The sequence below is a fragment of the Dendropsophus ebraccatus genome, chromosome 15, assembly GCF_027789765.1.
Source record: "Dendropsophus ebraccatus isolate aDenEbr1 chromosome 15, aDenEbr1.pat, whole genome shotgun sequence".
NCBI lineage: Eukaryota > Metazoa > Chordata > Amphibia > Anura > Hylidae > Dendropsophus > Dendropsophus ebraccatus.
The window spans coordinates 5,001-148,901 of record NC_091468.1 but is presented as its reverse complement, the minus strand read 5'-3'; the positions used below and the strand labels follow the sequence as shown (position 1 = coordinate 148,901).

At 46.5% G+C, this 143,901-nt stretch overlaps 1 protein-coding gene across 2 annotated transcripts; it reads right to left on the bottom strand.

Moving 5' to 3' along the window:
• Positions 1 to 42,805: 42,805 nt before the first annotated feature.
• GNMT (glycine N-methyltransferase) lies at positions 42,806 to 135,158 on the bottom strand. Of its 2 annotated transcripts, XM_069955226.1 has the most exons (7): positions 134,820 to 134,894; positions 129,665 to 129,761; positions 86,177 to 86,304; positions 85,257 to 85,370; positions 59,188 to 59,330; positions 58,998 to 59,116; positions 42,806 to 43,078 (listed from the first exon to the last, which is right to left on the bottom strand). In XM_069955226.1, exons 1-7 carry the CDS (start codon positions 134,836 to 134,838, stop codon positions 42,907 to 42,909), a joined length of 792 nt encoding a protein of 263 aa, XP_069811327.1. In that variant the 5' UTR covers positions 134,839 to 134,894; the 3' UTR covers positions 42,806 to 42,906. The 2 variants fall into 2 exon arrangements, with proteins under 2 accessions (XP_069811327.1, XP_069811326.1); XM_069955225.1 differs by lacking the exon at positions 129,665 to 129,761 and having other exon boundaries at positions 134,820 to 135,158.
• Between the last annotated feature and the right edge of the window lie 8,743 nt (positions 135,159 to 143,901).

The following is a 143,901-nucleotide window of genomic DNA, read 5'->3' as shown; positions in this document are numbered from 1 at the left end:
TTACCAGTTGTTGTAGAGATGTCTCTGCTGCACAGAGTCTCCTCTTACCAGTTGTTGTAGAGATGTCTCTGCTGCTGCACAGTCTCCTCTTACCAATTGTTGTAGAGATGTCTCTGCTGCACAGTCTCCTCTTACCAGTTGTAGAGATGTCTCTGCTGCACAGTCTCCTCTCACCAGTTGTTGTAGAGATGTCTCTGCTGCTGCTGCACAGTCTCCTCTTACCAGTTGTTGTAGAGATGTCTCTGCTGCTGCTGCACAGTCTCCTCTCACCAGTTGTTGTAGAGATGTCTCTGCTGCTGCTGCACAGTCTCCTCTTACCAGTTGTTGTAGAGATGTCTCTGCTGATAGAACTCTGTGTGCCATTGACCTGGTCTCTAATCTGAGCTGCTGTTCACCTGCGATTTTCTGAGGCCGGTGACTTAGATGAACTTCTCCTCCGCAGCAGAGGTGACTCTTCCTCTTCCTTTCCTGGGGCGCTCCTCATGTCAGACAGTTTCTTTGTAGCACTTAATGGTTTTTGCAACTGCAATTGGGGACACTTTCAAAGTGTACCCAATTTTTCGGACTGACTGGCCTTCATTTCTTAAAGTAATAACGGCCGCTCGTTTTTCTTTACTTAGCGTTTTTTTTCTTGCCATAATACAAATTCTAACAGTCTATTCAGTAGGACTATCGGCTGTGTATCCACCGGACTGCTGCACAACACAACTGATGGTGCCAACCGCATTTATAAGGCAAGAAATCCCACTTATTACACCTGACAAGACACACCTGTGAAGTAGAAACCATTTCCGGTGACTACCGCTTGAAGCTCATCATGAGAATGCCAAGAGTGTGCAAAGCAGTAATCACAGCAATAGGCGGCTACTTTGAAGAACCTAGAATATAAGACAGATTTTCAGTTGTTTCACACTTTTTTTTGTTCAGTATATAATCCCACATGTGTTAATAGTCCTGATGCCTTTAGTGTGAATCTACAATTTTCATAGTCATTAAAATACAGAAAACTCTTTGAATGAGACGGTGTGTCCAAACTTTTGGTCTGTACTGTATATATATAATTATAAAAATGTACCCGGCTTGTCCGTGTCTTAATTAGATTTGTTCCAAGGGTGCCCAGGAGGCCAATCTATACCCTTGTTTTTTTGTTTAAGGGGAGATAGCCAGGAGCCCTTTATACACTATATACCCTGACAGATCTGCACTGTTTAGGTAAATTGTAGCTTATGCACATTAAAAATAAACTAAAAATGTTTAACATCCTAAATACCTAATAGCCAAACTGAGATATCATGTGATAAGACTTTATACAGAACCTAGTTATATACAGAGCCTGGTTATATACAACATTGGCAGTGTTATATACAGCCTGGTTATATACAACATTGGCAGTGTTATATACAGCCTGGTTATATACAACATTGGCAGTGTTACATACATAGCCTGGTTATATACAACATTGGCAGTGTTATATACAGCCTGGTTATATACAACATTGGCAGTATTACATACATAGCCTGGTTATATACAACATTGGCAGTGTTATATACGGCCTGGTTATATATACAACGTTGGCAGTGTTATATACGGCCTGGTTATATATACAACGTTGGCAGTGTTATATACGGCCTGGTTATATATACAACGTTGGCAGTGTTATTGCCAGGTGCATAGACATTAAGATCTTCACATGATACAAATCAGGAGCAGCAACATACAATTGTCCATGCGGAAACCATGTAGAATCCAGATATATGCCACTACCTGCAGTGATTCCTGTATACTATACCTGCAGTGACTGGCCTTGGGCCTTGTTTATTGTCATTGCAATTGGTGCTTAACAGGAAAATGCAATTATCTACTGTATGTATATGTATGTGCTCTGTATTGTCTGTGTGTGTACTATGTACTGTATGTATATATGTATGTGCTCTGTATTGTCTGTGTGTGTACTGTGTACTGTATGTATATATGTATGTGCTCTGTATTGTCTGTGTGTGTACTGTATGTATATGTATGTGCTCTGTATTGTCTGTGTGTGTACTGTGTACTGTATGTATATATGTATGTGCTCTGTATTGTCTGTGTGTGTACTATGTACTGTATGGTATATGTATGTGCTCTGGTATCTGTCTGTGTGTGTACTATGTACTGTATGTATATATGTATGTGCTCTGTATTGTCTGTGTACTATGTACTGTATGTATTATGTATGTGCTCTGTATTGTCCTGTGTGTGTACTATGTTACTGTATGGTATATGTATGTGCTCTGTATTGGTCTGTGTGTGTACTATGACTGTATGTATAGATGTATGTGCTCTGTATTGTCTGTGTGTGTACTATGTACTGTATGTATATATGTATGTGCTCTGTATTGTCTTGGTGTGTACTATGTACTGTAGTATATATGTATATGTATGTGCTCTGTATTGTCTGTGTGTGTACTGTGTACTGTATGTATATATGTATGTGCTCTGTATTGTCTGTGTGTGTACTATGTACTGTATGTATATGTATGTGCTCTGTATTGTCTGTGTGTGTACTATGTACTGTATGTATATATGTATGTGCTCTGTATTGTCTGTGTACTATGTACTGTATGTATATATGTATGTGCTCTGTATTGTCTGTGTGTGTACTATGTACTGTATGTATATGTATGTGCTCTGTATTGTCTGTGTGTGTACTATGTACTGTATGTATATATGTATGTGCTCTGTATTGTCTGTGTGTGTACTATGTACTGTATGTATATATGTATGTGCTCTGTATTGTCTGTGTGTGTACTATGTACTGTATGTATATATGTATGTGCTCTGTATTGTCTGTGTGTGTACTGTATGTATATGTATGTGCTCTGTATTGTCTGTGTGTGTACTGTGTACTGTATGTATATATGTATGTGCTCTGTATTGTCTGTGTGTGTACTATGTACTGTATGTATATGTATGTGCTCTGTATTGTCTGTGTGTGTACTATGTACTGTATGTATATATGTATGTGCTCTGTATTGTCTGTGTACTATGTACTGTATGTATATATGTATGTGCTCTGTATTGTCTGTGTGTGTACTATGTACTGTATGTATATGTATGTGCTCTGTATTGTCTGTGTGTGTACTATGTACTGTATGTATATATGTATGTGCTCTGTATTGTCTGTGTGTGTACTATGTACTGTATGTATATATGTATGTGCTCTGTATTGTCTGTGTGTGTACTATGTACTGTATGTATATGTATGTGCTCTGTATTGTCTGTGTACTATGTACTGTATGTATATGTATGTGCTCTGTATTGTCTGTGTGTGTACTATGTACTGTATGTATATATGTATGTGCTCTGTATTGTCTGTGTGTGTACTATGTACTGTATGTATATGTATGTGTTCTGTATTGTCTGTGTGTGTACTATGTACTGTATGTATATATGTATGTGCTCTGTATTGTCTGTGTGTGTACTATGTACTGTATGTATATATGTATGTGCTCTGTATTGTCTGTGTGTGTACTATGTACTGTATGTATATGTATGTGCTCTGTATTGTCTGTGTGTGTACTATGTACTGTATGTATATGTATGTGCTCTGTATTGTCTGTGTGTGTACTGTGTGTACTGTATGTATATATGTGCTCTGTTTTGTCTGTGTGTGTACTATATACTGTATGTATATATGTATGTGCTCTGTATTGTCTGTGTGTGTACTGTGTACTGTATGTATATATGTATGTGCTCTGTATTGTCTGTGTGTGTACTATGTACTGTATGTATATATGTATGTGCTCTGTATGTGTATACTGTATGTATATGTATGTGCTCTGTATTGTCTGTGTGTATACTGTATGTATATATGTATGTGCTCTGTATTGTCTGTGTGTGTACTGTATGTATATATGTATGTGCTCTGTATTGTCTGTGTGTGTACTATGTACTGTATGTATATATGTATGTGCTCTGTATTGTCTGTGTGTATACTGTATGTATATATGTATGTGCTCTGTATTGTCTGTGTACTATGTACTGTATGTATATATGTATGTGCTCTGTATTGTCTGTGTGAACTATATACTGTATGTATATGTATGTGCTCTGTATTGTCTGTGTGTACTGTATGTATATATGTATGTGCTCTGTATTGTCTGTGTGTATACTGTATCTATATATGTATGTGCTCTGTATTGTCTGTGTGTGTACTATGTACTGTATGTATATATGTATGTGCTCTGTATTGTCTGTGTGTGTACTATGTACTGTATGTATATGTATGTGCTCTGTATTGTCTGTGTGTGTACTATGTACTGTATGTATATATGTATGTGCTCTGTATTGTCTGTGTGTACTGTATGTATATGTATGTGCTCTGTGTGTGTACTATGTACTGTATGTATATATGTATGTGCTCTGTATTGTCTGTGTGTATACTGTATGTATATATGTATGTGCTCTGTATTGTCTGTCTGTGTACTATGTACTGTATGTATATATGTATGTGCTCTGTATTGTCTGGTGGTACTATGTACTGTATGTATATGTATGTGCTCTGTATTGTCTTGTGTGTGTACTATTGTACTGTATGTATATATGTATGTGCTCCTGTATTGTCTGTGTGTACTGTATGTATATGTATGTGCTCTGTGTGTGTACTATGTACTGTATGTATATATGTATGTGCTCTGTATTGTCTGTGTGTATACTGTATGTATATATGTATGTGCTCTGTATTGCTGGTGTGGTATACTGTATGTATATATGTATGTGCTCTGTATTGTCTGTGTGTATACTGTATGTATATATGTATGTGCTCTGTATTGTCTGTGTGTGTACTATGTACTGTATGTATATAGTATGTGCTCTGTATTGTCTGTGTGTATACTGTATGTATATATGTATGTGCTCTGTATGTGCTGTGTGGTGTACTATGTACTGTATGTATATATGTATGTGCTCTGTATTGTCTGTGGTGTATACTGTATGTATATATGTATGTGCTCTGTATTGTCTGTGTGTGTACTGTGTACTGTATGTATATATGTATGTGCTCTGTATTGTCTGTGTGTGTAACTATGTACTGTATGTATATATGTTATGTGCTCTGTATTGTCTGTGTGTGTACTATGTACTGTATGTATATATGTATGTGCTCTGTATTGTCTGTGTGTGTACTATGTACTGTATGTATATTGTATGTGCTCTGTATTGTCTGTGTGTGTACTATGTACTGTATGTATATATGTATGTGCTCTGTATTGTCTGTGTGTGTACTATGTACTGTATGTATATATGTATGTGCTCTGTATTGTCTGTGTACTATGTACTGTATGTATATATGTATGTGCTCTGTATTGTCTGTGTGTGTACTATGTACTGTATAGTATATGTATGTGCTCTGTATTGTCTGTGTGTGTACTATGTACTGTATGTATATATGTATGTGCTCTGTATTGTCTGTGTGTGTACTATATACTGTATGTATATATGTATTGGCTCTGTATTGTCTGTGTGTGTACTATGTACTGTATGTATATATGTATGTGCTCTGTATTGTCTGTCTGTGTACTATGTACTGTATGTATATATGTATGTGCTCTGTATTGTCTGTGTGTGTACTGTATGTAGATGTATGTGCTCTGTGTGTGTACTATGTACTGTATGTATATGTATGTGCTCTGTGTGTGTACTATGTACTGTATGTATATGTATGTGCTCTGTGTGTGTACTATGTACTGTTTGTATATGTATGTGCTCTGTGTGTGTACTATGTACTGTATGTATATATGTATGTGCTCTGTATTGTCTGTGTGTACTGTATGTATATGTATGTGCTCTGTGTGTGTACTATGTACTGTATGTATATGTATGTGCTCTGTATTGTCTGTGTGTGTACTATGTACTGTATGTATATATGTATGTGCTTTGTGTGTGTACTATGTACTGTATGTATATATGTATGTGCTCTGTATTGTCTGTGTGTGTACTATGTACTGTATGTATATATGTATGTGCTCTGTATTGTCTGTGTGTGTACTATGTACTGTATGTATATATGTATGTGCTCTGTATTGTCTGTGTACTATGTACTGTATGTATATATGTATGTGCTCTGTATTGTCTGTGTGTGTACTATGTACTGTATGTATATGTATGTGCTCTGTATTGTCTGTGTGTGTACTATGTACTGTATGTATATATGTATGAGCTCTGTATTGTCTGTGTGTGTACTATGTACTGTATGTATATATGCAGGGCCGATTCTGGGGTCTCCGCCGCCTGAGGCAAACCGCAGGCGGCCGCCCCCTCACTAGCTCCCGCCCCCCCCAGACCACAATGCGTACCCGGCACCCCCGTATACAAAGAACACACCCCCCCACCCCCACCCTGCGCGCGCTCCAGCTCTGCATCCGCTCACCTGTCCTGCCGCAGCACTCCCACCGCCAAAGCTCACCGCTGTCCCCTGCCGCGCTCCCGCGCCGTCAGTCAGCGGCTGTCATCGCCGCCATCCGCCCCAACGATAACCGCTGTCCCAGCTCATCGCGGCCCCCGCTGACCCCGGGCACTCACGACTTGCTGGAGGACCATGAAAGCTGCTGACTTGACAGCGCGGGAGCGCGGCGGGGGACATCGGTGAGCGTTGGTGGCGGGACCGGACGGCTGCCGCAGGACAAGTGAGCGGCTGCAGGGCGGCTATCTGCCGCCCCCTGCATGGCCGCAGAATCTGCCGCCTGAGGCGGAATACTCATTCCGCCTCATGGCAGAAGCGGCCCTGTATATATGTATGTGCTCTGTATTGTCTGTGTGTGTACTATGTACTGTATGTATATGTGTGTATATATGTATGTGCTTTGTGTGTGTACTATGTACTGTATGTATATGTATGTGCTCTGTGTGTACTATGTACTGTATGTATATATGTATGTGCTCTGTATTGTCTGTGTGTACTGTATGTATATATGTATGTGCTCTGTATTGTCTGTGTGTGTACTATATACTGTATGTATATATGTATGTGCTCTGTATTGTCTGTGTGTGTACTATGTACTGTATGTATATATGTATGTGCTCTGTATTGTCTGTGTATGTACTATGTACTGTATGTATATATGTATGTGCTCTGTATTGTCTGTGTGTGTACTGTATGTATATGTATGTGCTCTGTGTGTGTACTATGTACTGTATGTATATGTATGTGCTCTGTGTGTGTACTATGTACTGTATGTATATGTATGTGCTCTGTGTGTGTACTATGTACTGTATGTATATATGTATGTGCTCTGTATTGTCTGTGTGTATACTGTATGTATATATATGTGCTCTGTATTGTCTGTGTGTGTACTATGTACTGTATGTATATGTATGTGCTCTGTATTGTCTGTGTGTGTACTATATACTGTATGTATATGTGTGTGTGCTCTGTATTGTCTGTGTGTATACTGTATCTATATATGTATGTGCTCTGTATTGTCTGTGTGTGTACTATGTACTGTATGTATATATGTATGTGCTCTGTATTGTCTGTGTGTGTACTATGTACTGTATGTATATATGTATGTGCTCTGTATTGTCTGTGTGTGTACTATGTACTGTATGTATATATGTATGTGCTCTGTATTGTCTGTGTACTATGTACTGTATGTATATATGTATGTGCTCTGTATTGTCTGTGTGTGTACTATGTACTGTATGTATATGTATGTGCTCTGTATTGTCTGTGTGTGTACTATGTACTGTATGTATATATGTATGTGCTCTGTATTGTCTGTGTGTACTGTATGTATATGTATGTGCTCTGTGTGTGTACTATGTACTGTATGTATATATGTATGTGCTCTGTATTGTCTGTGTGTATACTGTATGTATATATGTATGTGCTCTGTATTGTCTGTGTGTATACTGTATGTATATATGTATGTGCTCTGTATTGTCTGTGTGTGTACTATGTACTGTATGTATATATGTATGTGCTCTGTATTGTCTGTGTGTATACTGTATGTATATATGTATGTGCTCTGTATTGTCTGTGTGTGTACTATGTACTGTATGTATATATGTATGTGCTCTGTATTGTCTGTGTGTATACTGTATGTATATATGTATGTGCTCTGTATTGTCTGTGTGTGTACTGTGTACTGTATGTATATATGTATGTGCTCTGTATTGTCTGTGTGTGTACTATGTACTGTATGTATATATGTATGTGCTCTGTATTGTCTGTGTGTGTACTATGTACTGTATGTATATATGTATGTGCTCTGTATTGTCTGTGTGTGTACTATGTACTGTATGTATATATGTATGTGCTCTGTATTGTCTGTGTGTGTACTATGTACTGTATGTATATATGTATGTGCTCTGTATTGTCTGTGTGTGTACTATGTACTGTATGTATATATGTATGTGCTCTGTATTGTCTGTGTACTATGTACTGTATGTATATATGTATGTGCTCTGTATTGTCTGTGTGTGTACTATGTACTGTATGTATATGTATGTGCTCTGTATTGTCTGTGTGTGTACTATGTACTGTATGTATATATGTATGTGCTCTGTATTGTCTGTGTGTGTACTATATACTGTATGTATATATGTATGTGCTCTGTATTGTCTGTGTGTGTACTATGTACTGTATGTATATATGTATGTGCTCTGTATTGTCTGTCTGTGTACTATGTACTGTATGTATATATGTATGTGCTCTGTATTGTCTGTGTGTGTACTGTATGTATATGTATGTGCTCTGTGTGTGTACTATGTACTGTATGTATATGTATGTGCTCTGTGTGTGTACTATGTACTGTATGTATATGTATGTGCTCTGTGTGTGTACTATGTACTGTATGTATATGTATGTGCTCTGTGTGTGTACTATGTACTGTATGTATATATGTATGTGCTCTGTATTGTCTGTGTGTATACTGTATGTATATATATGTGCTCTGTATTGTCTGTGTGTGTACTATGTACTGTATGTATATGTATGTGCTCTGTATTGTCTGTGTGTGTACTATGTACTGTATGTATATATGTATGTGCTCTGTATTGTCTGTGTGTGTACTATGTACTGTATGTATATATGTATGTGCTCTGTATTGTCTGTGTGTGTACTATGTACTGTATGTATATATGTATGTGCTCTGTATTGTCTGTGTGTGTACTATGTACTGTATGTATATATGTATGTGCTCTGTATTGTCTGTGTACTATGTACTGTATGTATATATGTATGTGCTCTGTATTGTCTGTGTGTGTACTATGTACTGTATGTATATGTATGTGCTCTGTATTGTCTGTGTGTGTACTATGTACTGTATGTATATATGTATGAGCTCTGTATTGTCTGTGTGTGTACTATGTACTGTATGTATATATGTATGTGCTCTGTATTGTCTGTGTGTGTACTATGTACTGTATGTATATATGCAGGGCCGATTCTGGGGTCTCCGCCGCCTGAGGCAAACCGCAGGCGGCCGCCCCCTCACTAGCTCCCGCCCCCCCCAGACCACAATGCGTACCCGGCACCCCCGTATACAAAGAACACCCCCCCCCCCACCCTGCGCGCGCTCCAGCTCTGCATCCGCTCACCTGTCCTGCCGCAGCACTCCCACCGCCAAAGCTCACCGCTGTCCCCTGCCGCGCTCCCGCGCCGTCAGTCAGCGGCTGTCATCGCCGCCATCCCGCCCCCAACGATAACCGCTGTCCCAGCTCATCGCGGCCCCCGCTGACCCCGGGCACTCACGACTTGCTGGAGGACCATGAAAGCTGCTGACTTGACAGCGCGGGAGCGCGGCGGGGGACATCGGTGAGCGTTGGTGGCGGGACCGGACGGCTGCCGCAGGACAAGTGAGCGGCTGCAGGGCGGCTATCTGCCGCCCCCTGCATGGCCGCAGAATCTGCCGCCTGAGGCGGAATACTCATTCCGCCTCATGGCAGAAGCGGCCCTGTATATATGTATGTGCTCTGTATTGTCTGTGTGTGTACTATGTACTGTATGTATATATGTATGTGCTCTGTATTGTCTGTGTGTGTACTATGTACTGTATGTATATATGTATGTGCTCTGTATTGTCTGTGTGTATACTGTATGTATATATGTATGTGCTCTGTATTGTCTGTGTGTGTACTATGTACTGTATGTATATATGTATGTGCTCTGTATTGTCTGTGTGTGTACTATGTACTGTATGTATATGTGTGTATATATGTATGTGCTTTGTGTGTGTACTATGTACTGTATGTATATGTATGTGCTCTGTGTGTGTACTATGTACTGTATGTATATATATATGTGCTCTGTATTGTCTGTGTGTGTACTATGTACTGTATGTATATATGTATGTGCTCTGTATTGTCTGTGTGTGTACTATGTACTGTATGTATATATGTATGTGCTCTGTATTGTCTGTGTGTGTACTGTATGTATATGTATGTGCTCTGTATTGTCTGTGTGTGTACTGTGTACTGTATGTATATATGTATGTGCTCTGTATTGTCTGTGTGTGTACTATGTACTGTATGTATATATGTATGTGCTCTGTATTGTCTGTGTGTATACTGTATGTATATATGTATGTGCTCTGTATTGTCTGTGTGTGTACTGTATGTATATATGTATGTGCTCTGTATTGTCTGTGTGTGTACTATGTACTGTATGTATGTATATATGTATGTGCTCTGTATTGTCTGTGTGTGTACTGTATGTATATATGTATGTGCTCTGTATTGTCTGTGTGTGTACTATGTACTGTATGTATATGTATGTGCTCTGTATTGTCTGTGTGTGTACTATGTACTGTATGTATATATGTATGTGCTCTGTATTGTCTGTGTGTATGTTCTGTATGTATATATGTATGTGCTCTGTATTGTCTGTGTGTATACTGTATGTATATATGTATGTGCTCTGTATTGTCTGTGTGTGTACTATGTACTGTATGTATATGTATGTGCTCTGTATTGTCTGTGTGTATGTTCTGTATGTATATATGTATGTGCTCTGTATTGTCTGTGTGTCAGGCCCGGACTGGTAATCTGGCAAGCCGGGCAAATGCCTGCTGGGCTGGCCAGATTACCAGTCCGTGGGCCGCTGGGCTGCATCATAAAAAAAATGTTATTTAAAAAAAAAAAAAAAAATCACGGGGGCGGCCTGTTTCTCTTCCCGGTCCACCTCTACGCTCTCCGGTCACCGCAGCCCGCTCGGCCCGCCTCCTGTCACCGGAGCACAGCCTCTGCCCGCTCCGGTCACCGCAGCCCGCTCGGCCCACCCCTGACGTGCTTCTCTAATCCAATCAACGTGGAGCAGCGTGGGGCCGCTGCGGTGCACGTAACGCGCGCTCCACGGCCGGCCGCAGCGGAGGCAGGCCGAGCGGACTGCGGTGACCGGAGCGGGCAGAGCGGGCTGCAGTGACAGGTGGTAACAGGAGCGGCTGCGGTGACCGGGGGCCATCTATAACAGAGGGGGGAGAAGAGAGAGGGGGGCCATCTATAACAGAGGGGGGCCATCTATAACAGAGGGGGCCATCTATAACAGAGGGGGCCATCTATAAAGGAGGGGGGGGGCGAGTGAGGGAGCCATCTATAAAGGAGGGGGGATAAGAGAGAGGGGGGCCATCTATAAAGGAGGGGGGAGAAGAGAGGGGGGGGCCATCTATAACAGAGGGGGGATAAGAGAGAGGGGGGCCATCTATAACAGAGGGGGGATAAGAGAGAGGGGGGCCATCTATAAAGGAGGGGGGAGAAGAGAGAGGGGGGCCATCTATAAAGGAGGGGGGAGAAGAAAGAGGGGGGCCATCTATAACAGAGGGGGCCATCTATAAAGGAGGGGGGAGAAGAGTGAGGGGGCCATCTATAAAGGAGGGGGGAGAAGAGTGAGGAGGACATCTATAAAGGAGGGGGGAGAAGAGTGAGGAGGACATCTATAAAGGAGGGGGGAGAAGAGAGAGGGGGGCCATCTATAACAGAGAGGGGAGAAGAGAGAGGGGGGCCATCTATAACAGAGGGGGCCATCTATAAAGGAGGGGGGATAAGAGAGAGGGGGGCCATCTATAAAGGAGGGGGGAGAAGAAAGGGGGGGCATCTATAACAGAGGGGGGAGAAGAGAGAGGGGGGCCATCTATAAAGGAGGAGGGAGAAGAAAGGGGGGGCATCTATAACAGAGGGGGGAGAAGAGAGAGGGGGGCCATCTATAACAGAGGGGGGAGAAGAGAGAGGGGGGCCATCTATAACAGAGGGGGCCATCTATAACAGAGGGGGCCATCTATAAAGGAGGGGGGAGAAGAGAGAGGGGGCCATCTATAAAGGAGGGGGGGAGAGGAAAGAGGGGGGGCCATCTATAAAGGAGGGGGGAGAAGAGTGAGGGGGCCATCTATAAAGGAGGGGGGAGAAGAGTGAGGGGGACATCTATAAAGGAGGGGGGAGAAGAGAGAGGGGGGCCATCTATAAAGGAGGGGGGAGAAGAGAGAGTGGAGCCATCTATAACAGAGGGGGCCATCTATAAAGGAGGGGGGAGAAGAGAGAGGGGGCCATTTATAACAGAGGGGGCCATCTATAAAGGAGGGGGGAGAAGAGAGAGGGGGCCATCTATAAGGGAGGGGGGAGAGAGAGGGGGCCATCTATAAGAGAGGGGGATAAGAGAGAGGGGGCCATCTATAAGAGGGCTACATAGAGGGATGCATATACAATAAGGGGGTCACATAGAGTCAGCCTACCCACTAAATGTGGGTGTAAAGGGGCCAATACAGATGTGCAGTTATTATAGAGATGAGGATGGTGTCAGAGTGAGGAGCCTAATATGTCTGTCTGGCAGATTCTGTGGATTCGTGGCCTGGAGAAGTTTTCATAACGACCCAGGACGGATGGAGAAGAAAGTGAAAAGGGAAGAACTCTGATCAGAGAAGACGTCCCCTGTGAGTCACTTGATGTTACTGCACTGTAATGTATATGGTGTACAGAACCTGTGTAGAGCTGCGTCCACCTCTATATGATTGTATGAGATGATAGTGATCTGTGTACAGGGGATGTTATTTAGTAGCAGTGGTGGTATTAGTCAGTATGTGATAGTATTAGTATGCGGTGGTATTAGCCAGTATGTGATGGTATTAGTCAGTATGCGGTGGTATTAGTAAGTATGCAGTGACATTAGTCAGTATGCGGTGACATTAGGTATGGAGGTGTCAGTCAGTATGCGGTGGTATTAGTCAGTATGTGGTGGTATTAGTATGTGGTGGTATTAGTTAGTATGCGGTGGTATTAGTTAGTATGCGGTGACATTAGTCAGTATGCGGTGGGATTAGTCAGTATGTGGAGGTGTCAGTCAGTATGCGGTGGGATTAGTCAGTATGTGGTGGTATTAGTCAGTATGTGGTGGTATTAGTCAGTATGCGGTGACATTGGTCAGTATGCGGTGGGATTAGTCAGTATGCGGTTGTATTAGTGAGTATGTGGTGGTATTAGTCAGTATGCGGTGGTATTAGTCAGTCTCTGTACACTGTGTAGTGGTGACGACCTGTAACTGCAGCACCGTTACATAGTACAGAGACAGAAGCTTCTGACCCCATTTACTGTGTTATTATCTGTAATTCCAGTCATGGCCGTGATGATACAACATGTGGCCGCGCTGCACTCACATCATCCTATAACTTATCACCGCATGGCGTGTGGGCCTGTGTGCTCGGAAATGCCAGGGCTGATTTTTAGTCCCAGTCCGGCCCTGCTGTGTGTGTACTGTATGTATATATGTATGTGCTCTGTATTGTCTGTGTGTGTACTATGTACTGTATGTATATATGTATGTGCTCTGTATTGTCTGTGTGTGTACTATGTACTGTATGTATATGTATGTATATGTATGTGCTCTGTTTGTGTACTATGTACTGTATGTATATGTATGTGCTCTGTGTGTGTACTATGTACTGTATGTATATATGTATGTGCTCTGTATTGTCTGTGTGTGTACTATGTACTGTATGTATATATGTATGTGCTCTGTATTGTCTGTGTGTGTACTATGTACTGTATGTATATATGTATGTGTTCTGTATTGTCTGTGTGTATACTGTATGTATATATGTATGTACTCTGTATTGTCTGTGTGTGTACTGTGTACTATGTACTGTATGTATATATGTATGTGCTCTGTGTGTGTACTATGTACTGTATGTATATGTATGTGCTCTGTATTGTCTGTCTGTATACTATGTACTGTATGTATATATGTATGTGCTCTGTATTGTCTGTGTGTGTACTATGTACTGTATGTATATGTATGTGCTCTGTATTGTCTGTGTGTGTACTATGTACTGTATGTATATATGTATGAGCTCTGTATTGTCTGTGTGTACTATGTACTGTATGTATATGTATGTGCTCTGTATTGTCTGTGTGTACTATGTACTGTATGTATATGTATGTGCTCTGTGTGTGTACTATGTACTGTATGTATATATGTATGTGCTCTGTGTGTGTACTGTATGTACTGTATGTATATGTATGTGCTCTGTATTGTCTGTGTGTATACTGTATGTATATGTATGTATATGTATGTGCTCTGTGTGTGTACTATGTACTGTATGTATATATGTATGAGCTCTGTATTGTCTGTGTGTACTATGTACTGTATGTATATGTATGTGCTCTGTATTGTCTGTGTACTATATACTGTATGTATATATGTATGTGCTCTGTATTGTCTGTGTGTATACTGTATGTATATATGTATGTGCTCTGTATTGTCTGTGTACTATATACTGTATGTATATATGTATGTGCTCTGTATTGTCTGTGTGTGTACTATGTACTGTATGTATATATGTATGTGCTCTGTATTGTCTGTGTGTGTACTATGTACTGTATGTATATATGTATGAGCTCTGTATTGTCTGTGTGTACTATGTACTGTATGTATATATGTATGAGCTCTGTATTGTCTGTGTGTACTATATACTGTATGTATATGTATGTGCTCTGTATTGTCTGTGTGTGTACTATGTACTGTATGTATATATGTATGTGCTCTGTATTGTCTGTGTGTATACTGTATGTATATATGTATGTGCTCTGTATTGTCTGTGTGTGTACTATGTACTGTATGTATATATGTATGTGCTCTGTATTGTCTGTGTGTATACTGTATGTATATATGTATGTGCTCTGTATTGTCTGTGTGTATACTGTATGTATATATGTATGTGCTCTGTATTGTCTGTGTGTGTACTATGTACTGTATGTATATATGTATGTGCTCTGTATTGTCTGTGTGTGTACTATGTACTGTATGTATATATGTATGTGCTCTGTGTGTGTACTGTATGTACTGTATGTATATGTATGTATATATGTATGTGCTCTGTGTGTGTACTGTATGTACTCTATGTATATGTATGTGCTCTGTATTGTCTGTGTGTGTACTGTATGTATATATGTATGTGATCTGTATTGTCTGTCTGTGTACTATGTACTGTATGTATATATGTATGTGCTCTGTATTGTCTGTCTGTGTACTATGTACTGTATGTATATATGTATGTGCTCTGTATTGTCTGTGTGTGTACTATGTACTGTATGTATATATGTATGTGCTCTGTATTGTCTGTGTGTGTACTATGTACTGTATGTATATATGTATGTGCTCTGTATTGTCTGTGTGTGTACTATGTACTGTATGTATATATGTATGTGCTCTGTGTGTGTACTGTATGTACTGTATGTATATGTATGTATATATGTATGTGCTCTGTGTGTGTACTGTATGTACTCTATGTATATGTATGTGCTCTGTATTGTCTGTGTGTGTACTGTATGTATATATGTATGTGCTCTGTATTGTCTGTGTGTGTACTATGTACTGTATGTATATATGTATGTGCTCTGTATTGTCTGTGTATGTTCTGTATGTATATATGTATGTGCTCTGTATTGTCTGTGTATGTTCTGTATGTATATATGTATGTGCTCTGTGTGCATTGTCCATGTGAGAATACAGAAGGAGAATAGCCATCCGCGCTCCGGCTGCTTCTGGGGCGCCTGTAGGTCCCGCTCAGCCAATCACTGAGCTGTCTTCCATGGCCGCTGATTGGCTGAGCAGGACCTAGAGGAGCCACAGAAGCAGCCGTAGCGCGGCCAGGTAACTTATTCTCCTGTCAGCAGGGGGTTACGGGGGGCGGCGTTTCCATAATCACTGCTAGTATGTAAACCCATTCACAGTGACAGTCCAGGGAATCAGAGCGGATGTCAGGCTGTCAGTTCCTGTCATTGTACAGACTATATGTAAAGCCCCTTCCCACTAAACCCACCGGTGCTGCTGGGCTAATATATTACCTGCCCCCGCTCCTGCTGTGCAGGACACTAGGGAGCCTGAGAAGCAAGCCCAGACAGGACTGAAGAGGAGCTGCAGCAGCTGTGACAGTGATTACTGTCTGGCTGCTGAACATTATAATGCAGAGGGCGGACTGTGTGAGGAGAAGTACAGAGAAGTGTACATGTGCCCCCCATTTCCAGTCTGTCCATCCCCCTCCTCTGCTCTTCTCCCCTAGAGTCTTCTGTAGTCCCCCCCTAAACTACCACACCCTTGGGTTACACAGTGGTTTTGGCTATGACAGGAGACGTGGGACTGTAGATTGCTGTCTCGCTATGCAGGGGATCTATGCGGTGTTAGGTTAAGTGGGCACTGACACAACAAAAAATGAAAAGGGGGGGGGGGGGCGCAAAACTGAATGTTTGCCCCGGGTGCAGCAAAGGCTAGCTACACCTCTTCCTGGCACCAGGTACTATATGTGTTTCTATGCTCTTGGCTGAAGCACTGCATTTTGCTATTCTGTCACTAGGTGTCTCACTATGGGCCCTATTCCGTGTGGCGAGGAGGGCCCGATCAACGATGTAAACAAGTGCCGATCTGCTAGACCGCCGCTCGTTTACTGGGCCTATTCCACGGCCCGATGATCGTTGAGTGAGGGCTGCAGGGAGATCGTTACCGATGTCCTTGCAGCATACATTACCTGCAGGTCTTCTCCGCTCTGTCTTCCTCCCCGGGTCCCGCGCGCTCTGGCTTCAGAATGGCCGGTCAGCTGAGAGGTCACTCAGCCAATCACAGGCCGCGGCAGTCCCGGCCTGTGATTGGCTGAGCGCTCCGTCAGCTGACCGGCCATTCTGAAGATAGAGCGGAGAAGACCTGCAGGTAATGTATGATGCTGCTGCACTTCTCAAATCATCGATTGCCCGCCGCGCACCACTATTCCACCGTAGCGATGCGTGGCGGGGGAACGATGATTTTAGGTCTGGTCCTCATCAGCTGATCGTTCTCTCTATTCCACCGAGCGATAATCCTATAAAACTTTCTGTAGGTTCCTGGGTGAAGGAAATCCAGTTAGTATTTCTAAAGGGAAAGTATACACAAAAGCCTGAGCCAGGGCCTTGCCTGGAGGCCACATCCCCTGACATGGACTCTGCCGCAGCTGATTCTTCTGAAGTATTTTTCCCAGGGGCGTAACTACCACTGTAGCAGCCATAGCGGCTGCTATGGGGCCTGCCACACCAGGGGGCCCCATGGCCTGCTCCTGCAATAAACTAGACCCCTTGAGCTGTAATCATTTGCAGCACCAGGTGGCCAAACAAGCCTCCCGGGTTCTGCAAATGTCCCTTTAACTGAAAGCACTCCTGACAAGTGCTTACAGTTATGACTACACTTGACGGCTTAGTGGTCAGTTGGGAAGGCTGGGGGGCCCCAAACAAAAGTTTGCTATGGGGCCCAGCTATTTCTAGTTACACTACTGATTTCTCTATTTCACCTACTAGGCAAGGTCATTTGGTAGCCTCCTAGCCTGTTCTACAAGTCAAGCCCAACTCCACAAAGCTTATATATATCTATATAGCGCTTATGTAATCTATGTTCTTCACTGTGACTATTTTTATATTGCACCTTATATATTTTTGTATTGAACCTCCAGTAAACTGTTCTCCTGTTTAAGTTTTGGACCCTGTGTTTCCTCGGCTCCTACACCTACACCTGCTCCAGGGCCGCTTTAACCATATGGCAAATGGTGCACTGGTTAAAGCTTTGCTATGTGTGACCGGGGGGTTGCCATGGATAGGTAATCTACTTACCCATCCATGGCGCCCCCTGCAGGGCCCCCCACCCGCTCTGCACTCTGCACTGTATCTATAGTTACCTGCAGAAGCACTGACAGAGAGGAAGCCATTGGCTCCCTCCCTGTCAGTCACTCTTGTGGCCGCAGCGGTCACAAGAGGCCGCTCTCTGTCTCTGGTGCCGACACTCGAGTGACATCTCTGGAGCGCTGGCCCCAGGACAAGGGGAGAGCGTCCTCTTGTGACCGCTGTAGTGCAGCCACAAGAGTGAAGAGAAGAGGAGAAGCGTGGACCCAGGTGAGTATAAGAGTTTGGTTTTTTATGTTATATACTATATGGGGGCGGAGCGCACAGGGGGGCTATATACAACTAGGGGAGCACACAGAGGGTCTATATACTACTGGGGGCAGTACAATGGGGTCTATTTACTACTGGGGCAGCACACAAGGGGTATATACTACTGGGGGCAGAATAATGGGGTCTATATACTACTGAAGGCTGCAAAATGTGGTCTATATACTACTGGGGCAGCACAATGGGGTCTATATACTACTGGGGCAGCACAATGGCGTCTATATACTACTGGGGGCAGCACACAAGGACTATACTACTGGGGGCAGTGCCCAAGGGGTATATACTACTGAGGGCAGCACATAGCAGTCTCTACTACATTGGGGCTCCACACAGGGGGCTGATACTATTTGGGGACTGCACAGAGGTGCCTATATTATATAGAGACCTTGCTACTATACTGGGGCACAGAGCTTACCTAATTATTAAGTGGGGGCACAGGGACAGCTTAAAACTATGGGGGCACAGAGGGGTGTAACTACTATATAGGGGTACAGGGGACCTAACTACTGTATGTGCTAGAGCCTAAAATGTTTCTCTGGCAGATTCTGGAGAAAGGAATCACAGGCAGGAGAAGACTTCAAGGTGGCCCAGGCTGGAAGGAGAGGAAAAAGAAGAAAAAGCTAGACTGATCAGAAAAGACGACACTTGTGAGTCACTTGATGTAACTGCGCTCTGCTATAGGATTGTAGTGTTAGGGGTCATGGTATGGCAGTATTATGTAACTATCATTGGTGATATATTTCTGTTTTGTTCAGAGCAATTTTGAGGCAATATGTAATCACTGTATGGTGGAAATAGTGTTATAGGATAACTAACGTATGTATTGGGGCTCTTAATACAGTGTGGGCACCAAAAAGGGAGGGGCGAGGGCACTCTTGAGGGCTTTGCATCAGGCCCAACAGTGTATTAAAACGTCCCTAACCTGTTCTACCTCAAAGTCATGTGTCAGTATACACCTAGGCGAGGATAGTTGGCATGTTGAATCACACCCTTTTTTTGATTATTTAAGGTCACTCCCTAAGGGGAAGAAGGTAATGTCTAGAATATATAGATATCTGGTTCGGGAGAGAAGCAATCCATATTTGTCTAAGATGAGGGAAAAGTGGGCTCTTAGGATAGGTGATATTAGTGATCTTCAATGGGAAGCGATGAAGCGCAATTTTAAATCTAGCTCTGTTAGCGCTTCTCACCGGCTGATCCTGTTGAAGATCATATATCGAGTGTATTTGTCTCCGGAGAGGCTATATTTAATTCAGTGTAGGGAGGATTCCAGCTGCCCAAAGTGTCAGCAAGAACATGCAGATTTTTTTCATTTGATTTGGGGATGTTCGTCTGTCCAGGTTTTTTGGAGTGATGTAATAAGTTATATGAAAAATGAAATGGGCGTAATGTTGGAAGAAGATACTTTCTCTATAATATTGGGGGCATACTCTTTAGAAATAGCGGATGGCAGAATTATTAACAAGCTTACTGCAGTGGCGAGGGTTCTTATTTCCCGGTATTGGATGGGAAATTCTTCTCCTGTCCTCCGGGAATGGCTACTCCTTGTGAGTAAAGTTTATAACTATGAGAAATCTCTTGCCAGAAAACACTCTAGTAAATCGTTGGTCCGGTTTTGTAGGACATGGGAGAAGTGGGAAAGTAGGAGGTCCAACTGAGGATTTGTATCAACTGTAATAATGATGATTATGTTTTGTGTTTGCCTCCTCTTATCCTCTTGCTCCGCCGGGTGGGTCTAGGGAGGGGGGGCGAGTGGGATGTGAATAGGGTTCCTAGAATTGTTTGCAGGATGCTAATAAGGGATATAAGACTGTGTTTGTTGTAAATTTGTCATGTAGCAGATTGATATGATATTGCCCTTATGCTGTTTTTTTTGTATTTCTTGGCGGTGCTGATTATGTGGCCGTTTTATATATATGTGTATATGTATATATATATATATATATATAGTGTATTTTAATAACGAAAAGAAAAAATAAAGTATTAATTAAAAAAAAAGTATACACCTAGCCCACAGCTAAAACCTAGCGACCTCTGGGTTACTGCACTTTGACCTCCCATTTCCCACATTCTGCTCTCTATTATCCCCCCATCTTTCATATCCACCCCTCCAATGTCTAGTCTCCCCACCTCCCATATCCCTTCTACGTTCTCTATAATCCTCCCAACTCCCAATTCCCCTCCCCCCCACTCCCTGTAATCCCTCCACCTTCCATATACCCTTCCCACCCCCATATCCCCCTACAGTGATGTCATATGGGACTTATGATTGCAGGATATTGGATCAGGTGATATCATCTGCAGATTCGGCTCTGGTACTATAAGGAGATAGATAGGACTTGAGGAGTCTGCAGATTCTCCCACTGACTCTCATCCCCCCTTTACTCTATTTACCGCTTACGTGGCCTTTGCAACTTTGGTGTGTTTCATCCTCTTCCTTCTCATGAGGGTGACCTGAGGTCTTTTTAAGCCAGCGATGAAGAGCAGAAGCCGGGGACGGGATTTGGTGAGCCAGCTCCTTAGGAGAGTCCCTTTAGGTAACCTGAGGAATGGAAATGAGAGTATATCATTGGTGAACATTCTAGATCTATAGAGACCTCTCTACAGGTGCAGTAAAAGGAGAGAATGAAGACTTAGGAACAGTGCCCCTCATGGCTGTGGCTGGTATTGCTGGTCCATTCGGATGGGCAATAGACACATGGACTGGAGAGAATCTGGTATTACTATCTATTACTAAAATGAGAAATCTGTATTACTATCCGTTACAGAAGCGAGTACAGCAGGTGCACAAGCTTCAAGAACTTCTAGGACTTGGCCAAAATAACAGATTCTAAAGTACATCCCACTGACAAACTTTCTAAATCAAACAACAGGCGTATCGGGAACTAGACAATATAACCATAAAACAAACTCTGATAAGGGGGTCTAGTTGTCATCATGGATAGGAGCATGTATGAATCCCAAGTGTCATTGCTCCTATTAGATGAATTGGTGTAACCCGGTTATCAGCTTCTCTAACGAGCTTCAAACCCTAGTAAGGGAAGGTGTAGCGTTAGGACATATTCAGCTTCATTATCATTTAGTGCACCTATTAATCCCATGGTCCCTATCATGTATGGGTTTTCCAAAATACAAAAGAATGTTCCTCCACGCCGGGAGCACAGAGTCCCTGGATACCTTAAGGATACAGGGAAGGTTCTTCAAGCATTTTAGAGCTTCCTCTGGAAGGAGTCTTACACATTGTTGGGTCTAAAATGCGGTCTCATTGTATACCAGTATTCCTCACACCTTGGCCATAGATGCTCTCACATACCATCTAGATACACATAGACCCTACAGTGAAGATCTCAAAGCATTTATAAAAATGGTAACGACTTTCGGTTGCAACGCCATGCTGTAAGCCATGCACCAAGACCCGCATGTTAAACAGCGGGGACGCCAACATGGCAGCGTCTCCTGCTTTGTCTAGAGCCCCCTCGCTAGACAGGTCCGAGAAGGGTTCCTCGGATGGGGAAGGGGACTCTCTGGCCCTTGATTATGCTGCTCTCGCCAATGAAGTGGCGACGAAGAACACACCAGAGTTGCAAGAATCTTTTACAAGTACTGAGGCAAGTGCAGGCGAAAGTGACGGCCCAGGGCACACAGGCCGTGGAAGATATTGCAGACTCCTTGTCCTCCCGTGTTGAAGCTGTGGAAAAAGAGAACAAAAGCCTATGGGACAAGGTTGAAAACCTCGAGAATAGATAGAGGAGGTCAAATTGTTGATAGTAGGTGTTCCGGACACTGTCCACCAAAAAGATCTGGTTTACCTATGTGAGGTAACCATCCTCTCGCTTCTGGGCATGTTGCACCATTGCAAGGTGGAACGCGCACACAGGCTGGGCCTTGACGTACACCCTATCCCTGACAGAGGTGTTCCTCCAGGCCTAGCACAGCGGAAGAGACCGTGGCAAGACATTGTCAAGTGCAGTGTCCCAGAACAGCCCTTCTTATGCTCACACTTTCATTATAAACAGTTCTGTTCTGGAAAGCTATGGTCCACTGCAAACTGCGTGTATTGTGTTACCCTTCTCAGTATTCAGGTCTGCTATTCCATTCATTTATTGCATGTGTATTCAGGTATCAGTGTCAAAAGGTATTATGTCGCCTCCTAGTGTTCAAGGATGGTACTCCTCATGTATATTCCTCTGTATATGCCTAATGGTGTGATGATGCAATGGCTGGATGTCACGTGACTGTGCCCTGCTTCCATGGTAACACCAATGGTCATCGAGCTTTTGGCTGGGGTTACCATGTGACTTCCTGTGCTACCTCAGTCTATTCCCTGCCACATAGGGGGTAGGTCGTGAGTCGAGTCTTGTCCTCCACCTTCAGGAGACAAGTTGTGTTTGTCCTCTCTCCCTGCTAAGAGAGAGAGGCCTGCGTGTGCTCTGCTGCTCCAGTCCACTGGCCGTGTTCCTGTCTCAAGTCTCAAGATTCTCATCTGGGTGTCGATTCTTCAGTCATTCCTCAGTTCCTCTCATCATCATCTTCTCAAATCATCAACAGCAAGTATTCAATTTAAGTCTCATTCCACCCAGCATCTCTGCTTCAGTATCACTACTACTCCCATTATTCAGCACGCTACTCTTACAGCCTATTGCAGCATCACCTATTACTCTGCTTTATTCAGGTCTGCCTTATTCCCGGTTGCATCCGGAGAGACTGTTGCTACTAGTTACCACCGTTACAATAAATACACAACTACCGTTGTTTCTGAACCTTGGCATTGGTGTGATCATTGGTGCCCTGACTAAGGACAACGAAGAATCGCATGCCCAGTATTCCCGCATGGTCAGGAGCCCGGCTTCCAGCTGTAGCACCCTCGTGCCTAAACCGTGACCACTACTTCCTACAGCTGCCCCGATTCCTGCACCCATCCAACATCTGTATAGCGGAGTGGCCCCTAGGGGCCAGGGCATCGCACAAGTACCTAGACTTTACCAATAAGGTTGCGATTCAAAGTGCTTTTTGCACAAAGCCTGAATCTAGACGGTTGCAAGTTGCAGATATTTGGTGACTTCTTGGCAGAGGTTTCACGCAAATGGAAACTATTCTCACATATCTGCACAGCTCTGTTCAAAAAGCAAATAATGTTTGCACTTATCTATCCAGCGGTGCTGCAGGTATTCCATCCAGATGGGTCTATAAAGTCATTCACCACAGCCGACGATGCTGCAGATGGACTCAAGGACTATCTGACCAACTTATCTTACATCTTACGCACTGAGGCCTGAGGATAGATGCTTAAACACAGGCTGGATGGCAACTCCCCAGCCAGACTTCCACAACCCCAGTCACTGGACTCATGGCCCGAGCTACCTAAAAGTCAGCGGCCTACACGTTCATTTGTTAGCCCAGACTGATCTGAACTTATCATAGGTCACTGGTTACTTACAGTGTTTTTGTGCAGAGGTGCTAAACAATCCGGCAGCTATAGTTGTTCTTTCAAGATACCTGCTGAACTGCCGATAGCCATTCATGTTTCTTTTATTCTATAGCCATGGTCATTTTATTATGATTCTTGCACATCTTATCTATTTAGATGTCATCTGATTCTCTCCTCCTCTCTCTTCTTCCCTCCCCTCCCTTCCTATTTTTTTTTCTTCTCCCTATTTCCCTTACTTCCCACCGGGCAGATATCGCCCAATTTCTTAAATTAATGTTAACATTAAAATTGTCTTTCTATGCCTGTCTACTATCCTCCCTCGCCTTAAAAATGGTAACTTGGTTCCCAATGAACAATAACTATTTCTTATGTCAACATTGTTATTACTTACAAATAAGTGGAGTATGGATGGGTGCCAAATATTTCCCCTTCTATAGCTAATCTTGCTATGTGCTACTGGTAAGAGAAGTTTGTCACATAGGACAATCCATACTTGACCTCCATACAATGGCATGGAAGGTTTATTGAGGATTTGTTGCTGTTTTGGGGTGGCAACCTTGATGATATTCCTCTATTTGTAAACTATGTGAACACTAATGCATCAGGACCTTAAAGGGGAACTCCAGGTAGAGGTTAAAAAAAATCTGCTCCAGAAGCATATAGCATTGCTAAACTGTCCAACCCAGTTCTGAAAGTACCAGAAATCCATTCGTTTGGGGGTCTTTGTTCTGTTTTGTGTTTCTGCACTTCCTGGTTGAGCAGTTGTACATAGTACTACAAGTTCCAGAATGCAATGCTTTCACTCCGCTCTTTATCACAGTCCCCCACCCTGCCTATTCGCCACCCAAATCTGTTGCAGGCAGAACATCTAGGCTGTGTTCACACATAGCCGTTTCATTGTGTTACTGATATATTTGCAGTAATTTATCATTTCATTGTAGTTCCACCCACACAACACGCTGTTACTACCTGTAACGTCGATATTGGAATAAAGTGAAGAACATTTTGAAAAAAAAAAAAAATTTCATCTCCACTCAAATATTATGACTGAGTATATTTTATCTTTGAGGTTGAGCCCCACAATACTTTATCCGTTATTTTCTTACATGGGATATACTGTTTATTCCTTGTTTTTTTTCTCCAGGTGGGATTGACATTGCCGACTCTGATCCTCTGTGTCATTTAGCATCATTTAATTGTGTTAATACATCATTTTTGTGAAGACGCTGCAGTACTGCAATGAAGCTCCAAAAAGGTCTAAACATAGCCCGAATTTCACTGCAGAGTTTTGCACAATCAGTATAGTTGCAGCAGCTGCTTCTGGCTGGTCAGAGATGGTGAATCACTCAGGGGATTGGGGGATCCAGCCCTGTCTTCTGTGACATCACACCCTGCCCCCTGTCTGCATCATCAGCCTGTGCTCAGCAAACACACACAATGTCCTCACCACTCTACAGAAACTGCCCTTACTAAAGTCTCTAACGATCTCCTCTCCGCCAAATCTAAAGGTGACCATTCACTTCTCATTCTCCTGGACCTATCTGCAGCTTTTGACACTGTAGACCACCAGCTCCTCCTCTCCACGCTCCGCTCTATCTGTATGTGACACTGTAGCCCCCAGCTCCTCCTCTCCACGCTCCGCTCTATCTGTATGTGACACTGTAGACCACCAGCTCCTCCTCTCCACGCTCCGCTCTATCGGCCTCAAGGACTCTGCTCTTTCCTGGTTCTCCTCCTATCTCTCTGACCGCTCCTTTAGCATATCACTTTCTGGCTCCACGTCATCTTCTCTCCCCCTTACAGTCGGGGTTCCTCAGGGATCAGTCCTGGGTCCTCTCTCTCCTTTTCTCACTTTACACTTTACCCATCGGACAAATCATCAGCAAGTTTGGTTTTCAGTACCATCTCTATGCTGATGATACCCAGCTGTATACCTCCTCCCGTGATATCACCCCAGCTATATACCTCCTCCCGTGATATCACCCCCTGCTGTATACCATCTCTATGCTGATGATACCCAGCTGTATACCTCCTCCCGTGATATCACCCCAGCTATATACCTCCTCCCGTGATATCACCCCAGCTATATACCTCCTCCCGTGATATCACCCCAGCTGTATACCATCTCTATGCTGATGATACCCAGCTGTATACCTCCTCCCGTGATATCACCCCCGCACTTCTACAGAACACCAGTAACTGTCTGTCTGCCGTCTCTAACACTATGTCCTCCCTATTCCTAAAACTAAACCTTTCTAAGACTGAGCTTCTTGTCTTCCCTCCCTCTGCTAAACACCCTCCACCTGACATCTCCATCTCTGTGGTGCGACCATAACCCCTACACAACAAGCTCCATAGCCCCTACACAGCAAGCCCGCTGCCTTGGGGTTATGTTTGACTCAGATCTGTCCTTCACTCCTCACATTAAATCTCTTTCACGTTCCTGTAATCTGCATCTAAAAAACATCTCTAAAATCCGTCCCTTCCTTCCTGTCGAATCTGCTAAAACTCTCATTGTTGCTCTGATTCATTCCCGTCTTGACTACTGCAATTCCTTACTAATCGGCCTTCCTTCCTCTAAACTCTCCTCTCTCCAGTCCATTCTCAATACAGCGGCCAGGCTCATCCCCATGTCCAGCCGTTATACTGATGCCTCCCCCCTGTGCCAGTCACTATACTGATGCCTCCCCCCTGTGCCAGTCACTATACCGATGCCTCCCCCCTGTGCCAGTCACTACACCGATGCCTCCCCCCTGTGCCAGTCACTATACTGATGCCTCCCCCCTGTGCCAGTCACTACACTGGCTCCCTGTTAAACACAGGATACAATATAAAGTCCTCCTGCTCACCCACAAGGCTCTCCACAGTGCTGCACCTCCATACATCTCCTCCCTCATCTCTGTCTACCATCCTACCCGTGCCTTACGCTCCTCTAATGACTTACGACTAACATCCACCTTGATCCGCACCTCTCACTCCCGTCTCCAGGACTTCACCCGAGCTGCACCAGTTCTATGGAATCCATTACCCAAGACTGTCAGACTCCCCTCCAATACACAAAGCTTCAAATGTGCCCTCAAAACACATCTGTTCAAACAGGCTTACCAGGTTCCCTAATTTTGACTCAACCCTCAACCCCCCCTCCACACACACACACACCTCCACCACGCACACAGACACATACATACACACACACACACACACACCAAGCATTTAAGCACTTAGACCTGTAGCATGCATTGGCTGGTGACCGGTTCACCCCCCCCCCCCCCCCCCTTACCCGCACTGCCTTATTTATAATGATGGCCGGACCATAAGAACAACGATGCACTTTGCCCCTCTGCCATTCTGTCTCGCACCCCCTCCTGATAGTATGTAAGCTCATGCATGCGAGCAGGGACCTCACTCCTCATGTATGGATAATTATATGTATCTCTGTAATGTCGATTTTTTGTCTATGTATGTACCCCCAGAATTGTAAAGTGCTGCGGAATCTGTTGGCGCTATATAAATAAAAAATTATTATTATTATTATTATTAATGTGAGACAGAGGCATGGAAGTTTTGTCTCCTGAGGGGGGAGAGCAGTGGGAGCAGGAGACAAAGTGGATTAGCCCAGAGGCCAGTTTTCTTCACTTCCTGGATTTCTATCCGCTACCAGTGTGGCAGAACAGCACAGATATGGTAATACATTGTATAGACACATCTATAGAACTTTTCATGTACTTTTTAATAGAAAAACAGTTTTCCTTATGTGGAGTTCCCCTTTAAATTCACCTCTTGGTGATAGCGTTGTCTTTCTAGATCTGATGTTAACAGGGTTAGATGGAGCTATTGTGTCCACACGTACCCACAGAAACTAGTGTCAGGTAATACAGTGTTACGAGTTGCCACCTCGAACATACGTGCCATTTTACCTACTGAAATGGACTGTACTGTAAGAGAAGAAAGTGCAGCTTCCCTTCAGATGACAGTATAGAAAAGGCCATCCCTGACCAAAGACCTAAAGCGACTCTGTACCCACAATCTGCCCCCTACAAACCAATTCCACAAAACGATTATTGTTAACGAGCGGTCATTGGAGCGAGTTTATGAACGATAATCATTCCGTGGAATAGGGCCTTAAGGGGAGCTACCGGAATATTGTATCTCTCGTGACTCGTACCATTGACAATGACTTAAGCCCCTATTACACAGAGCAAACAATCGGGTGATTGCTAGATCGTCTGGGCAGCCCATAGCGGATAGCAGCGGTTTGCTGCTGCCACCGCTCCTATTCTGTGGAGCGGCTGCAGGGATGTGTCATCTGTATGTGCAGCCCCGGGCCCCTTGTTTCCAAATCTTCCCTCTCCCCCTTCGGGGCACCAGCTGCACATGTGATATGTCCACCACTGATTTACATCTAGTACATGTCCATTCATTGGAGTGAAGGATCTGTGCAGACAAGAAAACTTGGTAATGGTAAGCCGACACTTCCTTTCCTTTTCCTTTTCTTTTCCTTTCGTCACAGCGCCCCTCATGGTAATTGCAGTTATTGCTGCTCCATTTAGGTTAGCACCAGGCACATGGACTGGAGAGAATCCTGTCCTTCCTAGTGTCACAGTGTCTCCCTATGACCCAGTGTTTCAGTTATGTTTATGAACGATAATCATTCCGTGGAATAGGGCCTTAAGGTAACTCTTGGGCTAACACAGGTGGGATGAGGTGTCCGCTCTCTTTAGCGTATTTACCAACTACGTGTCAATACTGTGTCTTATGTAACCTATCTTTTGCACAGCTGAAGTATTCCAGGGGTTAACTACTGTATGTTATGTGTTGCCTTTTGTCCACTCACAAATGCAGGTGCTTCCCCTCCTTTCTTCAACCTATCTCTTTCTCTCTCCTATCGGCACACACGCAGCCCACCAATCACAGCTGGGGTTAGTTAGTTCCCTGATGGTAGGACCTAGTTCCTGGTGGGTGGAGTTTAGTGTAGTCCCGTCAGTGTGTTGGAGAAGGAGCTGGAGAGACCAGGTCCTTTAACAGGGACACACAACTCAGCAAGCCAGTGTATTCCTTATGAACACTAGAACCGCTATGCAGTGCTAAGGATAGGAACGGACCCCAGTGGAACAAAGGTACGGAAAGTCTATGTATCCCACAGCGCAGGACAACTAGGAAGTCTTGGGAGTCTGCTCAACCCACGTGACAAGGTCTGGGGCTTATATTACCCACCTAGGACAGGTAGCTCACAACTAGGGGGCATAAGGCAGTCAAGACTAGGCCAGTCATCCGTGAGTACAAGTATTCTCTATTCTCTTCTATTATACACCTCTACTGTTCCAGCAGAGTACATTTCTACATTGTGCAGGGCCCCTCTGGCAACGCCTCTCCCCTACTCTCTCTACTGCAAAGCTTCTTCCTACTTCAAGCACCTAACCTCTACCTCAACTGTAAGCACCTGAGTTATTACAAGACCGTAATGATTGTATAACACTGGACGTTATTGTAGTATCAGTACTGCCAGCGGCGGTCTTTGGCACCAAGCACCCCCAGCGATCGCTTGGGGCCCCCAACATCCAGGGGGGCCCCCACGTCCCGCTCTTGTGCTCAAGACCGCTGGACAGGGCCGCTGCCGCGCTCGCTGCTGCCATCTGAACTGTAACTATGAGCACTCGTAATGAGCGCTCATAGTTACATGCAGCAGCACTGACAGGGCGGGAGACATTGGCCCCCTTCCTGTCAGTCACTCTTGTGGTCGCAGAAAGGGCAGCTTTGTCCTTGTGGTGCCGGTTGACATCACCGGAGCATCGGCGTCAGGACAAGGGGAGTGCAGTCTCTTGTGATCTCAGGGAAAATCCTTCCTGTGGCCACAAGAGTGAAGAGAAGAGGAGACGCCTGGACCCAGGTGAGTATAAGTGTTTTATTGTGTTATATACTATATAGGAGGGGGAGCACACAGGGGTCTGTTTAACTGGGGAGCGCACATCGGGGGTCTATATAACTAGGGGGAGCACACAGGGGGGCTATATAATAAGGGAAGCACACAGGGGGGCTATAGACTACTGGGGCTTCACAGAGGGATCTATATACTACTGGGGGCAGCACACAGGGGTCTATATACTACTTGGGGCAGCAGAATGGGGTCTATATACAACTTGGAGAGCACACAGGAGGTCTATATCCAAGTGGGAGAGCACACAGGGGGGCTATATACTACTGGGGGAGCACACAGGGGTCTATATACTACTGGTGGGGCACACAGGGGGTCTATATACTACTGGAGGAACATACAGGGGGTCTATATACTACTTGTGAGGCACACAGGTGGTCTATATATAACTGGGGGAGCACACAGGGGTCTGTATACAACTGGTGCAGCACCCAAGGGGTCTATATAATACTGGTGGGGCACACAGGGGGTCTATATACTACTGGGGGAACCACACCGGGGGTTTATATACTACTGGAGGAGCACACAGGGGTATATATCCAAGTGGGGGAGCACACAGGAGGGCTAAATACCCCTGAGGGAGCACACAGGGGGCCTATATACTAGTGGGGGAGCACACAGGGGTATATACAACTGGGGGCAGCACACAGGGGGGCTATATATAACTGGGGGAACACACAGGGGTCTATATACTACTGGTGGAAGCAAACAAGGGGTATATACTATTGGGGGCAGCACACAAGAAGTATATATTACTGGTTGTAGCGCACAAGGGGTATATACTACTGGGGGCAACACACAGCGGTCTATTGTTTTGGAATGTGTGTCGAGGGGGGGCCCCAGACATAACTTCGCTTGGGGCCCCAGAAATGCCAAGACTGCCCCTGAGTACTGCACTATGGTTACTTCCAGTTAACTGTTCTATTTTTTTTGGAAGCACCAGACTCTAGCTTGTCTCTTCTGCACCCGCACACACATCACTATCACTACACTTGGGTTAACTCTGCTGTCGATGTGCCAAGACTATTTGGGGTGGGTCCTCTACCACTCCAGGCTACCGTGACAAGTGACCCTAAACCCACTCAGGTGCCACATTACCGCAAAAGCTGGCGGGAGTTCACCCCAACAAGCACACTCCCAACAAACACACTCCCTGCGCTTTACCCCCATAGGATTATATGGAATTTGTTTTCAGTCCAAGGGGGAGAAAATTGGGGTCTTCTCACAGGGTGGAAGGGGAAAGTCTGGCCAGGGGTATATGTACTCATTATATGTTACTGAGTAACTATACATCAAGAGCAGTTCTATAAATTGATATTGAATGCAGAAAAAATTCTGACTAGTATAAACGCAAGGGTCTGATATATGGACGTTGTACATACCAAGTCCCCCCTTTATGGCAGCGGGACCCCCTATTGGCATCAGTCAGCAGGATAATGCCTCGGGGCCCGGACTGCAGACATTGCTAATAAAGAACATGACAAAGAGATGAAGGTGGTGATTCATCCTCCAGATTTGCCAGATCTCCAGCTGATCCATCATCTGTGGGATCTCCTGGTGAATGTATGGATCTATGTTCTTCTCCCCGGATTTGTTTGGCTTCTGTGATGTGATGTCAGGGTGCTTTGGCAATGACGTTTTTTGAAAAATAAATATAGTTTTATTTGGTAGAAGTCTCCATGTAGCTCGGTGCTCTCCTCCTATAGGCTAGTTTACTGTATTTAGTGCTCATGGCTAAAGTTATGTTATCAGCCCTGATTCAAACTAATATTGATCCGCACTTGCTAGCTTCCGCAACCTCCACACTACCAGACTCCACTAGTCTAGTTCTGTAATGCAATACAACAAAGAATGTAAAGGAAAAAAGGTATTAAGCTCTCACCAATCTGCTGTCATCTTCAGGTAACGGAACCCTCCGTGCGCTGTACATACAGAGCACAAGATACTCACTTAGTCCTCTTGACTTTAAGTTCATTTATTAAATTCATAGATGCAGCATTTACAAAGTATCTGGCTCACAGCTGATGTACAGCGCAGGAGGGTTCAGTTACCTGAAGGTGACAGCAGATTGGTGAGAGCTTAATACCTTTTTTCCTCCACATTCTTTGTTGTATTGCATTAGCCCTGATTCTACAGTCTGATTGTTGGGCTCCTCTCCTTGTCTGTGATGTTGTACACAAGTACCTGAGTTAGGGAGAATTCTTGCCCCACAGTGTTGGCTGCATGGCTCTGCTCACCTACTGTCATGCGGGTACATCACCTTATACATCTACGGCCATACATCATGTCAAACATCTACTGTGATTCGGATACGTCATGTTATATATCCGCTGTGATGCGGATATGTCACTTTATACATCTATTGACCTTGCAAAAGTGGGAATTCTGGCACTGTGCGTGTATGAGGCTAATGTAACCCACCAAATGACATAAGTGCCTCTTGCATATGAGGTGTGATTGCCATAAGTGGAGGTTGTGTTTGTTACTCTGGCCAAGTGTCCACTTTTGGTAGGGCGGAAACACTGTGCCAATTGGATTAAGGGGAGTAGTGTTAATTTATCATTTAGTGCAGTTAATGGTAGATGAGTAGTCTTCTGGTCGGGGCGGCCACGAGGTCATAGCACCGTGTGGTTAGTGTCAAAATTTGAGTTTGGAGATACCTTATGGAGTGGGTTCATTGCTGTGGTAGGTATATCCCCATAAGGGTATGTGCACACTGAGTAATTTTGAGAGAAACTCTGTTGTGGAATTCATAGTTCGCGTCCGCTCACGGACCATGGCGGGCGCACGCGTCTCCGCCCGTTTCATAGAATGGAGTCTATGAAACGGGTGAAGACGAGCTAAGAATTCCACAACGGAGTTTCCGTCAAAATTACTCAGTGTGCACATACCCTTAAAGGGGCTTGGCATGGGTGTCCAATGGGAATAACTCCACAGGATAGCAGTAAGTTCCAATGGGATAGCCCTGATGTTTGTCATGGAATGTTATTCTCTGTACCGGGGGAGGGGTTGATTATGATAAGATGGGTAAGGCTGTGTACAAGTAACCAGTAAAAAAAAAAATGAGAAAAAAAACCCACCATACATTTTTGGACATACATGGTGTTGTACATCTACTGGGATGCGGATGCGTCACCTTATACATCTACTGAGATGCGGATACCTCAACATACATCTACGGACATATGTCGTGTTATACATCTACTGGGATGTGGATACATTGCCTTATACATCTACAGACATGCATCATGTTATATATGTACTGTGATGCGAATTTGTCAACTTATACATCTACTGCGATGCAGATGTGTCATGATACATATCACACCTTGACATATAAGATGGATAACTATCACTCCTTTTACCTCAATTTTTACTATGAGTGACTATTACTGATTATTACAACCCCACATATAACATTGATTATTATCACTGATTATTACACCACAATATATAACATGGATCTGTATCACTTATTCTTATATCTCATGACCTCATAAGTCTATTCCCCCCAGGTCTGTGGTGACACTCACCAGTTGGATCCACACATTGGGTTCCTGTCGTTGCTCCCAGCTGTCTCTGATCCTCATCTCTCAGTTCTATCACTAGAAGCTTCAGCAGGACAATGACCACAGGTCAGGACCTCACTCGCCTGTCCACTCAGCACAAGCTACAGCAATCCCTCAGAGTGTACACAGTATACAGCCCTGTGGATTGTACATGTCTGCAGTAGTATATAGAGGTCTCCTCCATGTGTAAACAGTATACAGCCCTCTGGATTGTGTCTCTGGTGGTAGAAAGAGGTATACTGAGAGTACACAGCCCTGTGGATTATGTTTTTGTGCCTGTGGTTTTATATATATATATATATATATATATATATATATATATATATATATATATATATATATATATATATATAAATAACAAACCAAAAATCCCGGTGATGAGTCACCACCAGTTTCCAGCAATGTTACCATGAGCCAGACCACGGAGGGCTGTACCTGTACCCTGTGGGCTGTGCAGTTACCTGTAGAGGACTGTGCCCTGTGGGCTGTGCAGTTACCTGTAGAGGACTGTGCCCTGTGTGCTGTGCAGTTACCTGTAGAGGACTGTGCCCTGTGTGCTGTGCAGTTACCTGTAGAGGACTGTACCCTGTGGACTGTGCAGTTACCTGTGGAGGACTGCACCCTGTGAGCTGTGCAGTTACCTGTAGAGGACTGTACCCTGTGGACTGTGCAGTTACCTGTAGAGGACTGTGCCCTGTGGGCTGTGCAGTTACCTGTAGAGGACTGTGCCCTGTGGACTGTGCAGTAACCTGTAGAGGACTGTACCCTGTGGGCTGTGCAGTTACCTGTAGAGGACTGTACCCTGTGGGCTGTGCAGTTACCTGTAGAGGACTGTGCCCTGTGGGCTGTGCAGTTACCTGTAGAGGACTGTGCCCTGTGGACTGTGCAGTAACCTGTAGAGGACTGTACCCTGTGGGCTGTGCAGTTACCTGTAGAGGACTGTGCTCTGTACCCTGTGCAGTTACCTGTAGAGGACTGTGCCCTGTGGGATGTGCAGTAACCTGTAGAGGACTGTACCCTGTGGGCTGTGCAGTTACCTGTAGAGGACTGTGCAGTTACCTGTAGAGGACTGTACCCTGTGGACTGTGCAGTTACCTGTAGAGGACTGTGCCCTGTGTGCTGTGCAGTTACCTGTAGAGGACTGTACCCTGTGGGCTGTGCAGTTACCTGTAGAGGACTGTACCCTGTGTGCTGTGCAGTTACCTGTAGAGGACTGTGCACTGTGTGCTGTGCAGTTACCTGTAGAGGACTGTGCTCTGTGTGCTGTGCAGTTACCTGTAGAGGACTGTACTCTGTGGACTGTGCAGTTACCTGTAGAGGACTGTACCCTGTGGACTGTGCAGTTACCTGTAGAGGACTGTACCCTGTGGACTGTGCAGTTACCTGTGGAGGACTGTGCTCTGTGTGCTGTGCAGTTACCTGTAGAGGACTGTACCCTGTACCCTGTGCAGTTACCTGTAGATGACTGTACCCTGTGGGCTGTGCAGTTACCTGTAGAGGACTGTGCTCTGTACCCTGTGCAGTTACCTGTAGATGACTGTACCCTGTGGGCTGTGCAGTTACCTGTAGAGGACTGTGCTCTGTACCCTGTGCAGTTACCTGTAGAGGACTGTACAATGTGGGCTGTGCAGTTACCTGTAGAGGACTGTGCCCTGTGGGCTGTGCAGTTACCTGTAGAGGACTGTACCCTGTGGGCTGTGCAGTTACCTGTAGAGGACTGTACCCTGTGGACTGTGCAGTTACCTGTAGAGGACTGTGCCCTGTGGGCTGTGCAGTTACCTGTAGAGGACTGTGCTCTGTGTGCTGTGCAGTTACCTGTAGAGGACTGTGCCCTGTGGGCTGTGCAGTTACCTGTAGAGGACTGTGCCCTGTGGGCTGTGCAGTTACCTGTAGAGGACTGTGCTCTGTGTGCTGTGCAGTTACCTGTAGAGGACTGTACCCTGTGGACTTTGCAGTCACCTGTAGAGGACTGTACCCTGTGCAGTTACCTGTAGAGGACTGTGCTCTGTGTGCTGTGCAGTTACCTGTAGAGGACTGTACCCTGTACCCTGTGCAGTTACCTGTAGAGGACTGTACCCTGTGGGCTGTGCAGTTACCTGTAGAGGACTGTGCTCTGTGTGCTGTGCAGTTACCTGTAGAGGACTGTACCCTGTGGGCTGTGCAGTTACCTGTAGAGGACTGTGCCCTGTGGGCTGTGCAGTTACCTGTAGAGGACTGTACCATGTGTGCTGTGCAGTTACCTGTAGAGGACTGTACCCGTACCCTGTGGGCTGTGCAGTTACCTATAGAGGACTGTGCAGTAACCTGTAGAGGACTGTACCCTGTGCAGTTACCTGTAGAGGACTGTACCCTGTGGGCTGTGCAGTTACCTGTAGAGGACTGTGCCCTGTAGGCTGTGCAGTTACCTGTAGAGGACTGTGCCCTGTGGGCTGTGCAGTTACCTGTAGAGGACTGTGCCCTGTGAGCTGTGCAGTTACCTGTAGAGGACTGTGCCCTGTGGGCTGTGCAGTTACCTGTAGAGGACTGTACCCTGTGGGCTGTGCAGTTACCTGTAGAGGACTGTACCCTGTGGACTGTGCAGTTACCTGTAGAGGACTGTGCCCTGTACCATGTGCAGTTACCTGTAGAGGACTGCACCCTGTGGGCTGTGCAGTTACCTGTAGAGGACTGTGCCCTGTGGGCTGTGCAGTTACCTGTAGAGGACTGTGCTCTGTGTGCTGTGCAGTTACCTGTAGAGGACTGTACCCTGTACCCTGTGCAGTTACCTGTAGAGGACTGTACCCTGTGGGCTGTGCAGTTACCTGTAGAGGACTGTGCTCTGTGTGCTGTGCAGTTACCTGTAGAGGACTGTACCCTGTGGGCTGTGCAGTTACCTGTAGAGGACTGTGCCCTGTGGGCTGTGCAGTTACCTGTAGAGGACTGTACCCGTACCCTGTGGGCTGTGCAGTTACCTATAGAGGACTGTGCAGTAACCTGTAGAGGACTGTACCCTGTGCAGTTACCTGTAGAGGACTGTGCCCTGTAGGCTGTGCAGTTACCTGTAGAGGACTGTGCCCTGTGGGCTGTGCAGTTACCTGTAGAGGACTGTGCCCTGTGAGCTGTGCAGTTACCTGTAGAGGACTGTGCCCTGTGGGCTGTGCAGTTACCTGTAGAGGACTGTACCCTGTGGACTGTGCAGTTACCTGTAGATGACTGTACCATGTGGGCTGTGCAGTTACCTGTAGAGGACTGTGCCCTGTGGGCTGTGCAGTTACCTGTAGAGGACTGTACCCTGTGGACTGTGCAGTTACCTGTAGGGGACTGTACCATGTGGACTGTGCAGTTACCTGTAGAGGACTGTGCCCTGTGGGCTGTGCAGTTATCTGTAGAGGACTGTGCCCTGTGGGCTGTGAAGTTACCTGTAGAGGACTGTACCCGTACCCTGTGGGCTGTGCAGTTACCTGTAGAGGACTGTACCCTGTAGGCTGTGCAGTTACCTGTAGAGGACTGTACCCGTACCCTGTGGGCTGTGCAGTTACCTGTAGAGGACTGTGCTCTGTGGACTGTGCAGTTACCTGTAGAGGACTGTGCCCTGTGCAGTTACCTGTAGAGGACTGTGACCTGTGCCCTGTGCAGTTACCTGTAGAGGACTGTACCCTGTGGGCTGTGCAGTTACCTGTAGAGGACTGTGCCCTGTGGGCTGTGCAGTTACCTGTAGATGACTGTGCTCTGTGTGCTGTGCAGTTACCTGTAGAGGACTGTGCTCTGTGTGCTGTGCAGTTACCTGTAGAGGACTCTACCCTGCGGGCTGTGCAGTTACCTGTAGAGGACTGTGCCCTGTGGGCTGTGCAGTTACCTGTAGATGACTGTGCTCTGTGTGCTGTGCAGTTACCTGTAGAGGACTGTACCCTGTGTGCTGTGCAGTTACCTGTAGAGGACTGTACCATGTGGACTGTGCAGTTACCTGTAGAGGACTGTGCCCTGTGGGCTGAGCAGTTACCTGTAGAGGACTGTGCCCTGTGGGCTGTGCAGTTACCTGTAGAGGACTGTACCCTGTGTGCTGTGCAGTTACCTGTAGAGGACTGTACCATGTGGACTGTGCAGTTACCTGTAGAGGACTGTGCCCTGTGGGCTGAGCAGTTACCTGTAGAGGACTGTGCCCTGTGGGCTGTGCAGTTACCTGTAGAGGACTGTACCCTGTGTGCTGTGCAGTTACCTGTAGAGGACTGTGGGCTGTGCAGTTACCTGTAGAGGACTGTACCCGTACCCTGTGGGCTGTGCAGTTACCTGTAGAGGACTGTGCCATGTGCAGTTACCTGTAGAGGACTGTGCTCTGTGGACTGTGCAGTTACCTGTGAGGATTGTGCTCTGCAGTTACCTGTAGAGGACTGTGCTCTGTGTGCTGTGCAGTTACCTGTAGGGGACTGTACCGTGTGGACTGTGCAGTTACCTGTAGAGGACTGTGCCCTGTGGGCTGTGCAGTTACCTGTAGAGGACTGTACCCTGTGGGCTGTGCAGTTACCTGTAGAGGACTGTACCCTGTGTGCTGTGCAGTTACCTGTAGAGGACTGTACCCTGTGGTCTTTGCAGTTACCTGTAGAGGACTGTACCCTGTGCAGTTACCTGTAGAGGACTGTGCCCTGTGGGCTGTGCAGTTACCTGTAGAGGACTGTGCCCTGTGGGCTGTGCAGTTACCTGTAGAGGACTGTACCCTGTGTGCTGTGCAGTTACCTGTAGAGGACTGTGCTCTGTGTGCTGTGCAGTTACCTGTAGAGGACTGTACCCTGTGGGCTGTGCAGTTACCTGTAGAGGACTGTACCCGTACCCTGTGGGCTGTGCAGTTACCTGTAGAGGACTGTGCTCTGTGGACTGTGCAGTTACCTGTAGAGGACTGTGCCCTGTGCAGTTACCTTTAGAGGACTGAGACCTGTGGGCTGTGCAGTTACCCGTAGAGGACTGTGCCCTGTGGGCTGTGCAGTTACCTGTAGAGGACTGTGCTCTGTGTGCTGTGCAGTTACCTGTAGAGGACTGTACCCTGTGGGCTGTGCAGTTACCTGTAGAGGACTGTACCCTGTGGGCTGTGCAGTTACCTGTAGATGACTGTGCTCTGTGTACTGTGCAGTTACCTGTAGAGGACTGTACCCTGTGGTCTTTGCAGTTACCTGTAGAGGACTGTGCCCTGTGGGCTGTGCAGTTACCTGTAGAGGACTGTGCCCTGTGGGCTGTGCAGTTACCTGTAGAGGACTGTGCCCTGTGGGCTGTGCAGTTACCTGTAGAGGACTGTACCCTGTGGGCTGTGCAGTTACCTGTAGAGGACTGTACCCTGTGGGCTGTGCAGTTACCTGTAGGGTACTGTACCATGTGGACTGTGCAGTTACCTGTAGAGGACTGTGCCCTGTGGGCTGTGCAGTTACCTGTAGAGGACTGTACCCTGTGGGCTGTGCAGTTACCTGTAGAGGACTGTACCCTGTGGGCTGTGCAGTTACCTGTAGGGTACTGTACCATGTGGACTGTGCAGTTACCTGTAGAGGACTGTGCCCTGTGGGCTGTGCAGTTACCTGTAGAGGACTGTACCCTGTGTGCTGTGCAGTTACCTGTAGGGGACTGTACCGTGTGGACTGTGCAGTTACCTGTAGAGGACTGTGCCCTGTGGGCTGTGCAGTTACCTGTAGAGGACTGTACCCTGTGTGCTGTGCAGTTACCTGTAGGGGACTGTACCGTGTGGACTGTGCAGTTACCTGTAGATGACTGTGCTCTGTGTGCTGTGCAGTTACCTGTAGAGGACTGTGCTCTGTGTGCTGTGCAATTACCTGTAGAGGACTCTACCCTGCGGGCTGTGCAGTTACCTGTAGAGAACTGTGCCCTGTGGGCTGTGCAGTTACCTGTAGAGGACTGTACCCTGTGTGCTGTACAGTTACCTGTAGGGGACTGTACCGTGTGGACTGTGCAGTTACCTGTAGAGGACTGTACCCGTACCCTGTGGACTGTGCAGTTACCTGTAGAGGACTGTGCTCTGTTGACTGTGCAGTTACCTGTAGAGGACTGTGCTCTGTGTGCTGTGCAGTTACCTGTAGAGGACTGTACCGTGTGGACTGTGCAGTTACCTGTAGAGGACTGTGCCCTGTGGGCTGTGCAGTTACCTGTAGAGGACTGTACCCTGTGGTCTCTGCAGTTACCTGTAGAGGACTGTACCCTGTGCTCTCTGCAGTTACCTGTAGAGGACTGTACCCTGTGTGCTGTACAGTTACCTGTAGAGGATTGTACCCTGTGTGCTGTGCAGTTACCTGTAGAGGACTGTGCTCTGTGTGCTGTGCAGTTACCTGTAGAGGACTGTACCCTGTGTGCTGTGCAGTTACCTGTAGAGGACTGTGCCCTGTGGGCTGTGCAGTTACCTGTAGAGGACTGTACCCTGTGGGCTGTGCAGTTACCTGTAAAGGACTGTGCCCTGTGGGCTGTGCAGTTACCTGTAGAGGACTGTGCTCTGTGTGCTGTGCAGTTACCTGTAGAGCACTGTGCTCTGTGTGCTGTGCAGTTATCTGTAGAGGACTGTACCCTGTGGGCTGTGCAGTTACCTGTAGAGGACTGTACCCTGTGTGCTGTGCAGTTACCTGTAGAGGACTGTACCCTGTGAGCTGTGCAGTTACCTGTAGAGGACTGTACCCTGTGAGCTGTGCAGTTACCTGTAGAGGACTGCACCCTGTGGGCTGTGCAGTTACCTGTAGAGGACTGTACCCTGTGGGCTGTGCAGTTACCTGTAGAGGACTGTACCCTGTGTGCTGTGCAGTTACCTGTAGAGGACTGTACCCTGTGTGCTGTGCAGTTACCTGTAGAGGACTGTGCCCTGTGGGCTGTGCAGTTACCTGTAGAGGACTGTACCCGTACCCTGTGGGCTGTGCAGTTACCTGTAGAGGACTGTGCTCTGTGGACTGTGCAGTTACCTGTAGAGGACTGTGCCCTGTGCAGTTACCTTTAGAGGACTGAGACCTGTGGGCTGTGCAGTTACCCGTAGAGGACTGTGCCCTGTGGGCTGTGCAGTTACCTGTAGAGGACTGTGCTCTGTGTGCTGTGCAGTTACCTGTAGAGGACTGTACCCTGTGGGCTGTGCAGTTACCTGTAGAGGACTGTGCCCTGTGGGCTGTGCAGTTACCTGTAGATGACTGTGCTCTGTGTGCTGTGCAGTTACCTGTAGAGGACTGTGCTCTGTGTGCTGTGCAGTTACCTGTAGAGGACTCTACCCTGCGGGCTGTGCAGTTACCTGTAGAGGACTGTGCCCTGTGGGCTGTGCAGTTACCTGTAGATGACTGTGCTCTGTGTGCTGTGCAGTTACCTGTAGAGGACTGTACCCTGTGTGCTGTGCAGTTACCTGTAGAGGACTGTACCATGTGGACTGTGCAGTTACCTGTAGAGGACTGTGCCCTGTGGGCTGAGCAGTTACCTGTGGAGGACTGTGCCCTGTGGGCTGTGCAGTTACCTGTAGAGGACTGTACCCTGTGTGCTGTGCAGTTACCTGTAGAGGACTGTGGGCTGTGCAGTTACCTGTAGAGGACTGTACCCGTACCCTGTGGGCTGTGCAGTTACCTGTAGAGGACTGTGCTCTGTGTGCTGTGCAGTTACCTGTAGGGGACTGTACCCTGTGTGCTGTGCAGTTACCTGTAGAGGACTGTGCCCTGTGGGCTGTGCAGTTACCTGTAGAGGACTGTGCTCTGTGTACTGTGCAGTTACCTGTAGAGGACTGTACCCTGTGGTCTTTGCAGTTACCTGTAGAGGACTGTACCCTGTGGGCTGTGCAGTTACCTGTAGAGGACTGTACCCTGTGGGCTGTGCAGTTACCTGTAGGGTACTGTACCATGTGGACTGTGCAGTTACCTGTAGAGGACTGTGCCCTGTGGGCTGTGCAGTTACCTGTAGAGGACTGTACCCTGTGTGCTGTGCAGTTACCTGTAGGGGACTGTACCGTGTGGACTGTGCAGTTACCTGTAGAGGACTGTGCCCTGTGGGCTGTGCAGTTACCTGTAGAGGACTGTACCCTGTGTGCTGTGCAGTTACCTGTAGGGGACTGTACCGTGTGGACTGTGCAGTTACCTGTAGATGACTGTGCTCTGTGTGCTGTGCAGTTACCTGTAGAGGACTGTGCTCTGTGTGCTGTGCAGTTACCTGTAGAGGACTCTACCCTGCGGGCTGTGCAGTTACCTGTAGAGGACTGTACCCGTACCCTGTGGACTGTGCAGTTACCTGTAGAGGACTGTGCCCTGTGCAGTTACCTGTAGAGGACTGTGCTCTGTTGACTGTGCAGTTACCTGTAGAGGACTGTGCTCTGTGTGCTGTGCAGTTACCTGTAGAGGACTGTACCGTGTGGACTGTGCAGTTACCTGTAGAGGACTGTGCCCTGTGGGCTGTGCAGTTACCTGTAGAGGACTGTACCCTGTGGTCTCTGCAGTTACCTGTAGAGGACTGTACCCTGTGGTCTCTGCAGTTACCTGTAGAGGACTGTACCCTGTGTGCTGTAGAGTTACCTGTAGAGGATTGTACCCTGTGTGCTGTGCAGTTACCTGTACAGGACTGTGCTCTGTGTGCTGTGCAGTTACCTGTAGAGGACTGTACCCTGTGTGCTGTGCAGTTACCTGTAAAGGACTGTGCCCTGTGGGCTGTGCAGTTACCTGTAGAGGACTGTGCTCTGTGTGCTGTGAAGTTACCTGTAGAGCACTGTGCTCTGTGTGCTGTGCAGTTACCTGTAGAGGACTGTACCCTGTGTGCTGTGCAGTTACCTGTAGAGGACTGTACCCTGTGGGCTGTGCAGTTACCTGTAGAGGACTGTACCCTGTGTGCTGTGCAGTTACCTGTAGAGGACTGTGCTCTGTGTGCTGTGCAGTTACCTGTAGAGGACTGTGCCCTGTGGGCTGTGCAGTTAACTGTAGAGGACTGTACCCTGTGTGCTGTGCAGTTACCTGTAGAGGACTGTACCCTGTGTGCTGTGCAGTTACCTGTAGAGGACTGTGCTCTGTGGGCTGTGCAGTTACCTGTAGAGGACTGTGCTCTGTGTGCTGTGCAGTTACCTGTAGAGCACTGTGCTCTGTGTGCTGTGCAGTTACCTGTAGAGGACTGTACCCTGTGGGCTGTGCAGTTACCTGTAGAGGACTGTACCCTGTGGGCTGTGCAGTTACCTGTAGAGGACTGTGCTCTGTGTGCTGTGAAGTTACCTGTAGAGCACTGTGCTCTGTGTGCTGTGCAGTTACCTGTAGAGGACTGTACCCTGTGTGCTGTGCAGTTACCTGTAGAGGACTGTACCCTGTGTGCTGTGCAGTTACCTGTAGAGGACTGTGCTCTGTGTGCTGTGCAGTTACCTGTAGAGGACTGTGCTCTGTGGGCTGTGCAGTCTATCATGCCACCATCAGTAGCCAGTGATATCACCTCCAGACTCCTCTCAGACATACTGTATGACCTTGTTACTTGTTAAAAACTCACAAGATAAGGAAAGGCTGTAGAATATAGCAGATTTATTCCTACACAAGGGTCTCCCATCTGAGAACAAGCCACAATGTACATGATGGTCGCTCTCCTGCTGGGGTATCTTCTGCTCATGCAGTTTTCTTTGCGACGTGTATGAAGTAACAGGGCTCATTGTGTTGGCCTGGGGTATATGGCAGGAAGTCTCCATACACCATGTGCTCATACTGACCCTCAAAGGCCTCATGCAGCAGAGCTGTGAAGCACTCCAGACGATGGGGGTAGTAGGAGAGGCGAAACTTGCTGTGGAAAGAAAAGCAAAAACACTGACTAGAGAAGACATGCAGGTTGAGGCGCTCACTGTATAGGCTGTTATCAGTATCATAGAGTGCACTTTAACCCCCATCATTATGGATTGATGACCTCTATCCAGTGAATAGACCACCAGATTAGTGATTAACCAGTAAAGCGCCAGATACCACAGGCAACGTTATTAAAAAAGCACCACAGTTACAGATATGAGGCAGGCCATATGAATACCCTCAAATCAGCCAAGAGACGGGTCGCACAAGACCATGACAAATATCCATAGAAGTGGGCGTTTTGGGGAGGTTTTGTGATTTCCAAGTGTGATTTAACCCTAACCTCAATTCTAACCCTAGCCCTATAATGCTGACACTAATCCTAAACTTACTAACCTAACCCTGACCCAAGCCCTGCTAACCCACTAGCCCTGATCCGAGGACCTGCTAATCCCCTAGCCCTGACTCTAGCCCTACTTACCCCTATTCTGCCCCTAACTCTACTTTCCTGTTTGTGATCTGTCAGCAAAGAAGGGTTAATAGCTCCTCCTACTTTACTCCTAGGATCGCTACCCTAAAAAAACTAGACAGATAACAGGCCAGATACCCCTATAACAAGGCATCTACAACTACTCTATATATGGGTTAATATACTGATGCTCCCTACCCTCTCTGTATAGGACAGCGTCCATGACATTCCCTTATGGTCCTCCATAGTCTTCCGGGCCTTTTCTCCTTGGCCTTGGTGCGCTTTGGTATCACGTGTTGTGTTCAGCGCTGTATTACTTGGCGCTCCTCTATGCCTTTAGTAGTAAGCTCTACACTTCTGTCTGCATATCACTGATTATGTGTCATCTGTTACAAATATCAAGCCAACTATCTGCTCAGAAAAGGAAGAGCAAGTCTAAACATCGTCTGTGTGCCTTGTGTAGAGTAGACCACCATTTGTGACATCTGCATGGGGAATGAGATTACCAGTAAAAGATGGAGGAGGAGTGATATTTGTATTAAATGCTCTGAAATGTTACCTCCTGATGCACAAAATAATATCTGTGCTCACTTTGTTACCTCCTGATGAACAATCCACCTTTATAAGGGAGTTCTCACTGTTCAAGAACCAGGCTCAACTATCCTCTGGCCAAAAGCATAATAAAGCGCATCAGAGCAATATGTCATCTGTGTCGACTTCCCCTAATTCCTCTTGTTCTTCAGATTCTGAGAACCCTATCTCAGAGGACATCAAGAAAGAACAGGCTGATAAGCTATTCAAGGCTGTTAAAGTGTCACTGTCGTTAAAATTTTTATTGCAGAAATCAATAGTCCAGGTGATTTTAAGAAACTTTGTAATTGGGTTTATTAGCCAAAAAATGAATTTTTATCATGAAAAAGCAGTTTGAAGCTCTCCCCCCTGTCTTCATGGTTTTTCTATGGAGAGAGAAAGTAAAGGCAGCAAAACAGGACAACAAAGAGTTAATTTACATTCACATCCTGTGCTCTCTCTTTTGACAGTCACCTCTCTGACCTCTAATTAGGGCTCTGAACAGCTCCCCAGCTGAGCAATCCTTTGTTCTCTGCTCTCTCCCCCTCCCCCTCCCCTCTTTATAGACCAGACAGGATCCAACTGATGAAAGAGATGAAAAAACAGTCGAGATTTTCTGATTCTGAGGAGTGGATAACAGAAAGGAGAGGGGGGGGGGGGGACCTGGGAAAAGGCTTTTTACATGCAGATAATGGTAGATTTGGCTAATAAACCCAATTACAAAGTTTCTTAACATCACCTGGACTATTGATTTCTGCAAAAAAATTATAACGACAGTGACACTTTAACTCTTTAAGGACATAACGGAGGTTAAAAAAGATCCAGAATCCTACCAGGGAATCAGGTTTTCAAATCTTGAGTTAGGCTCAAGGTTTTAAGCTGTCTACAAGTTAGATCCAGCAGGATCTGAAACTTGGGAGAATCCAGGAACTGTAGACCCAGAGGTTGCTAAACTTTCTAAGAATATGTTGCTTCCCTTAATTGACTCGTCCTTACTCAAAGACCCCATGGACAGGAAAGCAGATATTCTTCTTACAAGGACCTACAGCAATGCTGCAGATTTGTTTAAAGCCGCTATGTCTTCTATTTCTGTTGCTAATGCCTTGAGGATCTGGCTCACCAAACTTAGCCGAGATATCGAAGATAAGGTGTCAAGGGAAGATCTGCTTAATCAAGGTACTAATCTAAAGTTGGTAGCAGACTACCTGTGTGACTTCCCTGTGGACACTTTAACCCCTTCAGGACCAGGCTTTTGTTTTGTCCTTGTTTAAAAGGCCATAGCAGTTGCACTTTTTCACCTACAGACCCACATGAACCCTTATTTTTTGCGCCACTAATTGTACTTTGCAATGACAGACTTAATTTTTCCATAAAATATGCTGTGAATCCAGAAGAAAATTATTTGTGCGGTGAAATAAAAAATAAAAGGCATTTTTTGGATTGTTTCGTGTTTGCACCATTCGCCCTATGGTAAAAATGACAAGTTATCTATTTCCCCAAGTCGGTATGATTACAACAATATGTAACTTGTATAACTTTTATTTTATTTGGTGGCTCCTTAAAATTGCTCTATTCCCTTCTTATAACGCTGTTATCCTTTGGTCCATGGGGCTGTGTGAGTTGGATTTTTTTGCGCCATAATCTGTTCTTTCTATCGGTACCTTGATTGCATATATGCAACTTTTTATTACAACTTTTCTGGATTTGCACTTACGCCGTTTACCATGCAAGATCAGGAATGTGATAATATAATAGTTCGGGCGATTACACATGGGCCAATACCAAATATGTTATAAAATGGTAAAAGGGGGAGTTGATTTAAATTTTTATTAGGAGAGGGGATTTTTTTTTTTTTTTTTTACACGGGACTTCTGGGGGACTTCTATTGAGATCAATGCTGTGTATATAATATAGCACTGATCCATTGGATCAGTGCTGTATTACTCTGGTGTGCTGCAGACCAGATCTGTCGATTACTGAGCCGGATTCAGCATCATTCCAATGCTGATCCAAGGCCAGGTAAGTTGAATGGATTGCACTTCCGCGATTACATTGTTGAGGGGCGATCTGCCCACTAGACGATCATGGAGGGGAGACAATAGGTATTCTAATGCAGCTGTCAGCTAACCACGCCTGCTAACTGCCGCAGTCCCAGGCTGCAGCTAGCAGCTGGGATCGCGGTGGTTCAGAGCGGGTTCGCCATGCTGCCCCCTTCTAAACTGCCCTACCCGACCCAGGACAGTTACATTCTGGATCGTGAAAGGGTTAAAGATTTCAGCTAAGAATTTATCCTTAATCAATTCTATCAGGAGATCTGTCTGGGTGAAGCCACGGTCCGGGGATGCAACTGCTAAAAATAATTTTTGTGCTTTACCAATTGAGCCTGGTAACCTCAATAGGTCCCAGACAAGATCCTGGAAGCCGACAAAGCAGGGAAGAGTCTTTCTTTTCTGCAGACCTTTAAAAAGAGAGCTTTCAAATCCTTTTGTGGCAATGGAAGAAACAATTTTTCGCAGAAAAGCGTTCTAGAAGTCGGAAAAAAGGTTTCAGAAAGTGAATCAGAATCATAACAAATCTAAACAGGAAGATTCCAGTCAGAACAAGACAGAGTTCTGATGCCAGGTTATTCTAAGTTATTGTAAGACTGCAATATTTACTTTCAGGCTGGGAACAGATCACAACAGACTCTTGGGTGTTAAGCATTGTAAAGAGCGGCTACAAACTTTTCTTCCAAGGCCATTCCAGAGACTTCTTCTAAATCATCCAAACAATCCGGTAGTACCTATCTTGCTTCTAGAATTTGTTGAAAAAAGGCGTCCTTCAAGAAGTACCAAGGACACAGCAAGCCAAAAGGGGTCTATTCTCGAGTTTTTCCCATACCAAAGCAGGAGGAAAATGGCATCATTGTCGATCTGAGGTATCTCAATAAACATCTGAGGAGTGAGACGATGAATCAGGTTCAGCCAAATTATGGTGACCATCGACTTGATGGATGCTTACCTCTACATCCCCGAGACTTAAGAAAGTTCTTAAGGGTGGCCATTCAGCTGGGATCCAAAGTCCAGCATTTGAAGTTTGGCGCCCTACCATTCGCCTCTCTCCTGCTTCAAAAATTTTCACAAAGGTCACTAGTCCTAGTGGCTCATCTTAGTCTTCAGGGGATTCAAATAGTACCCTATTTAGATGATTGGTTCTAGTCGCCTCCTCAGAAGCTCTTCTTCAGTACCAACTGTCAATAACTTATACATTTCTCCAGTCTGCAGGGTTCTTGATAAACCACAAGAAGTCGGACCTTCAGCCTACAACATACAAGATATTGCTGGGATTTCTAAAAGATTCAAAAAATATTCTGTTCTCTCAAGTGCAGCATCTGATAGCGCCTTCCCAGGTGCCTATTGGTCAAGCTAGGAGTGTTCTGGAATTATTGACAGCCTCAACTGATGCAGTACCATTGGCGGGGGCACATTTCAAAGGCCTTGAAGAAGACATCCTCTCTGCTTGGGACAATACCTCTACTCGGACCCCAACCGTAAATCCCTAACTCTGGCTCTCCTCATCCTCCAGCCCTAACCCTATTAACCCCCAAACACGATTCTAGCCCCATTAACCACTTATACTGAGCCTAACCCTACTTACTACCTAGCCCTGACCCTAACTTCCTTAATCTAATCATAAACTTACCCCAAAATCTGATCCTAAACCTACTAACCCTGCCCCCTTTCCCACCAACACTATCTGCCCTAACTCACCAACTCTGACTACACTATTTTCCCAACCATGACCATACTATCCCCTATTCCTCTAGACTATAATCTCTTCACTAATCCTTCTTACTATATCTATCTATATTAACCCTTTAACCCTGCAGCCTTTGAAGCTAGTGAGTAGGGAAAAAAGGAGCATTGTGTTCTTTTAGTTCTGTGTAAACCGGACATTAGGAAACCACATAGCACTATATGGCAATATTTATGTGATTAGGAAGCACTCATCATTATCTAAAGAAATATTGGAAGTGAAGGTTACCTTGCCAGGGATTGGCTCTTCCAGTCACATGACCCATGATAAGGGAGAGCAGCAGAAGATAGAGCATAGAAGATTGTCGGCAGAAAAAGTCCATCTAGTTACCCTTTTAGTATTTCCCTTCTTATTATCTTAGGATAAATAAATTCTGCTATTGTAGATTTACCACCACATCTGCTGGAAGTTTGTTCCAAGTATCTACTACTCTTTCAGTAAAGTAATATTTTCTTATGTTGCTTCTGATCTTTCCCCCAACTAACCTCTCATTGTGTCCTCTTGTTCTTGAGTTCAGTTTTTTACCAAAACACTTCCCTCCTGAACCTTATTTAGTCCTTTAACATACTTTAATCATGTCCCCCCTTTCCCTTCTTCCTCCTGTAACATATATAAAGGTTTCCATCATGTCCTCCCTTTCCCTTCTTCCTCCTGTAACATATATAAAGGTTTCCATCATGTCCTCCCTTTCCCTTCTTCCTCCTGTAACATATATAAAGGTTTCCATCATGTTCCTCCTTTCCCTTCTTCCTCCTGTAACATATATAAAGATTTCCATCATGTCCTCCTTTCCCTTCTTCCTCCTGTAACATATATAAAGGTTTCCATCATGTCCTCCCTTTCCCTTCTTCCTCCTGTAACATATATAAAGGTTTCCATCATCCCCTCCCTTTCCCTTCTTCCTCCTGTAACATATATAAAGGTTTCCATCATGTCCTCCCTTTACCTTCTTCCTCCTGTAACATATATAAAGGTTTCCATCATGGCCTCCCTTTCCCTTCTTCCTCCTGTAACATATATAAAGGTTTCCATCATGTCCCCCTTTCCCTTCTTCCTCCTGTAACATATATAAAGGTTTCCATCATGTCCTCCTTTCCCTTCTTCCTCCTGTAACATATATAAAGGTTTCCATCATCCCCTCCCTTTCCCTTCTTCCTCCTGTAACATATATAAAGGTTTCCATCATGTCCTCCCTTTCCCTTCTTCCTCCAGACTATACAGATACAAATCCTTCAGTCTTTCCTGATATGGTTTATCCCTCACACCCTCCACCATTTTTGTAGACGTCTTTGGACCCGTTCTACTTTATCAATGTCCTTTATTAGATGAGGTCTCCAGAACTGGACACAGTATCCCAGATGTGGCCTCACCAGAGCTCTATACAGCGGGATCACAATCTCCCTCTTCCTACTGGTTATACCTCTAGCTATACACCCCAACATACCATTATATATATATACACATACACAGCCCAGCATACCATTATATATATACACATACACAGCCCAGCATACCATTATATATATATATATATATATATATATATATATATATATATATATATACAGCCCAGCATACCATTATATATATATATATATATATATATATGCGCAAGACAGAGTAAGCAGCACTACTCTGTATCTGTATACGGTGGGTGCCAGCGGTCCTGGGTCTAGACCGAGACCGGAGATATATAGTTGCAGATAGTCCACAGCACACCCAAATGACGGTGAAAACTTCAGAATTTATTCACAGCAATTCATGACACAGCACTCCAATGACGCAACATTTCTCAAGCGTAAAATGTGAAACACATACAGGGATTAAATACATCCCAGTGACAAAGTGATTGGTTACAAACAAATTACTAATTGGATACATCCGTGTTGTGAAGCAGTGATATTAGTGTTGTAGGAGAAGCAAAGCCCAGGCATCGGATTGTGCAATCAATACATGTGATCACATCATGTGAACATCTCAGCCCCACCCACTGTGTTTACAAAGTCCACAAATCACAGTGTACTGTACATGCTCAAATAAAAAAGTCTCTATATAAAAAAAAAGTCCACTTAAGCAAGGATGGCGCTTGCATAAAGTCCTTGTAAGATAGTGGGATATACAACTCAAAGTAAACAAGTTAATTTTCATGCTATCGCTGGATCCGGCTTCACCACTCGGCTCGAGACGATAGTTAGTTGGCGCAGGCGTAGAAAGAAAGAAGGTTGTACCCGCGTCCTGTGTTGTCATGGCGACTAGGTTCTCTGCGCACCCGGAGGATCACTGCTTGGTAGGTAACCTGCAATTCTCGCACATTAATTGAGCAGGGCCTCAGGATGTCACTCACCCCTTCAGGTTCTGTATCACCCCGTGTCTTTTGGACTGGGACGTCCACCCGATCAAGAAGTCATCCTAACCAGGAGGTCATCACTCGTCCATCAGACCAGGCCAGTGTTCACGGACCTCTCCAGGTCCATCGGTAATAACGCACCACTACCGCTGCATGTGAAGATCTCCCAAATGAGAACCCATCGCTCCACAGGTATGATCGGGTCCAACTGAAAAAGTATGCCAACTCCTCGAGTGTGTGGTGAAGTCCGTCCAGCAGCAGGATGATCATCTAAGAGAAGAAAAGACATGGTAAGTATAAAATATATGTACAAATTGTTTCACTAATTGCCATACTCTACTATGAATAAACAAGATAAGGCAAGTGTTGGTTTACCTCATCTGAGCATCTCATTGCTGATTTTAAAATCAAAATTCAATCCCTTGGGAGCCAGTGAATCCAATTTATGGATCCATTCCAGCTCCCGTTTTTTTAACAATAGATGTCTGTTCCCCCCATATTTCAATGGGGGTACCTTATCAATAATCATGATTTTCAAATCATTTTCCGTATGTTTGTTTTCCACACAATGTTTGGGAACTGGAAGATCCAGGCGTTGTTTTCTCACTGAATATCTATGTTGGCAGAAACGTGTTCTCAGATCATGAGTTGTTTCACCAACATAAATCATCTTACACGGACACCATAATACGTATATGATCCATCTAGTTGTACAGGTAAGATAATGTCTGATTTTGTATTGGCATAAAGTCTCTGGGTGTGTGAATTCTGTCCCTTTGATTAACTGTTTGCATGTCACACAACCAATGCACAGATAGCATCCCAATTTTTGTGTAGTTGTCATTACAACTACATCGGCAGCACATCCATTTGCCTACTCTACAGATGAAGTGAACTCGATATTAGGAGAGGTGGGGGACAATGCCCTATTTCTAGACATCCCAGCTGCCATCGATACGCAAAGAAATTACAAAAATTTGTCAAAACGGACTGTTACCTTACAACTACACATTAGTACACTTGCTAGATATTACCGGGAACAACGTATACCCAGGGGAATGCGGACCAGATTACGACCAAATATGCTGCTAGAAGATCTAGAATGCAGACGTCTGTTTGAAGAGATTTCTGATAAATACTCATTGGAGATGATCCTAGTACACATCAAGTGTCTACAAAAACAACTTAAAGTTACACAAAAAAGACTGTCGGATGTGGATACAATGTTAAAAACAGCGATATCTGCAGAAGATTACAACAAATTCTTTGAAAAACAAGAGACCTTCCTGACCAATTTTCGGGCGGATCTACAGGAAGAGAAAAAGCATAAATGGTATAGGGACTCCTTGGATTATCAGACGGGCCGTTTGTACCTGTGGACGGAACAACCTGACCGCTACACCAACCAAAAGAAGATGAAGAAGAAAGATGCTGCTCACTCCAATACCACGAATAACACTGAGGCCGTTTTTTTAGAGCAGCCTCTCAAAGACGCACAAAAACTAGAAGGGGAGGACGTAGGAGGAAAAGATCCACCAAAGGAGAAAAGAGGCAGAACGAACAGCAAAGGCAATCCACAGAGAATGAACACCCGCAAGAACAAACTGTGGTAAATATCTCCTCTGTTTCGTTATCTAATAGACATTTGAGATTACTATCTAAAGGTTTGAATTTCTGTCCCAGTTCAAAGCCAGATTGGTTTGAACTGGATATGGACATTGCAAGATTGATCCGTAGAGTCAACTTAACAGTATGGTTTAGTTCTGTACCTAAACATATATCTCCCTGTGTATCTACCACTGTTGGGAAACCATTTGAACTTCACACGCTGGGGTTGAGATTAGAAAGCGATTTTTCGCCTCCTACTCTGCCACCAGCTGTTGAAACTTTTCAGAATCTGGTTAAGCAAGATGTTAGAAAAATATGTGACAATGATTTGTTTAACGATATGTTTCGTCCCAACTTGACTACGGAGGAAATTTCATGTTTGCAGTCCCTGATTCATGACCACGATCTGGTCATTAAACCGTCCGATAAGGGCGGGGCGATCGTGGTCATGGATCGGGAAATGTATCTAGCTGAAGCATCTAGACAGCTGAGTGACAGTGGAGTGTACCGCATTTTATCTAATGACCCCAAATTTGTTATTTCTAGAAAAATTGAAGTCATTATACAGGAAGCACTTGGTCAAAGCATTATTGATGAGAAAACAGCGGAGTTTCTTACTGCAACACATCCTAAAATGCCACTCTTGTATTTTTTACCAAAGATCCACAAGAGTGTCATGAACCCGCCTGGCAGACCCATTGTGTCTGGCAGTGGTTCCATCACCAACACTATTTCTATCTTCCTAGACAGGGTACTCAGACCACTTGCTTACAACACTAGGTCTTATATACAAGACACAACTGATTTTCTTAATAAAATTAAAAACATGACAATACCTATGGGAGCATTACTAGTTACATTGGACATAACTAGTTTATACACCTCTATCAACCAAGATTTGGGTCTATCAGCGGTGGCTTCATCTCTACACAAACTGTCTCTCTCAAACTCAGAGTGTGATTTCATCATGCAGTTACAGTACATCTATGTGGCGCCCCAGTTCCAGAATGCCCTGGTCTGGTGGCGCTACATAGACGATGTGTTCCTAATTTGGAGGGGGGATGGGGACACACTCAAAATGTTCGTGGAATTCCTGAACACTGTGGACAGTACTATAAAGTTTACAGTAAATTTTTCTGACAAGGCCATGCAATACTTAGATGTTCTTGTGACAGTGGAAGAGGGGAAACTGAGAACAGAAATTTATAACAAACCTACTGACACTAATACGACTCTTCATTACACCAGCTGCCACCCCAGGAAAATGATGCGGTCTTTGCCCAATAGTCAGATGCTTAGAGCTAGAAGCATCATTGATAACCCAGGTAAACTAGAGACAGCACTGACAAAAATGACCTCTGAGTTCCAGGAACGTGGGTATCCAAATAGTTTATTACGAGATTGTAGACGCAAAGTTACAGACATCACTAGAGAACAGCTATTAATGAAAAGAGATCCTATAAGAGAGGTGAGCAAGCGTATACCTTTTGTGTCTACCTACACCGATTGTTCTCCACATGTAGGGAGAATTATTAGAAACATTGTAAAATATTGAGTGAGACCTACATGAACATCAGCGAATTACAAACACCTCCCTTGTATCCTATAGGAGGAATCAGAATTTGACGGATCGCCTAGTAAGGTCAGACATTAGTCTAAAAAAAACTGAAAAACCAACCTTTCTAGGCACACAAAAATTGGGATGCTATCTGTGCATTGGTTGTGTGACATGCAAACAGTTAATCAAAGGGACAGAATTCACACACCCAGAGACTTTATGCCAATACAAAATCAGACACTATCTTACCTGTACAACTAGATGGATCATATACGTATTATGGTGTCCGTGTAAGATGATTTATGTTGGTGAAACAACTCATGATCTGAGAACACGTTTCTGCCAACATAGATATTCAGTGAGAAAACAACGCCTGGATCTTCCAGTTCCCAAACATTGTGTGGAAAACAAACATACGGAAAATGATTTGAAAATCATGATTATTGATAAGGTACCCCCATTGAAATATGGGGGGAACAGACATCTATTGTTAAAAAAACGGGAGCTGGAATGGATCCATAAATTGGATTCACTGGCTCCCAAGGGATTGAATTTTGATTTTAAAATCAGCAATGAGATGCTCAGATGAGGTAAACCAACACTTGCCTTATCTTGTTTATTCATAGTAGAGTATGGCAATTAGTGAAACAATTTGTACATATATTTTATACTTACCATGTCTTTTCTTCTCTTAGATGATCATCCTGCTGCTGGACGGACTTCACCACACACTCGAGGAGTTGGCATACTTTTTCAGTTGGACCCGATCATACCTGTGGAGCGATGGGTTCTCATTTGGGAGATCTTCACATGCAGCGGTAGTGGTGCGTTATTACCGATGGACCTGGAGAGGTCCGTGAACACTGGCCTGGTCTGATGGACGAGTGATGACCTCCTGGTTAGGATGACTTCTTGATCGGGTGGACGTCCCAGTCCAAAAGACACGGGGTGATACAGAACCTGAAGGGGTGAGTGACATCCTGAGGCCCTGCTCAATTAATGTGCGAGAATTGCAGGTTACCTACCAAGCAGTGATCCTCCGGGTGCGCAGAGAACCTAGTCGCCATGACAACACAGGACGCGGGTACAACCTTCTTTCTTTCTACGCCTGCGCCAACTAACTATCGTCTCGAGCCGAGTGGTGAAGCCGGATCCAGCGATAGCATGAAAATTAACTTGTTTACTTTGAGTTGTATATCCCACTATCTTACAAGGACTTTATGCAAGCGCCATCCTTGCTTAAGTGGATTTTTTTTATATAGAGACTTTTTTATTTGAGCACGTACACTGTGATTTGTGGACTTTGTAAACACAGTGGGTGGGGCTGAGATGTTCACATGTTGTGATCACATATATATATATATATATATATATATATATATATATATATATATATATATATATATACATACACACACACACACACATATAAATAAATTATATATATATATATATGTATGTATATATATATACACACAGCCCAGCATACATATATATAGATAGGAGATAGATAGATAGATAGGAGATAGATAGATAGATAGGAGATAAGATAGATAGGAGATAGATAGATAGGAGATAGATAGGAGATAGATAGATAGATAGATAGATAGATAGGAGATAGATAGGAGATAGATAGATAGATAGATAGATAGATAGATAGATAGATAGGAGATAAGATAGATAGGAGATAGATAGATAGGAGATAGATAGATAGGAGATAGATAGGAGATAGATAGGAGATAGATAGATAGATAGATAGATAGATAGATAGATAGATAGATAGATCGATAGCCCAGAATACATATTATAAATACACACAGCCCAGCATACGATTTGCTTTCCCCACCGCCTGGTTGCACTGGTGACTCATTTTAAGGCTGTCAGAAATCACTACCCCTAAATCCTTCTCTTCTGAAGTCTTTTCCAACACAGTACTGTCGATGTAATACTCAGAAAAAGGATTCCTCCTCCCCTAAGTGCATTATTTTACATTTGGAAACATTGAACTTCAATTTCCAATGTTTGGACACTTATCTAGCAAAGCTAAATCATTTTCCATATTACTGACACCTCCAGGAATATCAACCCTATTGCACACTTTCAGGTCATCAGCATACAGACAAACTTTACCCACTAACCCTTCTCCTTTGTCACTATCCTTACCCACAGGGGCATAACTAGAAATGGCTGTGCCCCATAGCAAACTTTCCAATGGGCCCCCCCTCCCCCTCTAGGCTACTAAGGAAGAAATGGGCACATGGTTTCGGCCACATGCACTGTCTGAATTTTTTTTTCTACATGGTTTTTAACTGCTTAAATGATCTGCATATTGTCTGTAGCGATTCTTGTCATAGGATTGGTAGGCAACATCTTCAGACAATGCACATTTAAAGCATACAGCCATAACAGACTTGAACTATACCACCATACTGTGATTGTATAACACCGCCATACTGTGACTGGATAAAACCGCCATACCAGACCTGACCAATACCGCCATACTGTGACTGGATAACACCACCATACCAGACCTGACCACTACCACCATACTGTGACTGGATAACACTGTCACACCAGACCTGACCAATACCGCCATACTGTGATTGAATAACACCGCCACACCAGCCCTGACCAATACCGCCATACTGTGACTGTATAACACCACCATACCAGACCAATACCGCCATACTGTGACTGGATAACATCAACATAACAGACCTGAACTAAACCACCATACTGTGACTGGATAAAACCGCCATACCAGACCTGACCAATATCGCTATACTGTGACTGGACAAAAACACCATACCAGACCTGACCAATACCGCCATACTGTGACTGGATAACACCGCCATACCAGACCTGACCAATACCGCCATACTGTGACTGAATAACACCGCCATACCAGACCCGATACCACCATACTGTGACTGCATAACACCGCCATACCAGACCTGACCAATACCGCCATACTGTGACTGGATAACACCGCCATACCAGACCTGACCAATACCGCCATACTGTGACTGGATAACATCAACATAACAGACCTGAACTAAACCACCATACTGTGACTGGATAAAACCGCCATACCAGACCTGACCAATATCGCTATACTGTGACTGGATAAAACCACCATACCAGACCTGACCAATACCGCCATACTGTGACTGGATAACACCGCCATACCAGACCTGACCAATACCGCCATACTGTGACTGAATAACACCGCCATACCAGACCCGATACCACCATACTGTGACTGCATAACACCGCCATACCAGACCTGACCAATACCGCCATACTGTGACTGGATAACACCGCCATACCAGACCTGACCAATACCGCCATACTGTGACTGAATAACACCGCCATACCAGACACCTCCATTCTGTAACTGCTTGCCTACCACCCTGCTACTGCACTATGTAAATAAATATATATATATTTCTCCAGCCTGCTACTGTATGTATATATATATCCAGCCTGGCACTGCATGTGTATATACTGTATGTGTGTATATACTGTATGTGTGTATATATATATATATATATATATATATATATATACACACATACATACATACACACACACATACACATATACATGATGCAGCCTGGCACTGCGTGTATGTATGTATATATATATATATATATATATATATATATATATCCAGCCTGGCACTACTATACATGTTTTTTTAGTCCTACAAGAGCTGCAGTCACAGGGCTGCTTTCTATATAGACAGTGTTGGACTACAACTCCCAGTGTGGTCTGTCTGTGTCTTTGGGGGGAGGGGGCATAGACAGCAGACAGACCACATTGGGAGTTGTAGTCCTATAATGTCACCGCTCCTGTAGAAATAAAACACACGCGCACACCTCTTATCAGAGACAGTTTACACTTACATGAGGAGGAGGAGGGAGCTGTCACTGTCTCTCCGAGGTCAGGGCGGGAGAGGGCTAGGGGTCAGAGGTTATCCTACCTCACAGGATGCTCCATGCAGCAGCTGACAGACCAGTCTCCCTCTCTCCCCTTCCCCCCCCCCCCCCCCCCCGTACTTTGTGATGCGGCCCCCTGCTGGTGAGTGTTTGCCCTGCAGTTCTACAAACATCGTTCTCCCCTGGTTAGCTAGTGTCAGGACAAACGTCCTCCAGAGCTAACCAGGGGGCAGGGGACATCACACACACAGTCCCCACTGCCGGGCCCCTTGATGAGCCGGGCCCCATAGCAGTAGCTACTGCTGCTAAGGTGGTAGTTCCGCCACTGCTTACCCACCAACCCTTCTCCTATGTCACTATCCTTACCCACCAATCCTTCTCCTATGTCACTATCCTTACCTACCAACCCTTCTCCTATGTCACTATCCTTACCTACCAACCCTTCTCCTATGTCACTATCCTTACCTACCAACCCTTCTCCTATGTCACTATCCTTACCCACCAACCCTTCTCCTATGTCACTATCCTTACCTACCAACCCTTCTCCTATGTCACTATCCTTACCTACCAACCCTTCTCCTATGTCACTATCCTTACCCACCAACCCTTCTCCTATGTCACTATCCTTACCCACCAACCCTTCTCCTATGTCACTATCCTTACCTACCAACCCTTCTCCTATGTCACTATCCTTACCTACCAACCCTTCTCTTATGTCACTATCCTTACCTACCAACCCTTCTCCTATGTCACTATCCTTACCTACCAACCCTTCTCCTATGTCACTATCCTTACCTACCAACCCTTCTCCTATGTCACTATCCTTACCTACCAACCCTTCTCCTATGTCACTATCCTTACCTACCAATCCTTCTCCTATGTCACTATCCTTACCCACCAACCCTTCTCCTATGTCACTTACAAACATAATAAAAAGAATAGGACCCAGAACAGACCCTTGTGGCCGCCACATGTAACCAGTCTCTGCTTGGAATATTCACCATTACCATCACCCTCAGATATCTATCCTTCACCAACCACAAATCTTATCCCACCATCCTGGGATTAAGTCAATTTTTTCTAACTTCCCTATCAGCTCTTTATGGGACCTGTATCACAGGATTTGCTGAAGTCCAGATAGGTGATATCCCCGACACCTTCATCCAGTACTTTTGTGACATAATCAAGATAGAGACTGGTGGGTGATCGGGGCAGCAGGAGTCACTAAGGCTGGTGACCCTCATTCTTTATTTAGTCCGGGACACATTAAAAGACAAAGCCATTGGGCTGGTAATACTAGTAATAGCGGGGGTCATCACTGAGGATGGTTTAGTTGGGGGGAGGTGGGGTTGTAAATGCTGTCCAGGGGGATTATGTGCTGCCGGGTCTTTCAGGGGTATATGCCACCTGAGGAGGGGGGTATGTATGTATATGGAGGGTGGACAGGTATATACAGCCAGGGTGGGTAGGAGTAGAATATGCTGCCCAGGAAAGGGGGGGGGGGGGGGATTAGGTATATGTATAAATCACTCCTATAGCTGAGGACAGGAGGGGTATTATATGCCCCCTGGGGTGGGGTTGGTATATGTATATATCACTCCTACAGAAGAGGACAGGAGGCAGTGGTGTTACCTCAGTTCCGGTTGTGCCTCCCCTGATGCCGGAGTCTGCACAGTGTAATCCAGTGTCACCATGTGAGGTTTATTGTTCACCCACAGGACAGAGGTGCTTATGTCCTGGGTCAGGTCACTCTGTGGAGACATATGGACATATTACTATCTGAAGGTACTGGGGACACCTGTGCTCACCACAAATGACTCACCTTGTAGTAAATGTTCTTCCCTTGGGGGGCACAGCCAGTGTTCAGGATGTAGTCATAGTTTCTGTGGTCGATGATCATAATTCCTCCTGGTCTGACCATCCCTGCAATGTTCCTGAGAGCCAAGCGTTGGTCGCTCTGATCTCCTGGGGGGACAAAGTAGGCAGCTGTCGGGGTGCACTCCTCTATATGGTATCACTTACATATACACCTTCATATACAGTATACTATCACATACATATACCCCTAAATATACACTATAGCATCACTTACATATACACCTATATATACACACTATAGTATCACTTACACATATAAGCTAGCATCACTTACATATATAGTATATCATGCATACATATACACTATAGCATCATTTACACACACACATATATATTATATATATATATATATATATATATATATATATATATATATATATATATATATATATATTGATATAAATTGATGTGCTGGGCTGTATATATATATAATTTTTTTTTTTGTAAATTTATTTTTCAGAAAGAAATTTTGACAATACAAAACATCAGAAATAGCAGACAAAGATAGGAAGTTCCTCAATAAGTTTCCACAAATCCAAACACATGAAAGCACTCGACAAAGTCTAAGCTGGGACTAAGATATCTTAAAGAGCAAACAGTATCCTATAATCCTGGAAAAGAAAAATTGCAAACTGTAACATGCCCAGGCGAAAGAACGGTCCGAGACATGTAGCTTATCACTACCTATGTCGCACATACTGCGAGGGAAATGAGTCGTCAATCAAACAATATAGCCATAACACAGAAAATGTTTCTAGAAAGAAGAAGCGAGGAAGTAAAAGGGAAAAAAAGGTGGGAGGGAAAGGGGCAGGGATGTAATAAGTTAATGGGGTAGTGCGGTGTAAAACTTTTTGTCACCAATTAACACACAATACAAAGTTATACAACATTATAATGTGTGTTAATTATGTGAATGGCCCCCTCCCCATCTTTCCACCCCCCCCACGCTTGACTCGGAAGTGTAATACTGCATACTCACAGAAAACACTGTCAACCCCCTCAGTCCTGGCCGCCATCTTGGGATGATTACGTCACTCTTCAGGAGGATGGCCTGAGTGCTCCAGCCCTCCCTCGTGCCAGCCCCATCCACTGCGATTGGCTGAGCATAACAAAAGACGTCTGGGGCCTCCGTGGGACAAAGCCCACCTGGTCTGTATAAATTAGATTGGGGAGTGAGGGGCCTAATCTGTTTGCAAGTAATTTGGAGAAGAATTTAATGTCTACGTTGATTAAAGAGATAGGACGGTAATTTGTGCAAACCGAGATATCTTTGCCTGGTTTCGGGATGACTGAAAATAGTTGCCATAAGAGACTGATATGGGAAAGGACAGGGATGGGATAGAGTTAAAGATTTTGGAAAGGAAGGGGGACAGAAGAGAGGAGAAATCTTTGTAGAATTGAGCTGTGACTCCATTTGGACCTGGACTCTTTTCACTAGGGGTGTTAATTACCGCCGCAAGGTCTTTATCTGAGAAAGGGGCATCAAGTTCCTCAACTAGGTCTGTCTGCAGAGTGGGGAGAGGGGTGGCATGGTCATAGGCATCTATCCTGGTCTGGAGATCTTGGGGGACCTTTGAAATTTTATAGGGTACTATAATATTCCCAAAAGGTCTGAGCAATCCCAACCGGAGTTTGGCGAATGCCATGCTGTGCAGTGGCAATGAAGGGAACAAATGTGTGAGCTGGTTTAGGGTGAAGGAATTTAGCCAAAGCAGCTCCACATTTGTAAGAGAATTCATTCAAGAAGTGTCTGTTCTTCTCCCAGAACCGTGCGTAATGTTGGTCCAGAAACACTTGTAGCTGATTTCTGTGTTCTATAAGGGAGGCCAAGACTACTGGATCAAGAGAACGCTCATTGGACAATTCCACCTTGGTGAATGGAGTGCAATAGTTTGCTAATTTCAAAGGACATTTTCCTTTTTGCAGGCTAGACCCATATAAAAATCCCTCTAACAACACATTTTAACGCCTCCCACCGGAAAGGTAAGGGGGTCTTGTTTGAGTCATGGTTAACTAGGAACTCTCCACAACTCTGCTCCTCCATACATCTCCTGCCTCATCTCCACAACTCTGCCCTTCCATACATCTCCTCCCTCATCTCCACAACTCTGCCCCTCCATACATCTCCTGCCTCATCTCCACAACTCTGCCCTCCATACATCTCCTGCCTCATCTCCACAACTCTGCCCTTCCATACATCTCCTCCCTCATCTCCACAACTCTGCCCCTCCATACATCTCCTGCCTCATCTCCACAACTCTGCTTCTCCATACATCTCCTGCCTCATCTCCACAACTCTGCCCCCCCATACATCTCCTCCCTCATCTCCACAACTCTGCCCTCCATACATCTCCTCCCTCATCTCCACAACTCTGCCCCCCATACATCTCCACAACTCTGCCCCTCCATACATCTCCTGCCTCATCTCCACAACTCTGCCCTCCATACATCTCCTGCCTCATCTCCACAACTCTGCCCTTCCATACATCTCCTCCCTCATCTCCACAACTCTGCCCCTCCATACATCTCCTGCCTCATCTCCACAACTCTGCTTCTCCATACATCTCCTGCCTCATCTCCACAACTCTGCCCCCCCATACATCTCCTCCCTCATCTCCACAACTCTGCCCTCCATACATCTCCTCCCTCATCTCCACAACTCTGGCCCCCATACATCTCCACAACTCTGCCCCTCCATACATCTCCTGCCTCATCTCCACAACTCTGCCCCCCCATACATCTCCTCCCTCATCTCCACAACTCTGCCCTCCATACATCTCCTCCCTCATCTCCACAACTCTGCCCCTCCATACATCTCCTCCCTCATCTCCACAACTCTGCCCCCCATACATCTCCACAACTCTGCCCCTCCATACATCTCCTGCCTCATCTCCACAACTCTGCCCCCCCATACATCTCCTCCCTCATCTCCACAACTCTGCCCTCCATACATCTCCTCCCTCATCTCCACAACTCTGCCCCTCCATACATCTCCTCCCTCATCTCCACAACTCTGCCCCTCCATACATCTCCTCCCTCATCTCCACAACTCTGCCCCCCATACATCTCCACAACTCTGCCCCTCCATACATCTCCTCCCTCATCTCCACAACTCTGCCCTCCATACATCTCCTCCCTCATCTCCACAACTCTGCCCCTCCATACATCTCCTCCCTCATCTCCACAACTCTGCCCTCCATACATCTCCTCCCTCATCTCCACAACTCTGCCCCTCCATACATCTCCTCCCTCATCTCCACAACTCTGCCCCCCATACATCTCCACAACTCTGCCCCTCCATACATCTCCTCCCTCATCTCCACAACTCTGCCCTCCATACATCTCCTCCCTCATCTCCACAACTCTGCCCCTCCATACATCTCCTCCCTCATCTCCACAACTCTGCCCCTCCATACATCTCCTCCCTCATCTCCACAACTCTGCCCCTCCATACATCTCCTCCCTCATCTCCACAACTCTGCCCCCCATACATCTCCTCCCTCATCTCCACAACTCTGCCCTTCCATACATCTCCTGCCTCATCTCCACAACTCTGCCCTTCCATACATCTCCTCCCTCATCTCCACAACTCTGCCCCCCATACATCTCCTCCCTCATCTCCACAACTCTGCCCCCCATACATCTCCTCCCTCATCTCCACAACTCTGCCCTCCCATACATCTCCTCCCTCATCTCCACAACTCTGCCCTCCATACATCTCCTCCCTCATCTCCACAACTCTGCCCTCCATACATCTCCTCCCTCATCTCCACAACTCTGCCCTCCATACATCTCCTCCTTCATCTCCACTACTCTGCCCTCCATACATCTCCTCCCTCATCTCCACAACTCTGCCCCTCCATACATCTCCTCCCTCATCTCCACAACTGTGCCCTCCATACATCTCCTCCTTCATCTCCACTACTCTGCCCTCCATACATCTCCTCCCTCATCTCCACAACTCTGCCCCTCCATACATCTCCTCCCTCATCTCCACAACTCTGCCCCTCCATACATCTCCTCCCTCATCTCCACAACTCTGCCCCTCCATACATCTCCTATATCTATAATTTAAGTATAACCTGTATTGTATTTATATATTTGAACAAGCGCTGCGGAATCTGTTGGCGCTATACAAATAAATATTATTATCAATATTAAAGTTGGCTATTTTCTTGAAGTTGGCTATTTTCTTGAAGTACTGCTTTCCTGCACCTGCTTGACCTTGGTTGGGGAGATAAGAATTTGCAACAGTAAAGATTCTTAAAAAGCGAAGTTTAAGAAAGAGGTAGCGTCCTTGCGGATCACTTTGAGTGTCAACAACGGAGGCTGGTAGGGATTTATGGATCGCTATTAGAGATGAGCGAACCTGGAGCAGCTGGAGTCGATCCGAACCCGAACTTCCGGCATGTGATTAGCGGTGGCTGCTGAACTTGGATAAAGCCCTAAGGCTATGTGGAAATCATGGATATAGTTATTGTCTGTATCCATGTTTTCCAGACAACCTTAGAGCTTTATCCAAGTTCAGCAGCCGCCGCTAGTCAAATGCCGAACGTTCGGGTTCGGATCGACTCGCTATGCTAACCCCTTTAGTCTTAGCCTCTGGGTTGGTGCTATGGAAACAGTGCGGAAAATACCTGGTGCGCATTGCTGGGACATGTCCGGTCTTGAAGTGCGTTTCTTGTAGAAATAAAATATGGACCCTCTGCTTGTCCATATGATATAACACTTGTGACCTCCTCTCCGGCTTATTGAAGCCTCATATATTCAGCAAAGTTACTTTTAAAGATGCCATGAAGACCTGGTTGTAAGAAAGGGGTATGTATGGGTGGTTGGTGGGGAACGGGCAAAAGGGAGGAGAAGGGAAGAAGGAGGGGAAAAAGAGAAAAAAAGGACAAAGGAAAAGGATGTGGATGGGGCCCTATAAAGAGGAAAGAATGAAGAGAAGAGGGAGGGAGGGAAGGGAGGAGCAGGCTATAAATCCAGAAATAACATCTGTCCACGTTACGTCCAACACTGGCGTATGTACCTATTGTTACCTTGTGCAATGGGTGTGCAGCAGCAGACCCATGGCACACTTGCTGACAGATAAAGACAGTGAGCAATATGTCATGCTGAAAAAGGGTCGTCTAACTAGAATATCAGGCAAAATAATACACTGACAGTAAAATAAAATAAAACATACATACCTGGTCAACTCAACTGAGCATACAAAAACTAAGAGCCCCCCCAAAATCAAGAGCCTGTACAAAAGTAATACTAAGCCTGGGCCTGGTTGAGAACATTCTTATTCCCAGGTGGTAAAGAGCAAACCAAATTCAAGATAGGGAAATTATAAGGCTATGTTCACACTACGTAAAACTACGGCCGTAGTTTTGCAGTGTGTGACATAGCTTTATATTGAAGGGGATCCATGGTATACTACACAATAATATCACTTACATATACAATACAATATATATATTTATTTATTTACAGTATTTTAAATAAAAAAAGCATTTATTCGTTTAAATTATTCTATTGTAAATGAAAAATAGCTTTATTAGAACGAAAATTTGCTTTGTTAATTAAATATTAAGTATTACATGGAGCTGTATTAATGCCAGGATACTGCTAATACAGCTCAATGTAATACTTTATATTCAAATAAAACAGCAAATGTTTCTTCTAATTATGCTATTTTGTTATCATGCTATTATTATGCTATTTTGTTATATTTTGTTTGTTATTAGAATAAACATTTTGTTTTATATGTCCACCCAGCTCATTGGCTGGGCAGACATATAAGGACCCAACACACTGAACTCACTTAACCCCTTCTTTGCTGGTATGGGTGCAGTGTAATATCAGTCTGGCCCCCAAGGGGTTAAGGTTAAGTGGGGACACTTACTTAACCCCCTGGGGGCAGATTGTTTAGTATGGCACCCCAAGGGTTAAGGTGGATGCAATGCATCCTCCCTTAACCTCTTGGGTGCCACACTGTAAGCAGCAATCTGTAAAGATGCTGCATACCATAAGGTGCAGAACACCGGTCACAATGATGGGTGTTGTGTAGAGATGAGCGAACCCCGAGCATGCTCGAGTTCATCCGAACCTGATCAGCATTTGATTAGCGGTGGATAAAGCTCTAAGGTTGTCTGGAAAACATGGATATAGCCAATGACTATATCTGTATTTTCCACATAGCCTTAGGGCTTTATCCAACTTCAGCAGCCCCCCGCTAATCAAATGCCGAACGCTCGGGTTCGGATGAACTCAAGCATGCTCAAGGTTCGCTCATCTCTAGTGTTGTGCTTCTGTTTGTGGGTTTCTCTCTTTTTGTATTTCAGGTATCATTATCCTAAGGATTACGGCAGATTCGGTCGACTACGTCGATGACCAGCGTTTTTTGTGGGGTTTTTTTTAAATAAAATGGTCAACAAGGGGTGTGGGGTGTTTTTATTTGAATAAAAAAAAAATTCACGTGTCTGGTCTTTAATTTCTTTACTATATAGACTTAGTAATGGATTCCGTCTATTAGACGGCTTCCACTACTAAGTCAGGGCTTAGTGTTAGCCGGTATAAAACAGCTAACACTAACCCCCCCATTATTACCCCAGTACCCAATGCCACCAGGGGTACTGGGAAGAGCCGGGTGCCAGTGGTCCCAGGTCGTCAAAATTGGCGCTCCTGGACTGGGCGGCAGCAGGCTGGTAATATTAGGCTGGGGAGGGCCAAAATAAATGGCCCTTCCCACCCTGATATTACTAGGCTGCTGTTGTTTGGTTTTTAACCCGGCTGGTTATAGAAATAGAGGGAACCTATTTCCATAACCAGCCGGGTTAAAAACTAAACAACAGCAGCCTAGTAGTACCAGGGTGGAAAGGGCCATTTATTTTGGCCCTCCCCAGCCTAATAATACCAGCCTGCTGCCGCCCAGTCCAGGAGCACCAATTTTGACGACCTGGGACCACTGGCACCCAGCTCTTCCCAGTACCCCTGGTGGCATTGGGTACTGGGGTAATAATGGGGGGTTAGTGTTAGCTGTTTTATACCGGCTAACACTAAGCCCCGACTTAATAATGGATCCTATCTCCTTATATGTCTGCCCAGCCAATCAGCTGGGCGGACATGTAAAACAAAATGTTTATTCTAATGTTGCTATGGTGATCAAAAATAGCATAATTAGAAGAAACATTTGCTGTTTTAATTAAATATAAGTATTACTTTGACCTGTATTAGCGGTATCCCAGAATTAATACAGCTCCATGTAATACTTAATATTTAATTAACAAAGCATATTTGCGTGCTAATAAAGATATTTTTTGTGTATAAAAACATAATTAAAACAAATAAATGCTGTTTCTATTTAATAATATAAATTAATATATTTACATTTATTTATATATATATATATATATATATATATATATATATTTATTTTTTATTTTTTTTCATTAACAATATTTCATTGAAAAAGCATTTATTCATTTTAACTATGCTATTGTAAACGAAAAATAGCTTTATTAGAACGAAAACGGTAATTAGTCACCGGTAATGATGTTTCCCGAAGTACATGACAGCACCAACCAGAGAGAGAGGAACTCCGCACCCACAGGGACAGGAAAGCTAGAGATATAAAAGAGCAGGCTCTCCTCTTCCTCCTCAGTGAATTTCCGAGACCAAAGAGAGCCCGAATCATTAGTAATAATACAATCGTAGAAATCATAACATCCCTAACCCCAACAAAACTATTTTATCCAACCTCCATTACAACCACCTCGTGACCACACCAGTGCTACAGACCAGACTAACAGAAGGGCGGGTTATACCATGGTGCTGTCATGTACTCCGGGAAACATCATTACCGGTGAGTAATTCCCGTTTTCCCCCTCGACATGACAGCACCAACCACAGAGGATACCAGAGATGGAATTAAGGAGGGACCACCGCTTGCAAGATTTTTCTCCCAAAAGCAACCTCAGATGTAGAAGAAAGATCCAAACGATAGTGACGAAAAAAAGTGTGCGGTGAAGACCATACTGCTGCTTTGCATATCTGTTCTAGTGAGGGGTCCCCTTTCTCTGCCCAGGAGGTAGCCACTGCCCGTGTAGAGTGTGCTCTTACAGAGAGAGGAGGAGAAAGACCAGAGGACGAGTAACAAAGACATATGGCCTACCTAATCCACCTCGCTAATGTCCCTCTAGAAACCTTACTACCCTTGTTAGGCCCTTCAAACTGTACAAACAGGGAATTCGCTCTCCTGAACGGTTTGGTGGTTTCTAAGTACTTAATCACTGTCCTCCTTACATCTAGCAAGTGATATTCTCTCGATCATTCTTGGGATTGTCACAGAAGGATGGAAGGACTATGTCTTATGACCTGTGAAAATCTGAGACTACCTTTGGCATGAAGGAGGGGTCAGGTCTGAAAATAACTGTCAGAAAGTATCTTTGTGTAAGGTTCTGAGCTAGAGAGATAGACTATTTCACAAATCCTCCTGGCCGAGGTGACTGCCACTAGGAGTGCTGCTTTTAAAGTTAACATCTTCAAGGAGGCCTCTGATAATGGCTCAAAGGGCTCCCCGATTAAGGCATTAAGGACTACATTTAAATCCCACTGAGGGGTTTACTATTTTAGGGCATATCTTTTGCAAGGCTCTAAAGAACCGCATAATCCAGGGGTGTCTAGCTTGCTGCTGATCATACAACGCCCCTAATGCTGCCTTTTTTGCAAAAAATCTAGAATCTTTGCTATGTTTGGACTACTGAAGTCCATCTGTTCTGTTCCTACAAAATTAAAGAAGGCCTGCCAAATTCTAAAATAAGTTTTGCAAGTAATCGGCTTTTTGCTCATCTGCAAGGTTGTAATAACGGTCTCTGATAACCCCTTACTCCTGAGAATCAACCTCTCAAGAGCCACGCCGTCAAGTGGAGGTGTTCCGCTTGAGGATGAAGAATCGGCCCCTGAGATAACAAATCTGGCTGCTCTGGTAGCACCCATGGGTCCTTGATCGACATGTCTCTGAGGGATGAGAACCAGGCCCTGCGAGGCCAGAATGGGGCAATCAAAATGACCTTTGCTTGTCTTTTCCTGTCTGATTTTTCTGAGGACTCTTGGTAGGAGTGCTAACGGTGGGAAGGCATATGACAGGTTCCACCGCCATGTTTGTGAGAGGGCATTCACTGCTGTTGGATTGTCCCTGGGAGACAGTGAGTAAAACTGATTTACTTGTCGATTCTCCTTTGTTGCAAATAAATCCACTTCCGGGCACCCCCACAGACGGACAATCTTTTGGAAGACCTTTGGGCTCAGCTTCCATTCTCCTTGCCTTAGTAGATTCCTGCTTAAATAGTCGGCCCTTATATTCAGTGACCCCTTTAAGTGAACTGCCGCGAGACTTAGGGTGGTATTACACGGAACGATAATCGGCCGAATTGGCCCGATTCGGCCGATTATCGCTCCGTGTAATAAATGCAACGATCAGCCGATGACAACGATCATCGGCTGATCGTTGATAAAGTTTAGAACCTATTTTCGTCGGGCGCCGACCGCGCACCGCTGCGTGTAATAGCGGTGCGTGGCCGGCGACTAACGATATACATTACCCATCCACGTTCCAGGGCTGCTCCTGCCGTCCGCTTCTCCCTGCGTCCCGCGCGCGCTCTAGCGTCACAGAGGCCTGTCAGCTGATAGGCCGCTCAGCCAATCACAGGCCGCGGCGGTCCCGGCCTGTGATTGGCTGAGCGGCCTACCAGCTGACAGGCTGCTGTGACGCTAGAGAGCGCGCGGGACCCCCGGGAGAAGAGGACGCAGGAGCAGCCCTGGAACGTGGATGGGTAATGTATGCCAGTTTAGCAAGGGCTGCAAGGACATCGGTAACGATGTCCTTGCAGCTCTTGTCAAACGATTATCGGGCCGTGTAATAGGCCCAGTAAACGAGCAACGATCTAGCAGATCGCTGCTCGTTTACAGGTATTATCGGGCCCTGCTCGGCCCGTGTAATACCACCCTTAGAAGTCTTTTTCTGCAAAAGCAAAGATTTCCTAAGCTAGGTTCAACAAACCCTCACTCCTTGTGGTGCCCTGCCTATTTATTATGGCTACCGCGGTAGAGTTATCTGTAAGAATGTTAATATTAGAATTTTTACGTATTCTCCTAACGCCTTAAGGGCTTCCAAGATTGCCGCCAGCTCCCTAAAGTTTGAGGATTTCTCCCTAAAGGAATCATCCCATCTTCCTTGGAAGTCTAGACTGCCCAAATGAGCTCCCCAACCCAAGGGACTAGCATCTGTAGTAACTACCAAGGGGCATCTCCTAATCCAAGACATTCCCACTGTAAAGTGTTCTTTGACCAACCACCAAGATAATCTGTCTACCACACCCCTGGACAATTCAATGTATCTATCTGGACAATTCAATGTATCTATCTAGCCCCTCCGGCCTTGAATGTATCTGTGCCCACGGGACTGCTGGTATAGCCGCAGTAAATAAACCCAATAAGGACAAACCCAATAAGGACATACCCCTTCTGATTGTGAGCCTTGGAGTTCTCACGGCCAGCGACACTGCGGATTGTATTTTTTGAGATTTTTCCTCTGGTAGAAAAGACTTTTGCACAGAAGAGTCTAAGATGATCCCCAGGAATTTTTTCTTTTGTGCTGGAGACAAAAAGGATTTTTCATGATTTACAATCCATCCCAATTTGCCTAAGATGACTAAGGTTCTATCTACCAGTGACTGTAAGGCCACTGCAGAGTCTGCTACCAGAAGAAAATCATCCAAGTATGGGATAAACAAACCTGGCCCTTCCCTGACATGCGCTGCCATCTCTGCCACGATTTTGGTAAACACCCTGGGTGCTATGGCTATGCCGAAGGGTAGAGCCTGAAATTGAAGATGAAACAAAGAACCATCTACAAAAATAGCAATGCGCAGGTATTTTTGAAACGCTCTGTGAATGGGGACATATAAATAAGCATCCTTCAGGTTAATCGATGCCATGAAACAATTTTCGGTAAGCAAATTAACAGTTGACTTAATCGTCTCCATTTTAAACTTCTGATATCTAAGGAACTTATTTAGTGTCTTTAAATTAATAATTACTCTATATGACTGATCTGGCTTCTGTATCAAAAAAAGATTGGAGTATAAACCATGACACCTTTCAGCCTCTGGTACTAGCACCAGGACAGTTTTATTTATCAGAGAAATAACTTCACCTTCTAAGGTCTTTTGACCTAATTCCCCCATGTGATTTCTCGTCACCAAAAACGGGTAGGTGGTAGTAACACAAAATCAAAAGTAATTCCTTCTTGGATGTAGCTCAAAACCCATGTACTTCCACAGATCTTGGCCCATTCTTTAACAAAAAATCTTAATCTGCCCCCAACCTGTTCTCCTGGTTTACTGGGAGGTAGGCTTTTTTCCTGTGTCAGATTTCTGATTGAAGAGGTACCCTCTGGATCTACTTGACCCTCTTCCTCTTCCTCTATCTGACCCTCTGCCACGGAAGTTTCCCCTTCCTTGTGCACGAAAGGACTGGGACCTTCCAGGGTGCTACGTAGCAAGAAACCCTTTCTTCTTATCCCCTGCTTTTTCCAATAAGTCCTCTAATACTGAACCAAATAAAATACTTCCCTCACAAGGAATGTTGCAGTTTTGTCTTTGCCGCCGCATCCCCCGACCAATTTTTAAGCCATATAGCCCTCCTGGCTGAGTTGGACAGGGCTGCTAACCTTGCGGAAAACCGCAAAGTGTCTGCAGAAGCGTCAGCTAAAAAAGATGCTGACTTTTTTAACCGAGGCAGGGATGCTAACAGATTTGCACTAGATTCCCCTGACTGCAACTCCTCCTCTAACTGTGCCAACCATACTAGCATGGACCTGGCCACGCAGGTGCCTGCTATGCTTGGCCTGAAGGACTCTGCTGCTGCTGCTTCCCAGGTTCGCTTTAAAAACCCGTCCGCTTTTTTATCCATAGGGTCTTTCAAAGTACCCAAGTCCTCAAAAGGCAGGGAACCCTTTTTTGACATCTTTGCAATGGCCACATCTATTTTCGGGGGATGGTCGTTGAAAGGGTATTTCTTTTTTACTGCCCTAGGCACAAACCCCTTTCTGTCCGGTTTGGACCATTCCCTCTTAATAAGGGCTGAGATACTTCTATGGACTGGGAAAACTGTTTTCTTTTTCTCTTCCAGCCCCCCAAACATGATATCTTGCACTGATTTTGGAACCACTTGTTTCTCCAGTTGCATGGTAGAGCGGACCTCCTTCACTAAAAAGTCCAAGTCCTCTAAGGGGCATAATGGCTTCCCCGTTGTGCCTTCCTCTGGAATGTTTGACTCTTCTGAACCAGAGTTGTTATTCTCTGCTCCCCCCTCCAATTCATGATCAGACTGTGCCGCACCTGAATGCGATGCACCTGCTGCATTCAATGCCGGGGGAGCTACTGCCACTGGGACTACTTTTAAGGAGCTCTGGATTTCTTCCTTAATCATTTCCCTATAACAGGAAAAATATACACATATTCAGCCATCTGCTGACTAACAATAAGGTCAGCAAACACCACCAGCATAATTTCAGGGCTATTTTATGAGGGAACACTCACTTCATAGGTGCTAGCAGAGCAGACATATTAGGAACTTCTGCTGCCACCATCTTGTTTACACAGGAGTCACATGTAGGGCGATCCGTGTCTGAAGGCAGTCTGCCCTTACAAATCCTACACTCCTTCCTGGTGCTCCTTGAGGATCTCTTAGGCTCATCCTCCTAAAGATACATTACATCCATTTAATCATATAAATCTTGTTTTACCTTAAAAGAGGCAACCCTTAGCCCGCTGGTACCCTGGGTTTCTTCTTCACTTCCGGAAGTCCCGGAGCTAGGCCGCAATGCCTCCCAGCTGCTTCCCGGTTATCGAAACCCCTCCGCGTCACCGCACAATGTTTTCCGGTGTTCCGATGCTCCGGCCGCTGACTGATTTGGGTTCCTCAGTCCTGTGGTGAGTAGGTCTTAGACCGAACTACGGCCTCTAGAGCGTCCTCCTTAGCCTTACCATGGCCCCAGGGAATAGAGGGAGCTCCGGTCTAATCTGACACGTTGGCTCCAGGCTTCCCGCAGGGACAGGAAAACCACTGAGGAGGAAGAGGAGGGCCTGCTCTTTTATATCTCTAGGTTTCCTGTCCCTGTGGGGGCAGAGTCCCTCTCTCTGGTTCGTGCTGTCATGTTGAGGGGGGAAATTTGCTTTGTTAATTAAATATTAAGTATTACAGGGATTGGTATTATTGCCGGGGATCGCTAATACCAGTCCCTGTAATTGTGGTTTAATGCTGCTTCCCTGCTTTACCAGTTGCATTCCAGAGGTGTTTGCTTCATTTTCTAAAGGTGTCATTATGGACTTGGTGACCTCCAATTCTAACCTATAGACTTTAATGGGGTTCGATATTCGATTGAACAGTCAAACATCCCAGTCTATTTGAATAGAATTTTGAATATTTCACTATTCTTTCATCTTTAGTAATCATGTAAGCTTTCCGCAATAGTACTAATGCCCTTTGTGCCCCTATGTAGTAATCATGAATATGCAAAAGAAAAGCCTGTGGAGCCTCATTGATGAGTCTCGAAACACAGGACTAGCCAGATATCCCTCCGGGAAGGACCCAGCCAAGGGGCGGCTCCTGTAAGGAAACCACCAAAACCACCATATTAAGTGGCCCTATAAGTCAATGTAATGACAAGGGAAACACCAAGGCCAGGTAACCATCCACATACAGCTGTTTAGGGGTGTTGCCCCTCATCATTGTGGAGCAGGATTATGTCTAGGTGGAAGCAATGCCTAGTAGAGCCATAAGAGAAACAGATCGCTGATCTTAGGGAGACCAGCCAAATGATAACACTGCTGGCTGCTAGTGAAAGTGTTCAATGCAGTGAAATCCTAGGTGCACTGATGAGGGGCAACACCCCGAAACAGCTGTATGTGGATGGATACCTGGCCTTGGTTTTTCCCTAGTCATTACATTGACTTATAGGGCCCCTAATATGGCGGTTTCCTTACAGGAGCCACCCCTTGGCTGGGTCCTTCCCAGAGGGATATCTGGCTAGTCCTGTGTTTCAAGACTCTTCAAAGAGGCTCCACTGGCTTTTATTCTGCATATTCATGTTTCCCAGGGGGCAATGAGCACTTTTACTAGCAGCTGGCAGTGTTATCATTTGGCTGGTGTCCCTGAGATCAGCGATCTGTTTCTCTTATGAAGTAATCATGCAACCTCCCCTCAATAGTAGTAACACCCTACTTTAGCCAATTAAAAAAATACTACTGTAAAAAAAAAGTAAATGAAAAAAAAAAAAACCAAACCTTTCACTAATGTGGTCCTGGTCCCCATGATGAAAGAAGGGGCTCTGCCCTCATCCTGCAGCCTCTGAGGGAGTAGTGGATCAGGGAACTGCCCCTCCATTCCAGGCAACTGCATCTGGGACCAGAGAAGGAAGATACCGCCAGAAGAGGGCCGAAGATCCAAGGCAACAAATCTGGGTTAGCCCTCTATATGCCACAAAATAGAAATACCCCTGATATTAACAAGTGAAACACAGGAATACAAAGATTTTTGTTGCCACTGAACAACTGCATTAGACATTACTATCCTGACTATAGTACATAATAATATTTATTTGTATAGCGCCAACAGATTCCAATGTGCTTTTTTTTTTTATATACATACAGTACAGAGGTTACATAATCCACAGTTGAATAATTAGAATAAATAAAAATAAGATAAAAATACAAAGTGTAAACAAGACCTATTCTTTGGAGCTAACAGACTACAACTGGGGTCGACACTAGGCACAAGTGCTTTATTTGTCCATGGTCCCGCCATTGTACATAGTCGGAAGGAACAGGATGAGCTGGTCACATGTCGATGTCTGATTGCAAGTAAAATGTATAAAGTGCATGGAACAGTCAAGAGATATATAGTGAGAGGACGACAGAAAGGGGAACAAGTTTAGGGAATGTTATAAGCCTGAAGAGATGAGTCTTCAGGATGCGCTTGAAACTGTGAGTATCGGGTATGAGTCTGAGGTCTTTGGGTAGGGCGTTCCAGAGAACTGGTGCAGCACGAGAGAAGTCTTGGAGGTGGGAATGAGAGGTTCTGATTAGTGTAAGATCATTAGCAGAGCATAGAGCACAGGAAGGATGATAGGTGGAGATGAGGGAGGAGATGTATGGAGGGCAGAGTTGTGGAGATGAGGGAGGAGATGTATGGAGGGCAGAGTTGTGGAGATGAGGGAGAAGATGTATGGAGGGCAGAGTTGTGGAGATGAGGGAGAAGATGTATGGAGGGCAGAGTTGTGGAGATGAGGGAGGAGATGTATGGAGGGCATAGTTGTGGAGATGAGGGAGGAGATGTATGGAGGGGCAGAGTTGTGGAGATGTATGGGGGGCAGAGTTGTGGAGATGAGGGAAGAGATGTATGGAGGGCAGAGTTGTGGAGATGTATGGAGGGCAGAGTTGTGGAGATGAGGGAGGAGATGTATGGAGGAGCAGAGTTGTGGAGATGAGGGAGGAGATGTATGGAGGAGCAGAGTTGTGGAGATGAGGGAGGAGATGTATGGAGGGCAGAGTTGTGGAGATGAGGGAGGAGATGTATGGAGGAGCAGAGTTGTGGAGATGAGGGAGGAGAAGTATGGAGGGCAGAGTTGTGGAGATGAGGAGATGTATGGAGGGCAGAGTTGTGGAGATGAGGGAGGAGATGTATGGAGGGCAGAGTTGTGGAGATGAGGGAGGAGATGTATGGAGGGGCAGAGTTGTGGAGATGAGGGAGGAGATGTATGGAGGGCAGAGTTGTGGAGATGATGGAGGAGATGTATGGAGGGGCAGAGTTGTGGAGATGAGGGAGGAGATGTATGGAGGACAGAGTTGTGGAGATGAGGGAGGAGAAGTATGGAGGGCAGAGTTGTGGAGATGTATGGGGGGCAGAGTTGTGGAGATGAGGGAGGAGATGTATGGAGGACAGAGTTGTGGAGATGAGGGAGGAGAAGTATGGAGGGCAGAGTTGTGGAGATGAGGGAGGAGAAGTATGGAGGGGCAGAGTTGTGGAGATGAGGGAGGAGAAGTATGGAGGGGCAGAGTTGTGGAGAGCTTTATGGGTGAGGGTGAGGAGTTTGAAGTAAATTCTGGACTTCATGGGTAACCATTGCAGTGACTGGCACAGAGGAGAAACATAAGTGTAACGGCTGAAGATGAGCCTGCCTGCTGAGTTCAGGATAGACTGAAGAGGGGAGATTTTAGAGAAAGGGAGACTGATAGTAGGGAGTTACAATAGTCAAGACGAGAACTGATCAGGGCGACAGTCAAGAGTATGAGCTGTGACAATGGTGAGAAATGGGCGGATTCTGGAGATGTTCTTGAGATGTAGATGTTGATCGAACAGCGGGAATTTTCAGGTTCAGACTTTTCATTCAAAATCGATGGTTCGAGTTCGAAGGAACCTGAACATTCCCGCCGTTGCAATCAACTCTAGACAGGAGCTGCAAGAGCTTGGATATAGGGGGTAAAAGATAGATCAGAGTCTAACATAACCCCCAGACATGGAGCTTGATGCACAGGAGTTATGCTAGTACCACAGACTGAGAGTGAGATGTCGGGTTTGGGTTTGTTAGCGGGAGGGAATATGAGAAGTTCAGGTTGAGTTTGAGAAATAGAGGCCATAGCAGGGGTGTAACTAGGATTCATGGGGCCCCATAGCAAAAAAACTTTAAGGGGTCCCCCTCCCCTTTGCACAAAAAAAAAAAAATAATCTTTTGTGACCAGAGGCAGAATCCTGCCTGCAGCTACAAAAGTTACTGGCAGAGCAGAGACCCAATGGCTGCTTGTTCTGTCAGTCCACTGTATTTAAATTGCAGGGTTTAGGCCAGGTTCAGACTATGTAAGTGTGCGGCTGTATTTGCGGCTGTAATTGTGCTGCGGTATTTTTGGTGGTTCATGCGTACGCTGGAAAGTATACGATATACGGCTGCACAGTGCACACTATGTATGAATCTACGGCCCGATCCCGTAAAAAATGAACAAGACCATTGTTTGCGGCTGGAAACGCAGCCGCGTTGACAGGCGGTCCGTACGGAGTACTTCAAAAATAGCCGGCAATGATGCCACATAAAAAATACAGCCGCACAGTTACATAGTGTGAACCTAGCCCCCAACTGCATTAGGAGCCCTTATGGTTAAATGCATACTATAGGTGCAGGAGCAGACTACCTTCTGCTTCACCCCTCATGTATTGCAGTGCGTGAGTGACCCAATGTTCTCTTACATGCTGCAACACAAAAAAAGTTAAAAAGGAAGACAAGATTTCTATTTCACTGCTCCTGCACTGATAACCCCTGACCTCTGGATGGAGCTCTGCACATTTTCCTACTTGATTGCAGCAGCTGGAGATAAGAGGTCAGGGGGTATCAGAGCAGTGAAGCAGAGATCTCCTTGTCTTTTACTTATTAACCCTTTTTGAGTTGCAGCATGTAAGTGAACACTGGGTCACCTATACCCTGCAGTACATAAGGCTTTAAGCAGATTATTGACACTGACAGATTATTGACACTGACACACAGAACTTACAGCTCAGTCTTCTTCTTCCTCTCTGTCGGGCTGCTCTCCACACTGTTAGGTTGAGGACCTTTGGGTCATGTAATCAGGTCCTTCACCCTCTCTCTCTCTCCCTGCAGGCCCTGCTCCATCACCTGTGTCCTCTGATGTTCAGCGCTCACCCTGCACTACAGTGAGCAGGCTGTACATTGAACCACCGGCCCCTCTCCCTCTCTGGGCCCCTACAGGCACTGTGGTCCCTGGCACTTGCCCAGATAAGCCCTTTGCTGATGCTGGCCCTGTTCTCCACCATGTGATGGGCACGGTCGGCTGCCACCTTTCCACGCCATCAGTTGCCTGAAGACATTGGAATTACATCATTTTATATCACTCTAAAAGCCTAAAGCAAAGATCTACAATAGTGCTAAGCGTACCGTGGTCCCAGCATCACCGGCTGATATATACATATAAAGTTGGGCTCAAAAATTTACATACCCAGGCACAATTGACAGCATGACAGCCTGAAGTCTTTTGTGGTATTTGTGGATGAGGCTCTTTATTTTGGGTAAAGCTGTCCATTCTTCTTGGCAAAAAGCCTCCAGTTTCTGTAAATTCCTGGGCTGTCCTGCATGAACTCCGGATTCCCACATACACATGCATGCTCAGAGCTGCTGACAGCTATCCCTCCGGATTCCCACATACACATGCATGCTCAGAGCTGCTGACAGCTATCCCTCCAGATTCCCACATACACATGCATGCTCAGAGCTGCTGACAGCTATCCCTCCAGATTCCCACATACACATGCATGCTCAGAGCTGCTGACAGCTATCCCTCCAGATTCCCACATACACATGCATGCTCAGAGCTGCTGACAGCTATCCCTCCAGATTCCCACATACACATGCATGCTCAGAGCTGCTGACAGCTATCCCTCCAGATTCCCACATACACATGCATGCTCACAGCTGCTGACAGCTATCCCTCCGGATTCCCACATACACATGCATGCTGACAGCTGCTGACAGCTATCCCTCCGGATTCCCACATACACATGCATGCTCAGAGCTGCTGACAGCTATCCCTCCGGATTCCCACATACACATGCGTGCTCAGAGCTGCTGACAGCTATCCCTCCAGATTCCCACATACACATGCATGCTCAGAGCTGCTGACAGCTATTCCTTTCAGATTCCCACATACACATGCATGCTCAGAGCTGCTGACAGCTATCCCTCCGGATTCCCACATACACATGCATGCTCAGAGCTGCTGACAGCTATCCCTCCGGATTCCCACATACACATGCATGCTCAGAGCTGCTGACAGCTATCCCTCCGGATTCCCACATACACATGCATGCTCAGAGCTGCTGACAGCTATCCCTCCGGATTCCCACATACACATGCATGCTCAATGCAGAGAGGCAGGATACCCTTCTAGCAGTGGCCTATTAGTAGGCAGCAGTGTCGGACTGCTGTATTTTGGGCCCACCAGAGGAAATGATCCTTGGGGCCCATCAATAAAGAACCAATGAGAAGCGAAATGCCGACCTGCCGAACCTTGACCCCTTTCCTTGATTCATCAGTATCTGTGACAACTTCCTAATAAACAACATGTTTTCAGTCGAACTACAACTCTCAGAATGCCCTAAACTTATAAAGCTCTCCATGTATAAGAATTGTAGTTTCTGAGAGGACGACCCTTTAAAAATGATGGTTATGCAGAGGATCGTGGTGGCTGAAATCTGTGGGTCACAACCATCAGCTCTGAAGGTCAGGCAATAAATCTCTACAGCGCCAGATGCTATCCGAGGATTGTCTATTCACTTTATTAGAATTCCCAGCATATTCTGAAGGCTGTAGACTGTCAGTAAATGCTGGGAGTTGTAGTGTCTGCAGCTGTTGTAGTTGAAGGACCCTACTGTACATTGGATGCTGTATGGTAGATCAGAATACTTAGATCTGTAGGGGATCAGTGTGTGGAAGTGACCTCATCATACCGTCACACTGTTACTAACCAAATCAGTATAATCAAGAATAATATTACCAATACCACCAATTTACAGTATAAGAAACAAATATTTTTAGTGACTAATACCACCATACCATTACCAATATCCAGTATACCAAGACCAACAATAAGAGAACATAATTAACAAATATTATCACAACCCCTTCACCACCACCTCCATACCATTACTAAATGACATCCATTCTATAAATACCAATATCCCCACATACACTGATCCATTTAGAGGTAGATACTAATGGTACACAGGCTCTACACACCATGTAAGTTATTACAGTGCAGTTACATCCACTGACTCACAGGGGAAGTCTTCCATAAGTCACTCACAGATGAGGTCTTCTCCGATTGCGGCCGCTCACTTTTCACTTTCTTCTCTATCTTGCTGGGCCATCATGAAGACTTTTCATGGACACAACGCATTTCCTAAGAATCTGCCTGACAAATATTTTAACCCCTCCCCCAACATTATCCTTATCCAAAGGCCACATCTGTTTTACATGGTAACTTTGCTTCCTCTGTGCCCCAATATAAGCGATTAGCCCCAGTGTGTGCCTCCAAATAGTCTGTCCCTCTGTGCCCCATATAATAGATCTTCTCTAGGCAGTGTCCCCCAAATAGTATTAGGCTACTCTACATTGCTCGCCTATAGTCGTCAAGCCCGTGTCACATTTAGTAGTTTGGCCCCTCTGTGCCTCCCTCTTCTCTACGCCAACATAGTATTAACCCCCCCCTCTATGCCTCCATATAGTATAGCCCCCCCCACTGTACTTTCATAAAGTAGCAGACCTCATATTGTACATGTGCCCCTGTGCCGCAGCCCCCATATAGTATATACCCTCCATGCAGCAATTCCCATATAGTATTACTTCCCATCCCCATATAGAATAGGCGCCTCTGTGTAGCATGCCCCTAGATAAAATAGGCCCCTCTTTGTAGCATCCCTCATACATATAGGCATCCCTTCCATATAGAATAAGCCCTTCTGTGTAGCATCCCGATCATATAGAATAGGTCCCCCTCTGTAGCATCCCCTTCATATATATAGGTCCCTCTGTGCAGCATAGCCTTCATATAGAATAGGTCCCTCTGTGTAATATACCCTCCATATATATAAGCCCCTCTGTGCAGCATCTCTCCATGTAAATAAGCCCATCTGTGTAGCATCCCATAATATATATCCATGAATCCCCTCCATGAAGAATAGGCCCCTCTGTCCAGCATCCCCCATATATATAGGTCCCCCTGTGCAGCATCCTCCATATATATAGGTCCCTCTGTGCAGCATCCCCCTATATATATAGGCCCCTCTGTGCAGCATCCCCCATATATATAGGTCCCTCTGTGCAGCATCCCCCTATATATATAGGCCCCTCTGTGCAGCATCCCCCATATATATAGGTCCCTCTGTGCAGCATCCCCCATATATATAGGTCCCTCTGTGCAGCATCCCCCCATATATATAGGTCCCTCTGTGCAGCATCCCCCCATATATATAGGCCCCTCTGTGCATCCCCCCATATATATAGGTCCCTCTGTGCAGCATCCCCCCATATATATAGGCCCCTCTGTGCAGCATCCCCCCATATACATAGGCCCCTCTGTGCAGCATCCTCTCATATATATAGGTCCCTCTGTGCAGCATCCCCCCATATATATTGGCCCCTCCGTGCAGCATCCCCCCATATACATAGGCCCCTCTGTGCAGCATCCCCCATATATATAGGCCCCTCTGTGCAGCATCCTCTCATATATATAGGTCCCTCTGTGCAGCATCCCCCCATATACATAGGCCCCTCTGTGCAGCATCCCCCCATATACATAGGCTCCTCTGTGCAGCATCCTCCATATATATAGGTCCCTCTGTGCAGCATCCCCCCATATACATAGGCTCCTCTGTGCAGCATCCTCCATATATATAGGTCCCTCTGTGCAGCATCCCCCCATATACATAGGCTCCTCTGTGCAGCATCCTCCATATATATAGGCCCCTCCGTGCAGCATCCCCCCATATACATAGGCCCCTCCGTGCAGCATCCCCCCATATATATAGGCCCCTCTGTGCAGCATCCCCCATTTACATAGGCCCCTCCGTGCAGCATCCCCCATCTACATAGGCCCCTCCGTGCAGCATCCCCCCATATACATAGGTCCCTCTGTGCAGCATCCCCCATATATAGGTCCCTCCGTGCAGCATCCCCCCATATACATAGGCCCCTCCGTGCAGCATTCCCAATGAAGAATAAAAACAAAATAATAAAAGCCTACTCACCCCTCACAGTGCTCCCCAGGAGTCTCTCTCCTTCCTGGACCTCCGGCTCCATGCAGCTTCCTGGGCTTCATTCCTCTTCTGGCCTCCGCTTCTCTCTGCTCCACACCGGCGTGCATCCAGGAAGTGACGTCACAGGGAGGAGGACACTCTAGCTGACGGCTGACGTGCCTGCGTCTGCTGCCTTTGGAGGGCAGTTTAAAGGGGCAGTTCTCACAAAAGGCACAGAGAGTTTATTTATTCTAGACTCCAGATGGTACAAATAGCATACTTACAGTTACTATGCACTCCTAGGGGGACATTTATTAAGACTGGTGTACAAGTAATAAAGCCTCGTCACCTTTTCCCTGGCCGGATTTACTAAGAGGTGCATGCCTCTTAGTACAGCCAGCTGGCCCTGCGTAAACCTTTATATATGAGTCCATGCTTCCTCCCCGCCTTGTCCGCCCCATGCCTATCAGGCAAGTGGGGGATACAACTGGCGTACCGCATGATGATAAATCTCTCTCCTAGTGTTTATACAATGCTGTTATAAATGCAGTAAATGCTGCCGTCACACAGACCCCAGGGCAGTGTTACCGTCACACAGACCCCAGGGCAGTGTTACCGTCACACAGACCCCAGGGCAGTGTTACCGTCACACAGACCCCAGGGCAGTGTTACCGTCACACAGACCCCAGGGCAGTGTTACCGTCACACAGTCCTCAGTGCCAGAGTTTGGTAATGTGATTCCCTTACTTGGCATGTTGCTTAGTGTAGCATTGTACACTATGATACTGATCAGTGACTTTTATGACCCTCTGGAATCCAGAGCTGGGACCTTCTACCCTCTCCAGAGGCGTCATCTGTGCCTGGTAATGTGGTCCCACCCTGCCCCCTGCTAACTGATGAGGCACAGAAGGTGGTAGCAGGGTAGGTAAGTTCTGTGTGTCTTTGTGTGGGGGAGATATAGATTCGAGTAGACGTAGTGTGAGTTCAACAGCTTAATACTCAATGAGGTTAACCTTAAAAACCTCTACCCCAAGATGATGTACTAGAAATGGAAAAAAAAAGGAGTAAAAGATCCTCTAATTAAAGTGTCACTGTCGTTAAAATTTTTATTGCAGGCGATTTTAAGAAACTTTGTAAATAGGTTTATTAGCCGAAAAATGAATTTTTATCATGAAAAAGCAGTTTGAAGCTCTCCCCCCTGTCTTCATGGTTTTTCTATGGAGAGAGAAAGTAAAGGCAGCAAAACAGGACAACAAAGAGTTCATTTACATTCACATCACGGGCTATCTCCTCTGCAGTCACTACTGACCTCTCTGACCTCTAATTAGGGCTCTGAATAGCTCCCCCGCTGAGCAATCCTTTGCTGCCGCTAATCTCCCTCCTTCCCCCTCCCCCCTTCATAGAACAGACAGATCTGACTGATGAAAAAACAGTCAAGATTTCCTGATTCTGAGCAGTGGATGACAGAAAGGAGAGGAGGGGGAAACCTGGGAAAAGGCTTTTTACATGCAGATAATGGCAGATTTGCCTAATAAACCCAATTACAAGGTTTCTTAAAATATCCTGGACTATTGCTTTCTGCAAAAAAAAAATTTAACAACACTGACTCTAAGTATTAGGATATTTAATGTATCTAGAAATATCTAAAAATGTTGCAGAAATAAATCATATATATATATATATATATATATATATATATATATATATATATATAGACAGTGCATAAATTAATAAATTGATGAACCATAGACAGCAAATGAAAGACATAAATGTAAAAAAAGAAACAAAATTAAAAACAAAAAAATGCTAAAAACGCATAAACAGTATAAAAAGATAATTGATAATGCAAAAAATGCAAAAAGAAGATGCAGAAGTTAAAGGAGAAGTCTGGCGAAAAATTCTATTTAAGTTTTGTATTGCCCCCAGAAGTTATACAAATCCCCAATATAGACCTATTATGGCAAATGCTTATAAAGGGCTTTTTTCCCTGCACTAACTACTGCATCAAGGCTTTACTTCCTGGACAACATGGTGATGTCACTTCCTGGATAACATGGTGATGTCACTTCCTTGATAAAAAATGGTGATGTCACGACCTGACTCCCAGAGCTGTGCAGGCTGTGGCTGCTGGAGGGGATGATGGCAGAGGGATGCTCAGTGTCCCTCCAGTGTCCCCCTGCTATCATCCTTTCCAGCAGCCACAGCCCGCACAGCTCTGGGAGTCGGGTCGTGACATCCCCATGTTATGCAGGAAGTGACATCACCATGTTATCCAGGAAGTGACATCACCATGTTACTCAGGAAGTGAAAAAATTTTGCTGGACTTCTTCTTTAAGTTCATTAGGAGTTCATAGATGTGGTTAATGAGATAAATTAGTAGGGTTAGCTGATAATTCATGAAGTTCATGTATCTTTTGTGTATTCAATATTGTTTGTTGTTGTCAGGGAAAAGATACACTGTAAAGGCCACAAGAGTTTAAATTTGTAGTGAGTTGCCGATGTGATATATATCAAAACACACAAGACATACATTCAAGTTGTGGTGTACAGCTCCTGGAACATCGGAACTACACTGCGGGAGAACAGCTTGATTTAGCGGGAGAACGGCACCCAGACCGTGCGGGAGAACAACGAGCGCTCCACATACACCACAATCTATGAACTGCTAATGAACTTAACTTCTGCATTTTTAATTCATTTTAACGTGTTTTTAGTGCATTTTTTGTTTTTAATTTTTTTTCTTTTTTTTACATTTCCTTTTTCCATTTGCTTTTCTATGGTTCATCAATGTATTAATTTATGCACTGTCTATATATATGCGATTTATTTCTGCAACATTTTTAGATATACAGATTTGGCTGGACATGAGGAGAGTAAGCTGCAGCGCTCTTGCTCACCATGTTGCTGTGTATCTTATATGTCTAGCGTCCATTGCATTGCCTGTTCATAGATCATGAGCCCTTTTTGTGACACTCAGGACAGTGTTGCCTTCACACAGCTCTCAAGAACACAATGCCATTAAATAAAAACTCATGGTAGATATTTTTGCATTGCATACTAAACCTTTTCCTGAAAGACCTTTGTTAACTATTTCCTTAAGCTCCCATCCAGTCCAGTACACAAGGGAACCTGACCCGACTACCCTTCGGGCTTCAGGGCGGCCATTCTTTGGCTGCACACCTCTCATCACTGACTAGGCCTACTGATATCCTCCAACACTGAGAGCTCCCAAAAACCCACTGGCCCCAAAAAAGCTGACTCCTCCCATGGCTGGCAATATGCTTACACGGCTTAAGTGACACCCCGCATAGAATTGCACAAGCTGCGAGGTGAATATTTAAAGTGACACTGTCACCCTCATTATTCATTTTTCAATCTATAAAGATGTGTGTAACCCGCATATAGCTCTCTGCATACCTGTTAGTTTTTTTTTTTTTTTCATGAGGCGGGTTTCTGTGAAATTGTAGCTTTGGTGAGCTTCTTCTAGCGCCACTGGGCGGGGCTTAGTCCCTGAAGCGCCACATAGCCCCGCCCATTACAGCGCCATTGGCCCCATCATATGTCCCGGCCGCCGCTCACAGTTTTGAGGACTCCTTGACGTCGGGGACGTGCGTGTCCACATCCCCCGGCGTCTTGCGTGTGCGGGTCCGTCATGTGCCGCGCAGGCGCAGAAGGTGACCACCTGGTCACCCACAGCCGGGCTGTGCGTGCGGTCGCACAGCCTGCGGATTACACCAGCCGCACAGTCCCTTGTTGTTGTGATCGCTCCGGAGTCCTCGCTGCGGCTGTGAAACCCTCCTCAAAGCCAGCAGCTAGGCGCAGACATAGTGCGCAGGCGCACTGCGGTGGTCCTTTTCAGAGCACCGCCCAGTGGCGCTAGAAGAAGCTCACCAAAGTTACAATTTCACAGAAACCCGCCTCATGAAAAAACTAAAAAAACTAACAGGTATGCAGAGAGCTATATGCGGGTTACACACATCTTTATAGATTGAAAAATGAATAATGAGGGTGACAGTGTCACTTTAAGGACAGTCTCCATGAGAACATATTAAAGTGCCTAAATGCTAACCACAGGCAGCAGGTGTACTCCTGACAGCTCACATCATAGGAACCAGATCTCAACACTGTCTGTATTGTTAGGACTAAACCATTCTGTTTTCAGGGAGTTACCTTTAAAATCCGGCAGATGTGCAAATGAATTCCCCAGGCAAATCACAGCATCAAATCCCCTTCCAGGGCAAGAGATGTCCTGATCCAAAGACAGCCAGTTACCTTCTTCAATGACTGCAACAGGCAGAGCGTTATTAGTAAAGACAGATGCCAACCCCTCAGCGTGACCCCTCCCTATATCACACATAAGATCCATCACTCATCACACTGAGTAAGTAAAATTACATATTACCCTTCATTACCTACCTCTATTCAGGAATATTTCCTCACCACTGGTGGTCACTACAAGGTGTTTAGTGCATTAATCACTGATTCAATGATGAGTGATGGATAATTTAAGTGGTGTGAGGTAGGGATCGTACACATGGAGGTTATTCTATAGACATCATACATCTGGGGGCAGTGTGAACTTGATTTTCTCCAACATTTCTAACTATCCTATGTGCAAAAATAGACACCATCACTGTCTGTGGATGGATACCTTACTTGGGTATTTTACAAGTCCTGTCTTTATGATTGTGCCTTGTTGGAAGGTGGTTTCCTTGAATGGAGCCCCTCCTTGGCTTGGTTGTTCCTTTCCAGTAGAAGACCTGGCTAGCTCACTAAGAAAGACGTGATGGTGTCTCCGAAGTATTTTTGATTTCCCAGGGGGTTATGTTCCTAGATTCACTAACGTTAAGGAACACCTTATGATGTCTCTGCAGTGTTTTGGTTGATCTCCCTAAGGGTCTGTACCGTTCATGACCCGTGATACCCCACTACAGATCCCCCCACACACACACACACACACTATGTGTCCCATCATCTATATTTACTGTGACCAGTGAGACCCCACTACTGATCCCCCATCATCTATATCCTCCATGACCAGTGAGACCCCACTTATGATCCCAACACATCTGGCGAGAATCTCTCCTCACCCCAATTGTCAAAAGCCGGCTCTTTTCTTCTGTTCCAGCGAGTCTTCAAGGCGTACTTCAGCATCTTATCGCTGGCATCTACACTGACCACAGAGAATCCTTCTTCTACCAACATCTCCGAGTCCACCCTGAAGAAAAGTGTAAGACCATGAATGACCATGGCGGTAACGGGCAAGCAGCTAATGGTTCCTACCATACAACACATCAGACAGGGGAAACCCTAACAGTGATGCTGACAGATACAGCATCCCTAGGAGGACTGTCCCCAACTCAGTTGGGGCAATGTACAGCTTCCTGGAAGGGGAGAACAATGCATGAATTATTACTACATATTATATGACACAAAAGGAGAAAACAGGCTGCACTGCTGTCTATGGAGGAGGAGAAACACTAACAGTGATCACAGGCGAAATGTATAGTGACTATTGATCGTACAGGATGGCAGAGCAGTGTAATCAAAACAGAACAGGAGGATATATATTTGTGTATGTGTATAATAGGCAGGTTTACATTCATTTACTGTAGATTTTCCAACCACATCGGCTGGAATTTTCCTCCCAGTGTCCACTACTCTTTCAAAAAAAAAATTCATTTTCTCATGTTTCTCCTGATCTTCCCACAATGATATCACATTTGTTCCCTTGTTGTTGTGTTTATTTTCTCAAAGAAGTTCTCATTGGGGGTGCAACTAGTGCCGCAAAATAAATATAGGTGTCAGTAAGAATACATACGACTTCCGGATCCGGCGCAGCAGTGGCGAGCCAGAGCTCCTGCTAGACCCCAGCCTGTATCTGTCGCAACTGTCCTACGGACGACAGACCGCACACCTGCTGGCACCAGAAGATCCCAGAGGGTCGCGATGGACAAGTTTGTCCAAAAAAGGGCACCGAAACAGCCCGTCACAGCGGCTACAATAAGCGTGCCGGGTCCAAGATGGCGCCCGTAACAGGGGAGGGAGGGAGGAGGAGGAGACGCTTCAGACATGGAGACGGGCCCAGCTATGCTGCAGCAGCTTCAGGTCAGACACAATGAAACGAGGGACACACAGGGATCCCAGATCACTGAACCGCAGACCCTCACCACCAATCTCCCTCCACAACCAGCTGCAGCATCAGCCTTTGATTATAAGCAACTGGCAGCTGAAATGATGAAATTAATGTCACCAGAGGTGCAGAAATCGGTGGATCAGATCCACCATACAACAAATACAATCTGAGCTTAAGGATCACACTGCACGCATTACTACATTGGAATCCAGAGTATCTTTCCTAGAGGATGAAAATAAGGAGACTCAGGATCACTTACAATTGATGGAAGACGAGATGTCTAGGGTTAATGAAAAGCTTGAAGATTTAGAAAAGATTGAGACGTAATAACCTGCGTCTGGCGGGGGTAAGCGAAAGGGTTTTACCCTCGGAATTACAAGCATTCTGCGAGAAAGATTTACCCAAAGCGCTGGGACTGCAACATCCCTGCAGGGTAGAGAGAGCGCACAGGTTGGGGCCCTGCACCCGATACACGCACCCAGACAGAAGCTTCTAACATTGCTCAGAGACCGCACCAAGTCATCTTTAACCCCTTAAGGACCGGGCCTAAAATGGCCTTAAGGACCGGAGCAAATTTTATGAATATGACCTGTGTCACTTTATTCATTAATAACTTCGGGATGCTTTTACCTATCCGGCTGATTCTGAGATTGTTTTCTCGTGACATATTGTACTTCACATTTCTTGTAAATTGGAGTCGATACTTATAACGAATCTTTATGAAAAAACCCAAAATAACGTGAAAAATTTTTAAAAAATGCATTTTTCCAACTTTAAACCTTTTCTGCTTATACAGAAAATGGTTATGCCACATAAATTATATATTAAATAGCATTAGCAACATGTCTACTTTATGTTGGCAGCATTTATTAAACTATATTTAATTTTTTTTAGACAATAGAAAGCGTAAAACATTAGCAGCAAATTTCCAAATTTTCAGTAAAATTTCAAAATCAGATATTTTTAGGGACCTGTTCAGGTTTAAAGTGTATTTGAGGGGCCCGTATGTTAGAAAGCCCCAAAAAGCACCCCATTTCAGAAACTGCACCCCCCAAACTCTGCAAAAGCAGATCCAGAAAGTTTTTTTAACCCTTTAGGGGAGTCACAGAAATAAAAGCTAAGTGTGTAAGAAATTTGAAAATTTTAATTTTCTGTGCAGAGATTTTATTGTAATCCAATATTTTTCATAATTATAAACTTATTACCAGAGAAATGCACCCCAATATTTATTGCCCCGTTTCTGCAGTTTATAGAAATACCCCATATGTGGCCCTATTGCGCTATTTGACGCAACCACAAGCCTCAGATATAAGGGAGTGCCTAGTGCATTTCAATGGCTCCGTTATATTTGGTCATTTCTGACTGTACCACTTCAGGTTGGCAGAGGCTCTGGGGTGCCAAAACCTAAAAAACACCACTAAAGGGACACCATTCAGAAAACTACACCCCTCAAGGAATGTAACAAGGGGTGCGGTGAGCATCTGGACCCCACAGGTGCTTCACAGATTTTCCCAACAATATGGCGTGAAAAAAGACAAAAGTATTTTTTACACTAAAACGTTGTTCTAGACTTCAATTTTTCATTTTCACAAAGGGATAAAAGGAAAAAAAAAACACAAAATATGTAGCGGAGTTTCTCCAGAGTACGGAAATACCCCACATGTGGACATAAAGTGCCAAGCGGGCGCAGGACGAGCCTCCAAAGGGAAGGAGCGCCAATTGGCCTTTGCAAGCTGGATTTTACTGGAATGGATTTCAAGGGCCACGTCGCATTTACAGAGCCCTCGTGCTGCCAAAACACTGGAAACCCCCCACAAGTGACCCCATTCTGGAAACTACACCCCTCAAGGAATCTAACAAGGGGGGCAGTGAGCATATGGACCCCACTGGTGACGGGCACAAATGTGGAACAATGTGACGTGAAAGTGAAAAATTTCATTTTTTCACTTTCACGGCAAAAATGTGCCCGTCATCAAGGGGTCCATATCCTCATTGCACCCCTTGTTAGATTCCTTGAGGGGTGTAGTTTCCAGAATGGGGTCACTTGTGGGGGGTTTCCAGTGTTTTGGCAGCACAAGGGCTCTATAAATGCGACATGGCGTTCATCATCCATTCTAGCCAAATCCAACCTCCAAAATCCAAATGGCGCTCCTTCCCTTCGGAGGCTTGCCCTGCGCCCACATGGCGCTTTATGTCCACATGTGGGGTATTTACGGACTCGGGGGAAATTGCTCTAAACATTTTGTGTGTTTTTTTCTCTTTTAACCCCTTGTGAAAATAATAAATTCAAGGCTAGACCAACATTATAGTGTAAAAAATGTAATATTTCATTTTCACGCCACATTGTTCCATATTTGTGTCCGTCACCAGTGGGGTCCATATGCTCACTACACCCCTTGTTACATTCCCTGAGGGGTGTAGTTTCCATAATGGGGTCACTTGTGGGGGATTTCAACTGTCTTGGCAACACAGGGGCCTTTTAAATGCAACATGGCCCCTCGAAATTCATTTCAGCCAAATCCAGCCTCAAAAAACCAAATGGCGCTCCTTCCCTTTGGAGGCTTACCCTGCACCCGCATGGCGCTTTATGTCCACTTGTGAGGCATTTCCGTACTCAGGGGAAATTGCTCTACAAATTTTGTGTTTTTTTTATTTTTTAGCCCCTTGTGAAAATGAAAAAATCAAGACAAGATTAATGATTTAGAGTAAAAATTTAAAACAAATTACACCAAATGTTGGTCTAGCCTTGATTTTTTTCCATTTCCACAAGGGGTTAAAAAAGAAAATAAACGCAAAGCGTGTAGGGTAATTTCCCCTGAGTACGAAAATACCCCACATGTGGACATAATGTGCCATATGGGCACAGGGCAAGCCACCAAAGGGACAGAGCGCCATTTAGAGGCTGGAATGGAGGATGGAGGCCATGTCGCAATTACAAAGCTCCTGTGCTGCCAGGACAGTAGAAACCCCCCACAAGTGACCCCATTATGGAAACTACACCCCATAAGGAATCTAACAAGGGGTGCAGTGAGCATATGGACCCCACTGGTAACAGGCACATATGTAGAACATGTGCCGTGAAAATAAAAAATACAACTTTTTTCATTTTCACGTCTCAAATGTGGCCGTCACCAGGGGGCCATATCCCCGCTGCCCCCCTTGTTAGATTCCTTATGGGGTGTAGTTTCCAGAATGGGGTCACTTGTCGGGGGTTTCTACTGTCCTGGCCGCACAGAGGCTCTGTAATTGCATCATGGCATCCTCTAATGGGAATGGCGGCCATACCTATTTAGCTGGGGAAAAAGGGACAATTCTAATTTATTTGGGGGTATTAGGCCAATTATTAGTTTATAAGGTTGAAAATGACAGGTGTCGGGGGCGTGGCGAGCCGCTGAGGAGAATGGACGTGCAGTGAGGGAGCTCCTCAGCCACACAGCTGCATTACAGGGACCCAGACCTGCCTTACCCGACCCAGCACCCCCAGCATATGTGGAGGGGCAAGAGGGGGACCCCCAGACATCGGCCGCCTCCAGCGGGACCGGATTCCGGGGCTCCGTCGGCGTCCCCGTACCTCACACGGGGCGCCGCTGCTAACACGCCGCGACCGCGGCCATCTTTCCCCGCCGCTCCGGAGGCCCGAGACTCACCTGGGAACCGGGGGCCTGGAGACCCGCTCCCATTCGCCGGCCTTTCCGCTGAGCCACAACCGCAGGCGCTGTCTATCCAGACCCTGGAGCCACGCTGCCCTGCAGAGTCCTCTGTGCAGCCTGAGGAGGCCGCGGCGCCATCTTGCTTTCCGGAGCGCGCCTCCGGCCTGGTGGGTGAGTTAACCCCTTCCCTGCGGCCTGCCAGCAGCCAGAAGATATCCCTGCTTCATCCCACCCCCGAGACTCTCCATCCCAGTGCCTTAGAACCCCACCATCCTCCATCACCCCCCAGTGACCTTACAGCCAAATCTCACGGGCTCTTAAAGGGCCAGCAACGCATTTCTGCCTACATGATGGCGACCCCAAAACCGCCTAAAAAGGACAAAACTAAGGCTGGCAATAACAACCAGGATGTCACCCTGCCTAGAACCTCTCAATCTGTCGCCCGATCTGGGGTCCCGCGTAATCAGGGGGGACGGCACTCTGACTCGGACTCTGAAGCTTCCCTACTGGGGCCTGCATCCCCCCAGGGTGTTCGGGACATGCTTTCACAATTGCCTACGAAGAGTGACCTGCTAACCCTTATCACTGAAGTGAAAGATGCGTTAAGGGTTGAAATCGCCGCTGTCCGGAAGGACATTCAGCACATTGCACTAAGGGTTGAAACCCTGGAGGATGACCATGACTCTACCCGGGCATACATTTCTAGCCTGCACTCCACTGCCTCCTCACAAGCTTCTGCTTTGGATGATATGCAGCGCCACATTGAGGATCTCGACAACAGAGGCAGGCGCAATAATATCAGGGTCAGGGGTCTCCCAGAGGCGACACAGGACAATGACCTAGAATCTACCCTGGAGGGCCTCTTCAATATGCTTCTGGGCGAGCCATCTACCCACAAAATTAAGTTTGATAGAGCTCACCGGGCCCTACGACCCAGGAACTCTTCCGGCCCACCTAGAGATGTCATCTGCTGCTTGCATGATTATACATTGAAGGAAAGCATCATGGCCAAGGCCCGTTCCCTCCGTGAGCTGGATTTCTACGGTGCCCAAATACAGCTCTTCCCGGATCTCTCCTGGATTACCCTCCAAAAGCGACGGCTCCTGCGGCCTCTGCTGACTACCCTCAAGGACCATGATGCTTCCTACAGATGGAATTTCCCGTTTGGCCTTACTGCAAGACGGGATGGACGCTCTGCTGTTCTCTGCAGTCTGGTGGATTTGCCTGTGTTTTGTGACACCCTGGACCTTCCAGTCCCCAAAATCTCTGACTGGACGGTGGCTCCCCCCCCCCCCTCCCCCAGGCACTCGGCTAGCCAGAAGAGGCGACGTCCCAGATCCGAGAGTTCCCTCTCCCCCCCTGGTCCTACTGGCTGAGGGAGGATCCCCCCCCCCCTCCATGATCTGTTATAGTGATTTACATTGTTGCTGATATTCTGGGTCCCTTCTTTTCGTTACTCATTTGTTATATGTAGCTGTGTGGTCGTATTTGACCCTCCTCTTCGGAGTATTCCCATGTTCTTTGTTCCCCTCAGGTGGCGCCCTCTTCCCCCATGGGGCTGCCAGTTGACAGCCATGGTGCTGTTTTGGCATTTTTTTCTGCCTCGTTGCGGGCCGCTTAGGCTTGTTTTTTGGGCCTTGCGCCCTTCCTTTTCTTGGTTTCTCGTTCCTGTTTTTTGTTGTGTATATGTGTCTCTGTGTTTTCCCTCTTGTTTCCTCCCCCCCCTTTTTTCTCCTTTGCCCCCTAGGGTTCCATGTTGGCCGATGCTGCTCTGGAGACTGCTTCCTTTCACCCACTGGGACGGAGTGAGTACCCTCATCTGCGTTAGTATTCTTTTATCCCCTCCCAATGGCTAAGTGTATATCCCTCAATGTCAAGGGCCTAAACTCTGACACCAAAAGACGCCTTCTCCTGAGGGAACTCCGCAACCTACATGCAGACGTTGCCTTCCTTCAGGAGACGCACTTTGATCAGGAGGCAACTTTTAGGTTTGCACGCCATTCCTATCCCACTGTTGCTTCGGCCTCTAGAGGCAATAAGACGGCGGGAGTGGCCATCCTATTCTCTCACAGGTGCCCCATACAGATTTCCTCCTCCTATTCTGACCCGGGGGGGAGATATGTTATTGTAGACGGCACCCTACAAGGCCGCCAATTTATCTTCTGCAACGTTTATGCCCCTAACCGCTCCCAGATGCCCTTCCTCCGTAGGGTTCTCAACCGATTGGCAAAGTACCCTCCGGCTCCACGGATCCTTGGGGGAGATTTCAATTTACCGTTCTCTGAGATAATGGATAGGCACTCCGTAGACGGCCGGCCTACCCCTACAGAACAGGCTAAACTATCGGCAGAATTCCGCAAGCTCATACGTGCTCATAAGCTCTATGACCTTTGGCGGCTTGACCACCCTACGGAGCGGGGGTATACTTTCTTTTCCCACCCCCACAAACTCCACTCTCGTATTGACTACCTCTTTGGCAACATTCCCACTGTCCGACTGCTCCAGAGTGCGACCATTGACCCCATTTCCTGGTCTGATCATGGCCCTGTGATAGTTCACCTCAAGGCCATTCTCTCCCCTACGCGACACTGTCACTGGCGTATGAATGACACCCTCTTAAAAAATCAGATCACCAGAGACTCTATCAAGACTAGTATCTCTAATTACTTCTCGGAAAACGAGGGGTCTGTAACCTCTGAAGGGGTTCTATGGGAGGCCCACAAAGCAGTTGTGCGGGGTCATTGCATAGCGCTAGGTTCCCGCCAGAAAAAAGACTCCATGTTAGCCATTCAGAATGCTAAATCCGCCATAGCTTCCCTAGAACAGCGTCTGGCCCGTCGACCCTCCCTGGGTGTCCTGCGGGGGCTTGTGGCGGCCCGTGAACAACTCAAAGATCTTTTGCTGCAAAAGGTGGAGAAGCTTCTCCTCTACTCTAGGCAACGCTTCTATGAAAAGGGCAATAAGGCTCATACCCTCCTGGCAAGGATGCTCAACGACCGGGCTGCCGCACAGTCTCCGCAGGCTCTCAGGGATGGAAAGGGGACCCTACATTATCACCCTAAAGACATCTCCTCCATTTTCCACCAATTCTATTCTAAACTTTACTCCCTCCCCTCAACCCTACCATCGGACCCGGAGGCCCGAACCCGATGCCTTTCTGATTTCCTGAGCGAGTGTAATCTGCCTTCCCTGACCGCTACTGCGCTCGAGGAACTGAATGCACCGATTACAGTGGAGGAACTTACAGAGGTCTTTAAGGCCCTTCCATCGGGGCGGGCACCTGGGCCGGATGGCTTTTCCTACCTCTACTACAAAACCTTCTCTTCTGAACTGTCCCCTAAACTACTTTCCCTCTACAACTCCTTTCTCCAGGGTTCTCCTATCCCTACTTCTATGTCCCACTCTTTCATCACTCTTATCCCCAAACCTGGCAAGGACCCCCTGGACTGCTCCAACTACCGGCCGATCGCCCTCCTAAACTCAGACTTTAAGATATTCACTAAATTGCTGGCTACTCGATTGGGGTATTGGCTACCTTCCCTTGTTAATGCAGACCAGGTGGGGTTTGTGCCGGGGAGACAGGGTGGGGACAACACGAGGAGGGCCATTGACCTCATTGATGTCGTTAATCAACAAGAGGAGAGTGCCCTTGTGCTGAGCCTGGATGCGGAAAAGGCCTTTGACCGCCTTGGGTGGCCTTTTATGTTTGAGGCATTGCAATGCTATGGCTTCTCTGGGCCCTTCCTAACAGCGGTCAGGGCCTTATACTCCAATCCCACAGCAGCACTTAAATTCCCTAATATGTTGTCTGAGACCTTTTCCCTTTCGAATGGCACCCGCCAGGGCTGCCCTCTGTCACCCCTTCTTTTTGTCCTTTGCATTGAGCCCCTGGCAGCGGCGATTCGAAACTGCCCGGACATCAGAGGTGTGTCGGTCAGAGGCAAGGAGTTTAAAATCATGTTATTCGCAGATGATGTCCTCCTCACCCTGTCAGACCCGCTCATCTCCCTCCCGAACCTGCATTCCCTCTTGGGTACATATGGTCGCCTATCAGGGTACAAAGTCAATACCTCTAAATCTGAAGCTATGCCTCTCAATCTGCCGGCCCCCTTGATTGCCCAGCTTAGCTCAAATTTCAAATTTAAATGGACCTCTACCTCCATTAAATATTTGGGTATCCGCCTTACTCCCTCCTATCCGTCCCTATACTCAGCTAACTACCCAGCCCTCTTCCGAGATATACGGAACCTCCTAACTAAATGGTCCCCCCATTACATTTCGCTCTTAGGCCGTGTGGCGGCAGTAAAAATGACCATTTTGCCTAAACTTCTATACTACTTTGAGACGCTCCCAGTCCGTATTCCTCTCTCTGAGCTGCGAGGTGTCCAAAGAGCAGTATTTAAGTTTATTTGGGCGTCCAAGGGGCACCGGATCCCCAACTCGGTAATGATGAGTAGCAGATCTCGAGGAGGGCTGGGGGTCCCTAACTTTCTTCACTATTATTGGGCGGCGCACCTACGCCAAATCACGGCATGGTCCAAATATTTGGCGTATAAGAAGTGGGCGGAAATTGAAAAAATATGGCTAGCTCCCTTCCACCCTAACTCTTTCCTGTGGCACTCCTCACCGCCTAGCTCCTCACATCTCTCACTCCTGGGACCTATCCGTTTCACCCTCCACATATGGTCCTCGTGCTCTGCCAGGTTTGAGCTCACTTCTTCTGCTTCCCCCCTGAACTCTTTTTTGCTCTTCCCGAACTTCCCTCCTGGTCTTCAGTCCCATACTGTCAAGCTCTGGGGTTCTAAGGCACTCTTTCAGTTTGCTGACATCGTTGATCCCATATCTCGTACACTCCTCCCATATGATAAATTGACTGACAAATATGCTCTCCCTCCCTCGGCGCACTTTATGTACCTCCAACTCCGACACTTTATGATGACACGTCTGGGGGCTCTCACAGTTTCTAAACCTTCAGCTTTCGAGCAACTAGTCAGAATGGGGACCTCCACTTCGGGCCTTATCTCTGACATCTATCGCATCCTTGGCTCCCCTGTAGAAGGAACCCTGGTGCAGCATGCCTATATGTCTAAATGGGAAACGCTATTAGGGAGGACTTTGCCTCCGGAGTGCTGGGCCACTATATGGGACAGGGCTGCCACCTCCTCCATATGTACTACCTATAAGGAGTCCCACTATAAAGTCCTGATGTTCTGGTACCGCACTCCGGAGGTGTTACATAAGTTCAATGCCTCAATATCCCCTCAATGCTGGAGATGTGCTAGAGAATTAGGCTCCCAGTTCCATATATTCTGGGAATGTGAGCTTATCCGACCATTCTGGAGGGAGGTGTGCGAGATATCATCCACTATCCTCAGTGTTACAATCCATAGGGACCCAGGCCTCTGCCTCCTTAACCTTTTCCCTAAAACTATCAGGAAAAAAACAAGCCAAATTGCTATTGGTCCTCCTGACTGCAGCCAAGTCCCTAATCGCTAAAGGTTGGAGGCAATCGTCCTCCCCTTCCATTATACACTTTAAGGCTAGAGTCAGGGAGCTACGCTCCCTGGAGCGCCTTACGGCATCCCTGAACAATCGGCTGGAGGCCTTTGACTCTGTCTGGGCCCCTTGGGACTTGTACTCCTCCCCGGCAGCATCTGCCACTGGTTCATCCTAGGTTCCCTCCCTAGTCCGTCTCTTCCCGTCGTTGTCTTCCCCTGTCCTTGTCTCCCCCTCCACCCCCTCCCCCCCCCCCCCCATCATTTCTTGCTCCCTTCTTGTCCCGCGTCTATGTCTTGTCCTGTCTTGTTTTTGCTACTGGACTAGTATGGTCTCAGAACCCTACCCATGCAGACGTTGTTCTCTCTGAACCCTGACCGGGATCTGGTAGCTGCTGTTTTGCTACGGTTTATTATTCTGAATTTCCTGCCTGCTCCTGTGGAGGGGCTAAACTGTCTTATCGACATTTATTTTACGTTATGCATTATAACAATGTTCTGCTGCCTCTACATATGCATCACCCAGTTTGTACAGTTTTATGTCTGTCTGCCTTTTTGTTGAAAAAAAAAAAATAAAAATTACAATTGTTAAAAAAAGAAAATGACAGGTGTCCATCAAACTCAACCTGTGTTGATCCAGAGGAAGGCAAAAAACCCTCGTAAGGCAGACAACAGTAGCCTCATAACAGGGAAAAAATTCCTTCCGACTCCATAATGGCGATCAGAATAATCCCTGGATCAACGTGACCCCTGAAATAGGAATAAGGGACAGAATTTAGATAATGTAGAACCCCAGTGACGTGTGGTGCACCTTGGAGCGATCCAGTATGTAGAGGCCGGGGTGATCAGGACAGGCGTCACACTGGAAAATGGTGTCCTTCCTGATCCCCCTGTTACGACACTCTGCACTTCTTCTGGGGTCTCCCTTTCTCCAGTGTGGGGGACGTCACCTGGAAAATGTTGTCCTGGTGCGATACGGGGTCCTTCATATCCAGAAGCGCTGGGTCCGCTCCATGGCTGCTAAACATTAGGGCTCTATTACTACTTCTGATATGTTCGGATCGTGCCGCAAGCTACAGGGCAGCGAGGGATCGGAAGAGGGGGTGCTGGTATAAAAGTTATCCCCGTACAGGTGGTAACCTTTATCCAGCAGTGGGAAGATCAGTTCCCGGACGATCTTCCCACTAACTCAGAGGATGGGGGGGGAGGGGGCATCTGGGGGCATCTGGGGCTGGATTTGGGTGTCCCTTCCTTCATACACTCTAAGTGCACACTGCGGAATGGCGAAGGATAACCCTTTGTGCATTCCGCAGCTGGCACCCACCAGCAGACTGATGCGGGTGCGCGTCTCCGTCCGTGTCATAGACTCCATTCTATGCACGGGCGGATTCCGCTCTCCGTCAAATGTATTCATTCTTTGGACGGACGATGGAATCCGCCCAAGCATAACATGGAGTCTATGACACGGGTGGAGACGCGCGCCTGCATCAGTCCGCCGGCGGGTGCCAGCTGCGGAATGCACAGGGTTATCCTTCGCCATTCCGCAGTGTGCACGTACCCTATATCTGTAAGAGTACCCTGAGATACGCTCACAGAGTTTGTAGAATTTCACGCCATACCGTGATCTCTTATTGGGACGGTACTGGCGGAAAAGACGTGTCTGGGGGGCAGCGTACGCTACGCTACCCCCAGACAAGTCACTGGATGATGAGGATGAGGATGAATGGAGGAACAAAGGACCCCCCCATTCATCCTCACTGGCTGTTTCGGTGTCGGAGGCAATAATAGCGTATGCGTCCGACACCAAAAACACCCTGGGGGTCATCTTTATACGGGGATTGGTATATGGGGTATGTAGTGGTGTAGTGTAAAACTTTATTCCGTGTAGTGTAATGGTGTTTTTTACATGTTTTTTTAACATTAAGTATAAAAAAAAAACACTACGCCAAGAAAGGAGTTGCTGATAAATGCTGCACTTATGTGCGGCACTTATAAGCAGACCGTAGCTGTAGGATATAGGAAAAAAACACTCTACGCCAAAAAGGAGGAGTTGCTGATCAGCGGCGCACTTACGTGCGATGCTGATCAGCACTCAGCGGCGATAGGGTGCGGAAAATAGAAAAAAAAAAAAATTGGGAAAAAAAAAAAAAATAAAAAAAAAAAATCTTTCTTCAACCCTATAGCTACTGATATGTGTATTATATACACTTATCAGCCGCTAGGGGGCAGTAGAACGCCAATTCCGGAAAAAGCCGAAGTTTGACGACGCTGGAGCCGATGATTACCGATGGGGACCGCCGGAAAAAGACGAAGACGCCAACGAAGACGTTGACGCGTTCGGAACCCGGAAGTCGCGTTCGGAACCCGGAAGACGCGATCGGGACGCTGGATCCGGTAAGTATGGGTCAATACCTGCTCTGGACACCTCAGCTACCTAGCTGAGGTGTCCACAGCAGGTATTTAACCCTTTCATGGGGTACTTATATCGCCGTGATCGGCTGGCCGGTCCCGGCGATCGGGACGTGGCACCGTGGCCACCGTTACTTTTAACAGTAATGGCGGTCGGTGTCGTCCTCGGACAGCACCGACCGCCATTGCTTTCCGGGCCATCGGGTCACCGGTGACCCGGAAAGCTGCAGATTGCCGCCATATGCTGATCTGAATTGATCAGCCAATAGCGGCGATCGTCAGCACGGGAGGGGTTAATCACCCCCCGTGCCGACAAGCAGGGATGGCCTGCTATACATTATAAACCGTAATATCATAATAACATAATATCCTATTACAAACCGCGGGCGTAAATGTACGCCCGTTTGCGTTAAGGCACGGGTTTTGGGGGCGTACACTTACGCCCGCGGTCGTTAAGGGGTTAAGCGTCTCGATTACAAATGACAAAATAGAACTTCTGCGTGCTTTCCGCAAGCGCAAAAAAACGCCTACATTTCACTGCGCAAGAATTTTGCTATTTGAGGACTTCTCTGCAAAAGTCACAAAGAAAAGACGGGCCTTCAGCTCTATTTGTTCATCTCTCTGTAAGGCCAACAGACGTTTTCAATTGCAGTATCCTGCCACCTTGCGGATCTTTCACAGCGATGGATCTTTTTCTTCCTACACCTCACCGGAGACAGCTGTGGATGCGCTGAACCTGCCAAAAGTCCAGTCACACGCAACGTGCATCGTGACCATAGAGATTGTTCTTCATCCCCTATGGAGGCAAGACACAGTTCCCCCATTCATTGTACTAGATCCTCCCAGGGGAAACAAGCAGAACGCAAGCCCCAACGCCGTTCTTCAGGCCAATTCGCAGATGGTGACAGATCCCCAACTCAGGTTTGAGACCTGGCTATCTTCTCTTCTGACACGTAAAGTAGACCTCTGTCACACAACACTATTTCCCACAGCTGGGAGATGCCACGAGTTGACTTCTGCTGCTGTTATATCCTATGACTGTGTGCCCAGGTTATTTCCCATCTTTTTGCAGTCTCGCTCTGCGTTGCGCCTGAGAAGCGCTACACACAATGAGACATACGCACTATCACTCAGGGAAGTTCATCCGTTATGTTAAGATATATATCCCTGATAAGAGATAAAGGCTGTACACATATAGTGACGGAGACTTTAATATTATTGCATCCAAAAGTTTAATGATAGTGGGTATTACTTACTGCTCCTCTCCTCAGAGCTGTCTTCCATAGCTGAAAAAGGGAAGTTCCTTACCCGCGTGACGAGAGTGAATTTTGTTCCACCTTCACACTTGTTATAGGTTATTGCAGTGAGCAGGGGTAAATGGGAAGAGAGTGAGGGGAATGAGGAGAGGATGATGGTGGTAGTAGTCTCCTGAGTGTGGCGCTGAGCTCCTCTGTAAGGGGATGCACTGAGGGCTGAAGAGGGAGAGTGTGCTATACCTGCAGGATAGCTGGGTCTTGTCACGGTCACAGGTGGGCACGAGGGCCTCTGCAGGTACAGGGGTTAGGGTTAGGGTTACAGGGAAACAGATCCGACTCAGTCCAAACACTCTGGAATCAATGATATTTCACTTAGTCACCAGAAGCTCCCATCCCGTGTACTTCTAGTTTCATGGTGGAGTCCATAACAGTAGTATCGTGGCATGTAAAAGGGCTCCGATCCCTGCAAAAACGGGTCAAAATGCTATGCCACTTAAAGAAATTACATCCTGACATAGTACTGCTGCAGGAGACCCACCTGACAGCATCTGATTTTTTTAGACTCAAAAAATTTTGGGTCGGATCTGTTTATGGTTCCTCAGTGGTTGAGGACAAAGCAGGTGTGATCACACTCGTGCACAAATCTTTTTCACACTCTCCTTTGTCACATACTTCTGATGATGAGGGCCGGCTCTCCCAATTGGTGCTGGAACACAATGGTGAATCTTATAGTGTTTATAATCTCTACGCTACGAATGGTGAGAACAGGTCTTACTTCAAGACATTGATTACCACACTACAAGCAGATCCCATACTGCATATGATAGTGGGGGGGGGGAGACCTGAACACTGTCCTGAATCCCACGGTAGACAGGAAAAGCACTTCCTCAGTAATCCCACAAACGCGAGTTAGACACAGAATTTTACCGCTGTTGCTGGAAACAACAGGCCTACAGGATAGCTGGCGCCTGTTACGCCCTGATGGACATAATTTTACACACTATTCTCAAGTACACCACTCCTGCTCCAGAATAGACTATTTGCTCCTGAGCCCACGTTTAGTTAGCAAGATGATAACAGCACAAATAGAGGATTTAATAATTTCAGATCATGCTCCTATTAAGGTCGAATTCCAAACATCATCCCCAAAACTCAGAGACTTTGGAGATTTCCTAACTACCTGACAAAAGATGAATCCTTTCAGGGATGGTGGGTGGAATTTCAACACCATAACCCAACACTCTACTGGGAAACGGCTAAAGCGGTCCTAAGAGGCCGCCTCATAGCACACCATAGCGTCCTAAAAAAAAAAAAAAAAAAAAAAAAAAAAGACTCGTCAAGCGTACCAAGCAGCGAGTGGCACACTGAAAGATGCCTATTCCCGATTCTTGTCTTCCCCCACTCATGATAACAGGGACGCATGGCAGAGGGCAGGGCCGATTCTAGGTTTTCTGCTGCCTGAGGCGAGAAATGAAATGGCGCACCCCCCCCCTATAACAATTAGTAGTTAAGAAATCTAGGTAGCCAACTGCATAAACAGATATATACATACATAGATATATACTAGCAGCAATATACAGCTCATGTATACCAATAGTGAATATATTGCACAAATATATTCTTTTTGTGGCGTTCACCATGCAGGAAAAGTAATGTAGTTCTTGTTTAGTTTAGATGTCTCTATAGATATATATTGTTTCTATAGTCTCAGGGTATGTTCACACAATGAAATACGCTCAAAAATTTCAAGTTTAGGCCGTGTGGTGGACTCTGCTTGAAGTTTCATCTGTCCCATCGACTCAATGATATTCTCAAGCTCAATCCACCGTCAGCCCAAAGAATTGAGCTGGAAAATATCATTGAGTCAATGGGACAGGTGGAACTTCAAGTGGAGTCTGCCGCACTGTCTCTGCTTGAAATTTCTGAATGTATTCCATAGTGTGAACAAACTCTCATAGTTTTATATATCCTTGTTTACATTTTTTTTTATTTGAAAAATAGGGAAAAGAAGTGATTTTCATTTTTTATACTGTGGATTCTTTTTTTTTTTTTTTTTACAGTACACTGCACTAATAATGTAAGTAGTGTGTACTAATTCTTATGGTATTACAGTGTGCGGCTATAACTATGGCATCTAGGGATTTTCTATTGCTTCTAAGCAAGGTGACTATGTGTACAGGCTGTGGGGGAATGTCAGTCACTGGTGACAGATAGCAGCTGGCAACCCTGGGCATAGACTGGGCTCAGCTACTAAGATCACTGCATACTTATACAGGGCACATGTGCTGAACATACAGGGCAGATTAGATACACACACACACACACATTATATATACACATACACGCACACATACACATACATACATACATACATACATTATATATATATATATATATATATATATATATATATATATATATATATATATATATATATACGCACACATACACATATTATATATATATTACACACACACACACACACACACACACACTAACCCCCTGTTTCTGTCTCCTCTCTAGCAGATGTCACATCCCAGGCCAGCAATGAAAGGGTCAGGAGGTCAGGCTGTATGGGAGGGGGGGGACAGGGCACACCGCTTCCAGTCATACCTGCTATGTGGGCTCTACTGTGGTGCTGGGCCTGCCTCCCCCTTCTCTCTGCTCCGACACAGACAGAAAGCAGCTAGAAGACAGCCGCCACCAGTGACAAGGCTGTCTGTCACTGAGCTAGGGAGAGGGGCCTGAGGAGGAGGCAGAGGGGCCTGAGGAGGCAGGGTGCCTGGTGACGTGCCTGCAGTAAAAGTGAAAGTAAGGGATTGTGCCGCCCCCTAGTGGAGCAAAGAATCTGCCGCCTGAGGCAAAAAGCTCAAGCTCACTCTGCCTCATGGCAGTAACGGCCCTGGCAGAGGGCCCGTGCAACCTTTGAGCTCTGGATAGAAAAACGTGAGCAGATGTACAGGGCGCAATTTGACACAGATCTGTTCAGGCAAGGCAACAAGGCCGGCCGGCTCTTAGCTCGCTTAGCCAAAGAGAGGTTTACTCCTTCTTACATACGGACCCTTAAAGATAGCGGGGGGGATCTGTCACACTGAGCCTCACGCAATAAACGACCAATTGAGACTATATTAAACCTCTCTATATAATTCGGAGCCGGTAGACCAATCGGAGGGGACAGGGTTCTTTCAAACCTTTTCTCTCCCGTCAGTAACACCTCAACAACTTGAACTTCTTAATTCAGATGTGTCGGAGGAAGAGGTGGCAGCGGCCATTAAGGGCCTTAGCAATAGCAAATCTCCTGGGCCGGATGGGTACCCCGGGGAATTTCATAAAATCTTAATACAACAACTATCTCTACCCCTAACTAACTATTTTAACTTCATCCTACACACGGGTAATGTCTCGCAAAATGCCAAACTAGCTTTCATAAAAGGTGCTACCCAAGCTGGGTAAAGACCCAACAAATCCTGGATCATATCGTCCCATTTCTCTCATAAATCAGGACCTTAAAATTATTTCAAAAATCATGGATAATAGATTGTCATCTTTCCTACCTGACCTCATAGGTCCACACCAAGTGGGTTTTGTCCGCAGTAGAGCTGCGGTCACTAACATCTGCAAGGTCCTGTTGGTTCTGGACAGGGTTCAGCACTGACCCCAGCCCGGTGAACAGCCGGCACTGTTAACATTGGACGCGGAAAAAGTGTTCGATAACGTGAGATGGGACTGGCTGGAGTCGGTGCTGGACAGGTTTGGTATCGTGGGCACATTTAGGGTTTTTCTATCGGGCTTATATAAAGATCTACGGGCCAAGGTACACACTCCAGGCATTCTCTCCTCCCCCCTGTATTTGGAAAAAGGAACCAGACAAGGATGCCCTTTATTGCCACTTCTATTTGACTTGGCGATAGAGCCGTTAGCCAAACATTTGGTTGATTCAGACTTATATGAAGGCATACAGATTGGTATGCAGTTGGTGAAAGCAGCGATGTTTGCAGACGACATCCTGCTGTTTTTGCGTGACACAGCTAAGGATGTAGCTAAGATAGAAGATTTTTTGCACTTTTATGGAAGCTTTTCAGGTTATAAAATCAATGTGACAAAGGGCGAAATTCTTCCTTTGGGTACCTCTGCCCCACGATGGACTACTGCTTTAGCCCCACTTAATATCCCCCTAGCCTCATCATCTATCACAGGGGTCCCCAAACTACTGCCCGCGGGCCGCATGCGGCCCCCAGGGCCATTTGGCGGCACTTCCGGAAGGGACAACTCTTTCATTGGTGGTCAGTGAGAAGACTGCTCTCACTAAACACCAATAAAAGAGCTACCCCTTCCGGATCACGCCAGCTGCAGCCAAACTCCACCGCTGCCTATCCCTGCCCCTGCCTCGCATCCGCGCCGCCGCCGTCATCATCCCCGGGCGGGCCGGGCCCCTCGCACTCTTGGAATCCCTCCGGTCAGTCGCCGGAGGGATCCCCCAGCAGGTGCAGCGACGTCATCACTGCCCCTGCTGGAGGATCCCTTAGAGATTATTTCCATGTTACATCCGGGGCGGGGGGTTGGTGGTCCGTGCGGCGCCGAAGAGGCAGGTGGCAGGGCAGACATCTCACACTGCTCCGGGATCTGCGGTCCGTTGCACCGCCCTCCGGAGGGGGGGGGGGGGGGGGGGGAGTGTGCAACGGACCGCAGATCCCGGAGCAGTGTGAGATGTCATTACTACTATATGGGGGACATTATTACTATATAGAGAGCACAACAGGGAGCATAATTACTATATGGGGGACAATGCAGGGGACATTATTACTATATGGGGGCACAGCAGAGGATCCTACATACAGGGGGTAACCCACATACCTAGTGACTTTACTGCACCAAACAGCAGAATTTCTACAGTTTGGGAGCCTATGGGTGGGAAAAAGTAAGGAAGTTGCTAGAAATGTGCGGAGCCTAAAATGTTTGTCTGGCAGGTTCTGAAGAGATGAATTGTAGCTGCAAGAAATCATCATGGTGGTCTGGGCCAGATGGAGAGGAAAAGGAAAGTGACCCCTCAGATCAAAGAAGACGTCACCTGTGAGTCACTGTATGATGTTTTTGTACTCAGTAGAACATTATTTTGTAGGGGTGCAACACCACTCTATGCCGTTATACACACACTGCTTCTTTCTAGTAACCCAAGTCCTGATAAAAGCCCCCCACCCCCCTTCCCCAGGGCTGAACTGAGTAAGGTGCTGCTTGAGGGGGTGAAGGTGAAGTGGGGGGAGTTGAAAGTGGGGTGAGGGGCTGGTTGGGTGGGGAGTAAGGGGTTGAGTAGGGGCTGGGTGAGGGGTGGAAAGAGAGGGATGCTTTTACTTTTGGGGGAGGGGGGGGGGGTTGTGGCATTTTGCACTGGGATTTGATTATAGTTTGTTTTTTTATAGTCCGGCCCTCCAAAGGTCTTAGGGACAGTAAACTGGCCCCCTGTGTGAAAACTTTGGGGACCCCTGATCTATCACATACTTGGGCATTAAGATAGGGAAAACCCCTGACACGCTATACTCTCTCAATTATGACCCTATTACAAAATTAACCAACCAGCCTCTAACCTTTCTAGGCCGCTGTCATCTGATCAAGATGATCAGCTTTCCCTGTCTACTATACCCTCTACAAACGTTGCCTATTCTAATGAAACATAAGAATATCCAAAAGTTGCATAAAGCGTTTACTATGTTTATATGGCGAGGTAAACGCCCGAGGATCTCTCTGCAGAAGCTATTGTTAAGTAAACTAGAAGGTGGCATACATTTTCCCAGTATACGGGGGTATAACCTGACGTGTTTTTAGGTATGTCCTGGTTTGGCTACATGGATCCTCCCACTTTTCTAATTCAGTGTTGGAAAAAGAACTGGCCCACCCGTGGGACTTACGCTGCTTATTACACACCACATATGCTAAACTCCCCAAAAACATCAAAAGCTCGACCTTACTACGGGACACCATAGTGACCTGGAAGGAGGTCAGAAAAGCGCACGGGTTGCCATTGACTCTTTCCAAACATATACCTTTATCCAGGCATCCTAAACTCTTCCTCGGCCAGCCAGCTCCTTGGCTCAGTCAGTGGGCTCAGAGAGGATTACTGGGAGTGGGGGACCTTATGGATAAGGAACACCACAAATGGTATGCACCATCAGATCCTATGTCTAAATATCATTTGCCGTCTGCCCATGCTCTTTACATAAACCAATTACACGCCTTTTGCACTTCTAAACTAGCAAACCTAACCAAAGAAGGCCCTAATAACCCATTTCATGACTTGGTTACTGCTGGGTCTAGTAAGTCCTCTATATCGTTCTTATATACAGCTCTCAGGAAATACATTCTGAAACAAGACAATTCCACCTTGTTTAAAACTTGGTCGTTGTGGACTCAGGACCGAAACATAACGGAAGTGATTCTGTGGGGATGGATAAGAGTACAGAGATGCGTAATAAATAGAGATGAGCGAACCTGGAGCATGCTGGAGTCCATCCGAACCCGAGCGTTAGGCATTTGATTAGCGGTGGCTGCTGAAGTTGGATAAAGCCCTAAGGCTATGTGGAAAACATGGATATAGTCATTGGCTGTATCCATGTTTTCCAGAGAACCTTAGGGATTTATCCAAGTTCAGCAGCCCCAGCTAATCAAATGCCGATCGTTCGGGTTCGGCTAGACTCCAGCATGCTCCAGGTTCGCTCATCTCTAGTAATAAACGAACGGTGGAGAGAAACATACTTCAGATAAGCTCATTGTACTATATGTGGTTTTAACATTCTCCCTACTCCAGCATTTCCAGATAGAATCACTTCTTGTCCTAAATGCCAAACACCAATTTATGGCACGGGGTGTGGACTTGAAGGTACACTGTACAATTCTGGCAAGAAGTCGTCACTTACATATCAGCACATTGGAAAGTTTAAGAGGTGTTCCAAGATTTTTATGTTTTTTCAAAAAAACATCTAGCATTATTGCCTAAGTCAAGAAAAACCTCCCCATATCCATTTTTCTTCTCTATCAGCTTTTCTTGAGATGAAAAAGCTCTTTTTAAATCTTGTATTGTTTGTTTACAAGCTGCTCTGTTTACTTACACAGCACACCTAGTGGCCAGAGTTGGAATTGCAGTGTATAACAAGCTAATCAAATACCTCATGTGCTGCAGCCTCAGGCCACACTATGTAAAAACAACGTCCATATTTCATAACAATGGCCGTAGTTGTTATGAAATACGACCGTTGTTTTTACATAGTGTGAACCTGGCCTAAGGCATAGGCCAGGGGTACTCAACAACTTTACCGGGGTCTATTGTCAGGTGAAGGTCCGAGCTGAACATCAGTAGGAAACGTGTTTTGTTACTTTGTCACAAACGTTCAACTATTTATATACAGAATTGCTGCTTATTAGCGGGAAAACTGGCATTTTTTTCTCTCTCACCAGGCCTTTGATATTAGGTACAAAGGGGGTGACTGCCCTGGTAGTATATAGCCCCCCTGTTGCTCCCCCAGTAGTGTATAGCCCCCCCTGTGCACTCTCCTTCAGTAGTATATAGCCCCCTGTTGCTCCCCCAGTAGTATATAGCCCCCCTGTGCGCTCTCCCCCTGTAGTATATAGCCCCCTGTGAGCTCCCCCCAGTAGTATATAGCCTCCCCGTGCGCTCTCCCCCTGTAGAATATAGCCCCCTGTGAGCTCCCCCCAGTAGTATATAGCCCCCCTGTGCGCTCTCCCCCTGTAGTATATAGCCCCCTGTGCGCTGTCCCCCAGTAGTATATAGCCCCCTGTGAGCTCCCCCCAGTAGTATATAGCCCCCGTGAGCTCCCCCCAAGTAGTATATAGCCCCCCTGTGAGCTCCCCCCTGTAGTATATAGCCCCCTGTGAGCTCCCCCTGTAGTATATAGCCCCCCCATGCGCTGTCCCCCTGTAGTATATAGCCCCCTGTGAGCTCCCCCCAGTAGTATATAGCGCCCCTGTGCTCTCCCCCCAGTAGTATATAGCCCCCCTTGTGCTTTCCCCCTGTAGTATATAGCCCCTGTGAGGTCCCCCCTGTAGTATATAACCCCCTGTGCGCTCCCCCCAGTAGTATATAACCCCCTGTGCGCTCCCCCCAGTAGTATATAGCCCCCTCAGTAGTATATAGCCCCCTGTGAGGTCCCCCCTGTAGTATATAGCCCCCTGTGCGCTCCCCCCAGTAGTATATAGCCCCCTCAGTAGTATATAGCCCCCTGTGAGGTCCCCCCTGTAGTATATAGTCCACCTGTGCGCTCTCCCCTTGTAGATGCCCCCCAGACAGAAAGAAAAAATAACAAAAACAACTCACCTAGCACCTCGTTCCCCGCTGCAGCTGTCTTCTTCTCTTCCCGTCGGTCCGGCCCCCGGCTGATACGCGCTCTGTAGGGATGTCCCGGGGATTCCCCAGCAGAGCGCGCATCAGTGACCTCAGCGTACGCCGCCGGCCTGCACTTCCGGGAAGGACAGGCCGGCAGCATACACTGAGGTCTGTGGTGCGCGCTCTGCTGGGGAATCCCCGGGACATCCCCAGAGAGCGCGTATCAGCCGGGGGCCGGACCGACACTGCCCCCAGCCCCACAGGCGTACTGACATCTAAGGACAGTACGCCTATGGGGCGGGAGGTAGTGCGGTGGGGAGCGGGACGGACCGGATCCGGGGCGGTTAGGAGGTCTGACCAGGGGTCCGGACAGCTGGCCTCCACGGTCCGGGTTTGGACCGCGGTCCGCCAGTTGAGGACCCCTGGCATAGGCTTTCTTTTCTAACCAAAATAAAATCATGTCAAACTGTAACATTATAATGAATGAACTGACTAAAATATATATCTTTTCTATTTTTAATGCTTTTTATTTATTAAGAATTAGATCTATTTTTGGACTATTTTCTCCTGCTTCCACTGCTTCTGCCTATGGTGCAATGGTAAGTATCAGGATTATTGTGCTCACTGACCAGGGTTCAGGTCCTGTGACACAGTTTGATTTTATTTTTTTTCTTCCCCATCTTAGATCTTGGATTAAAAGCAGCTATCCGAAGGTACAAGCGGTTGGGGGGGGGGGGGGGGGGGGGGGGGTCAAATTGTGGGCACAGAGTCGCTTTAAAATGCAGGGTTTTCACTTCCCTGATGTCAGCCGAAAGCAATAGAACAATTATCTATGTCAATAGATATCTTATCAATAAGATATCAGTGTGGCTATACTAGAAGTACCCCAGGGGGGGGGGGAATAACCCTAACCCCAGGGGGGGGGGGGAAAAACCCAAACCCCAGGGGGGGGGGGGAATAACCCTAACCCCAGGGGGGGGGGAATAACCCTAACCCCAGGGGGGGGGGGGAATAACCCTAACCCCAGGGGGGGGGGGAATAACCCTAACCCCAGGGGGGGGGGAATAACCCTAACCCGGGGGGGGGGAATAACCCTAACCCCAGGGGGGACCAACCCTAACCCCAGGGGGAACTAACTCCCTTGTTACATGGGCAGGTAATCATGTAGATCACTGATTTACTATCACAAGTGAGTGGTTCTACTAGCCAGTACCCTTCCAGTGAAAGCCCCTATAATTTACACAAAAGCACCCAGTATAAGGCTGGGTTCACACGCTGTAACTATGCGGCTGTTTTTTTTATGCGGCTGTAAATGTGCGGGTGAAACTCCGGCCGTGGGAAAAAATAGACATGCGGCTCAAAACATACGGTCATTTACTTGGAAATCTGGTTCAACTAAAAATAAGAAATAAAATGTTAAGAAAGTGATGGAAACACCTCTGGATGCATCTGGGAAAGCAGGGAACACAGTTTACATGAATTGCTATTACCGGGGTTTGCGATCCTCTGCACTATAGCCGATGTCTCTCATGGTTAATATATTGAATTAATAAAACACATTTTCTGTCTAATAAAGTCCCTTTTATTGTTCAATAATTAAATGTAAACGAATCCATCATTTTGCAATTAAATATACTGTTAAAATAAATATATATATATAAATAAATGTATATTTATATATATACTTATTTTTTGACAGTATATTTAATTGCAAAATGATGGATTCGTTAGAATTAAATTATTGAACAAAGAAACTGTATTTATTTCCACGAAAATGTGTTTTATTAATTAAATATTAATTAGTACAGGAAGCTCTATAAGCCGTTAATTCATATTGCCGGTAATAGAGCATTCTGTACTAATCATCACTTTACTTTAATTAAAACATCAAATGTTTCTTCTAATTATGTTATGACAATAGCATTATTAGAAGAAACATTTAGAATTATATGTGCGCTCAGCTGATTGGCTGATCGGCTCAGCGCACATATAATGAGCCGGTCCGCAGCACAGTGACTTCATTGTGCTGCGGACCAGCGGAGAGGACACATCGGGGTGAGTATAGAGCTCTCCCCACCCCCTCCCCGGCACTGCACCCCTCCCAGCAAGGAAGGGGGGTCAGTTAACCCCTTCCTTGCTGGGATGGGTGCAGTCTGACATCAGTCTGGCCCCCAGGGGGTTAAGGGGGATGCAATACATCCTCCCTTAACCCCTTGGGGGCCAGACTGTAAGCAGCGATCTGTAAAGATGCTGCATACTGTAAGGAGCACAACACCGCTCACAATGATGGGTGTTGTGCTCCTGTTTGTGTGTTTTTTGTGTGTTTCTCCCTTTTTGTTTTTCAGATATCGGTATCCTGGGGATTACGTCGGATTCCATGGACTACGTCGATGACCAGCGGTTGTTCTTTGAATTTTTTTAATAAAATGGTCAATGAGGGGTGTGGGGGTGTTTTTATTTGAATAAAAAAATATTTTAAACTTGTGTCTTGTCTTTATTTCTTTACTTTATAGACTTAGTAGTGGAAGCCGTCTAATAGACGGAATCCATTACTAAGTTGGGGCCTAGTGTTAGCCGGTATAAAATGGCTAACACTAACCCCCTATTATTACCCCAGTACCCAATGCCACCAGGGGTACTGGGAAGAGCCGGGTGCCAGTGGTCCCGGAGCGTCAATATTGGCGCTCCTGGACCGGGCAGCAGCAGGCTGGTAAGATTTAGGCTGGGGAGGGCCTAAACCAATGGCTCTTCCCACCCTGGTGTTACCAGGCTGCTGTCGTTTGGTTTTTAACCCGGCTGGTTATAAAAATAGGGGGGACCCTATGCGTTGTTTTTTTTTAATTATTTATTTATTTTAAAAAAAACGCATAGGGTCCCCCCTATTTTTATAACCAGCCGGGTTAAAAACCAAACGACAGCAGCCTGGTAACACCAGGGTGGGAAGAGCCATTGGTTTAGGCCCTCCCCAGCCTAAATCTTACCAGCCTGCTGCCGCCCGGTCCAGGAGCGCCAATTTTGACGCTCCGGGACCACTGGCACTCGGCTCTTCCCAGTACCCCTGGTGGCATTGGGTACTGGGGTAATAATGGGGGGTTAGTGTTAGCCATTTTATACCGGCTAACACTAGGCCCCAACTTAGTAATGGATTCCGTCTATTAGACGGCTTCCACTACTAAGTCTATAAAGTAAAGAAATAAAGACAAGACACAAGTTTAAAATATTTTTTTATTCAAATAAAAACACCCCCACACCCCTCATTGACCATTTTATTAAAAAAATTCAAAGAACAACCGCTGGTCATCGACGTAGTCCATGGAATCCGACGTAATCCCCAGGATACCGATATCTGAAAAACAAAAAGGGAGAAACACACAAAAAACACACAAACAGGAGCACAACACCCATCATTGTGAGCGGTGTTGTGCTCCTTACAGTATGCAGCATCTTTACAGATCGCTGCTTACAGTCTGACCCCCAAAAGGGTAAAGGGAGGATGTATTGCATCACCCTTAACCCCCTGGGGGCCAGACTGATGTCAGACTGCACCCATCCCAGCAAGGAAGGGGTTAACTGACCCCCCCTTCCTTGCTGGGAGGGGTGCAGTGCTGGGGAGGGGGTGGGGAGAGCTCTATACTCACCCCGATGTGTCCTCTTCGCTGGTCCGCAGCACAATGAAGTCACTGTGCTGCGGACCGGCTCATTATATGTGCGCTGAGCCGAACAGCCAATCAGCTGAGCGCACATATAATTCTAAATGTTTCTTCTAATAATGCTATTGTCATAACATAATTAGAAGAAACATTTGATGTTTTAATTAAAGTAAAGTGATGATTAGTACAGAATGCTCTATTGCCGGGAATATGAATTAACGGCTTATGGAGCTTCCTGTACTAATTAATATTTAATGAATAAAACACATTTTCGTTGTAATAAATTCAGTTTCGTTGGTCAATAATTTAATTCTAACGAATCCATCATTGTGCAATTCAATATACTGTCAAAAAATAAATATATAGATAAATATACATTTATTTATATATCTATTTTTTTTAACAGTATATTTAATTGCAAAATGATGGATTCGTTAGAAATAAATTATTGACCAACAAAAGTGTCTTGATTACAAAGAAAATGTGTTTTAGTAATTTAATATATTAACTATTAGAGGCATCGGCATTCGGCATCATTGCCGGCTATTTTTGAAGTACTCCGTACGGACCGCCTGTCAATCCTCGGCCGCATGTTCAGCCGCAAACAATGGTCTTGTTCATTTTTTACGGGTCCGTTTACGATAGGGCCGTAGATTCAGACATAGTGTGCACTGTGCAGCCGCATATCCTATACTTCCAAGCATACACACAAACCACCAAAAATACCGCCGCACAATTACAGCCGCAAATACAGCCGCACTGTTACAACGTGTGAATAAAAGGTAAACCTAAAAATGGCTACAACCACAAAAAGACTGATCCAACCTACATCTAAGAAATCCTCAACATGGCTTTCTCTAAAAGGCTTTTTTAGATGCGGGAAGTGCAGTAATTGTAGCATCACACAATTTACCAAATGCACTAAAACAGTTACATCTAGTAGCAATGGATATACCTTTTGTATCAATGATCTACATGATTACCTGCCCATGTAACAAGCAATATGTGGGCAAGACATGTAGATCTCTTAAGATACGAATCGCAGAACATATCCGAAATATTAGAACAGGTTTTGAAAATCACTCACTATCCGCACATTTCAAAAAAGGTCATAATGAAGATCCATCAGGCCTCATCTTCTCTGTCTTAAGGCCCTATTCCACCGGACGATTATCGTTCAGACAATCGTTAAATCGTTTGAATCGTTCGACCTGGACCTATTTTTATCATTGCTCGTTCGTAAAACGTTCGCATTGAATAAGACGTCGTTCGGTCGTTCACAGTAGATACGAACGCAATAGCGAAGAAATAGCGAAGAAAAACTATCGCAAATACGATCATAATTAACGATTATCGTTCCATGAAAATGAGTGAACATTTTCAGGTCTTTCGCAATAGCGGTCGTTTGAGATCGTTAACGATTATGCGGTGGAATAGGGCCCTTATTGTCTGTAAAGAAGAACTGGAGGGGTGGTAATTAGAGATGAGCGAACCTCGAGCATGATGGAGTTCATCCGAACGCGATAGTTCGGCATTTGATTAGCGGTGGCTGCTGAAATTGGATAAGGCCCTAAGGCTATGTGGAAAACATGGATATAGCCAATGACTATATCCATGTGTTCCAGACAACCTTAGGGCTTTATCTAACTTCAGCAGCCACCGCTAATCAAATGCCGAACGATCGGGATCGGATGAACTGCAGCATGCTCGAGGTTCGCCAATCTCTTGTGGTAATCATATTAAGAGAATGTCACAGTGTAAGTCCGACACCATCTATGAGCTTCAAACTTTAGCTCCAGATGGGCTCAATTCAGAAATAGAAATTTTTGGCTTGTGTAGTTTCATATTCTATTTCTGTGTAGGATTTCGATACATCGTGTGTCTGGCTGTATATCAGCACCACGATGTCCCCCACTCCCACACAACTGTATTACTACTGGCAACTGTCATACCGCTACAAGATTTTTATTATTATTTAATTTTTTTATTTAATATTTATTATTATTTTTTATTTTACACCTATTCACATGGATGCATTTTTGATGCGTTTTTATACATACTTTTTTTTTCTTGCCACCTATTCACATAGATGTGCTTTACATGCATTTTTAATGCCTTCTATATTATTTTGTGTTTTATGGATATGTGATATATGCTTTGATATATCTTTTGTTTTCTTTCACGTTTCTATGTCTCTCATGTTTGAAAGATAATGATAAGTCTAAATACTACTTAGGACTACATTGCAGGAAATTTCCATACTAATATTACAGAATTCAGCTCATGTTTTATATGCAATCCTGAGATCCAGTTCCCAATGTTCAGGTTTGTTTCCTTCTTTCCTTTCCTTCTGATCTAAACCTCCTCTATAAAGTGTCAATTCCTCTCAAAGTTTAATCAATTTGCTACTGATGAGGGAAAAAGTTCTTTCTGAAATGTGCATAGCACTTTAAGACAGAAGCTACTACTACACCTATCATCAACTACAACCCATCCCCTCGGCATACAGACCTCTGCTTCTATCTGCTGCTGATGGCATGTGCTGTGCTATTCAGAGACTCCATTGTGTCTGCACCGGGAGAGACCAATTGTAGCCGCCAGGGTCTGACTGCAGGGAATAAGTCCCCGGTTACAGGTTGCTACTTGGCCTATGTGTGAATACACACCAGACTGGGAAGCCATCATCTATTAGCTTTTGCGTGAGCATCTTTTGCTGTTGCATATGGATTTATTATAGACTTTTATTATCCTTATGGACTTTTAATGTGGACTTTATGATGACCTAAGGCCCCGTTCCCACTGAGCAAAACTAGCGAAATTCCGCGGCAGAATGCCGTTAGCCTCCAGCTCATAATGGGAGTCTATGGGAGGTGTGCGTGCTCCTGCTCTGTCCGCGCTAAAGAATGAACATGTTCATTCTTCAGCGCGGACAGGGCAGGAGCGCGCGCCTCCCATAGACTCCCATTATGAGCGGGAGACTAACGGCATTCCGCGGCGGACAATTCCTCCGCGAAATTCCGCTAGTTTTGCTCAGTGGGAACGGGGCCTTACTGTTTTACTTTTGCTAAATATACACACACTATTTTGTACTACTTTTGCTAGTTTTATATATAATTTATTTAAAATATTTTGGTCATAGTATGTTTTTTGCTTGAGGACTCTTTCAGTTCTATTCAGTTCTTTTTTAAAAAAAATAAAGATGTTTGGTATCGCCGCGTGCGTAATCGCGCAAACTATTATTTTATTTCTTTTCTGATCTCGCACGGTAAACGGTGTAAGCGGCAAAAAATTCCAAAGTGCAAAATTGCACATTTTTGGTCACATCAAATCCAGAAAAATTGTAATAAAAAGCTATCAAAACGTTGTATATGCACAATCATGGCTAGAGATGAGCGAACCTCGAGCATGCTGGAGTCCATCCGAACCCGAGCGTTGGGCATTTGATTAACGGTGGCTGCTGAAGTTGGATAAAGCCTTAAGGCTATGTGGAAAACATGGATATAGTCATTGGCTGTATCCATGTTTTCCAGACAACGTTAGGGCTTTATCCAACTTCAGCAGCCCCCGATCGGGTTCAGATGGACTCCAGCATGCTCCAGGTTCACTCATCTCTAATCATGGGGCAAAAAATGACACCTCACACAGCCCCATAGACCAAAGGATAAAAGCGCTATAAGCATGGTAATAGAGCGATTTTAACCCCTTAACGACATAGGGGGTAAATGTACACCCCCCGCAGGGTGGACTTTAACGCAAACGGACGTACATTTACGCCCGATGTTTCCCCAATCGCTGTGTGTACACACACAGCGATCAGGGATGATGGCCTGCTATAATGTATAGCAGTCCATCTCTGCTCTTCGGCACGGGGTGTAATTAACCCCTCCGTGCCGACGATCGCCGCTATCGGCTGATCAATTCAGATCAGCCGATAGCAGCTGAAAACAGCTTTCCGCAATGGCGATTGGTGCTGTCCGAGACAGCGCCAATCGCCATTAGTGTCCTCCAGAGAACTCCGGTGCAACCCCCACGATTGCTGTGATGGGCGAGAGTACCTCAGGGTCAGGGGCGTAGCTAGGATTCACCGGGCCCCATAGCAAAAAATTTTAAGGGGCCCCCCTCCCCTATGCACAACACAAAGCGCTGCGTATGTATGTATGTATGTATATATATATATATATATATATATATATATATATATATATATATATATATATATTATATATATACACATACACACCTTTCTTTCCTACTACACCGCTCTTACTTTCTCCCCCTGGCCCCCCTCCTGCACGGGCCCCATAGGAACTGCCTACCCTGCCTCTATGGTAGCTGCGCCACTGGTCAGGGTACACTTACAGATTTAGTGTACGTGCACACTGCGGAACGGCGAAGGATAACCCTTTGTGCATTCCGCAGCTAACACCCACCGGCGGACTGATGCAGGCGTGTGTCTCTGCCCGTGTCATAGACTCAATTCTATGCACGGGGGGAATTCCGTTGTCTGTCCAAAGAATGAACGTGTTCACTTTTAGGACAAAGGGTGGAATCCGCCCGTGCATAGAATGGAGTGTGACACGAGCAGAGACGCGCGCCTCCATCAGTTTGCCGGTGGTTGCCAGCTGCGGAATGCGTGAAGGGTTATCCTTCGCCATTCCGCAGTGTGCACATACCCTTAGAGTGTATGAAGGAAGGGACACCCGAATCCAGCCCCTAGATGCCCCCCCCCCCATCCTCGGAGATAGTGGGAAGATTGTTTGGCAACTGATCTTCCCACTGCTGGATAAAGGTTACCACCCGTACGGGGATAACTTTTATACCAGCACCCCCTCTTCTGGTCCCTCGCTACCCGAGCTACTGTAGCTTGCGGGACGATCCGAAAATATCAGAAGCCATAGTAAAGCCCTAATATTTAGCAGCCATGGAGCGGACCCAGCGCTTCTGGATATGAGGGACCCCGTATCGCCCCAGGGCAACATTTTCCAGGTGACGTCCCCCACACTGGAAAACAGGAGACCCCAGAAGAAGTGCAAAGTGTGGCGTAATAGGGGGATCAGGAAGGATGCCATTTTCCAGTGTGAAATATGTAGAAGACGGCACTTCCGTGGCGGTGGTGCTCGAGGTGAGAAAAATGTTCAGATATTAGGAAGAGCCCGGCCCTCACCAAGTAGATTATGCTTCTTTATTGTAGTGTAGCAAACATATTGTACAAGGACGCGTTTCGGCCAAGCATGGCCTTCATCAGCCCTAAGCCCTAAGCTGATGAAGGCCATGCTTGGCCGAAACGCGTCCTTGTACCATATGTTTGCTACACTACAATAAAGAAGCATAATCTACTTGGTGAGTGCCGGGCTCTTCCTAATATCTGAACATTTTCCAGTGTGACACCTGTCCTGATCACCCCGGCTCTGCATACTGGATCACTTCAAGGCGCACCACACGTCATCGGAGTTCTACATTTTCTAAATTCTGTCCCTTATTCCTATTTCAGGGGTCACGTTGATCCAGGGATTATGCTGATCGCCATTATGGAGTCGGGAAAGAATTTTTTCCCAGTGATGAGGCTACTGTCGTCTGCCTTGCGAGGGTTTTTCTCCTTCCTCTGGTTCAACACAGGTTGAATTTGATGGAATCCTGTCCTTTTTAACTTTATAAGCTAATAATTGGCCTAATACCCCCAAGTAAATTAAAATTGTCCCTTTTCCACAGCTAAATAGGTTTGGCCGCCATTCCCATTAGAGGCTTGCATGTTGCAATTACAAAAAAAAAAGGTATTTTTTATTTTCACAGCACATGTTCTACATATGTGCCAGTGACCAATTGCCTCCATATGCTCACTGCACCCCTTGTTAGATTGCTTATGGGGTGTAGTTTCCATAAGGGGGTCACTTGTGGGGGCTTTCTACTGTCCTGGCAGCACAGGAGCTTTGCAATTGCGACATGGCCTCCATCCTCCATTCCAGCCTCTAAATGGCGCTCTGTCCCTTTGGTGGCTTGCCCTGTGCCCATATGGCACATTATGTCCACATGTGGGGTATTTGCATACTCGAAATTTTCGAAAATTACCCTATTTTCGAAATTACCCTACACGTTTTGCATTCATTTTCTTTTTTAACCCCTTGTGGAAATGGCCTCTGTGCTGCCAAGACAGTTGAAACCCCCCACAAGTGACCCCATTATGGAAACTACACACCTCAGGGAATTTAACAAGGGGTGTAGTGAGCATATGAACCCCACTGATGACGGGAAAAATGTGAAACAATGTGGCGTGAACATAAAATATTACATTATTTACACTATAATGTTGGTCTAGCCTTGAATTTTTCATTTTCACAAGGGGTCAAAAGAGAAAAAAAACACACAAAATGTGTAGAGCAATTTCCCCCGCGTCCGTAAATACCCCACATGTGGACATAAAGCGCCATGTGGATGCAGGGCAAGCCTCCGAAGGGAAGGAGCGCCATTTGGATTTTGAGAGGCTGGATTTGGCCAGAATGGATGATGAACGCCAGGTCGCATTTACAGAGCCCTCGTGCTGCTAAGACAGTGAAAACCCTCCACAAGTGACCTCATTCTGGAAACTGCACCCCTCAAGGAATCTAACAAGGGGTTCAGTGAGGATATGGACCAGACTGGTGCCGTGAAAGTGAAAAAATGAAAACTTTCCCTTTCACGTCACATTGTTCCACATTTGTGTCCGTCACCAGTGGGGTCCATTTGCTCACTGCACCCCTTGTTAGATTCCTTGAGGGGTGTAGTTTCCAGAATGGGGTCACTTGTGGGGGATGTGCCCAGTGTTTTGGCAGCATGATCGCTCTGTAAATGCGACATGGCCCTTGAAATCCATTCCAGTGAAATTCAGCTTCCAAAAGCCAATTGGCGCTCCTTCCCATTGGAGGCTCGTCCTGCACCCGCTTGGCACTTTATGTTCATATGTGGGGTATTTCTGTACTCGGGAGAAACTGTGCTACACGTTTGGTGTTTTGTTTATTATTTTATCCCCTTGTAAAAATGAAAATTGAAGGCTAGAACAACGTTTTAGTGTAAAAACTAAAATTTTTCCTTTTTTACGCCACATTGTTCTGAAAATCTGTAAAGCACCTGTGGGGTCCAGATGCTCACTGCACCCCTTGCTACATTCCTCGAGGGGTGTAGTTTCCTAAATGGAGTCCCTTTAGGGGTGTTTTTTAGGTTTTGACACCCCAGAGCCTCTGCCAACCTGAAGTGGTACAGTAAAAAATGACCAAATATAATGGAGGCGTTGAAATTCACTAGGCGCTCCCTTATATCTGAGGCTTGTGGTTGCGTCAAATAGCGCAATAGGGCCACATATGGGGTATTTCTATAAACTGCAGAAATGGGGCAATAAATATTGGGGTGCATTTCTCTGGTAATAGGTTTAAAATTATGAAAAATATTGGATTACAATAAAATCTCTGCACAGAAAATTACAATTTTCAAATTTCTTACACACTTAGCTTTTATTTCTGTGACTCCCCTAAAGGGTTAAAAACTTTCTGGATCTGCTTTTGCAGAGTTTGGGGGGTGCAGTTTCTGAAATGGGGTGCTTTGTGGGGCTTTCTAACATACAGGCCCCTCAAATACACTTTAAACCTGAACAAGTCCCTAAAAAAATCTAATTTTGAAATTTTACTGAACATTTGGAAAATTGCTGCTAATGTTTTAAGATTTCTATTAAAAAAATGAAACATAGTTTAATAAAAGCTGCCAACATAAAGTAGACATGTTGCTAATGCTATTTAATATATAATTTATGTGGCATAACCATTTTCTGTATAAGCAGAAAAGTTTCAATTTTGGAAAAGTTTCAGTTTTTTTCATAAAGATTCGTTATAAATATCGACTCCAATTTACCAGAAATGTAAAGTACCATATGTCACGAGAAAACAATCTCAGAATCAGCCGGATAAGTGACAAAGGTCATATTCATAATAATTGTCTCTGTCCTTAAAGGGGTAGTGCGATGCTAAAAAATTATTCACAGAATAACACACATTACAAAGTTATACTGTCAAAGAAAAAACACAGCGCCCGGCGCACACATAGCGTACTGCTGCAGAGCTCAATGGATAATTCTATCCATGTATGGATACTGCTCACCTTGATCGCCCGCTGTTTGTGAATCAACAAGCAACACCCGAGGCAGGATGTGTGAGGGTTTTCATACGTTCGGCGCTGACCGTTTCTTTCATGAACTTCTCGATGGAAGATGGGAGTAGTAGTCGTCTTAAGCCACTTGAAATTTGTCGCCGCCCCCCCGCGTCATCAGCCGCGATTGGCTGAGCATAACTGTGCTCAGCCAATCGCGGCTGAGCACAGTTATGGCGTGGCGGAGGGGGAACGGCGGCAGCCTACTAATGGCCGCTAGGAATATTTGAGTGAGAGGTGCAGGAATCCAGAGCAGGATCCAGTACAATGTTAATATAGCCTTCCAGGATCAGGATAACCTCACAATATATACCAAAAGTTTTTGTATTATATTTATCAACCATTAACTGGTCTACATTGGGGGCATAAATATCTCCTATAGTGACCCCTTGGGTGGCTATGGTGCCTTTTAGGAACAAGAAGCATCCATCAGGGTCTATCTCTTGAGATATGAGGTGGAATGAGTGTTCCTACTAATAGCTATACTTACTACGCTATAAGCTCTGGAGTGCAAGCCACTATGGAACCAATGTGTAAACAATTTACCTAACATACACGGAATATAATTAATACGAAAATATATTTCTTTCAGTAAACAGACATTAACCAATGCCTTACTTAAAGTGTACCTGTCGTTATAACTTTTAAAATCTAAATGAGCAGTAGATGTGATATAAAGCAAGTTTGCAATTTACATTCATTATTTTTTTTAGTTATGGAGAACAGGGTACTTCCTGTTTTCTGGCTTTTTTTCTCGAAAAACAGGAAATAGTTAAAAACAGGAAGTCCTGTGTATCCCTGGCCATCTGAGAGCTCTCATAGAGAAGGCAGTCATGTGACTGACAGACAAAGTGAGCCGTGACTCTCTGTACTGGCCGGAATTCCTGTGTTTAGTCTGTTTTTTCAACCAGCACAAGTCAAAAAATCTGCCTTCAGGAGACTGGACCTGTATACAGTATGTATAGCTGTTATATAGCTGCCTTCAGGAGACTGGACCTGGATACAGTAAGTATAGCTGTTATATAGCAGCATTCAGGAGACTGGACCTGGATACAGTAAGTACAGCTGTTATATAGCAGCCTTCAGGAGACTGGACCTGGATACAGTAAGTATAGCTGTTATATAGCTGCCTTCAGGAGACTGGACCTGGATACAGTAAGTATAGCTGTTATATAGCTGCCTTCAGGAGACTGGACCTGGATACAGTAAGTATAGCTGTTATATAGCTGCCTTCAGGAGACTGGGCCTGGATACAGTAAGTATAGCTGTTATATAGCTGCCTTCAGGAGACTGGGCCTGGATACAGTAAGTACAGCTGTTATATAGCAGCATTCAGGAGACTGGACCTGGATACAGTAAGTATAGCTGTTATATAGCTGCCTTCAGGAGACTGGACCTGGATACAGTAAGTACAGCTGTTATATAGCAGCCTTCAGGAGACTGGACCTGGATACAGTAAGTATAGCTGTTATATAGCTGCCTTCAGGAGACTGGGCCTGGATACAGTATGTATAGCTGGTATATAGCTGCCTTCAGGAGACTGGGCCTGGATACAGTATGGATAGCTGTTATATAGCATTCTTCAGGAGACTGGACCTGGATACAGTAAGTACAGCTGTTATATAGCTGCCTTCAGGAGACTGGACCTGGATACAGTAAGTATAGCTGGTATATAGCTGCCTTCAGGAGACTGGACCTGGATACAGTAAGTATAGCTGGTATATAGCTGCCTTCAGGAGACTGGACCTGGATACAGTAAGTATAGCTGGTATATAGCTGCCTTCAGGAGACTGGACCTGGATACAGTAAGTATAGCTGGTATATAGCAGCCTTTAGGAGACTGGACCTGGATACAGTAAGTACAGCTGTTTTATAGCAGTCTTCAGGAGACTGGACCTGGATACAGTAAGTATAGCTGTTATATAGCTGCTTTCAGGAGACTGGGCCTGGATACAGGTATGTATAGCTGCCTTCAGGAGACTGGGCCTGGATACAGTATGTATAGCTGTTATATAGCAGCCTTCAGGAGACTGGACCTGGATACAGTAAGTATAGCTGTTTTATAGCAGTCTTCAGGAGAGTGGACCTGGATACAGTAAGTATAGCCGTTTTATAGCAGTCTTCAGGAGACTGGACCTGGATACAGGTATGTATAGCTGTTATATAGCTGCTTTCAGGAGACTGGGCCTGGATACAGGTATGTATAGCTGCCTTCAGGAGACTGGGCCTGGATACAGTAAGTATAGCTGTTATATAGCAGCATTCAGGAGACTGGACCTGGACACAGTAAGTATAGCTGTTATATAGCTGCCTTCAGGAGACTGGACCTGGATACAGTAAGTATAGCTGTTATATAGCTGCCTTCAGGAGACTGGGCCTGGATACAGTAAGTATAGCTGGTATATAGCTGCCTTCAGGAGACTGGGCCTGGATACAGTATGGATAGCTGTTATATAGCATTCTTCAGGAGACTGGGCCTGGATACAGGTATGTATAGCAGTCTTCAGGAGACTGGACCTGGATACAGTAAGTATAGCTGTTATATAGCAGCCTTCAGGAAACTGGACCGGGATACAGTAAGTATAGCTGTTATATAGCAGCCTTCAGGAAACTGGACCTGGATACAGTAAGTATAGTTGGTATATAGCTGCCTTCAGGAGACTGGACCTGGATACAGTAAGTACAGTTGGTATATAGCAGCCTTCAGGAGACTGGACCTGGATACAGGTATGTATAGCTGCCTTCAGGAGACTGGACCTGGATACAGTAAGTATAGTTGATAAATAGCTGCCTTCAGGAGACTGGACCTGGATACAGTAAGTATAGTTGGTATATAGCTGCCTTCAGGAGACTGGACCTGGATTTCTGGTAAGTTCAGCTTTGTTTTACAGCATGATAACAAAAAAATGATGAATGTTTATTGGAAACTTGTTTTATTTCACAATAACATCTACTGTTGATTTAGATTTTGAAAGTTATAAAGGACAGCGACACTTTAAGTAAGCTAAAACCTGGCCCCCCTTAGCAATCCCTCTCCCCCCCCCCCTCCCAGGTGCACATACCTCTCTTAGCAATCCCCCTTCCCCTAATGTGATGAGGTAGGTGACTGTTAAAGATGTCAAAGAGGCGTTTTGGGTTATCGAACAGTGAAGAGATGAGGGAGGTGGAGGGCAGTGTAATATGTTCTGAGTGTTAAGAGTTCAGTCTGTGTGTGTGAACTCGGCTGGAAGAATCAGCAGACGCCCGATTTCTCTCTGACCTGTTCACACTTCTTGCTCTGCTGCCAGGGAGCCGACACCCGGCTTCATGCTTCTCCTGACTCCTTTCTGGTGCTCGTGGGGTTAAGCCTTCAGGTGTTGCATTCCCCTGAGGCTTGCTCCTGTCTGAGTACAGGGGAGGGCTCCCTGGCTGCTATTGGTGTCTCATGCTGCTGTCAGACTCCTTGCTCCTATCAGGGGCGGCTCCCTGGCTGCTATTGGTGTCTCAAGCTGCTGTCAGACTCCTTGCTCCTATCAGGGGCGGCTCCCCGGCTACTATTGGTCTCCATCACTGCTGTCAGACTCCTTGCTCCTATCAGGGGCGGCTCCCTGGCTGCTATTGGTGTCTCATGCTGCTGTCAGACTCCTTGCTCCTATCAGGGGCGGCTCCCTGGCTGCTATTGGTCTCCATCACTGCTGTCAGACTCCTTGCTCCTATCAGGGGCGGCTCCCTGGCTGCTATTGGTGTCTCATGCTGCTGTCAGACTCCTTGCTCCTATCAGGGGCGGCTCCCTGGCTGCTATTGGTCTCCATCACTGCTGTCAGACTACTTGCTCCTATCAGGGGCGGCTCCCTGGCTGCTATTGGTCTCCATGCTGCTGTCAGACTCCTTGCTCCTATCAGGGGCGGCTCCCTGGCTGCTATTGGTCTCCATCACTGCTGTCAGACTCCTTGCTCCTATCAGGGGCGGTTCCTTGGCTGCTATTGGTCTCCATCACTGCTGTCAGACTCCTTGCTCCTATCAGGGGCGGCTCCCTGGCTGCTATTGGTCTCCATCACTGCTGTCAGACTCCTTGCTCCTATCAGGGGCGGCTCCCTGGCTGCTATTGGTCTCCATCACTGCTGTCAGACTCCTTGCTCCTATCAGGGGCGGCTCCCTGGCTGCTATTGGTGTCTCATGCTGCTGTCAGACTCCTTGCTCCTATCAGGGGCGGCTCCCTGGCTGCTATTGGTCTCCATGCTGTCAGACTCCTTGCTCCTATCAGCGGCGGCTCCCTGGCTGCTATTGGTCTCCATCACTGCTGTCAGACTCCTTGCTCCTATCAGGGGCGGCTCCCTGGCTGCTATTGGTGTCTCATGCTGCTGTCAGACTCCTTGCTCCTATCAGCGGCGGCTCCCTGGCTGCTATTGGTCTCCATCACTGCTGTCAGACTCCTTGCTCCTATCAGGGGCGGCTCCCTGGCTGCTATTGGTCTCCATCACTGCTGTCAGACTCCTTGCTCCTATCAGGGGCGGCTCCCTGGCTGCTATTGGTGTCTCATGCTGCTGTCAGACTCCTTGCTCCTATCAGGGGCGGCTCCCTGGCTGCTATTGGTCTCCATCACTGCTGTCAGACTCCTTGCTCCTATCAGGGGCGGCTCCCTGGCTGCTATTGGTGTCTCATGCTGCTGTCAGACTCCTTGCTCCTATCAGGGGCGGCTCCCTGGCTGCTATTGGTCTCCATCACTGCTGTCAGACTCCTTGCTCCTATCAGGGGCGGCTCCCTGGCTGCTATTGGTCTCCATCACTGCTGTCAGACTCCTTGCTCCTATCAGGGGCAGCTCCCTGGCTGTTATTCGTCTCCATCACTGCTGTCAGACTCCTTGCTCCTATCAGGGGCGGCTCCCTGGCTGCTATTGGTCTCCATCACTGCTGTCAGACTCCTTGTTCCTATCAGGGGCGGCTCCCTGGCTGCTATTGGTCTCCATGCTGCTGTCAGACTCCTTGCTCCTATCAGCGGCGGCTCCCTGGCTGCTATTGGTCTCCATGCTGTCAGACTCCTTGCTCCTATCAGGGGCGGCTCCCTGGCTGCTATTGGTCTCCATGCTGCTGTCAGACTCCTTGCTCCTATCAGGGGCGGCTCCCTGGCTGCTATTGGTCTCCATCACTGCTGTCAGACTACTTGCTCCTATCAGGGGCGGCTCCCTGGCGGCTATTGGTCTCCATGCTGTCAGACTCCTTGCTCCTATCAGGGGCGGCTCCCTGGCTGCTATTGGTCTCCATCACTGCTGTCAGACTCCTTGCTCCTATCAGGGGCGGCTCCCTGGCTGCTATTGGTGTCTCATGCTGCTGTCAGACTCCTTGCTCCTATCAGGGGCGGCTCCCTGGCTGCTATTTGTGTCTCATGCTGCTGTCAGACTCCTTGCTCCTATCAGGGGCGGCTCCCCGGCTGCTATTGGTCTCCATCACTGCTGTCAGACTCCTTGCTCCTATCAGGGGCGGCTCCCCGGCTACTATTGGTCTCCATCACTGCTGTCAGACTCCTTGCTCCTATCAGGGGCGGCTCCCTGGCTGCTATTGGTGTCTCATGCTGCTGTCAGACTCCTTGCTCCTATCAGGGGCGGCTCCCTGGCTGCTATTGGTCTCCATGCTGCTGTCAGACTCCTTGCTCATATCAGGGGCGGCTCCCTGGCTGCTATTGGTCTCCATGCTGCTGTCAGACTCCTTGCTCCTATCAGGGGCGGCTCCCTGGCTGCTATTGGTCTCCATCACTGCTGTCAGACTCCTTGCTCCTATCAGCGGCGGCTCCCTGGCTACTATTGGTCTCCATCACTGCTGTCAGACTCCTTGCTCCTATCAGGGGCGGCTCCCTGGCTGCTATTGGTCTCCATGCTGCTGTCAGACTCCTTGCTCTTATCAGGGGCGGCTCCCTGGCTGCTATTGGTCTCCATGCTGCTGTCAGACTCCTTGCTCCTATCAGGGGCGGCTCACTGGCTACTATTGGTCTCCATCACTGCTGTCAGACTCCTTGCTCCTATCAGGGGCCGGGGCGGGAGCTCTGGTAGCATTTAAGCTGGTGAATTACACCTTGTAGTTGCCAGTGTATGTTTGGTCTCCAGCTACACGAGCGTATCTTATTGTTCTGCTTGCACTGCCAAATAAAGCAAGTTCTCAGAATGTGCCAGGGCTGCTAGCATCTGTGGTGGGGTGTGCAAAGAGTAAGGGGAGCTACAGAGTCTAGGGTTGTTTTCAGGGGGTCCTTAATAGAGTTTGGTGGCCATGTTTGGGCAAGTGAGGGATGAGATTGGGGATAGTGAGGATTTAGTGTAGGAACATCTGTGGATAAGAAGTAAGTGAGCCAGGTGAAAAGTGGTCAAGGAATTGTCGAGGTGAGCGAGGGGGGCAATAGATAACAGCAACTCTAAATGCAAGTTGGCAGAAGAGTCTGAGGGTGTGAACCTCAAAGGAGGGGAAAGCGAGGGCTCAGGGAGAATGATCCCCAGCTGGACACATGACAGGCTTGGCGCCCGGAGGCATGTAATACGCAGTTGACGTACACTCATGGCCTGCTCAGTGGCAGAAAAAATGTGGGCCGTGCTGAGCCTTTCACCGTACTAGAACATTACAGACCTCATCAGACGCCGCAGCACCCTCAGCCAGAGAGGGGGGAGATCCGGCCTAAGTAGGAGAGGAGCCAGCAGCACCAGACTGTCAGGAGGCTTCTGCATCGGAAACTTACGCCACCTGGGTGGCGTAACCCTGACCCTAAAAGCCCTGGTAAGCAATACAAGAGAGGCTGGGTGCCCACAGCCCTAATTCCTGGCATCTTAATTTTTATCCATAGGACATCGGTCTGGAAGGGGGGTGTTTTTTTCAAAGAAGTGGTCTGCTCGGAAGGTTTCACTGTATATATACAGCCCAACATACTATTAGCTTTTCTTATTGCCTGGCTGCATTGGTGACTCATTGTGAGGTGTCAGAAATCACTGCCCCTAAATCCTTCTCTTCTGAAGTCTTTGCCAACACGGAACTGCTAATATGATACTCAGAAAGAAGATTCCTCCCCCCCAAGTGGAGACACTGAACCATTTGACCTCTTATCTAGTAAAGCTACATCACATCAACAGGGTGATTGAGCAGTATATTACTGATAGTAGAGGTTTAGAGATAAGCAAATTTACAATAATAACTAATCACTTCCTTATCTTTGCAATCCACTCCTTCCTGACATGGAGTGGCAGTCAGTTAGAAGGCAGCCGGGGAGAAGCGGCATGGAGTGGCAGTCAGTTAGAAGCCAGACAGGGAGGAACAGCATGGAGCAGCAGTCAGTTAGAAGGCAGCTGGCTGATAAGCAGATTTCAAAGATAATGAATTGCTTTGCTTCGTTACTCATCTCTATAGAGCAAGGGTGTCAAACTCAAATACACAGTGGGCCAAAATTGAAAACTTGGACAAAGTCGCGGGCCAACCTTGATATCTATTGAAGCATGCAGGCAGCATTTCTGGCCCTTTCATAGGGCAGAGCAGTGTGCGTCACCCAGCGGTTTGCACTACAAAAAATGATATGGTAAATCCCCACAATAGTGCCTCACATGGTAATAGTGTCCCATACGGTAGCCAGCCCCCCACAGCAATGTCCCATACAGTAGCCAGCCCTCCACAGCAATGTCCCATACAGTAGCCAGCCCTCCACAGCAATGTCCCATACAGTAGCCAGCCCCCCACAGCAATGTCCCATACAGTAGCCAGCCCTCCACAGCAATGTCCCATACAGTAGCCAGCCCCTACAATAGTTTTCCATACAGTAGCCAGCCCTCCACAGAAATGTCCCATACAGTAGCCAGCCCCCCACAGCAATGTCCCATACAGTAGCCAGCCCTCCACAGCAATGTCCCATACAGTAGCCAGCCCCCCACAGCAATGACCCATACAGTAGCCAGCCCCCCACAGCAATGTCCCATACGGTAGCCAGCCCCCCACAGCAATGTCCCATACAGTAGCCAGCCCTCCACAGCAATGTCCCATACAGTAGCCAGCCCTCCACAGCAATGTCCCATACAGTAGCCAGCCCCCCACAGCAATGTCCCATACAGTAGCCAGCCCCCCACAGAAATGTCCCATACAGTAGCCAGCCCCTACAGTAGTTTTCCATACAGTAGCCAGCCCCCCACAGAAATGTCCCATACAGTAGCCAGCCCTCCACAGCAATGTCCCATACAGTAGCCAGCCCCTACAATAGTTTTCCATACAGTAGCCAGCCCCCCACAGCAATGTCCCATACAGTAGCCAGCCCTCCACAGCAATGTCCCATACAGTAGCCAGCCCTCCACAGCAGTGTCCCATACAGTAGCCAGCCCTCCACAGCAATGTCCCATACAGTAGCCACCCCCCCCCCCCACAGCAATGTCCCATACAGTAGCCAGCCCTCCACAAGTGTACCGCATAGTAGCCAGCCCCCCACATTAGTGTCCCACACAGTAGTGCCCAATAAAGTAGCTAACCCACTAAACACCCCCCCCCCCCCAAAAAAAAAAAAAAAACCTGCGACATGTCAATCCTTTGGGCGGATGGCAGGATCCACTGGCAAATATCATTGAGTCAACAGAACAGACGGAACCTCAAGTTGAGGCCAGTGGAATCTGCTTAAAGTCTCTGCGGAAATTCTATAGTGTGAACATACCCTCCATTAGTTATGCTGGCCAGCTCAACAAAGAGCATCTTCTGTCCACCTGGACTTTTTGCTCTCCCTCTGACCATGTGGTTGATCTGATTCTCTGGTGCCAGTAAGGGCTACCTACTGCTGAAGACTCTAGACACTCAAGGGTTACCTCACACTTTCACTCTCAGCCCAGCCACATCTCACATTGCACTGGGTACCTTCTCTCCTGCTTCATAGCTTGTCAAGTGGAGTGTGACCCTCAGCTGTGTCGTGTCCTGGCACAGGCAGCATGGTGACATTATCCACTCACTCCCTGTGCCAGTCTGAAAGTGCCCGCGGCCTAGAAGATAGGACATTGCAACAGATTATAATAAGGGCGATCCGGAAGATCAGCTATATTGTAATCTGTTGCGATGAATATGTCAGCGGGCCGGCTCTAGGAGCGGGCCAAATATATGGGCACTGCGGGCCAGAGTTTGACATGCCTGCTATACAAGATGATAGAGACATATATTGTATTACATATAGTAAAATCTGTCACATTAGAGGTAGGTATAGCTGCGAACATAAGGCATGATTGTATGAGGTACGTGTATTGTGTGAGGTATATGTATGAGGTACGCAGTGGCGGAATAAATGTACCGTGGGCCCGGGCTGTCCACCCAACCGGCCCCTGTCCATCAACAACCGACGCCTGTGTACCTGTAAAAAAGCCCTTTTTCTCTCAGGTTAAGTGGTGGATGAAGTGGGGATGGAAAGGGGGGTTACTTGGGTTACTAGGAGGAAGCAGTGTGAGTATTACGGCATAGAGCAGTGTTGCACCCCTACCAGATAATGTTCTACTGAATACAAAAATGTAACTTACAGGTGACGTCTTCTTTGATCTGAGGCGCCGCTTTCCTTTTCCTCTGGCCCGGACCACTGTGATGATTTCTTCCAGCTACAGTTCGTCTCATCAGAACCTGCCAGACAAACATCTTAGGCTCCTCACATTTCCAGCAACTTAATTCCCTGAGTACATATAATGTAGGAGATGTCCCTGCAGTCCTATGTAACACCACAGATAACACAGTGATATCTCTGAGTACAGATAATGTAGTAGTCACCTGCAGTCCTATGTAACAGCACAGATAATACAGGGGACATGCATTGCCTGAACACAAAAGAAAACAAAACAAACCAATATACTCATCTAATCCTGGCCCCGGTCTTCCTCTCTCCTCTGCTCTCCAGACTGTCAGCTGCCGCACGGATCCTCCAGCAGGCCCGATGACGTCATCACTGGCCTGTTAGAGGATCTGTCTGAGAGAGATGCCGATCCGCGCAGGGGGAGAGGAGGCTGCTGCCGTCAGCGTAGAGGAGATCAGTGAGGTCTGTAGCGGAGGGGAGGTGGCGCCGATTACATGGTCAGGGCAGGAGCTGGGCGGTGTCGGGCACTGCTGGGCACCCCCTTCGCTGCTCCTCTTCAGTATAGGCGGTGAACTGCACGTCAGCTCAGGCTCAGCTAACTACATGCAGCATCGCCAGACGCCAGCTCCTTCCTCTAAACTGCATCCCGCGGCCCGCCCACCTGGAGCAGCGTAAGCACGCAGGGGTCAGAGAGCAAAGTGCCGCCCGGGACGGAGGGGGAGTTCCCATAGTTCAGCAAACCAGGCAGGGAATCGGACTATCGGAGAGAGGGGGCGGCACCGTGGTGGACTCCAGGCACAGCGCGCCACAGCAGAACATTACTCAGGTGATGTGATGTGCTGCTCTGTAACATCCTAATGTGGTTGGCACGCCATGGGCCCCCCGGAGCCTCGGGCCCCGGGCGGCCGCCCAAACCGCCCACATTATAATCCGCCACTGGAGGTACGTGTAGGATTGTGTGAGGTATATGTAGGGCTGGGCGATATGGCCAAAAAATAAAATCTCGATTTTTAAAAAATTTTGGAGGATTCTCGATTTAAATCTCGATTTTTTTCTCTTTTTGCTAAACAAACAGGACATTTTTTCTCCCTGCAGCATCAGAAACTATTTTATAGACGTTTGAGACAACAACCATATTGCTTCCCAGTGTAACAGTGCTCCTCCCGTGCCCCTATGTAGTAGACAAGCCCATTGTGTGCCCCATATAAGTAGTTTTCCCAAATATGTGCCCTATGTACTAGTGTATTAGTAGTAGTACAGATGAGGGGATTAGCAGTACAGGTAAAGATGAGGGGTGTAGTAGTGGTACAGATGAGGGGTGTAGTAGTAGTAGTAGTACAGGAACAGATGAGGGGTGCAGTAGTAGTAGTACAGGTAAAGATGAGGGGTGTAGTAGTAGTACAGGTAAAGATGAGGGGTGTAGTAGTAGTACAGGTAAAGATGAGGGGTGTAGTAGTAGTACAGGTAAAGATGAGGGGTGTAGTAGTAGTACAGGTAAAGATGAGGGGTGTAGTAGTAGTACAGGTACAGATAAGGGGTGTAGTAGTAGTACAGGTAAAGATGAGGGGTGTAGTAGTAGTACAGGTAAAGATGAGGGGTGTAGTAGTAGTACAGGTAAAGATGAGGGGTGTAGTAGTAGTACAGGTAAAGATGAGGGGTGTAGTAGTAGTACAGGTACAGATAAGGGGTGTAGTAGTAGTACAGGTAAAGATGAGGGGTGTAGTAGTAGTACAGGTAAAGATGAGGGGTGTAGTAGTAGTACAGGTAAAGATGAGGGGTGTAGTAGTAGTACAGGTAAAGATGAGGGGTGTAGTAGTAGTACAGGTTCAGATGAGGAGTGTAGTAGTACAGGTAAAGATGAGGAGTGTAGTAGTACAGGTACAGATGAGGGGTGTAGTATTAGTACAGGTACAGATGAGGGGTGTGGTAGTAGTACAGGTACAGATGAGGAGTGTAGTAGTAGTAGTACAGGTAAAGATGAGGGGTGTAGTAGTACAGGTAAAGATGAGGGGTGTAGTAGTAGTACAGGTAAAGATGAGGGGTGTAGTAGTACAGGTAAAGATGAGGAGTGTAGTAGTACAGGTAAAGATGAGGAGTGTAGTAGTACAGGTACAGATGAGGGGTGTGGTAGTAGTACAGGTACAGATGAGGAGTGTAGTAGTAGTAGTACAGGTAAAGATGAGGGGTGTAGTAGTAGTACAGGTAAAGATGAGGGGTGTAGTAGTAGTACAGGTAAAGATGAGGGGTGTAGTAGTAGTACAGGTACAGATGAGGAGTGTAGTAGTAGTAGTAGTACAGGTAAAGATGAGGGGTGTAGTAGTAGTAGTACAGGTAAAGATGAGGGGTGTAGTAGTAGTAGTACAGGTACAGATGAGGGGTGTAGTAGTAGTACAGGTACAGATGAGGGGTGTAGTAGTACAGGTATAGATGAGGGGTGTAGTAGTACAGGTATAGATGAGGGGTGTAGTAGTAGTAGTACAGGTATAGATGGGGGTGTAGTAGTAGTAGTACAGGTATAGATGAGGGATGTAGTAGTAGTACAGGTATAGATGAGGGGTGTAGTAGTAGTACAGGTATAGATGAGGGGTGTAGTAGTAGTACAGGTATAGATGAGGGTGTAGTAGTAGTACAGGTATAGATGAGGGGTGTAGTAGTAGTACAGGTACAGATGAGGGGTGTAGTAGTAGTAGTACAGGTACAGATGAGGAGTGTAGTAGTAGTACAGGTAAAGATGAGGGGTGTAGTAGTAGTACAGGTATAGATGAGCCTGGTGTAGTAGTAGTACAGGTACAGATGAGGGGTGTAGTAGTAGTACAGGTACAGATGAGGGGTGTAGTAGTACAGGTAAAGATGAGGGGTGTAGTAGTAGTAGTACAGGTACAGATGAGGAGTGTAGTAGTAGTACAGGTAAAGATGAGGGGTGTAGTAGTAGTACAGGTATAGATGAGCCTGGTGTAGTAGTAGTACAGGTACAGATGAGGGGTGTAGTAGTAGTACAGGTACAGATGAGGGGTGTAGTAGTACAGGTAAAGATGAGGGGTGTAGTAGTAGTAGTACAGGTACAGATGAGGAGTGTAGTAGTAGTACAGGTAAAGATGAGGGGTGTAGTAGTAGTAGTAGTACAGGTACAGATGAGGAGTGTAGTAGTAGTAGTACAGGTAAAGATGAGGGATGTAGTAGTAGTACAGGTATAGATGAGGGTGCAGTAGTAGTAGTACAGGTAAAGATGAGGGTCAGGGACATAGCTAAGAGCATGGGGCAGACTGGGGGGGAAGGGCATGGGGTACACTGGGCTGGAGAGCATGGGGTACACTGGGGGGGGCAAGTATGGGGCACACTGGGGGGAGCATGGGGCAGATCGGGGGGAAAGGCATGGGGTACACTGGGGGACATGCATGGGGCACACTGGGGGGAGCAAGGGGCAGACTAGGGGGGAAGGGCATGGGGTACACTGGGGGACATGCATGGGGCACACTGGGGGGAGCATGGGGCACACTGGGGGGAGAATAGGGCAGATCGGCAGGGGCATGGAGCAGACCGGGTCAGGAGGGAACATACCTGGTGTACCCGCTCTGCGCGGGCGCACACCACCGGCACTTGCGCTCTCCTCCCGCCCGCACTACACCCCGCAGCGGACCCGCCCCCATAGCCAGACATATACGCGCGCTTCCTCCCGGCCGCACATGGAGGTCCCCGGAGGAGGCTGCAGATACTGAAGCATCGGGTGATAGTGTCGCTGCTGTACAGCTCCAGCACCCGCAGCGATCACCCGATGCTTCAGTATCTGCAGCCTCCTCCGGGGACCTCCATGTGCGGCCGGGAGGAAGCGTGCGTACACGTCCGGCTATGGGGGTGGGTCAGAGGCGGGGACATAGGACGCTGCTGGGCGCTCTCGCTCCTCACGCTGTTTCAGTAGCTGGAGGATGCGAGCAGCCCGCCAGCGCGCCCAAATCCAATGTTTTTTTTGGAAAATCGATTTTCGATTTTCCAAAAAAGTCAAATCGATTCTCAAATTCTGGGCGAATTAATCGAATTAATTCGATTAATCGCCCAGCCCTAGGTATATGTATGAGGTACGTGTAGGATTGTGTGAGGTATATGTATGAGGTACGTGTAGGATTGTGTGAGGTATATGTATGAGGTACGTGTAGGATTGTGTGAGGTATATGTATGAGGTACGTGTAGGATTGTGTGAGGTATATGTATGAGGTACGTGTAGGATTGTGTGAGGTATATGTATGAGGTACGTGTAGGATTGTGTGAGGTATATGTATGAGGTACGTGTAGGATTGTGTGAGGTATATGTATGAGGTACGTGTAGGATTGTGTGAGGTATATGTATGAGGTACGTGTAGGATTGTGTGAGGTATATGTATGAGGTACGTGTAGGATTGTGTGAGGTATATGTATGAGGTACGTGTAGGATTGTGTGAGGTATATGTATGAGGTACGTGTAGGATTGTGTGAGGTATATGTATGAGGTACGTGTAGGATTGTGTGAGGTATATGTATGAGGTACGTGTATTGTGTGAGGTATATGTATGAGGTACGTGTAGGATTGTGTGAGGTATATGTATGAGGTACGTGTATTGTGTGAGGTATATGTATGAGGTACGTGTATTGTGTGAGGTATATGTATGAGGTACGTGTATTGTGTGAGGTATATGTATGAGGTACGTGTATTGTGTGAGGTATATGTATGAGGTACGTGTATTGTGTGAGGTATATGTATGAGGTACGTGTATTGTGTGAGGTATATGTATGAGGTACGTGTATTGTGTGAGGTATATGTATGAGGTACGTGTATTGTGTGAGGTATATGTATGAGGTACGTGTATTGTGTGAGGTATATGTATGAGGTACGTGTATTGTGTGAGGTATATGTATGAGGTACGTGTATTGTGTGAGGTATATGTATAGCTTGTAATACCTCGCGGGCAGGCTCCTCTCTCCCTATGTATCAGTCGGCCATCTGCCTTCATGTAATGTGTTTTGATCTTGTAATGTTCTTGTTTGTTACCCCTGTCACCTGTATAGCGCTCTGGAATTAGGGGCGCTTTATAAATAAACAATAATAATAATAATAATAAATGTCCCCACAGTTTGCTCACCCCGTGCCACAGGCGACATCCAGCACCGTCCGGCAGTCCTGTTTGTGGAGCAGGGACAGGATCCAGGTGCGATACTCATCTGTGCGGCTTCTCTTGTCTCCTATGTAGTAGTGCCAGACCCGAGCGGCTCGGCCATCAGCGTACTGATCCGGGAGGCCTTCAGCTGCCACGCCAAGTGACCGTGTCCTGTACACGCTGTCCACCATGGTAGTAACACCTCACTGCAAAGGGATGATAGAAGACACAGCATGTGCAGAGTCAGCACAGAGATCACACACAGCACAGAGCTGAGAACACACTGATCACACAGGCTGCCCCAGCCAATCACCATCATTCACATCACTGGCAGCAAACACACAGCTGCACAACTTCCCAGAATGTACACAGTGCCCCGCCTTCCCCCCAGCCAATCACAGTGCAGTCAGTGAGCCCGCCCCCGCCCCCGCCTCACCCTCAGCCAATCACAGGGCCATCAGTGAGCCCGCCCCCGGCCCCGGCCGTCACCTCGTGTCCCCTCACAGCCCCTGTCCTGTTTGCTCTGGACCTGATGAAATGTTTGTCAGGAAACAGAAAAGCTTCAGTGATTTCTGGGAAAAAGATGGAGGATGGTGGATGGCGGCCACCAGTGAGCGCTCTGATCTCTGCTCTGCAGGGGGCGCTCTGATCTCTGTCTGCTCTGCAGGGGGCGCTCGGATCACTGTCTGCTCTGCAGGGGGCGCTCTGATCACTGCTCTGCAGGGGGCGCTCTGATCTCTGTCTGCTCTGCAGGGGGCGCTCTGATCACTGCTCTGCAGGGGGCGCTCTGATCTCTGTCTGCTCTGCAGGGGGCGCTCTGATCTCTGTCTGCTCTGCAGGGGGCGCTCTGATCTCTGTCTGCTCTGCAGGGGGCGCTCTGATCACTGCTCTGCAGGGGGCGCTCTGATCTCTGTCTGCTCTGCAGGGGGCGCTCTGATCTCTGTCTGCTCTGCAGGGGGCGCTCTGATCTCTGTCTGCTCTGCAGGGGGCGCTCTGATCTCTGCCTGCTCTGCAGGGGGCGCTCTGATCTCTGCCTGCAGGGGGCGCTCTGATCACTGTCTGCTCTGCAGGGGGCGCTCTGATCACTGTCTGCTCTGCAGGGGGCACTCCGATCACTGTCTGCTCTGCAGGGGGCACTCTGATCACTGTCTGCTCTGCAGGGGGCGCTCTGATCTCTGTCTGCTCTGCAGGGGGCGCTCTGATCTCTGCCTGCTCTGCAGGGGGCGCTCTGATCACTGTCTGCTCTGCAGGGGGCGCTCTGATCTCTGCCTGCAGGGGGCGCTCTGATCACTGTCTGCTCTGCAGGGGGCGCTCTGATCTCTGCCTGCAGGGGGCGCTCTGATCACTGTCTGCTCTGCAGGGGGCGCTCTGATCTCTGCCTGCAGGGGGCGCTCTGATCTCTGCCTGCTCTGCAGGGGGCGCTCTGATCTCTGTCTGCTCTGCAGGGGGCGCTCTGATCACTGTCTGCTCTGCAGGGGGCGCTCTGATCACTGTCTGCTCTGCAGGGGGCGCTCTGATCACTGCTCTGCAGGGGGCGCTCTGATCTCTGCCTGCAGGGGGCGCTCTGATCTCTGTCTGCTCTGCAGGGGGCGCTCTGATCACTGTCTGCTCTGCAGGGGGCGCTCTGATCACTGTCTGCTCTGCAGGGGGCGCTCTGATCACTGCTCTGCAGGGGGCGCTCTGATCTCTGCCTGCAGGGGGCGCTCTGATCTCTGTCTGCTCTGCAGGGGGCGCTCTGATCACTGTCTGCTCTGCAGGGGGCGCTCTGATCACTGTCTGCTCTGCAGGGGGCGCTCTGATCTCTGCTCTGCAGGGGGCGCTCTGATCTCTGCCTGCAGGGGGCGCTCTGATCTCTGTCTGCTCTGCAGGGGGCGCTCTGATCACTGTCTGCTCTGCAGGGGGCGCTCTGATCACTGTCTGCTCTGCAGGGGGCGCTCTGATCTCTGCTCTGCAGGGGGCGCTCTGATCTCTGCCTGCAGGGGGCGCTCTGATCACTGTCTGCTCTGCAGGGGGCGCTCTGATCACTGTCTGCTCTGCAGGGGGCGCTCTGATCACTGCTCTGCAGCGGGCGCTCTGATCTCTGCTCTGCAGGGGGCGCTCTGATCTCTGCTCTGCAGGGGGCACTCTGATCACTGTCTGCTCTGCAGGGGGCGCTCTGATCACTGTCTGCTCTGCAGGGGGCGCTCTGATCACTGCTCTGCAGGGGGCGCTCTGATCTCTGTCTGCTCTGCAGGGGGTGCTCTGATCACTGCTCTGCAGGGGGCGCTCTGATCTTTGCCTGCAGGGGGCGCTCTGATCTCTGCCTGCAGGGGGCGCTCTGATCTCTGTCTGCTCTGCAGGGGGCACTCTGATCACTGTCTGCTCTGCAGGGGGCGCTCTGATCACTGTCTGCTCTGCAGGGGGCGCTCTGATCACTGCTCTGCAGAGGGCGCTCTGATCTCTGCTCTGCAGGGGGCGCTCTGATCTCTGCTCTGCAGGGGGCGCTCTGATCTCTGCTCTGCAGGGGGCACTCTGATCACTGTCTGCTCTGCAGGGGGAGCTCGGATCACTGTCTGCTCTGCAGGGGGCGCTCTGATCAGGGCTGGGACAAAGGGTAGGCCAGGGTAGGCGATGGCCTAGGGCGCCACCTAGTGGTAAATTTCCGGGGGCGCAATTTCAGTTTCTTTAAAAAAAAATGTTAGCTACTGTACTCCTGGCGGCTGCCTCCATGCTCACATACCACCAGCGCTGCGCCCTCATGTCCCCCCACTCTCTCCCCCTCCCAGGCAGTGTGAAAATCCCCTCACCCCCAGCAGCATCATTTCTCCTAGCCGAGCCAACAGCGCTCCTCCTCCCCCCCTCCCTTCCCATCTCTAGTCCACTGCAGTCACACTATCAGCACTTTACTGAAATGGAGTCACACTATCAGCACTAGGAATTGCAGTGCTCCTATATACCATGTGTTACGGTAATAGCCAGGACTAGTTAGTTCCAGGCTTCAAAATGTGCCAGGAAGATCATAGGGTGACACCTACATGGGAGACTAACTAAAGAATGCCAACTCTTAACCCCTTCACATCCACTGCAATCTAATTCATCCACTGTTAACCCCTTTAGATCCACAACACTTCAATTCATCCACTTTTAACCCCTTCACATCCACCACAGTTTAATTCATATACTGTTAACCCCTTCAGCTCCAGGAATATTTTATTTTTTTCTAACTATATGTAATTTTTAACACCTGAAAACCAGGCTCATTTTAATTTATTTCTCTTATTTGTCTTAGATATAAAAAAAATCATTTTTACTGTAGGGATTTGGATTAATGTGATGGTAAAGTGTCTATTTGGGGCTATACTATATGTCGCCTATTTGAAGTCCAATAAAATCACGAAATCAAATTGTTATCCAATCTCGTTACCATATCCTAGAAGAGCGCTTACTCTCGTACACATTGTGTGATTTTCAGACATTTTTACTGTAGGGATTCGGAGTAATGTGATGGTAAAGTGTCTATTTGGGGCTATACACCTGATAATTTGAAGTCCAATAAAATTACGAAATCAAATAGTTCTCCATATTGTTCTTGTTGTTGGATGCTCTTGGTAGACTTCTTCCAATCCCAGGAGGGACCAGCTTCATGGCTGATGGAGGATAACCATTAAGAGACTTTTTTCAGGACTGTTCTTCTATTCTAGTTTAACCCCTTAACGACATCGGGCGTAAATTTACGCCCTGATGCGCGGCGACCCCGCTCTGAACCGCGCCGGTCCCGGGTGCCGCGAGTAGCCCGGGACCGTAGGTATTAGCGGGCACGGTCCGATCGCCGTGCCCGCTAATACAGTAATCAGATGCAGCTGTCAAACATGACAGCTGCATCCGATTACCGGATTCAGCCGTTCCCTGGTGTCTAGTGGAGGAGATCGCTCCTCCGGGATGTTATCCCGGAGGAGCGATCTCCGTAACTGAAGCCGGCCGGGGACGCGTCCAAGATGGCGCCGTCCTCGGCTCGGCACTCGTTTGTTTCCGGCTGCAGCAGCCGAAAGCAAATGAGTGCCGATCTCATGGATCTCTGCAGCATATCTATGCTGCAGAGATCTCAATGAGAGATCAAAGCACTTATACTAGAAGTCCCCCAGGGGGAATAACCCTAACCCCAGGGGGGGAATAACCCTAACCCCAGGGGGGGAATAACCCTAACCCCAGGGGGGGAATAACCCTAACCCCAGGGGGGGGAATAACCCTAACCCCAGGGGGGCTTCTAGTATAAGTGTAAAAGTAAAAAAAAAAAGTGTTGTTAATAGTAAAAAGCCCCCTCCCCTAATAAAAGTCCGAATCACCCCCCTTTTCCCAGGTTATAAATAAAAGTAAACAAATAAATAAATAAACATGTTTGCTATCGCCGCGTGCGTAATCGCCCAAACTATTAATTAATCACATTCCTGATCTCACACGGTAAACGGCGTCAGCGCAAAAAAATCCCAAAGTGCAAAATTGCGCATTTTTGGTCGCATCAAATCCAGAAAAATTGTAATAAAAAGCGATCAAAAAGTCGTATATGCGCAATCAAGGTACCGATAGAAAGTAAACATCATGGCGCAAAAATGTCACCTCACACAGCCCCATAGACCAAAGGATAAAAGCGCTATAAGCCGGGGAATGGAGCGATTTTAAGGAACATATATTTGTTGACAATGGTTTAAATTTTTTACAGGCCATCAGATACAATATAAGTTATATATGTTACATATCGTTTTAATCGTAACGACTTGAGGAACATATATAACAAGTCAGTTTTACCCCAGGGCGAATGGCGTAAAAACACATTTCCCCCAAATAAACAAAATGCGTTTTTTTTTTTCAATTTCCCCACACTTTGAATTTTTTTCTGGTTTCGCAGTGTACTTTATGCAAAAATTCAGCCGTCATTGCAAAGTACAATTAGTGATGCAAAAAATAAGGGCTCATCTGGGTCGCTAGGTGGAAAAATGCAACTGCTATGGCCTTTTATGCACAAGGAGAAAAAACCGAAAACGCAAAAATCGAAATTGGCTCTGTCCTTAAAGGGTTAATAAGGCCTTATGCACACGTTCAGTATTTTTTTCTGGTCCTGAAACAACCCGTGAGAAATTGCGGATTGGACATCCGTATTCCATCCGTATTTCCGTAATTCCATTTTTTACTACTCATTGCTTTTCAATGCACTTCATCCGGATTTTTTTGCGGAAATACGGATGCCAACATGTTACAATCCGTAAACAATCCGTAACCAATTGATTTCAATGAGAGGATCCGCAAAAAAAAATGGTTCCGCACCGGGTCCGCACTAGGACATTTCCTTTTTTTTTTACGAATTGATTTTCATCCATTTCTGCTACTGATCGTGTGAATAGCCCAATAGACTTCAATGTGCACTAACTCGGATCCGTAAATACGGATCCGTAAATTACGGAACGTGTGAATAAGGCCTAAGTCTATGTTCCTTTTAAGTTTAGGTTAGGGACTCGCAAGAGAATGAGGACCCTTGATGTGGCTTGCGAGCTTATGATATTTCTTGCCTATTTTTTTCTTCTAGTTTTCAACGGTAAAAGATATCTACTAATACCTCATTGAAGATTGGACATCGAGCCATCAAGGAGCCCCACTAGACTAAAGCTGCTTTCACATGCTGCAGATTTTAGGCAGATTTTCTGCAGCAGATTGTCTGTTACCAAACCAAAGTCAACCTGAAGTTTCAAATCTGCTGTAGAAAATCTGCATCAAATCCGCAGTGTGTGAAAGCACCCTTACTATTCTGCAAGTCTTCCCCAGTGCATTATAGGGCCATGCAGCTGCCACTGACTGACAGCTACTTACCGCCCTAGCGGTCTTGTCTCTGCCACCTAATAAAGAGTGCTGAGGGGCCTGTGTGAGCTGCTGGCGCCTGCTGATGCCCCTCCCCCGTGCCGACTTCTATGCTTTTATAGAAGAAGTCTGGCTAAGACATTTTTGTATTGTTATTGTATTGTCACCCAAAAGTTATACAAATCCCCAATATACACCTATTACGGGAAATGCTTAGAAAGCGCTTTTTTCTCTGCACTTACTACGGCATCAGGGCTTCACTTCCTGGATAACATGGTGATGTCCCTTCCTGGATAACATGGTGATGTCACTTCCTGGGTAACATGGTGATGTCACTTCCTGGATAATATGGTGATGTCACTTCCTGGATAACATGGTGATGTCCCTTCCTGGGTAACATGGTGATGTCACTTCCTGGATAATATGGTGATGTCACTTCCTGGATAACATGGTGATGTCACTTCCTGCATAACATGGCGATGTCACGACCCGACTCCCAGAGCTGTGCGGGCTGTGGCTGCGGAGAGGATATTGGCAGGGGGATGCTCAGTGTTCCTCCGGTGCCCTGTATCCCTCAGTGTCCCTCTGCCATCATCCTCTCCGGCAGCCACAGCCCGCACAGCTCTGGGAGTCGGGTCATGACATCGCCATGTTATGCAGGAAGTGACATCACCATGTTATCCAGGAAGTGACATCACCATATTATCCAGGAAGTGACATCACCATATTATCCAGGAAGTGACATCACCATGTTACCCAGGAAGGGACATCACCTTGTTATCCAGGAAGTGAAGTCTTGATGCAGTAGTAAGTGCAGAGAAAAAAGCGCTTCCTAAGCATTTCCCGTAATAGTTGTATATTGGGGATTTGTATAACTTTTGGGTGACAATACAATAACAATACAAAAATGTTTTAGCCAGACTTCTTCTATAAAAGCATAGAAGTCGGCACGGGGGAGGGGCATCAGCAGGCGCCAGCAGCTCACACAGGCCCCTCAGCACTCTTTATTAGGTGGCAGAGACGAGACCGCTAGGGCGGTAAGTAGCTGTCAGTCAGTGGCAGCTGCATGGCCCTATAATACACTGGGGAAGACTTGCAGAATAGTAAGGGTGCTTTCACACACTGCGGATTTGATGCAGATTTTCTACAGCAGATTTGAAACTTCAGGTTGACTTTGGTTTGGTAACAGACAATCTTCTGCAGAAAATCTTAATGGTTATCCTCCATCAGCCATGAAGCTGGTCCCTCCTGGGATTGGAAGAAGTCTACCAAGAGCGTCCAATAACAAGAACAAGATGGAGAACTATTCGATTTCGTAATTTTATTGGACTTCAAATTATCAGGTGTATAGCCCCAAATAGACACTTTACCATCACATTACTCCGAATCCGTACAGTAAAAATGTCTGAAAATCACAGAAACTGTACGAGAGTAAGCGCTCTTCTAGGATATGGTAGTGTGATTGGAATCTGTAGGAGAGTAAGCGCTCTTCTAGGATATGGTAGTGTGATTGGAATCTGTAGGAGAGTAAGCGCTCTTCTAGGATATGGTAGTGTGATTGGAATCTGTACGAGAGTAAGCGCTCTTCTAGGATATGGTAGTGTGATTGGAATCTGTACGAGAGTAAGCGCTCTTCTAGGATATGGTAGTGTGATTGGAATCTGTAGGAGAGTAAGCGCTCTTCTAGGATATGGTAGTGTGATTGGAATCTGTAGGAGAGTAAGCGCTCTTCTAGGATATGGTAGTGTGATTGGAATCTGTAGGAGAGTAAGCGCTCTTCTAGGATATAGTAGTGTGATTGGAATCTGTAGGAGAGTAAGCGCTCTTCTAGGATATGGTAGTGTGATTGGATAACAATTTGATTTCGTGATTTTATTGGACTTCAAATAGGCGACATATAGTATAGCCCCAAATAGACACTTTACCATCACATTACTCCAAATCCCTACAGTAAAAATTATTTTTCTATGTCTAAGACAAGTAAGAGAAATAAATTAAAATGAGCCTGGTTTTCAGGTGTTAAAAATTACATATAGTTAGAAAAAAATAAAATATTCCTGGAGCTGAAGGGGTTAACAGTATATGAATTAAACTATGGTGGATGTGTAGGGGTTAAAAGTGGATGAATTGAAGTGTTGTGGATCTAAAGGGGTTAACAGTGGATGAATTAGATTGTAGTGGATGTGAAGGGGTTAAAGGGGTTGTCCGGCGATAAAAAATTATTCACAGAATAACACACATTACAAAGTTATACAACTCTGTAATGTATGTTATGTATGTGAATGGCCCCCTTCCCCGTGTCCCACCACCCCCACCCGTGTACCTGGAAGTGTGGTGCGCTATACATACCTGTCACGTGCCGACCACGGTCTCCGATCTTCAGTCAGTGACGTCTTCTTCGGGCGGCCAGCGGATCTTCCCGAGTGCTGGCCGCCCTCTGCAGCGTCATCCGAAGCTCAGCCGCGATTGGCTGAGCATAACTGTGCTCAGCCAATCGCGGCTGAGCGGCTGATGACGCGGCCACTTCCGGGTACACGGGTGGGGGTGGTGGGACACGGGGAAGGGGGCCATTCACAGACATAACATACATTACAAAGTTGTATAACTTTGTAATGTGTGTTATTCTGTGAATAATTTTTTATCGCCGGACAACCCCTTTAACAGTGGGGGAATTGAACAGTTGTGGATCTGAAGGGGTTAAGAGTTGACATTCTTTAGTTAGTCTCACATGTAGGTGTCACCCTATGATCTTCCTGGCACATTCTGAAGCCTGGAACTAACTAGTCCTGGCTATTACCGTAACACATGGTATATAGGAGCACTGCAATTCCTAGTGCTGATAGTGTGACTCCATTTCAGTGAAGTGCTGATAGCGTGACTGCAGTTCTAGTCCCGCAGTGGCAGGCATCTACGCTCCTCCTCCTCACTCCTGATTGGCTCCGGACCTTCTGACCAATGTCACATGATGTCTGGAGCCAATCAGAAGAGTAGAGGAGTGCTGCAAAGTAGTATGTGCTAAGCTGCCTCATGATCAGGTAATGGGGGCTGCTGCTACACAGTGGGGGCTTTACTATGTATGGGGGTGTATGGATGCCACCACATAATGTATGTACACTGTGGGGGCTATAGGGGTGTGTGGAGACTGTACATTATGGGGAGGGGGGGGGAGGGCAGCCAGGAGGCTATACACTGAGAGGGCAATTCTATCTGCTGCAAAGCGTCTCACCCCCTCTATCTGCTG

Bases quoted from the DNA above. Each gene is read 5' to 3' on its own strand.
- GNMT (XM_069955225.1), bottom strand. From the start codon at position 135,025: ATGGTGGACAGCGTGTACAGGACACGGTCACTTGGCGTGGCAGCTGAA. The intron at 86,305-134,819 runs GTGAGCAAACTG...ACTTTTCTTCAG, and splicing joins GATGTCGCCTGTGGCACGGG to GGTGGACTCGGAGATGTTGG. The intron at 59,331-85,256 runs GTAACTCCCTGA...TTGTCCCCCCAG, and splicing joins ACATCTGCCGGATTTTAAAG to GAGATCAGAGCGACCAACGC.